The 116,281-nt window shown below is 40.0% G+C and overlaps 3 protein-coding genes across 5 annotated transcripts; 1 reads left to right on the top strand and 2 right to left on the bottom strand.

The window, feature by feature from the left end:
- The first annotated feature begins 6,309 nt into the window (after positions 1 to 6,309).
- Positions 6,310 to 64,000, top strand: LOC118279120 (nose resistant to fluoxetine protein 6-like). Of its 3 annotated transcripts, none has more exons than XM_050698311.1 (14): positions 6,310 to 6,496; positions 7,447 to 7,614; positions 52,113 to 52,324; positions 53,755 to 53,960; positions 55,869 to 55,960; positions 56,483 to 56,664; positions 57,320 to 57,462; positions 57,941 to 58,103; positions 58,679 to 58,872; positions 59,921 to 60,071; positions 62,134 to 62,317; positions 62,842 to 62,984; positions 63,180 to 63,289; positions 63,823 to 64,000. In XM_050698311.1, the coding sequence occupies exons 1-14, from the start codon at positions 6,454 to 6,456 to the stop codon at positions 63,905 to 63,907; spliced, it is 2,076 nt and encodes a 691-aa protein (XP_050554268.1). In that variant the 5' UTR covers positions 6,310 to 6,453; the 3' UTR covers positions 63,908 to 64,000. The 3 variants fall into 3 exon arrangements, with proteins under 3 accessions (XP_050554268.1, XP_050554270.1, XP_050554269.1); XM_050698313.1 differs by lacking the exons at positions 52,113 to 52,324; positions 53,755 to 53,960; positions 55,869 to 55,960; ... (7 more) ...; positions 63,180 to 63,289; positions 63,823 to 64,000 and adding exons at positions 8,296 to 8,507; positions 8,920 to 9,125; positions 9,564 to 9,655; ... (7 more) ...; positions 32,694 to 32,803; positions 33,248 to 34,133; XM_050698312.1 differs by lacking the exons at positions 6,310 to 6,496; positions 7,447 to 7,614 and adding exons at positions 48,837 to 48,923; positions 50,395 to 50,562.
- Positions 64,001 to 72,624: 8,624 nt separating this feature from the next.
- LOC118279327 (uncharacterized) lies at positions 72,625 to 93,758 on the bottom strand. Its single transcript, XM_035598991.2, has 6 exons — positions 92,669 to 93,758; positions 78,388 to 78,544; positions 76,705 to 76,814; positions 75,641 to 75,796; positions 73,891 to 74,002; positions 72,625 to 72,822 (listed from the first exon to the last, which is right to left on the bottom strand). Exons 1-6 carry the CDS (start codon positions 93,560 to 93,562, stop codon positions 72,626 to 72,628), a joined length of 1,626 nt encoding a protein of 541 aa, XP_035454884.2. The 5' UTR covers positions 93,563 to 93,758; the 3' UTR covers position 72,625.
- Positions 93,759 to 95,282: 1,524 nt separating this feature from the next.
- Positions 95,283 to 105,822, bottom strand: LOC118279282 (uncharacterized). Its single transcript, XM_035598927.2, has 3 exons — positions 105,686 to 105,822; positions 99,658 to 99,786; positions 95,283 to 96,314 (listed from the first exon to the last, which is right to left on the bottom strand). The coding sequence occupies exons 1-3, from the start codon at positions 105,704 to 105,706 to the stop codon at positions 95,829 to 95,831; spliced, it is 636 nt and encodes a 211-aa protein (XP_035454820.2). The 5' UTR covers positions 105,707 to 105,822; the 3' UTR covers positions 95,283 to 95,828.
- Between the last annotated feature and the right edge of the window lie 10,459 nt (positions 105,823 to 116,281).

Raw genomic sequence — 116,281 nt, 5'->3', positions numbered from 1 at the left:
GTACCCTTTAATAAAGGTAAAATTTATATAGTACCTAGTAGTTTAAAACAATAAATTACAAAATAAAGCTCTCTTTAACAAAATTTAGGAAAGACCCCAGACGGTCGGAATTCGGGGGTTGCCTAACCGAAACAATTAGTGGAATCAAACTGGTTCCCTAGTTTCGGTCTAGTGGCGCCCTCTACGGTCCATTGGTTGCTTAACGACCCGCTTAAATGTTCTGGCGACATCCACGGAAACTGTACGGTAACTTATAACTTATAATGTAAAGTAAAAATGTGTATTATGTATTAAAATGTATTTTATTTTGTATCAAAATAATACAAAAAAAAAAGGTTTGTTTGTTTAGATGTTTGTCTGTCAATCACGCTGAAACTATTGAACGGATTTTGATGCAATTTGGTAAGCTGAATAGAACGCGAGCGAAGCCGCTGACAGTGTGTGTTTGTTTATACCGATTAATCTCCGGAACTGCTAATCTAATTTCAGTAATTTTTTTAATGTTTTTACTAGCTGTTTTTCTCTTGAAACTTTTCCTGAATTTTCTTTGCTATAAACCTCACGAGCCCGAGACCTCCAACGAATGCAAAATCGTTTAAATCGGTTCCTGCATTCTGGAGTTATAGCGTCAGGAAGGAAAATCCGACATATTTTTGCATTATAGATTTATGATATTAGTATGATAAAATTTGCATTAGATTCGTTAGTAAAGTCTAATTACTTAATAATGGAATAATGGTGTCTGTTATTTAGTTAGGTATATGCAGCTCAGCTTACAGAGACCTAGTCTTAAATACCTAGATGCTTACTTACTTAGCGATTTCCAAGAAACGCTGCGCAGTAATTAGCCGACTGATGGATTCTGAATTTTTAAGCTTCGAGCTACTTACATTTTTTGATCTATTACGTCTCATAGAGATTTGGTTGCTATGCATAATTCCGGAGCTGCGGACAACGTCACAGGTTACCGGTTCCTGCTCGAAACAGGAGAAGGAATAAAGCGGTTTTCAATCAGTAAGAGTTCGACATTCTTCGATGATTTTCCCCTTAAAAAAATACATAATACATATATAAGGTGAATGGTAATTAATTAGTGAATGATATTTAAACACGTGATTGTAGGTACTCATGATTACAGATAACTTTCCCAAGGAAACTATTCATTGCCAAATTTTTACTTAGAAAGTTTATTTTTAAGCGCCTATTACAAAAAATGATGCAAGATGTGTACGTCGAGCACAATTGCTATTGTATTAATTGTAGGCGTTTGAATCTACATCAAAACTGAAGTCATTGTAATCAAGTGAGCAAGATGAAATTTGGAACAGGGATAGATGATGGTGTGGGGCTACACATAGGCTACTTTTTATCCTACTGGAACGCGGGCGAAGCCGCTGGCAGAAGCTAGTATTTTGAAACATAAGTAAACGTTTATACAATGTGATAGGCGTGGAACTTCTAACCCGTTAAGGCTGAGTACTACATCTAATTTTATCGACAAAAATAATAATATGGGGGGTTGAACCCCCAATTGAAAATATTGAAAAATTGTGATTTTTTCGGTAACAAGAATTCAGATTTTTTTTTCTCACAAAACATTATCAAACATATGAAAAAAGTAATGAATTAGTTAGCCAAGGTTATTAGCTACCGTTTGTCGTTTTTTTTTGTTTCTACGACGCATACAACCTTTGATATCAAAAAAAGTAAAAAAAATATTAAAATAGCCATAACTTTTAGGGGATTCGACCACTTCGACTCCCGACTTTTGTCGATAAAATTAGGTGTAGAACTCAGCCTTAACGGGTTAGAAGTCTCGCCCCTATCACATTGTATATTAGAAAAAAAAATGAATCAAATGAATTACAATATACCAATTGCTATGACACGTAATGCAGGCGCGCTCAGAAATGGCTTATTGCGCTTTCAGCTTCGGGGAAGGCGCTTCAAGTGCTAGAGTATAATATGCTGATATACTTTTTTTTTATTTTTACCTACTTACTATCAGACTACACTATTGGTGCGGTGGCTGGGTAACCGGCAGCTATGCAACGTGTCGCGGATTCGATTGCCGCACCGGACAATAAGTGATAATGGCATTTTTTGAGCAAAATTATCGTTTCCTGTTTCACTTTGCTCTTGTTTAAATCAATAAAAACCATTTATTGTTGAATCTGACTTTATTTGTATGTTACAAATATCATATAAAATTTAATCATTAAAAAAGAATAAATTAATCTCGAGAATAGCTGAACCAATTTCGATTTTTGTTTGGTTTTATTATTCTTAGAAGAAGGCTCTTACATAAGAAGCAAAGTTCGTGGAGTAATAATAGTTTATTATAATATTTTCTCATTTTGATCAAGATTGTATAATAAAACTGCACATACAATTATAAGTAATAGCTTATGGTCTTGCCCCTCCAATAAGGGACGTTAAAAGAGACGGGTCCCCCCTACTACTCTAGTGTTCTAATGTGCAATAGGAATGCTTTAAAACCGGGAAATGGACTCTTCGAGCTGAAGTATAGGAATGGCAAATAAAGGCAGTTTTTTAAATGTAGAAAGGGAATATACTGGATAGAACTTTAAAACTACTGACTGCCTCGTTGGTCGAGTGGTCGCAAGTACGACTGCTGAACAAGGGATGGATTCCCGGGTCGGGCAAAGTATTACTGGGGTATTTTCGGTTTTTCGAAAAATTTGTCAGTAATAAATAGCACGGAGTCTTGAATTGTGTCCAGTATATGGCAATAGGCTCACCCCCTATTACATGGGATTTATAACACAAATGGTGAAAAGTGGGTGTACATTGTATAGTGGCATTACGTGCCGAAATGAACACCTCTGCCTACCCCTTCGGGGATAAATGACGTTGCTTTTTAAACTTTAAAACTAGTAGTAATAGATGATAGCAATCCTACAGTTGGTATAATGTCGATCGATTAGGTTATACCAGGGATACCAGAGATGTGCTATGCTACGTTGTTGTACTACTACAATGTGCAATTGCAACTACTTGTACTAATCATATTCATTGGTACACTAGTGGTAATGGACTCAGCTAAGCTATGTTTTTTTATTTTAAATGATGCGTACTATGGATACGTGCTATGGATGGCTTTCTTACTATCAATACATGGCTTACTCGAGCTGCGCATCTATCTTTCTTGCACAGCTACATAGCTTAGTATCAGTGAAAACACATAGTGTCACAGCTTAAGCTACATAGTACATCTCAGTAAAAAAACACCCTAAGCCTCCATTTATTTGTAATGTGCACCTCTGCCTACCCCTTCGAGAATAAAAGACGTGACGTTACTTATACTTAAAACAAAACCATCTGCCACTACTGCTTAAAATCTAACATCTTTTATACAAAATCCCATCCCTATTCCTTACCGAACAACTCATGGTTTCTCCATAGCAAATCTAGGGGGGTGGGGTTTAGCATTTAGATTAAAAATAGCAAGCGATCCCCTCAAACGGTGACGGCATCCTAATATCTCCATCACTGGGTGAACGTGACTTAGATAGGGATGCATAATTATTTTTTAATAGTTTTTCGCTGTCCCTTACTTATTTCGTAGGTGTGAAAAGGATAGGGTGAGTATTTTGATACATGGGTGCTTTGGGTCTTGTAGGTAGGTAGAAACTGTGGAATATGTAATATCGAATGCATGGTTGGTGCGGTGGCTGGGCAACTGGTTACCGTGAATCGTGTTGTGGGTTCGATTCCGCACGGGCAAGTCTAATTTAGACTGCACGGTTGGCTCGGCGGCTGGGCAACTGCCTGCCGTGCAACGTGTAGCGGGTTCGATTCCCGCACGGGCAAGTCTAATTTAGACTGAATGGTTAGCGCAGTGACTGGGCAACTGGCTACCGTGCAATGTGTAACGGGTTCGATTCCCGCACGTAATCCTTCTTTGTGTGATCCACAAATTACTGTTTCTGGTCTGAATGTCATGTGCATATGTATGTTTATAAACGCACCCACAAAAATTTTGATAGATTTGATTGTCATTTGTCATGGATAAAAATTTAAATGTCACAAAAATTTAATATCACAGAGTATCAACTAAGTAACTGTTAAGGGCTTAGGTACAAGGGCAACTGCCGGACAAGGTTAGCAAGTTAAAGTAGACAAACGTGTGACTATCTTCCTACTTAAATTAAGAATGACACGTGTAAACTCAATTACACGTGTTTGTCATTAAATAATAATGTAATTAATTAATAAATAGGTAACTGTGGGAGAGCCATGCTTCGGCACGAATGGGCCGGCTCGACTGGAGTGATACTACGGAACCGCTGAAAACCGACGTGAAACAACGCTTGCGTTGTGTGTGTGAGGTTACCGGAGGCCTAATTACCTCCCTTCCCAATCTTCCCAATTCTTGATTCCCCAACAACCCTTAAATTCCTAACCCCCAAAAGGGTGTCCATGGGCGGCGGCGATTGCTTACCATCAGACGATCCGTCTGCTCGTTTAACGCCTTGTTCTTATTATAAAAAAAAACCGACTTCACTAAAAAAGTTAAAAATAACTTTAATTTCGGAAGTCGGTGTTTCTCGGTATTATTTGTTTGTTACACCGACTTCCGAAATTAAAGTTATTTTTAACTTTTTTAGTGAAGTCGGTTTATTTTTTGTAAAAAGTATTTTATTTCACACTTTTTAGTTGCGATACTCAGTATCGCAACTAAAAAAGTCGGTTAAAATTCTCTATCTCAATAACTACTTTATTTATTTGTATTGTCACAGTCACTTAATTAACTTTATTGTGATTTCTATGTGAGTATGAAGTTCCATTGGCCATTTCTGGTCTTCTTCATCAGTTCCACCTCTTCAAAGGTTACTTTTTGACTGTAAATGCTTCAATTCTAGATAAATATACCAAAATCACTATATAGTTCCCTATAATATTTGAGGAGTTCCCTCGATTTCTCTAAGATCCCATCATCAGATCCTAACTTGGTGACAATGGGACCACATCAGAACTATCTACTTTCGAACAAAAAAAGAATTTTGAAAATCCGTCGACAATTGACGGAGTATAACTTTATTGTGATTTCTTGTGAGTATGAAGTTCCATTGGCCATTTCTGGTCTTCTTCATCAGTTCCACCTCTTCAAAGGTTACTTTTTGACTGTAAATGCTTCAATTCTAGATAAATATACCAAAATCACTATATAGTTCCCTATAATATTTGAGGAGTTCCCTCGATTTCTCTAAGATCCCATCATCAGATCCTAACTTGGTGACAATGGGACCACATCAGAACTATCTACTTTCGAACAAAAAAAGAATTTTGAAAATCCGTCGACAATTGACGGAGTATAACTTTATTGTGATTTCTTGTGAGTATGACGTTCCATTGGCCATTTCTGGTCTTCTTCATCAGTTCCACCTCTTCAAAGGTTACTTTTTGACTGTAAATGCTTCAATTCTAGATGAATATACCAAAATCACTATATAGTTCCCTATAATATTTGAGGAGTTCCCTCGATTTCTCTAAGATCCCATCATCAGATCCTAACTTGGTGACAATGGGACCACCTCAGAACTATCTACTTTCGAACAAAAAAATAATTTTTAAAATCCGTCGACAATTGACGGAGTATTCGATGAACAAACATACAAAAAAAAAAAAAAAAAACATACAAACAGCCGAACATAGTACCTCCTCCTTTTTGTGAAGTCGGTAAAAATACAATAAAAACATAAATTTCATTTCAAAGCTTCTGGCTTCCAGCCCCTTTTGTATTGAAATAGTCGCACAACAGATTAAGTATATTTTATTACCGACGCGACGTCACAAAAAGGAAGAGGTACTATGTTCGGCTGTTTGGATGTTTTTTTTTTTGTATGTTTGTTCATCGAATACTCCGTCAATTGTCGACGGATTTTCAAAATTCTTTGTTATTTCAAAATTCGGATTTTCAAAGTTGCGATAGAGTATCGCAACTAAAAAGTTACACCACATTTCGATTTAGTTATTTTTCTATTATTATTTAATAATATAACGATAAAATTATCGTTATTAAAACGACTTGCAAGCGTTGTTTTACGTCGATTTTCTGTGAGGCCGTTGTTTCACGTCGGTTTTCTGCTCGGCCGTGGTATCACTCCGGTCGAAGCGACCCATTCGTGCCGAAGAATGGCTTACCCACACTTAAAATAAAATTAACAGTTCAGTTAAACTAGTTGTGTTATTATAGTTTGTTTATATTCAAATGTAAACCAGTTTCATTTTGATATGTACTTAAATAATTTGTGCCCTTTAAGATGAAAATGAGGGCCAAGCAATGCAGATGTTAGACCGCTGTAACATAACACACACGTTTTTTATTTATTTATTTATTTCGTAACGGAACGTCACGCAACACAGTTCTTCGTTCTAATTGTCACGGAATAGAAAAAACTCTGTATTCTGCAGTAATTGTTATCAAAAATGTTATTCCTTGTATCAATTATAGTTTTCATTTTATTTCCTGGTAAGTTTATTTTGTTTCTTTTTTATGGTATAAGCCGGTAAACGAGCAGACGGATCACTTGATGGTAAGCAATCGCCGCCGCCTATGGACACTTGAAACACCAGAGGCGTTATAAATGCGTTGCCGGCCTTTTTGGGTTAGGAATTTAAGGGTTGTTGGGGAATCGGGGATTGGGAAATTGGGAAGGGGGGAATTGGGCCTCCGGTAACCTCACTCACACAACGAAACACGACGCAAGCGTTGTTTCAAGTCGGTTGTTTCACCTGCATAGTAAATAACTGTGCTTACTAAAAATAAACAATAATTAGATTTAAGTTTTCAAACTAACATGGTCACTAACACTATCATTAGAACTTGAGACGGGATATTTACCAAGTTGCAACGAATATAAGTGGCAGTGGTAGCGGTGTTGGCAAAAAACAAACTAGAAAGAGGGTAGACCGATTTGTCTGCTCATAAACATCTACCCGCATATACTCCAGTTCATCCGTGATCATGGCGCTTGCAACAGTGCCGAAATATCGGAAACTCATAGAAAAATAAACATGACTATGACTGCCTCATTGGTCCAGTGGTTGCAAGTGCGACTGCCGGACACTTGGTCTCGCGTTCGATTTCCGGGTCGGGCAAAAGTATTACTGAATTTTTTTCGAAAATTTCTCAGTAGTAACACGGATTTTAGAATTGTACCCGGTATATGACAATAGGCTCACCCCCTTTTACATGGGACTTATAACACAAATGGTGAAAAGTGGATGTACATTGTACAGTGGCGTTACGTGCCGTAATGTGCACCTCTGCCTACCCCTTTGAGGATAAAAGTCGTGACGTTGTTTTTTATAAATAAACATGGTAAATATCCCGTCTCAAGTTGTAAGAATAATTAGATTTTATAAAGTCGTCGCATGTTACAACTACTATTGTGTAACTTTTTAATTACTGTCTTACAGGACAAGTGCATCCACTAGGTATAAACAAGCCACAAGCAGACACATTCCTAGACTCGTTGGCACACAAACTGAAACTCGAGACGTGGGAGCGAGACGAGGTGCCGTGTTTGGAAAACATTTTAAATATTTTTGAAAATGTCAAGAATCATACTTTGTGGGCCACGTGGAGTAAGTTCAATTATAATTTTAATTATAGTTTTTAGCTTAAGACTTGTATTTGTCATAGGTTTCGCCCTTTTTTTTGAGCGGTTAAAACCATCCGATGACTTTACCCGTCTTGGGCGAGACGAGAGGAAGTGTCAGACTCTTACTGACTAAAAACCACCCCGTTCCTAGTCCTGCTTTTCGAGCCGGAGCCCCGGTAAACCCGTTAAATAGTCCGCAGCTCTGGATCATAGGATTTTGCCCTTGACTTGGTAACCAAAACCAAATTAACAAGCAAATGTTCAAACGTATAAAAAAATATCTTTAACTGCCGTACTCAGATTTATTTAATGGTTCCTAAACCCAGCCCTTAGCAATTGTTTTCGAAGCAAAATCGTTGCTAAGGAATAGTTTAAGTAACCATTTAATTTCATGTGAGTACGGCAGTTAGTCTCTGCATTTTCCTTGGGATTGATACATGTTTATAATTACCCGTGCGTACGGCGCATCGCGTTCCGCGTGCGCCTCCTGATCCGGAGCTGCGGACTACCTAGCGGGTTTACCGGGGCTCCGGTTCGAAAAGCAGAAGTAGGAACGAGGTGTTTTTTAGTCAGTAAAAGTCTCTTGCCCCGCTCAAGGCGGGAGAAGTGATTGGATGTTTCCCCCCTTAAAAAAACATGTTAATAATAATTATTCTTATTACAGTGTGGAACGCCAACGCACTACCTACGGGCAATTTGTACGGCTCGTTCAGACACTACGGGAGTTACGACCAGTGCCTGAACCCTCCATGGCTGCACACCCATCCACAATTGAAGACCAAGTACTGCTTCGCTGACTTCCAACTTTCCAAACACAGTGATGTCAAACAACATGTAGACTATGATCCTTTTGGATCAACTTTGAATTATGTTAATGTAAGTATAACACATGCTTATTAAGAAATGATACGTCACGCCTTTTATCCCCGAAGGGGTAGGCAGAGGTACACATTACGGTACGTAATGCCGCTATACAATGTACTTTTCACCATTTTTGTTAAGTCCCATGTAATCTTTTGTCATATACTGGGAACAATTCCAGACTGCGTGCTACCAATGAGATTTTTTTCGAAAATCCGAAGAAAACCCAGTGATTCTTTGCCTGACCTGGAAATCGAAGCCGAGGCCTTTTGCCCGGCAGTCAAAAAAGCCTTGTGATTCTTTGCCCGACCTGGGAATCGAACCCGAGGCCTTTTGCCCGGCAGTCGTAATTGCGACCACTCGACCAACGAGGCAGTCGAAAAAACGAAGTTTAAAAAAATACATTTCAATATTATTCTCGTTTCAGTCACAAACACCATCATCTTTGCCCTTGAACCAAATCATATGGGGTCTCTGTATCCCAGCGATCTGCTCACCTACAGCGGTCTCGAAACTGGCCAAGGTGTTATATGAGGCAGCTACATTCGGCAGCATAGCGTCTGACGTCACGGTGAAACACTGCCAGGAGGCTGGGGAGAGAACACCATACTCTACTGGGTTTTATATCTTCATGTAAGTTACTTCTTTTTAAGTCTTAGACTGTCAAACGAGCAGACGGATCACCTGATGGTAAGCAATCGCCACCACCCATGGACACTTGAAACACCAGAGACGTTACAAGTGCGTTGCCTGCCTTTTGGGGGTTAGGAATTAAGGGTTGTTGGGGAATCGGGGATTGGGAAGGGGGTAATTGGGCCTCCGGTAATGGCACATTGTGGCATAATGTGGACAATTGACAACGTGTTTATAGTATAAGAGTGCATGATGGAAAATAGAAAGGGGTGTGGTTTAAAAACCCACACTCGCCGTAAAATCTCACGCATTATGTTGAAGGGAAATCCAGTTATGACATCTCTTTGTATCTGCAAATATCATTGACATGAAGTCCATGATATTTTTTTAGGTGGTAAGTGCATGTAAATTGTGTTAGAATGTGTTATTTCTCTCCAGAGCTCTAATACTGTCGCTGATAACAACAGCCGTGGCGTCGACCTGCTATCGGACGTATGTATCATCTGGAGAGGAGTCGCCAAACAGTTTAAGTAAGAAATAACATAATAATGCTTTTTATTTACAATGCTTGGCTGCCTCGTTGGTCGAGTGATCGCAATTGCCACTGCAAGGCAAGGCGTCTCAGGTTCGATTCCAGACTCCGTGCTATTACTGAGTTTTCGAAAAACCAAATAAAGTCCAATAATTCTTTGCACGACCCTAGAACCGGAAACCTCATGTCCAGCAGTCGCCCTTTACCTCAGACTAATTTTAACTCCGTAATAAAAACATATTCATAACCACTTTTAAATGTATTCTAATTTAAAACCAATAGGTTGCAACCAATAGGCTAGCCAAAAATTTTAATCACATTTGTTTCTTCATTCGGAGCTGCACTACCTAGCGGGTTTACCGGGGCTCCGGCTCGAAAAGCAGGAGTAGGAACGGGGTGGTTTTTAGTCAGTAAGAGTCTGACACTCCCTCTCGCCTCGCCCAAGACGAGAAAAGTCATTGCTTAATTATCCCCCCTTAAAAAAAAATCTGTTTCTTCAAGCTTTCCATTCACTCATTATTTAACTCCGTAAACCTTATATTCCAGAAACGATAATAACAAAATCATTCTGTATCATCAAGAACCAAGAAGATTTAGTGAAGGTCAATAAGGGTGAGATTCGCTCGATGAACGGTATCAGATTCCTGACTGCAGCCCTTATCGTCATAGTGCATGTGGTTTTCTATATAATGTTATCTGGTATAAATAATTTTGCCGATTTTGAAAAGGTAGGTCCTTAAATTAAATTACATTTTTTTCCTTTGATAGATTTTTTGTTTAAGGTTTAAGTGACTAACTAACAATACTCCAAATTAAAATGACTTTTAGTAAGGTTGGTAGTAAGGTAAGCGTCCACATGCCTGCATCGTACGCATCGCACGCAACGGACTTTATTTTGTCTTGTATAGAACTCATACAACTGCGTCCACTGATCCGCATCGTACGGACCGCATCATCAGCAATATCTACATGCGATGCGTACTGGTGACGTGATACGAATGTGTGCGATGCGTACGATACGGGCCTGTGGATGCTTAGCTGTTGGCATTTTCTTTGGAAACACTAAAGAATTTCCTTGTATAAAGCTGAATAAGTATGAAATGAGGGAAATCCCTATCCTTAAAGGTAAGCGTCCACATGTCCGCATCATCCGCATCGTACGCATCAGCAATACCTACATGCGATACGTACTGATGACGTCATACGAAATGCGTGCGATGCGTACGATGCGGGCCAACCTAATTTAACAAAACTATGGAAAATTAAGAAGCTTATAATTTCCAGCAATTTGAAGGCATCGGTGTGTCATATCTTCATGTTGATATCATTGTGGACACGTTCTTTACTATGTCTGGTCTACTGCATATGAGAGGACTGATGGGAAGACAACAGAATTTGTTTGGCGTACTCTGGAAACGATACATAAGGTAAATGAAATAAATGATCCGGAGCTGCGGACTACCTAGCGGGTTTACCGGGGCTCCGGCTCGAAAAGCATGAGTAGAAACGGGGTGGTTTTTAGTAAGTAAGAATATGAGTCATTGAATGATTTTTCCCCCTTAAAAAAAAGGTTAACAAATATACTCTAAAGTACTTAACCCAAAAGAAAAACTAAACCAAGAAATACAACCTTAATTTAATAACCCCCAAAAGGCCGGCAACGCACTTGTAACGCCTCTGGTGTTTCAAGCATCCATGGGCGGCGGCTATTGTTTACCATCAGGTGAACCGTCTGCTCGTTTACCAGCTTATTACATAAAAATAACTTGATGTTTGAAAAATGAGGTATTTAACCTGAAAGATAATATATTTTTGTTTCAGGTTAATAGGTCCCTTCGCCGTTGTTGTGTTCTACTTAACATTTGTATCCAAACACTGGAACTCCGGGCCAGGCTGGTATAACTTAGAGGAGACAGAAGTTTGCGAGAAATACTGGCTGAGGAACTTGCTCATGGTGAATTTCGATATTAAACTCAGTGTAAGTACAGTTTTATTAAAGTGGATCAGTAATTAAAGTTCTCTAAGAAAAGGAGGATCCTCCGACCAGGGAACAGAGAGTAAAGTTCCCTAAGAAAAGGAGGATCATCCGACCAGGCGAGGTGATCATGCCTGACGGGCTTTCTGCCCAACTGTTGTTCGTTGCAATTTTCTATCCATGTTTATTCGCATGTAAACTCTGTGGCTCTAGTGAAAAGGGATGTAAGTCTAAAAATGCAACTTTACAGGAGACGCAAAAAACGCTCCGCGCGATGTTTCGGTATTTATAGCGGTCAAACTGCTGCCGAATTAAATACATGTGATGTGTTTTATAGGTAAACTTTTTATGCTCTTTGCTATTATGGAGTTATTTTTTATGTAAACTTAATAGTTTCCGAAATAGTGACTTATACCAACCACAAAATGAAAGCCTAAAGGGTATAAAATAAGTTATACCCCTTTACATTTAAATCAAAAGTTTATTTACACAAGTGAAAAAGGATACGCATTTGGAATATTTTTTATGATAACTAAGTAATTCAATGGAATAATAAGTGATTAACTATCAGAAACACGTGTATTTGTTATAAACTTACCATCAACATGATTAAAATTTAAAAAATATGAAAAATAGTTACTTATTCCCTTTTTCACATTGATTATAGACAAGTTAAGGGGGACATAAAGACTTATATGAATCATTTTGTGTAACTTATATCTAATTTTGAACACAAGTAAAACTAAAAAAATACTTTATAGTGTTTTTTTAACACAAGTAAAACTAATAAATTACTTTATAGCGACCAGCCATTCAAAAACGAAATATTATTTACTTTAAAAAAATACCCATATAAGATCGGAAAATTGGTCTACTTATACAACTAATACTGAGTCATTCCCGCTCGTCCACACCCTGTCACCACACGTCTAGTCTAAGAGTTAATAAAGAAAATATGAAAATTACTTTAAAAGTACATACTTACTAATTCTAAACTATTTTTTGCGTATTTTATACTAAATTTATAGCATAAAATGTTTCACATTTTAATTTTACACACTGAGTATTGTATCAATATGAATTTAAATACAATTAATATGTAAAAAGTTTTAAAAGATACAATCTCCTGGATATACTATTATTTATAATAAAAAATCTATATATTAATACGTGAAGCAAAAACTTTGTAACAGTTTTTACGAAAATTGCGCGGACGTTGGAGCATAAAATTTGGTACACTTATAGTTTATGTGTAGGAGAATTGCGGAACGTTAATATTTTTCAAAAATAATGCTTATAAAGTACATTAAATCAATAAATAAAACATTACACACACATGCATAGTATCTGATCGTATTTGACAAAACGTCAAAATCGATAGACATTGCGATGGTATTTTCTCACGTCTCATATGAAAAGAGGTTTCTAATTGAAGGAGGTTTGGTTATTCATGATGCGCCGGAATATATTAATTTGAATTTTACAAAACTAATAGCAATTCGTTAAATACAAATTATCCTTGAACGTATGTTAAGTGGTATTGTAAATTAAATCATATATGGTCGAATTTCGACCACTAGGCGACCGCTAGTGTTAAATTAAAATGTGACATATTTTTATGTTATACATTTAGTAGGTATAAAATACGTAAAAAAATCTTTAGATTTATTAGATGAATGTATATTTATACAAATTTTCATATTTTCTTGATTAACTCTTAGACTACACGTGAGATGATGGGGTGCGGACGACTAGGAACAATGCGTTCTATACGTCCACAGAGTAGATGAACAGGCAGCTTGTGTTGGGCAGTGGCGACCCCACGGACCTGACTCCCGGGAGAGGCCCTACTTTTCGACTCCGGTTAGTACCTGCGACTAACCGGAGAGGCCTCTCCTACCTCATTCTTGCCTTAACCGGCTGGTTTGAGTGGAAATTCGCAAGAGTGGAGTTGCCTTCAACTCCAACCCGGGGAAGGATGTATCCCAGTAAGATGCTGGTAGGGGTCTTGACCATACTTCCGGGATTGCTCTAATAGCCGTGGGATGCCTCTCCTTCCTCAAGCAGCTCAACGTATATTGCCCCCTTGTCGCTACATGCTAGCCGTTTTCGGGGGCCCAGTAATTGAGTTTGAGAGTCACCCCCTGCCTGTTTATCCGTATGTATCAATATTGGTCAGGGGCAGGGGCCATAGTACCCCATAGTTAACCGGTTAACTATTCCACAGCCACCCACACCCATATCCCTATCATTTCTTTTTACCATATCTCACAATAGTTCTGCATCAACCGGGGATTGTCCTTTGGTGTACTTCCATAGTGCATACAGGGATAATCGCCGGTTGATGTCCCGTTACATTTAGATTAAAAAATTTCAACGGGCCTCCGCGAGTTGGCTTCGGCTCCTCATATGCCTTCCAAAGGTCCGGGACCCTGTGGTCCCGAGATAGGAAAAGAACAAACATAAAATAGTAACAATTAATAAACGGAATAACAAAAAAAGCACCGAGTAATAAGTAAAATAACCTATGTCAACAAGTTACGACTCTTTACAGGAATAAACACTTATCATTCGTATTTAATTTTATTATTGTAGGAAATATTATTAGAACAGAGACTAGAAACTCAGTGTAAAAGGGTACATGTTGACTAAAATCCATACAATTTTATGATAACATTGAAATAATCGACTAAAATAAGTGGAAAAGGATACAACTCACTCGCGTAATTATCGATTTTCAAAAATAATAATCAATAAACGGAAAAACAATAACAGCTTTGGTTTAGCAAAAAAAGCATCGAGTAAATCGAGTTGCAGTGCGCTCCCCACCCACCCGCACTGTACCCCGAATCGTCCATTCGTAACTTTTTACACGTAAAATGAAACATACTCGTAGGATATAAATACAGTTAAATCGATTTAAATTGATTAATTTCAATAATAAAAACGTGAAAACTGATGTCAACAGACTTGTTTTTAATTTTTCTGTTTTATGTAGGTGAAAAGAGATTTATGTCTAGTAAAACCATTATTCACTAAACATTTTTTAAAGAACAAGTACACTTAAGCCGTTTTACGCCAAATAAAACGAAACGCTGGAAATCTATAATTAGTTAAATTCCTACTCACAAAGTAAAGATGTCATAGTTCTGTATAAAGAAATTTTAATATACTTATACCCGAACTTTCCATTTTTTTTTGTTTGAGTTAAACCCTTTTGCACACAGTAACTTCTTTATTTTTAGAGATAGGTTAGATCCGTTTTCACCAATCGATAGAGCATTTTTTTCTGAACACTTTGGTGTACTTAACTCATTTTCGGCAAAATCGGACTTATACCCCTTTTCACTAGGGCCACAGAACTGTGCATGTGCGATGCAGGGTATAACACACGTGTGTCGGAATTTTTTGCTCGTTCTTCTCCATAGGGAGAGCAACTAAAGGACTAACCGACAAACAGACGTTATTAATACACTCTCACTCTCACTCTCACTCTGACTCTGACTCTGACTCTGACTCTGACTCTCACTCTCACTCTCACTCTCACTCTCACTCTCACTCTCAATCTCACTCTCACTCTCACTCTCACTCTCACTCTCACTCTCACTCTCACTCTCTCTCTCACTCTCACTCTCACTCTCACTCTCACTCTCACTCTCACTCTCACTCTCACTCTCACTCTCACTCTCACTCTCACTCTCACTCTCACTCTCACTCTCACTCTCACTCTCACTCTCACTCTCACTCTCACTCTCACTCTCACTCTCACTCTCACTCTCACTCTCACTCTCACTCTCACTCTCACTCTCCCTCTCCCTCTCACTCTCAATCTCAATCTCAATCTCACGCTCACTCTAACTCTCACTCTCGCTCTCGCTCTCATTCTCACTCTCACTCTCATTCTCACTCTCACTCTCACTCTTACTTTTACTTTGATATGAGTTCCAGAAATTTTTAAAGTGTATGAGATTTTTATATTCATGTTCTTCAATAAAATACCCTATATTCTTTGCAGTGTCAAGCAATCACTTGGTACGTGCCCTGTGACTATCACCTCACAATCCTGGGCACTCTCATCTTCTACTTCTATCAGAAGAAGAGGAAGCTTGGCTATACAGTGTTTGTAGCTGTGCTACTCCTGTCCATGATCATTCCTGCAGTATTGACGTACTGGCTTAATTTCCAGGCTGTGATTTTATTGGATTTTGGGTAAGATATTATGTTTTTACTTTTTTCGTCTATATTTTATTTCAAGCCTGTATAAAATTATCCAACAGCCTGTAAGTGGCCACTGCTGACCAAAGGCCTCTTCTCACACGGAGAAGGTTTGAGCATTAATCACCACGTTTTCAAAATTATAATTACAAATTATAAGCCCCGCCCCCGAATAATTAAACTGCCTTGTTGGTCGAGGGGACACAGGTACAACTACCGTACAAGGGGTTTCGGGTTCGATTCCAGGGTTGATTAAAGTATTAATGGGCTTTTTTCGGTTTTTTGACAATATCTCAGTAGTAGCACGGAGTCTGGACATGTGCCTGGTGTATGGCAATAGGCTCACCCCTATTACATGGGACTTATAACATAAATTGTAAAAAGTAGTTGTACATTGTATAGCGGCATTACGTGCCGTAACGTGCACTTATGCCTATCTCTTCGGGGATAAAAGGCGTGACGCTGACGTTGTAATTTCTCTTTTAGCAAGCACATTATGAACTACCGTGACACTTGGCAGTTCAACTACATCTACACTCCGTTCTACAGCCGCGGCAGTCCGTACCTCGTGGGCATCGCCATGGGGTACCTCACAACCATCTACAAACCTGCTGACTACAGGAAATGTGTACCTAAAGTAAGTCTTCTTGAGGACTTTTCTATATGTGTAGTTAGTCAGAGTTGAGAAAAGCGTATGTCTTGAATTTATAGTATCAGGATGAACTTGGTTAAAAACGTCCAAGTATTTATAAACAACTATTTATAAACGACCCACCCCAGCTTCGCATGGGTGCAATGGTGATATCTTATGCATGTATTAAACATGAAAACCTTCCTCTTGAATCACTCTATCTATAAAAAAAACCGCATCATAATCCGTTGCGTGCGTTTTAAAGATTTAAGCGTACAAAGGGACATAGGGACAGAGAAAGCCACTTTGTTTTATACTATAGTGACATGATACATTACCAGTTACCTTCGTCAAAACCAGATTACCAATACCGTACCTCCGTGCAAAACCAGTTTACCTTTACCATACCTCAGTGAAGAACCAAACAATTACCTTTGTTTTGACTTTCTATGTTAACGAGAAACAGTGAAGCAAATCGTCTTGAAAAAGACGTTTGGATATTGTGTTTTTGACTATCTCTGTTATCAAGAAACAGTGAAGCAAGTCGTCTTGAAAAAGACGTTTGGATATTGTTTTTGACTATCTCTGTTATCAAGAAACAGTGAAGCAAGTCGCCTTGAAAAAGACGTTTGGATTCGTTGCGTTTTTGACTTTCTCTGTTATCAAGAAACCAGGAAGCAAGTCGCCTTGAAAAAGACGTTTGTTTACGTTTTTGACTTCTGCACAGAAACACGTCTTGAGAAAGACGGTTGTTAACGTTTTTGACTTCCGCACAGAAACACGTCTTGAGAAAGACGGTTGTTCACGTTTTTGACTTCTGTACAGAAACACGTCTTGAGAAAGACGGTTGTTAACGTTTTTGACTTCCGCACAGAAACACGTCTTGAGAAAGACGGTTGTTAACGTTTTTGACTTCTCGGTTGTTTACGTTTTTGACTTCTGTACAGAAACGCGTCTTGAAAAAGACGTTTGTATAAGTTTCTATTGACGGCTGTTGGAACCAAGACATGCAGAAGCACGGCATGGCACAAGCAACACACAACACACGCAGCAAGCAAGCAGAAGCTGAGCACGAAGAAAACGGAGTCACGAAGACACGGCGATCAGCGAGATAGCACGAGCGGAGAGACGTCTGCACACGTCGACGGCACCGGAGCGAAAGGGACGCGGCGCGGGGAGCGCGCCTTTTTAAAGCGGCGGCGCGGCCACGCGACCGCGAGCGAGCGACGGCGCCCTCTCGCGGCCGCGATGTCAAACACGCGCGATCGGCCCTGCGCTGCTATTGGTCGGTTTCGAAAATCATTACTTAGTGTGTAAGTGAGATAGGGTAGCTGTATATATTGGTAGGGATATTTGACGAATAAATCATTGGATTCGCCAGCAGCCGTCGAGTGAAGACCTACCTGCCTACACTCACCGCTCGGACCGCAATAAAACTCAAGAAAACTCGTTGCTCGGTCGCGGTCGGCTTGACCACCCAGCGCGCCCAGCCGTTGGCCCGATCACGCGAGGCCCTCCGTCGTGTCCGGTGCCCGGTCTGCCACCAGCGGCAAGCCCCGGGTACCGGTTCGGCGGGTCCCCCGCGCGGGTCAGCGACTGACGTGTCGCCACCAGCCGCCCGGAGCACAATTTCTGCTTCTACCCGACGAAGTTAATTTTTTTATTTTATTCATCTACCCGCGGCAAGAAGATGCCGCACGGAGGCCGCGAGCAGTCGCCGCGCTCCTCCAAGCTCGGCCCGGCGGGGCGGGGGAGGGTTTTTAAGAACTCTCGCCTGCGCCCCACCGAAACCAGGACGCTGCACGTGGCGATTCAAGGGTTCGTCGCCAGTGCCACGCCGACCCCATCAGCCACCGGAGGTGCGGGGGAGGAATTCTTCCCCCCGCCCCCCTCCATCCCCGACACCCCGGCGTCGCCCTCGCCTCCGCTGCGCACGGCCCCGCCTGCGTGGCCGACCGCGACGCCAGAACCGATGGACGTGGTGCCGACCACCGCCACTCCGGACGCGGGTACCTTATACCCGGGCAACGCCGAACGTGACGCCGGTCCGACACACCCGCCGTCTGCAATTCCGCGGCCGACCCCGCGGCCGCAACCTGAACCTGCGCAACCTGTCGCCACCGCAGCCGCCGCTCCACGCGCCCCCGCTCCTCGCGCCCCCGCTCCTCGCGCCCCCGCTCCTCGCGCCCCCGCCCCCGTACCAGCTGCGGGACAAAAGCCGAGGAAGCCGCAGCCCGCCGCGGCCCCGCCGCGCCCCCAACGGCCTCTCAAGAAGCCGACTGCGGTGGCGCCGGCTGCGCCCATGCGCACAGCGCCCCCTAGCGCCGCGCCCCCACGCGCCACGCCTGCATACCGCGCGCCCCCGGACAATATAGCGCCGGGGCGCTTCCCCTCACCGCCACAGATGCCGGCGGACAAGCGAAAGGCGGTTTTCACCACACCGCCCTTCCGCCCACCGCCCATCCTGCCGCCGTTCATTCTGCCGCTGCACGGCGCTGCGCCCGCAGCCACGTACGCAGCCGCCGCCGCCGCTACCACCACCGGAACGCCCGCCCCAGCCGCGCCCCCGTCGCCGAAGCCGCGCTCACCCACGACACCGTGCGCCCCCCCGCCCAAGAAGACGCGTTACCCGCCGCTCATAGTGGAGAAGCTCCCCAACTGGGTCGAGCACTTCACGGCCCTGAAGCGGCGGCTCGGACACGCGCCCAACGCGCGCCCCTTCGGGAAGGGGGTGCGCTTCACGCCCCGCTCCGACGAGGAGTACCGGGCAATCCAGGCATACCTGGCGGACTTGGAGAAGAGCCAGGGAGTTGCCTGGTTCTCCTACTCCCTCCCCGCGGAGCGGAGTGTCAAGGTGGCCATCAGAGGGCTACCGGTGGACACCCCGACTGAGGACATCATGGAGGCGCTACGAGACGCCGGCTACGGCGCGGAATACGTCCGCCCCATCCGCGCGCGCCAGGGACGACCTGGGTGTTTATATTACGCCCAGGTAGCGCGCGCGGACAACACCATCCCGGGCATATACGGGGTAACAGAGCTACTCTGTATGCCCGGGATCAAGATTGAAGCATGGCGCGGGAAAAAGGGCCCCGCGCAGTGCCACCGCTGCCAACAATTTAGGCACTCGTCGCACAATTGCCACCGGCCAATGGCCTGTGTGCGGTGCGGCGAGGACCACCCGGCCCGCGAGTGCCCCCGCCCCAAGGAGGAGCCGCCCACCTGCGCGAATTGCGGCGGCGCACACACGGCGAACAACACGTCGTGTCCTGTGTTCCGCCGCGAGACGCGCAACCCGAGGGCAGGCACTGTGGCGCGCACAGCCGCCGCCCCCACCGCCAAACCAGCAGCCGCACAGCCAAGGGGCGAAAACAACGCCCCTGGCTCACTAATGGCCGCGGCAAACGAGCCGGGCGGCGAGCGACGCAAAAGGCGCAGGCGCAAGAAAGCGCCCCCGCCAACCGCCGCCGCCCCCAAGCCCGCTGCTGCCCCCGCCGGCGCCCCCCGCGCCCCCGCTGCCGCCCTCGCTACTGCTCCCACCGGCGCCCCCCGCGCCCCCGCTGCCACCACCACCATTGCCACCTCCGCTGCCACCGCTGCGCGCCCGGCGAGGCGCACGGCTGCGCCACGGCCGGCAACACAGCCGACCCCCGCGCAGCCCGCCCGCACACTCACAGTAAACGACGTCGTCCGGATCCTGCAAGAGATCGTGACGGCGCTCGTCACACAGCGGAGCGATCCAGTGCCGCTGCTCCTAGACGCAATCAAGTCCCTGGTTTGCGATGGACCAGCGGCACCTTAGACTCGTGTTCTGGAACGCCAACGGGATGTCCCCCGAGAAGACCAGGCTATTGAAGCTGCTGCTAGACCAGCGGCAAGCTGACATAGCCCTGATCAACGAGACGCACCTCAGACCGGTGGACAAGCTGAAACTCAGCGGCTACCACGTCTACCGGGAGGACCACGTCTCGCCATCAGGGATTGCCTACAGGGGATTGGCAATCCTGGTCAGGAGAAGAATCGTCCACCAGCTGTTGCCGGTGCCCACACTGTCTGCTGCCTACGCGCTGGGCGTGGAGATCTGCATCAACCACCAGCCGACCCGAGTGTTCGCGTTCTACAGGCCACCACAACTTCGCCTCGCAGTGGCTGACGTCCGCGTCCTCCTGGACTCGCCGCTGCCTACAGTGGTGGCCGGCGACTTCAACTTGAAGCACACCGCGTGGAACGCGAACACCAACACCAGTGAGGGAACTCGTCTCCTCGATGATGCAGAGCTCCACGGCTACGTGGTACTGGGCCCAGAGGCCCCCACCCACTACCCAGGCAACCGGCTGCAGCTACCTGACGTCATAGACCTGGCCGTCATGCGCGGCATCACCGCGACGGTCAACTGTGACGTCCTGGACGACCATCTCCTGTCAGACCACCAACCGGTGTGTCTGACTCTCGAGGACATCCCGCAGCACCTGCGACCTCTTCCTCCTCGCCCACGGCGGGACTGGCGCTCATTCGCCGCGCACATGGCGCGGAACTCGCCGTCCTACCGCGTCGACACGCCCGCGGACGTGGACCGCCTCGCCGACGACTTCGCCGCGGCCACACAGGCCGCACTCGACGAGGCCCAGACGGCGAGCACCGCGACGCCTAGGAGGCCGACACCACTCCCGGCCTCCATACTCGCCATGATCGAGAGGAAGAGGAGACTTCGCAGGTCGTGGCAAAGGACCCGCTGCCCGACCATGAAGAGTTCGCTCAACGCTCTGGCTGCGAAGATCTCGTCCGCTGTGGCAAACCACGCGGGCGAGTCGTGGCAACGCGCCATCGAGCGAGCGACAGACGATTGGTCGGGCATTCACCGATTGTGCCGCAGCCTCGCAGGGAAGCCGGCTCCGATTAGGCCCCTACTGGCCGGCGACGGAACCCCCCGTTACCGTGCCGAGGACCGCGCGGAGCTCTTCGCCGACTCCCTGGAGGCTACATTCCAGCCCAACCCAGCCCGCAACGTGCAACACACAGCAGCTATCGAGGAACAGGTCGAACGGTACCTGGAGCAGCCGATCCCCCCCGAGGAAGACCCCATCGTGTTCTCCCCTGGCCTGGTGCGGCGTATGGCTCTCCGAGCCCCACTACGCAAGGCACCCGGTCCGGACGGCATCCCCAATGAGGCCCTTCGCCGCCTGCCGCCGCGAGGAATCGCGACGCTGACCCGACTGTTCAACGGGATCCTCCGCACCGGACACTTCCCGGCTAGGTGGAAGCTCGGCAGAGTAATTATGCTGCCCAAACAGGGGAAGAACACGCTGCTGCCGGGGAGCTATCGCCCCATCACGCTCCTCGATACCGTCTCGAAGCTCTTCGAGAAGCTGCTGCTGTTGCACCTGCGCCCACACCTCCAGCCACGCGGCGAACAGTTCGGCTTTAGGGCCGAACACTCCACGACCCAGCAAGTCGCGAGGGTACTGCACGACCTGGCCGCCGCGCGTAACAAGCGCGAGCGGGCCGCTGCAGTATTCCTCGACATGGAGAAGGCGTTCGACCGCGTCTGGCACGCCGGCCTGCTCAGCAAGCTGGCCACATCTACTACTCCTCGTCGACTAGTTAAGATCGTGGCCACCTTCCTGCACGGCAGAACCTTCCAAGTGGCAGTGGAAGGCTCTCTGTCGACTGAGCGCGGCATCCAAGCCGGCGTGCCCCAGGGAAGCTGCATCTCACCCGTGTGCTACTGCGTGTACACGGACGACATCCCCGTCGTGGACGGCGCCAAGCTCGCCCTCTACGCGGACGACGCGGCGCTCTACACGACGTCGCTGAACGCCCGGCACGCAGTAGTAAAACTACAGCGCGCCCTAGATGCACTCCCTGATTGGCTGGAGAAGTGGAGGTTGGCCGTCAACGTGGCCAAGACCCAAGCACTCGCCGTGGGGATCATGAAGCCGGAACCTATGACTCTGATGGGTGAGCCAATACGGTGGGCGCCGAGAGTTAAATACCTCGGCGTGACCATCGACCGCTCCCTGTCCATGACGCCCCACGTGCAGCAGGCTGTTGCTCAGGCGCGCGCCGCCCGTCACCTCCTGCGCCCGGTCCTCGACTCGTCGCTGCCGCTCCGTGCGAAGCTCGGCATCTACAAGGCCTACATTCGGACACGGCTTACCTACGCCGCCCCGGCCTGGTACGCGCTCGTGTCCGAATCTAACAAGAAACGCCTCCGTGCGCAGCAATCACTAACGCTGCGCACTATAGTCAAGGCCCCGCGCTTCGTACGGAACGCGACCATAACGAGAGACCTCGGCGTAGAGAGCGTCGACGACTTCGTGCAGCGCCTGAGCACAAATATGTTTGAGCGCGCCAGCAAGTCGCGGCACGACCACCTTCGGGCGCTGGCGCCATACCATCGGCGCCCCCCCGACGGATACGGTCTGCCACGAGACCTGGTCGCCCCGACCGACCCACCTGACGCAGCCACATGAGCCTCCCGCCCGCCCTAGCTAGGGCGGGGCGGTAGAGGCTCCCCCACCGGACTTGACCACGCGCCGCTACCCGCCTGCTGCTCGCCGGGCCAGCCCGGCTTGAGCGCGGCCGCTAGCGGCGCGACTACACGGACTGACATCGCATCGGGCCCCGCGAGGGGCCCGACTACTCCAACCCCTCGCCCGCAGTCGCGGGCAGCGATAAGAAACCGCCGAAACAGGCCTCGGCCTGGATCGCGCGTCCTCACGCCCCCAGTCGGGGACGTAGAGACGGCCCCGTCGTCGAATAAATCATTCCGAAAAACGACTTCAAGAGTTTTATTTCAAGAAGAAGAAACCTGCTCTCTCCCTCAAAACTGGTGACCCTCCTGAGAAGAAAGAACACAGGAAAAGGAAAATATTAATATCAAGACGTCGAATCCCTGCCAGTCTGAAGAAAGAAAATTATGGCTACCAGCGAAGAATTCTGCGACGCCCACGGCGTGACCACAGTGAAGAGCGACGTGGCGACGATATCCCTGCCCGCAAGATTGCCACAATTTTGGCGGCAAAATCCCCGCCTCTGGTTTGCGCAATTCGAGGCAGCCGTCGCCGCCAGCAAGATAGGAGAAGAGCAGAAATTCAACCTCGTCGTACCACTGCTCGGCAACAGCGACCTAGAACAGATCGCCGACATCATCTTGAACCCCCCAGCTACCGGCAAATACAGCAGTCTGAAAGAACGGCTAATCTCCACGTATCAAGAATCCGACCATCGCCAGCTACAGAAGCTACTCAGTGGCCTCGAGCTCGGCGACCAGAAGCCCAGTCAACTACTCCGCAAGATGCGCGACCTCAGCGGCAAACTCCTGTCCGACGAAGCTCTCAAAGTAATGTGGTTGAATCAACTCCCTACACAAGTACGCGCCGTAATCTCCGTAAACACCGAGTCGTCACTGGAAATGCTAGCCGCCATGGCTGACAAAATGATGGAGCACTTCGAGCCTACTTCCATCAACGCAGTCTCAACAACCACAACAGCGTGTCAAGAAAACTTACAATTCGCCTTACTATCGAAACAAATAGAGAAACTTTCCCTGGAAATCGCCGAACTCCGTACGAATCAGCAAAGCGCGGGAAACTACCGCCGCTACTCGCGCTTCCCACATCGCAATCGCTCACGCTCGCAATCACGATCCAGACAGCGTGGGCAGAGTAACATCAAGCCTGGCGACCCGAATTGGTTGTGTCGCTACCACTACCGATTCGGCGACGAAGCACGTAAATGCGAACCACCGTGTGCAAAGAAGCGGGAAAACTAAAAAGTACATGTAGATGTACTTTTTAGTTTACAACTTAATGCATTTTACATACATTTTAATCAGAGATCAGAACTGGTGTCACATGGGTAGTAAATCGATGCAGTTGTTAGCGCGCGTATCAAAATGCGTGCTTAACCCTTCCCACGTGACGACAGGCTTATATTTTGCATAGCTTTTGCCCGCGACTTCGTTCGCGTGGAATAGTGACTTCCGGCAAATTTTTGGTTTTAACCACACAGTTCCCGATCTCGCGGGATCTCTTCAAAAATGAGATGTGGAAGATATTCCAGGGAACTCTTCAAAAATCAACATAATGAGCTCTGCGTTTGAATTTAATAGATGTATATTCACTTAGGGCCAACGTAGGTTGGCGGGCGTCGATGTAAACCAAACAAGCCGCCGACTCTGTATTATCGACACTAACTTACGAGAGAAGTTTCTTATCGACACGGGAGCCGACATATCTGTCCTATCAGCAAGAAATAAGAAACATTTGAAGCCGGCGAAGACAGTATACAAACTATTTGCAGCCAACGGCACCGAAATTCGCACCTACGGAGAGCGCACACTCGAGCTCAACCTAGGTTTGCGAAGACGATTTAGGTGGACTTTCGTCGTAGCCGACGTCAACACATCAATACTGGGCGCAGACTTCCTAGTACATCACCAACTACTAGTCGACTTGCATCGAAGAAAACTCATTGATCGCGTCACCGAACTCAGTGTAAACACAATCAAGATCAACAGCTCCGATCAAGAAACAGTCTACACAGTCAACCGTGATCACTCCTATCACGACCTACTGAAGAAGTATCCAGACGTTCTGCGACCTATGTCTTTGAAAACTCCAGTGAAACATAACGTCACGCACCACATCGAGACAACCGGACCACCTATATACTCACGTGCGCGACCTCTACCGCCCGACAGATACAAAGCAGCGAAACTCGAGTTCGAACACATGATGGAGATGGGTATTTGCAAGCCTTCAAACAGTCCTTGGGCGAGTCCACTGCACGTCGTCAAGAAGAAAGACGGTTCACTTCGAGTCTGCGGCGACTACAGAAGACTAAACGCCGTCACAGTACCCGATAGATACCCTATACCACGTATCCAAGATTTTACCTACCAACTCCACGGCAAGAAGATATTTTCAAAACTCGATCTCAAGATGGCATACTTCTGGATACCAATAGCTAAAGAAGACGCACAGAAAACTGCAATAATCACTCCATTTGGTCTCTTCGAGTTTAACTGCATGACATTCGGCCTAAGAAACTCCGGACAGACTTTTCAACGATTCATGCACGAAGTGTTACGAGGACTCGACGACATCGTGTTTTGTTACATCGACGATCTACTTGTGCATTCGAAGAATCAAGACGAACATCGACGTCACATCGAAATAGTACTCGAACGCCTAAATACCTACGGCGTCAGTCTAAACATCGATAAGTGCGAGTTCGATAAACAAAACGTCGAGTTTCTCGGGTACGAAGTGTCACCGGAAGGAATCAAACCTACTCAAGAACGAATTCAAGCCATAGTTAACTACCCAAAACCACAAACAGTTCAAGACCTAAGAAGATTTCTCGGTATGATTAACTTTTACCGCAGCTGCTTACCCCATCAAGCCGAATATCAACATGAACTTAACAAATATTTACATAATACTAAGAAGAAAGATAAGACTCCGATACCGTGGACCACAGAAGCAGAACAAGCCTTCGAGAAATGCCGACAAAGCATTCTCGACGCTACGACGCTCACGCACCCGATACATAACGCGCCGCTACGCTTATATACCGACGCATCGAACTCAAGCATCGGCGCCGTACTTCAACAACAAGTGGACAACGTGTGGAAACCTCTAGCATTTTTCTCGAAGACAATGAGTGAAACACAGCGACGTTACAGTGTATACGATCGCGAATTATTAGCAATGTACACTGCCGTCAAACATCTCCGTCGACTAATAGAGGGCAACGACCTAACAATATTCACAGACCACAAACCTCTTACTTATGCACTAACAAGATCACCTAGTACCAGCGACACATCACGAAGAGAACGCCAACTTCACTTCATCAGCCAGTTTTGTTCGAACATAAAGTACGTGCACGGTGATAACAACGAAGCGGCCGACGCCTTATCACGCATTGAAGAGATCAACCTGACAGAAACTTCAATCGATTACAATCAACTCGCAATAGACCAAGAAAACGACTCAGAGCTACAATTGTGTATGTCAAGACCTAACCTACAGTTCACAAGTATTTCACTACCCGGAGGTCAACGACCGATTATCTGCGAAACATCAACAGGCAACATACGTCCGTATTTACCCGCGAAATATCGTTTTGCTGCATTCAAAGCGCAACACGATCTTAGTCACCCAGGCGTACGTACTACGAGGAAGATAATGTCAACGAAGTTCTTCTGGTCGAACATGAACAAAGAAGTCGGAACATGGGCAAGAACATGCATCGGTTGTCAGCGTGGAAAAGTACAGCGGCACACTATCAGTCCTCTCGGCGAGTTCGAAAAATCACAACGTTTCGAGCACATACACGTTGACATCGTGGGACCGCTGCCGCCTTCGAATGACTACCGGTACCTAGTGACGATGATCGACCGCTGCACTAAATGGCCTGAGGCGATACCAGTCCGAGACATCACCGCGGACACGATCGCCAAAGCCATCTTCGACGGGTGGATATCAAGATTTGGTTGCCCACTTCGCATCACGACCGACCAAGGCAGACAGTTCGAATCGTCACTGTTCAATTCGTTAATGAAGAAATGCGGCATAAAAAGAATACGTACGTTGGCTTGCGGGTGGAAGGCAGTAGCCTTCCACCCTCAAGCCAACGGACAAGTCGAGCGCTGGCACCGCACTTTGAAGTCGGCACTCATGGCGAGATGCGCGCGCACAAACTGGAGCGACGAGTTATCAACGGTGTTACTAGGATTACGTACAGCACTTCGACAAGACAAGGAAGTCAGCGCCGCACTAATGATCTACGGCTCAACGCTACGTGTACCATCGGATTTATTCGTGCCTACTCAGCAGAACATTGACGATGCCGAATTCGTCCGTCAGCTGACCAAAACAATGTCAACATTAGCCACGAACAGCAAACCACATTCAAACACCGTACGCACATTCGTACACAAGGACCTAACCACGTGTACACACGTCTTTGTGCGCAATGACACCGTGCGCAGCCCGCTTGTACCTCCCTACGATGGCCCCTACAAGGTGATTCAACGCGACGGGAAGAATTTTACCCTACAGATGCCTAATCGAACTACAGTCGTCTCAATAGACAGAATAAAACCGGCATACTTACTCAACGAAGATAAACTGGCATACTTACACAACGAAGAAGAACACAAAACCTCAACTTCATCAAATACGTCGAGCGCTACAAGTACTTCAACTACACACACAAGCAACGACGCGCGGACGCCGCTACCCGCCCCCGCCCCACCGCGCGAAGCCTACGTCACCCGCACCGGCCGGACAGTGAAACCAAATGTACGCTTCGCTTAGGGGGGAGTGATATAGTGACATGATACATTACCAGTTACCTTCGTCAAAACCAGATTACCAATACCGTACCTCCGTGCAAAACCAGTTTACCTTTACCATACCTCAGTGAAGAACCAAACAATTACCTTTGTTTTGACTTTCTATGTTAACGAGAAACAGTGAAGCAAATCGTCTTGAAAAAGACGTTTGGATATTGTGTTTTTGACTATCTCTGTTATCAAGAAACAGTGAAGCAAGTCGTCTTGAAAAAGACGTTTGGATATTGTTTTTGACTATCTCTGTTATCAAGAAACAGTGAAGCAAGTCGCCTTGAAAAAGACGTTTGGATTCGTTGCGTTTTTGACTTTCTCTGTTATCAAGAAACCAGGAAGCAAGTCGCCTTGAAAAAGACGGTTGTTAACGTTTTTGACTTCCGCACAGAAACACGTCTTGAAAAAGACGGTTGTTAACGTTTTTGACTTCTGCACAGAAACACGTCTTGAGAAAGACGGTTGTTAACGTTTTTGACTTCCGCACAGAAACACGTCTTGAGAAAGACGGTTGTTCACGTTTTTGACCACTGCACAGAAACACGTCTTGAGAAAGACGGTTGTTTACGTTTTTGACTTCTGTACAGAAACGCGTCTTGAAAAAGACGTTTGTATAAGTTTCTAATGACGGCTGTTGGAACCAAGACATGCAGAAGCACGGCATGGCACAAGCAACACACAACACACGCAGCAAGCAAGCAGAAGCTGAGCACGAAGAAAACGGAGTCACGAAGACACGGCGATCAGCGAGATAGCACGAGCGGAGAGACGTCTGCACACGTCGACGGCACCGGAGCGAAAGGGACGCGGCGCGGGGAGCGCGCCTTTTTAAAGCGGCGGCGCGGCCACGCGACCGCGAGTGAGCGACGGCGCCCTCTCGCGGCCGCGATGTCAAACACGCGCGATCGGTCCTGCGCTGCTATTGGTCGGTTGCAAAAAGCATTGCGGTGTGTACTTAGTGTGTAAGTGAGATAGGGTAACTGTATATATTGGTAGGGATCTTTGACGAATAAATCATTCCGAAAAACGACTTCAAGAGTTTTATTTCAACAAGAAGAAACCTGCTCTCTCCCTCAAAAATACTATGTAGTGATAAATGTATAGATTTTTTTTTCTTATAACTTTCGTGAAACATACTACTAAATTAATTATTATGCTATCGGATTACTCACGTAACCGTTTGACGAGGAACTCGACTAGTTTCAAGCCATGCTAGAGGCTCATATTCATGAGCAGCATTCCGCGACACACGACGCGGCGATTGTGGCGCTGCTACTGAGCAATGAAAAGTTGATTATGATATAAATTTTGATAATGCACAAAGAAAAGGGACCGTAGTAAATTTAATTAATGATAATAATATCTTACTTCCAGACTTGGTCCATCATTGCTACGGCTGTGGGTGTGTTTGCCATGATGTTCACCATGTCCATAGCTTATATAATCGTTTGCCGAGGGTATGATCCTCTGGAAGCAGCTATCTTCGTAGGCACGAAGAGGATCCTTTGGTCTGCTGCCATCTGCTGCATTATAGGGATGTGTGAATATGGAACTGTTCGTAAGTGTCATTTGTATATTTATTTAGTTAACTACATCTCTTTCTTTACTTATTAAAAAAATATTTAAAAATATAAAAAGCAGTAGCCAAGCAGTAACGGGAGAAATCCAAGCTAATGGCGGTCAGGGCTCAAGAGAAATAATACATTGTGTCCATTCTTTTTGTATCAGGCCCTTGACCCAACCATCTGACACTAGCTTACTCAGGTGTTGGTCGAGGCTTTTGGCTGTGAGGCCATTGGCAGATAACACTATCGGCACAATGGTTGCTGAATCTACATCCCACATGTCGACAACCTCATGAGCTAAATCAAGATATTTACTGGCTTTATCTTTTTCAGCTTTCACAAGATTTTCGTCATGCGGGATTTTTATATCAATTATCATTGTGCGACGGCTTGGTCGATCTATCAGCACAATGTCAGGTTTCTTAGCAACAATTGTCCTGTCTGTGATGATAGTTCGATCCCAATACAGTGTAACTATGTATAAGTATTATTCGTTTTTGAGTTTTTGATCTAATTATATTTTGATATATTCTATGTCTGTTTTCTAGCTATAGTCTCCAATATGTTGAGTTGGTCTGCGTTCACACCTCTAAGTCGGCTGTCCTACGGCATTTACATGATCCATCCGCTGGTGATTCAAAAGTTCCAACTTTCGCAACGATCGACTCACTTTTTCGATTTCTATTGTATTGTGAGTATCAGTTCTAATTTTTTTAATGCCCGCCTGATGGTAGATGAAAGTTCGGAATTAGGAAATGATTGAAATTGATAATACAGCATGTTTTTGACAGCTCTCCTTAAACTCATAAGGTGGCTTCAGTACATCATGTTAAAAAAACCGGTACATGACATTCTTTCAGGAACATTATGGGAAGTTGAGCGCACATAGCGGACAGCAACCCAGGGAGCGTCGTTTATTTAGCGTATTTCAACATTCATTACCGTTTTTTTAATTCAGCTATTTTATTTACACAAATCGGGCTTTCTTTGCATACAGATGGTGCCAATGTTCGACAGTGGAGTTGCAACATGATTACATGAGCAATCCGCCCATCACATACTCTGGGAGTGTGGTCTCTGGCAATCTGAGCGTGACACTATGTTGGATAATTTAATTGTTTCATCAGGTGTAGTTTATTACACGGACCTTGTGGAGTCTCGAGCAAATTTCCGTGCGTTTAGGCGTTTTTGCCATACCTATTATTGGAAGCAAGTATAACAGCTCACGCATAGGACCCATTTAGTATTAGCATTTAATATTTTAGTTTTAAGTAAAATTTCCGTGGTGCTTGGCGACTGGGCTTCTCCCAGTTGTGCAGTCTCTTTTGTGCCTTAAGGCTTAAGTCATCCTGTCTCCTGCATTAAATTTACCGAGGGAAGTGGAAACTATCGTTTTCTTTTCTTCTCCTCTAATAACATCTTCTGATTTGTTTCGTTGCGGGATCCAAGACAGTCATTCATTTCCCTGGGACGCGCCGGACTTCAGTGTTCCGGTGTTTTCATGTTTGTATCTACTGTAGATCCTGGCTTACAGGAGTTGCAGCGGTATGGGAGGTTGTGGCGGGCTTGTCCCAATAAAAAAAAAAAAAAATACAGATGATGTAATTTTACATTGAAATAAAGGAATTTCAGCAAACAAAAACATATTTTCTGAGAAAATTACTGGTAGGATATGATTCAGAATCAGGAGCTGAATTGACCCTGTTTTTTTGTGGAGAGCTGTCAAATACACGCTGTATTAACTAAACTAACTCAAGAATCAGTTCCGAACCCTCATTTTTAACCGACTTCAAAAAAAGGAGGAGGTTCTCAATTCGACCGTATTTTTTTTTTTTTTTTTATGTATGTTAATCGATATCTCCGGCAGTTATAGACCGATTTGAGAAATTCTTTTTGTGTTTGAAAGAGTACGATGTCAGGGTGGTCCCATATAATTTTTTTTAAAGTCTGACCATAAATGTGGAAGATAATCCAGGGAACTCCTCAAAAATGAACAGAATGTGCTCTGCGTTTGAGTTTAAGTGATGTATATTAGCTTATCTTTCTGAGTAACCATACAATTCAGGACAGATAGTAGCATATCTGGTATAGAATGATGGGTAGCTTGATGTGCTGTCTGATTTACATGTGTATGTTGGTACCTATGTAATCTGTTTGTGTTTGACAAATGCATATCTCTGGCAGTTATAGTCCGATTTCAGAAATTCTTTTTGTATTTGAAAGAATACGATGTCAGTGTGGTCCCATATAATTTTTTTTAAAGTCTGACCACCATAAATGTGGTAGATAATCCAGGGAACTCCTCAAAAATGAACAGAATGAAATATTCATCTTATCTTTCTCAGTAGCCATAAAATTGAGGACAGATAGTAGCATATTTGGTATAGAATGATGGGTAGCTTGATGTGCTGTCTGAGTTACATGACTGTATACCTATGTGGGTATCTAATCTGTTTGTGTCTTTGACAACTGACTATGTATGTAGCTTATGAACAGGTTACTGTCAGCTGTCGGCTCAGCAGATCATAAGTAAGGGTATCAGGTTAATATACATTTGAAAATAATGTAATTATGCGTCAATATGAATAGATATTAATATTATTCATTTAAACGGCGCTGTCTCATATGAGCAGCGCGTTTAATTGGTCGACCCATACTCAAATAAGTTATTCACTAAAAATCAAGAAATAATAAACAATTTTAACAAAAAAAAAACCGACTTCAAAAAACAAATATTCCAAAACAAATTAATATGCACTAAAAAGTAAAAGAAATAATTGCGTATTTTTCAACAACTTAATAGATCAACTAACTTTACTAACTCATCACACACATTATAATGTAAGTAGGTACAATTATTGTTATTTTTGGAGTCGGTGTCAGCCTAGGAGACGCCAACAACTAGCACGGCACGGGCACGGCACGGGCGGAGTGGTGGTTGAGTACCTACTTACAACTGGTGTAAAACTGTAATGTTTTGTTGTGATAATAGGTAAATAACAAACCTATCTTAGTTGGCTGACACCGACTCCAGAAATAACAATAATTGTACCTACTTACATTATAATGTGTGTGATGAGTTAGTAAAGTTAGTTGATCTATTAAGTTGTTGAAAAATACGCAATTATTTCTTTTACTTTTTAGTGCATATTAATTTGTTTTGGAATATTTGTTTTTTGAAGTCGGTTTTTTTTTGTTAAAATTGTTTTTTATTGGCTAACAATTTCTCGATCAATGGTATAGTCCTGTAGTTTTGTATCAACATTGTAAGACCTTGCAATCTTCTTTCAGCTTTTCAGCGCAGTAGGGGCAACGGTGATATCAATAGGACTCAGTTACGCGATGTGGCTGTTTGTGGAGGCGCCGCTGATCAACATCACCAACCAACTCTTCTTCAATAGGTACGATAACTCTTTTTTGTAGTACTTTATTTAACTATTTATTTAAATGTCCGTCTTGTAGATTATTTTAAAATATTAGACACGTATTTTTTATTTTCTTACGGAAACAAATACTTTCGAAGATATATCGATTTGAAATATCGCGTGACGTCACTTCTAGGTACATTTTATACGTAGAAATGACGTATTTGCTCCCACTCCTAAACTTTGATTCGTTTTATCTTAGTATTGTTATCTTATATAACAAAATAGAATTTCGTGTCTAATATTGTTCATTATCTAACTGACAGACTAATTATGTACATTTTAATTTTCATATCCCCATCATCATTCTTATGAGGCCTATTGGTATTGGCCTAATAAGAATGATTTTAAATGTAAACAGCAAATGAAGTGTGTACCTATTACTGAATCAAATTGTGATATATTTTTTTTATTTAACAGGGTAAATGGACCAGTGAAAGCTGTTGGTACGAATGGAATCCAACATAGGAATGGCATTACTAAGACCAAGTCTTCGTAAGTTAAAAAGTGTTAGAGTTTGAAAAAGATAGTCTAATGTATAAATACCATAAAGGCAGATCATTTAAATTCAATATAATTATTGTGATTTATTATATACTAGCAAACCTTTTCTGAAATTTTCCTGAATTTTTAACCGACTTCAAAAAAAAGGAGGAGGTTCTCAATTCGACCGTATATATGCTTTTTTTTATGTTTGTTCGCGGATAACTTTGTCGTTTATGAACCGATTTTGATGATTCTTTTTGTATTTGGTAGGTCTTATACCAGAGGTGGTCCCATTAAAATTTTATCAAAATTGGTTTAGCACTTTTTGAGATAATTAACAAAAACAAATATCAATACAAACATTTACTATTTCTGTTCGCGAATAACTGTGTCGTTTATGAACTGATTTGGATGATAATTGTTGTATTTCGTAGGTCTTACATCAGACGTTGTTCCATTAAAATTTTATCGAAATTGGTTCAGCACTTTTTGAGATAATTAACAAAAACTTTTTTTTTTATGTATGTTAATCGATATCTCCGGCAGTTATAGACCGATTTGAGAAATTCTTTTTGTGTTTGAAAGAGTACGATGTCAGTGTGGTCCCATATATTTTTTTTAAAGTCTGACCATAAATGTAGAAGATAATCCAGGGAACTCCTCAAAAATGAACAGAATGTGCTCTGCGTTTGAGTTTAAGTGATGTATATTAGCTTATCTTTATGAGTAACCATACAATTCAGGACGGATAGTAGCATATCTGGTATAGAATGATGAGTAGCTTGATGTGCTGTCTGAGTTACATGACTGTATACCTATGTGGGTATCTAATCTGTTTGTGTGTTTGACAACTGACTATGTATGTAGCTTATGAACAGGTTACTGTCAGCTGTCGGCTCAGCAGATCATAAGTAAGGGTATCAGGTTAATATACATTTGAAAATAATGTAATTATGCGTCAATATGGATAGATATTAATATTATTCATTTAAACGGCGCTGTCTCATATGAGCAGCGCGTTTAATAGGTCGACCCATACTCAAATAAGTTATTCACTAAAAATCAAGAAATAAAAAACATTTTTAACAAAAAAAAAACCGACTTCAAAAAATAAATATTCCAAAATAAATTAATATGCACTAAAAAGTAAAAGAAATAATTGCGTATTTTTCAACAACTTAATAAATCAACTAACTTTACTAACTCATCACACACATTATAATGTAAGTAGGTACAATTATTGTTATTTTTGGAGTCGGTGTCAGCCTAGGAAACGCCAACAACTAGCACGGTACGGGCGGAGTGGTGGTTAAGTACCTACTTACAACTGGTGTAAAACTGTAATGTTTTGTTGTGATAATAGGTAAATAACAAACCTATCTTAGTTGGCTGACACCGACTCCAAAAATAACAATAATTGTACCTACTTACATTATAATGTGTGTGATGAGTTAGTAAAGTTAGTTGATTTATTAAGTTGTTGAAAAATACGCAATTATTTCTTTTACTTTTTAGTGCATATTAATTTATTTTGGAATAGTTATTTTTTGAAGTCGGTTTTTTTTTGTTAAAAATGTTTTTTATCTTTGCTATAAACCTCACGGAGCCCAAGACCTTTCCAACAAATGCAAAATGTGGAAATCGGTTCGTGCGTTCTGGAGTTAGCGTCAGGAAGGAAAACCCAACTTATTTTCATATTATAGATTATACATACTGATTTAATAACAAATAAATGAGATATTATGAACACTGATTTATTAACATATCACACATATTTAAATTACATTACTTGTTTAATGACTGATTTAGTGCTTTAATTGTTATTATTTGAAAATGTTTCTACAGTTTTGTGTTTGTATTGTTATCAGATAATATCTACTAACATTCGTTTTTAAGTTCAATGTTATGGGCATGTCTGAAATAAATTATTGTTGTTATCATTTATTTGTCTTTTATTTTTTCTTTTGGGCTGGATTTGAGAGTCAGTATGGGCCAAAGCCAAGTACTGCACTAATACGCACATACAGATTTATAACATCAGTAAAGAAAAATAAATTGAGTAGGTAATCCAAGAAAACGCTCCTAAAACCTTCCTACAATTGACTTCAACCCCAATTACAAGTACACGTCTTGTTATGTTAAATTAGGGAACACGACTGTTCCTCAATTTGTACTGCGCTTAGCATTTTGTCTCAAACGACTTGAAACGCAAACGTCATTAAGAGAATGCATGCGAAATGGTACACTCAGTACATTGAGTAAGGCTTAAATGCATTTGATTGATTTTCAACTCTAACCTGTTGTAATTTGGTCGAAAATTTAAGAGAGTAAGACTTGCCTTAGTTGTTGTAAGCACGACTACTGAAAAGTCATTTTTGGTTGTATCCCAAGTCGGTGTAAGAATCGTAGCAATTAGCGTTCCATTGTCTCTGCCTACCCCTGTGGGAGACAGGCGTGATGTTATGTATGTTCCAAGTCGAGTAAAGTATCGTTGAACAGTTTCGAGTTTCTTGAGAATCCCTTTCCTTTTATTTATTTTCTATCAATAATAAAATTTAAAAAAAGGATAAAGTTCACAAAATATATTGTGAATCTATTTTTTTTAAAGTCGAGTAACCTAAAACCTTCTCCTAAGTCTGGAAAATACTAGGTATGCTGAATAACGCATCAAAATCAAATCAAACTAAGAACGTCCTGTTTTTTGAAGTCAGTTATAAACTAGAATACAATACCTATATATCTAGATAGAATCTATCTAGCCCATAACAAGAAAACTAATATGACGATAATGAAAATGGATGGAGGCTAAGAAAAACATAGGTCCCTACTACTCAAGTACTAAGTTCCAGTTGCTAGGAAGTTTTAATTGGTTCAAGTAGTGCAACTGTTCTTGAAGTAAACAGACGTAAGTACCTTCTTAAGAGATGTCTTGTTTGGATAAGAAAGAGAGTTTAGTATAAAATAAAGATTAGATAAATCTTTTTTATTGATCGATAGTGGTTATGAAAGATTTCGGTTTTGTCGCTCAGGGCTTAGTCTGGTAGATTTTTTTATTAGAAATATCCTTACCACCAAGGATTTTACCCTATACGGTATAGGCTATTTCACACTAGGATTTTCTCCTGTGTCGTGGGTGCGTTTACAAACATACAATTTCACATGCACATGACACCCAGAACCAAAACAAACGATTTGTGAATCACACAAAGAGTTGCTCCGTGCGGGAATCGAACCCAATCACACATGATTGATATTTTGTAACACCTTTTATATAACTGTGTACATTAGCAAATAAATATTTTATGACTTTAACTTTGTATCGGGCAATTGGTTGCATTTGAAACGTGTTGCACTGCAGCCCAACTACCACGCCAACCGTGCAGTCAATTACATAAAATACAACAAATGATTTTGTCCTTAGACTCCAAAAATACCAAAATTGAATAGTCATTACAAGTAAACCTCATCTGAACTTCACGAGAAATAATAGCTACATACATACACACATACATAAGACCCCTTTCAATATAATCCAATCAAAATTTGTCAATAACATTGATTGTTTCGTCATAATCGTAATTAGACCCCGGTTCGAGCCATCAGCGGTCGTACGCAACGCTATTTGGGGTCACTCCTAACCCCTATTGAGGGGCCAAACCTTTTAGTTGGAATGTTATAAACGGTTTTAGGTCATTATAGTGTGGGGTTATAGAATTCTGAGTTGTATGGGCTACTAGCTTCTGCTGGCTGCTTCGCTCGTGTCCCGTTCCCTACTAACGGTACTAATGCCTATCTTATACATCACACTAATATTACAAATAATATAAAAACACAAAAATAATTATTCAAATCGGACTAGTAATTCCGAAGATTACTGGGTTTTGTTTTTATGGAACACGCCGGTAATCGATCTGACATATTACCTGATGGTAAGCAATCCGCCGCCAATGGACACTTGAAACACCAGAGGCGTTACAAGTGCGTTGCCGGCTTTTTGGGGGTTAGGAATTTAAGGGTTGTTGGGGAATCGGGGATTGGAAGATTGGGGATGGGGGTAATTGGGCGTCCGATAACCTCACTCACACAACGAAACACAACGCAAGCGTTGTTTCACGTTGGTTTTCTGTGAGGCCGTGGTATCACTCCGGTCGAGCCGGCCCATTCGTGCCGAAGCATGGCTCTCCCTCACTTGAATATGGGGTATAAACAAACACACTATGCCAGCGGCTTTGCCTGCGCTCCCGTGGAATAAAAAGTATCCTATCACCCAAGTCAGCTTATACCCTGTTTATATACCTATTTCGTCAAAATCCATTCAGCAGTTTCAGCGTGATTGACGCAGAAACATCCAAACAAACCAACTCGCACTTTCATAGCATTTGTGTGATTGATTCTAAATATTCAGAAACACTTTAAAATACTTTTTTCTGATATAAGCTGGTGAACGAGCAGACGGATCACCTGATGGTAAGCGATCGACGCCGCCCGAAACACCAGAGGCGTTACAAGTGAGTTGCCAGCCTTTTGGGGGTTAGGAATTTAAGAGTTGTTGGGGAATCGGGTTTGGGAAGATTGGGAAGGGGTTTAATTGGGCCTCCGGTAACCTCACTCACACAACGAAACACAACCAAAGCGTTGTTTCATGTTGGTCTCTGTGAGACCGTGGTATCACTCCGGCCCATTCGTACTGAAGCATGGCTGTTACTTTTGTCAATATTTTTTTACTTTTAACAACAGAACAAAAAATCCAATAAAACATAGCAAAAGAAATAAATCAAAAATAAAAACTAGGTACCTACATAACATCACCAGCAAAGACATTCAGCATTATTAGGGTTCGAGCAGAAAGCAATCAAATCCACAGCGACCCATTTTATGTACAGAACCCAGACGCTAGTCGTATAGGAATTTAATATACCCCTGTCTTACGCATAGCAAAAGGAATTTCACAATTGTACGTAAGAACAGACATACGAATGAATTTTCTTAGTAGTAATATCTGGAGACGTTCTGCAAATATCTTCGGTGTTTTTCTATATATTTGTGTTTGAATAAAAAACGTATTTATACTCTAGTCTTTTGTTTTTTTTTTATAGCTGACAAGAATCTAGAGTATCTAGTAAATAAAATTAGAGTGTCTGTTTGTAATATTGAAATAACCGCTTTTTATTACATGCATATGAATATATACAGGGTGACCCAGATGATCGACAAGGTTCCAACTGTTATTAGAAAAATATAAAAAAAAATCTAGGTCCTACATTTTTTAAATTACAGTGACAATGTTAGGCACAAAAAAGTATACCGGTGCCAGTCTTTTGAGTCTTTTTGTTACAAATCTTTATTTTATCATTTGTAGTCTTCCTTACATTATCCTGAATAGTGCTTCAGTAATATGGAATCATAAATTCTTAGCCAACTGCTTTAGATTGGAAAACGGTGTCAGTTTTAGACGGAACAAATACTCCCGCAAAGGCAGACTTATCAAAGCAAAAAAAAAATAACTCCACATTATCATTGGAAAAATCTACCGAAATCAGGACTCTAAACTCGATAGCAACAACAAGAAATCAATTCTCTACATCCAATCTTAAGCTAAATACCATCTTCCTTTATATAATTGCCTGCTTCACGTTTCCGTGTCGATTTCCTTAAGGGATGCCGTTGTGGCGGTTCCCCTTACGAGTGCGGATATGTAACGCAGTGACGTAGGTGTCATGGCGTCCTCCGATCCAATACATTTTCCATTAATTTAGAATATGTTCTATTTATATAGGTAGTTATGTTTTTTTTTTCAATTTCCTATGTGTATAAGGGTGATTTTCTACCAAAGATGTGCTATGTAGCTATGCTACGAAGATGTAATAGCTAAGCTGTGACTGTTTTCACTGATACTAAGCTATGCATGTAGGTGTACGAGTAAGATGTGCTATGAAGGTGAAAGTAGCAGTGCGACGAAGATACGCAGCTCGAGTATGGGATGTATCGATAGTAGGGAAGCCATCTATTGTACACATCCATAGCAGCATAGAACCTGTTTCTTGTTCAATTGAACCTTTGTCCACCAGTGCTAATCTATGTACCAATGAATATGATTGGTGGAAGCCAAACGTATCCAAAGCATAGCATAGTACATCTCTGGTGGAAAAGCAGTCTTACCCGCGGCTGTGTTCTATCTCACACACTTCTGCAATGCACCTAGCTTTACTGATGGACAGACTGACAGATCTTTGCATATTTCTTTCTTTGTTGACGTTTCAAAAGTACCTTAGCTTACTTTATATGGTTTAATTAGAATAAATGATTTGACTTTAACTTTGAATGATGATATTAAATAGTAAGGATGTCCACTACCATGAAACATTGTACAAGGTTTAAAAAATCAGTGTGAAAATATGTACAGCACTAAAATCCGAAACTATGCATCTGATTAAAACCAGTGCTGTGTACAAATAAGCGTAGTAGTATTAATATAAATTAGTTGAACAAAGCGAGGACCAATCGGCGGCCGTAATTATGGGGTTCAAATAAATACCGTGTCAGTGGCGTACTGAAATTAATTACACTATGAATATTAATAGCTGTGGGTTGTGGGGTAAGTTGTGAACTTAAAGCGGATTTTTGTGAGTGCCACGTTGCCGTTCAGCGAAGCGAATGAAGGATATCTTTTATAGGTATACAGAACAATAATACAACTAAATAAATTCTTTAATATGATGATTTTCAAACAAAATAAATTATTAAATTAATCAATTAGTTTCAAATTCTGTGGGATCAGCTTCATGTTTTTTGACCACAGAAGAGCTGTAATGTTGTAGGTTGTCTAGGAATGTTACGGACACGCGGCGCGGCTGTTATAATGCCGTATTTGTAAAAAGTGTTCAAATTAGCTCAAAGAGAATAATGCACTTTTTGGTTTAACTACTGGGCCTATTTTGCTTATTTTTCGTATATTGTCAGCCAACATAATAACAAATATGTGGGTTAAATTAAGTCATAAGAGATTTCCCAATACGGTATATTAAAAAAAATATAATAACTGACATCAAAAACAAAATAGTTCAACTACCCAATTAATAAAAATATCTTAATTATTGAATTAAATAAAATCGCTACAGCTTATAACATAAATCGCTACCGAAGTCGGAATATCGATGTAACAGCGTTGAGAGTGAGCGGTTGTCGCGTCAAAACGCGTGTTTCGTGGCCCAACGTGGTGCGAGCAGCTTAATGACGGTTATAAAGGGTGTTTGTTAAACTGACTGATGAATTACTCTCTTTTACTTCACGTAGTTTTAAAGCTGTAATTTTTTTACAACGGCGAGACGCGGTGGCGTCTTGTTTAGCGGAAAATCACAGTTTACTCGCGTAAATTAATAGAGAACAGCTCTAATAGTTTCGAGTCACAGGGGACTCTTCACTAGTAGGCTGCGCGATGTCGCTTCGTCTGCACCCGCTGCTCTACCCTTACCGATGAGCATGAAACCGAAATAAGTATGTAAGATTCATAGCAATTGGCGTTCCAATGTCTCTCCTACCCCCACGTTTTATCCATGGTACTCAAAACTCTTTTAAAAAAAGTCTATAATAAGACCTATATATAAACAAGGAAATCATTTGGATTATAGCAACTACAGGCCGGTGGCAATATTAACAGTAATAAATAAAATAGTAGAAAAAGTAATAGTTAATCAGGTTAGTAGCTATTTAGAAAAATATAATATAATATCAGAGTCACAGCACGGGTTCAGACGCGGGCGCAGCACTGCTACCGCGCTTGCCGAGTTCACCGACTACGTAAACAACAATCTGAACCAGGGTAAGTTTGTCACAGTATTGTTACCCGACTGCGCCAGAAGGAGGGTTATGTTTTTCGAGAGTATGTATGTATGTAAGTATAATTATTTGGCACGCTCTGTAGCCTGAACGGCTCGATGGATTTCAGCTTGATAGGGGTCGTTTGATTCATATTTACTGTGAGAGTGACACTAGATAAATCAAAATATAAAAATAATAAAACTAAAAGAAAATAAAATAAAAAAGGTAATTTAATAAAAAACTATAAAACCCGACTGCGTTTCTTTTTAATATGAAAATGAAAAAATCCCAAAACAAGAAAGTCATCGTAAAATTGAAGCAGTCAGGACCCATTCTAGAAAGCCAGCCATATGTGCCCTGACTACATATTTAGTAAACGCAGTCGGGTTTTTTAGTTTTTAAATTACCTTTTTTATTTATAGACTATAAAAAAGCATTTGATACTTTAGAGCATGGCGTGCTACTATGGATGAATGTGGTGTAAGAGGACCCATCAACCGCTGGTTTAAAAGTTACCTGGAGAACAGAACTCTTCGCACGTACATAGACGGCACCGTTGGGGACGAGGTAAACGTGAACCTGGGTGTACCGACCGGCTCGGTCTTCGGCCCGGTAGGGTACATCATGCACGTGAACAGTGTGATCAACGTGATAAAACACTGCACCACGTATATGTACGCAGACGACATGTGCCTGTTATACTCATCCACTAGCGCGGCGGATGCGCAACACCACATGCAGGCAGATTTTGAAAATATAATAAGGTGGGCTCATGATAACGGAATAATACTAAATTTTGCTAAAACTAAGTTGATGTTAATATATTCCCCCTATAGTGGCTATAAGAACCAAATACAGATACACTTAACAGGTCATACATACGAATGCTTGCACAATAAAAAAAATAGATGCCAATGTACTAATATAGACAAAGTAGATAAATATAAATATTTAGGTTTAAAGGTGGATTGTAATTTAAATTGGAAGCTGCAAGTCAATGATGTGTGTTCCAAACTACAGTCGATCCTGGGTAAATTCTTTCACCTCAGTAAGTTTGTAAGTAAAAAAGTACTGTATGTATTGTATTTCGCACTTGCCGACTCACTAATTAGTTATGGCTTAAGTAGTTATGGGCTTACATTTAAAACACAATTAGATTTAATTAAACAACTACAGATTAGATTGTGTAAGCATCTTGTTAGCAAAAAGGTTAAATTAAAATATAAACAGAATTACGACAAATTACTAAAGTTCCGAAAGATAATACCAGTGCATGAAAAAGTAGAATATTTAATAGCTGTAGAACAATACAATACATATAGATAAATACAAAGAAGCTGTAAATCATAAATATAAAACTAGGAATGCTACTCAACGAAAACTTGTAATACCGCATGTAAAAAAGAACCAGGCAATATTTAACACCAACAATATTTAATAAGATAGATATTTTAAGAGACTCGAACAAAATTAGTAATATGTGTAGTTTGAAAAAAAGACTGAAGAAATACTACTTAAAGGATATAAAAAACCGGCCAAGTGCAAGTCGGACTCGCCCATGAAGGGTTCCGTAACAGCAAGTAGATGACATAATATAAAAGTTGTAAAATAACTTGGTTTTACATAGTGTTTGTATGAACGACAAAGTTATATTTGCGGTTTTTGAAAATGTTTTATTTCTCAAAAACTAATAATGATATCTCGTTCAAACCAATTTTCGTTGTTAGTTTCCATTAAAATCTACAGCATATATTTTTTTCAGTTTTCTCACTCTCTTATTTTAAAAGTTAGAGGGGGGGGACACTCGTTTTTCCACTTTGGAAGCGTCTAACTTTCAAACGATTGATTTTGACGAAAAGTGGTTTTAGGAACCTTAATGTCTTTTTTAAAGACCTATCCATAGACACCAATCACGGATATGTTAGCTGAAAAAAATTTTTTTTTGAACCAGTTCCATGTATGGAGTGCCCCCCTTTAATTTTTAAATTTATTAATTTTTATTCAAAATTCGAATAGCGGTTATCGAAATACATCATCCTACAAAGTTTCAACTATGTAGGCCCAATAGTTTCGGAAATAAATGGCTGTGACATACGGACGGACGGACGGACGGACGGACGGACAGACGGACAGACATGACGAATCTATAAGGGTTCCGTTTTTTGCCATTTGGCTACGGAACCCTAAAAATGTAATGTACCTAAGAATAAATAGATATGGAGATATATATATAAGATAAATATGATTAATAATAATATGTATGTGATAAGTTTTTGTTTTATATAAAAAAAGTATTAAAGTAGATAAGTACATAATAATATAAGAATAAGAATTGTAAATTAAAGAGCGCCATTATCGCCAACAAACTGACTCACAGTTTGGCGATTTTTGTATGTATTTTTATATGTATGTATTATGTGAATAAACGATTTAAAAAAAAAAAAAATATTATTTACTGGTAAAATCCGTAATTGTATCGAGTGTCAGACCCTTACTGACTAAAAACCACCCCGTTCCTACTCCTGCTTGTCGAGCCGGAGCCCCGGTAAACCCGCTAGGTAGTCCGCAGCTTTGGATTAGCATCAGCCCTGCTGGGCCCCATCTGTGGTGGTCTGATGGCTCTATGTGGTGTACGTACGCAAGTTCCGGTTCTGGTCCAACGGCGAGCTACCCTTGCTCGCCGTCCGCAAACCCAATGTGTGTATGCAAAACGATGTACAATAATACAAGTGGTTAATTTCAAATGTAAACCTTCTGCCCAATAAAATTTCTATTACCTTTTAGCACTGCAACTGAAACACATTTACACATTGTATCCCAATAATCCAGAACGGAACAAATATAACCATAAACCAGAAAACTTAATTGCAAACAAACAAACTATTATGACGTCATTATACCGACATATCGTGACGTCATTTGTGCACAATTACAACAACATTCTCGTAAACTGCCTTGTTGGTCGAGTGGTCGCAAGTGTGACTGCCGGACAAGGGGTCTTGGGTTCGATTCCCGGGTCGGGCAAAGTATTACTGGGATTTTTGAAAATTTCTCAATAGCAGCAGTGAGTCTGGAATTGTACCCAGTATAAGGCAATAGATTTGCACCCCCTATTACATGGGACTTACAACACAAACTGTGAAAAGTGGGTGTACATTATACATTGTCATTACATGCCATAATGTGCATCTCTGCCTACACCTTCGAGGTAAAAGGCGTGACGTTGTGTTGTGGAACAAATATAACCATAAACCAGAAAACTTAATTGCAAACAAACAACCTATTATGACGTCATTTTCCCGACATATAGTGACGTCATTTGTGCAATTACAACAACATTGAGTCTCGATGCTGTTGACAATGAGAATGGTATAGGACCACAAAGCAGGTCGTTTAATTTTGAACCTTAATTCAGTGGACGAGCGGTTAACAGCTTCGTTTAATTTTTGAATCAAATGTAATTTCATGGTGCATGCCTCTGACTGAAAATGTAGTGGGAAAAGATACTGTAGTACTGTGATCTGTTTTGTTTTAAATTGAGTTAAAGTTTTAAAAAGTGGTGGCTTGTTTGTTAAATAATTTAAAGTGTTACTAGGTAAGAGGTCTTCAGTTTGATTTCCAGGTCGTTAGAATTTGTGCGGCGGGATGGCGAGCAAGGGTAGCTCGCCGCCCGTCCAGAACCAGACCGGTGCGTACGGCGCGTCGAGTTCTGCGTGCGATCCAAGTTTTCAGACTATGTCCACTGTATCGGCATAGTTCGGATAGCCGATGCCACTTTCACTCGGATTTTTGGCATCGGCATTCCGTATGACGTCATTGGTACGCATCGCATGTAGGCATTGCTGATGATGCGGTCCGTACGATGCGACGTTCTATACAAGGTACACTAAAATCCGTTGCGTGCGATGCGTACGATGCGGGCCTGTGGACGCGTACCTTTAACCGATAGAAAACAAGATAGAATCGAGATAGTCTATCTCGATTCACCACACAATTTTGACAAAACTCCTTCAAAAACCTATTTTCAATATTACCATTCAATCAACCATTCAATTTTAAGTTTGGGAGAGCCATGCTTCGTCACGAATGGGCTGGCTCGACCGGAGTGACACCACGGCCTCACAGAAAACCGACGTGAAACAACGCTTGCGTTGTGTTTCGTTGTGTATGTGAGGTTACCGGAGGCCCAATTCCCCCCTTCCCAATCTTCCTAATCCCCGATTCCCGAACAACAACCCTTAAATTCCTAACCCCTAAAAAGCCGGCAACGCACTTGTAACGCCTTTGATGTTTCAAGTGTCCATGGGCGGCGGCGATTGCTTACCATCAGGTGATAGGACGGCTCGTTCACCGGCGCGTATTTCATAAAAAAAAAACTCTCCGCATGACGTCACGTGTGTTCGTAAAAAAAATGGAGACAAGAGAACAAAGAGTTGATTACATGCTTCACTCGTTTCTCAATTAATTGGATATCGCAGTAACAGGCTATAGCCTGAGGCTTTTGTCCAATTATAACCATTTTTACACTCGCGAATTGCAAATGTTATGTATTTTTCTCGTGAAATCTTTTGGGCGGTTGTGTTGGGTATTTTATATACTTTAACAACGTTGCCACACACTAGGATTTTCTCCTGTATCTTGGGTGCGTTTACAAACATACCATTTCACTTACGCATGACACCCGAAACAACAGTTTATAGATCATACAAAGAGTTGCTCCGTGAAGGAATCGGACCCGCTACACGTTACACGGCAGCCAGTTGCCCAGCCACCGCGCTAACCGTGCAGTTAGTCTTATCTTGTGTGTGCATTATTGATCTTAAAGTGAAGTCGTGTGATGAGCATACATCATACATCAAGAGCCTATAAGTGGCCACTGCTGACCAAAGGCCTCTTCTCGCACGGAGAAGGTTTGAGCATTGAACACCACGCTTACTCAATGCGGATTGGCGATTGACTCTGTGATGACCGCACTTGTAATACTCGTAAGTGTCAACTAGTTAAACAACTAAATCTCAGTCTTTGTTTATGGGATAAGCCAGTAAACGAGCGGACGGATCACCTGATGGTAATCAATCACCGCCGCACATGGACACCCGAAACACCAGAGGTGTTACAAGTGCGTTGCCGGCCTTTTGGTGGTTAGGAATTCAAGGGTAGTTGGGGAATCAGTGATTGGAAAAATTGGGAAGGGGGGTAATTGGGCCTCTGGTAACCTCACTCACACAGCGAAAAACATCGCAAGTGTTGTTTCACGTCGGTTTTTTGGAAGGCCGGTGGTATCACTCCGGTCGAGCCGGCCCATTCGAGCTGAAGCATATCTTAAAACGAGTGATCCGTGGATATCGCAATAATCGATCTCCGGGGACTCGGCGAAACCTCCTTGCCGGATATACCGCCGTGTATTCATAATAAAAAAACAACCAGGAGGCGAAATGCTATAATAAAATCTTAGTCTGCTGCGCCGACACGCGTTATTGTTATGGGGCGAAACTTTTTTTTTGCTGCCGTTTGTCGTTTGTCAGTTTAGTGCGTGGCGGGACGAATCTCCGGCGCGATTGGATGCTCATATATTGCGGTTGGCAGCAACGAAATAAAAAAGTCGCAACCGAAGGCTGAACTCTATGCTGTCATTGCAATCTCCGCAACTATTTGACGGTAAAATTTGTCCCCTCTTTTAGAGGAGTGGCTAGATAGGCGCCATCGTCCTCACCTACCGCCTGACGGTTCAGGTGCTTACGGACATGTAAGTTTCGGTAGGTTCCTGTTTTTGATTGGGCGGGATAGATAACGCCCGGGTGTCATCACTGCGAAGTTTTACCATCCGGAGGACACGGTATGAAAAAACAATATAATGCGGTCTGCCCTGCGTGGTATAAGCACCGCCAAGTGCCCTCAGATGGAAGTGATCGAAATAGACGGCGACCTCTCGCATCTGGCTTTGGTTCAGACCATGGTGCGGAGCGAAGGAAAAAGGATGGGATGCCGTCTCCTCCTTCTGTTTCGAATTCAGGTTTCGTGCTATTTGTCTAATAAGAGGAGGCGGGGTTAAACGCGTGAGTTTGATACGAACTAGTCCTCACGCCCTTAGCCGAATAAAAGACACTCCGGGCGTCGGGGATCGCGATGACGATCTCCGGCCTTTTACCGTAAGTGCTTGGTCTGCGGACGGCATAGAGGAAGGTTGTAGCTCGCCGCCCGACCAGAACCAGACCCGTAAGTGCGGCGCGTTAAATTCCGCGCGCGCTCTTATGTTGATTTTTGAGAGCCATCAGACCACCACATCTCATTTTTGAAGAGCCCAGTAGGGCTATGTGGTTAATCCGGAGCTGCGGACTACCTAGCGGGTTTACCGGGGCTCCGGCTCGATAAAATATATTTATAATACATATAAATTATATTTTTCTTCAAGTGCAAAAACACATTCAATTCTGATATTCCTTCTACTCTTATTTTGTTACTGTCTTATTAGTGTTTCTTTTTTAGGTTAACTTGGACATTAACCGCCGTACTCAAAGTAATTTAATGCTTACTTAACCCAGTACTTAGCAATTGTTTTCGGAACAAAATCGTCGGGGTCTAACTAATAGTTTAAGTAATCATTAAATGTCCCTTAGTGCAGCAGTAACACATCATAAATGTGTTTAAATCTTTTCTATGCTTCTTAGTTACGTAACTTAGACTATTTTTATGTTAGAAAATTAGAATAAAAATAAGCTAAAATTATTAATTTTACGCTTGAATCTTGGGCAAAAATAAGCTAAAATTATTAATTTTACGCTGGTGAAGATAGGAACGCGTAAGAGTCTGACACTCTCTCTCGCTTTGCCAAGGCGGAAGAAGTTACTGGATGATTTTGCCCCCTCAAAAAAAAAAATCCACGCGAGTGAAACCGGCGCATCAACTTGTACAAATTAAATCCATATTCTTTATCGTGGACTGCCTCGTTGGTCTAGTGGTCGCATGTGCACTGCCGGACAAGGGGTCTTGGGGTCGATTCCCGGGTCGGGCTAAGTATTACTGAGCTTTTTTCGGATTTTCGAAAAATTTCGCAGTAGTAGCACGGAGTCTGAAATTGTGTCCAGTATATGGCAAGAGGCTCACCCCCTATTACATGGGAGTTATAATACAAATGGTGAAGAGTGGGTGTACAGCACCAAGCACAATGGAATTTTGACTTAAAACTAAGCGGATGATTGGTATAAGCTTATATTTACAGCTCACGCATAGGACCCATTTAGTATTTTAGTTTTAAGTAAAATTTCCGTGGTGCTTGGCGACTGGGCGTCTCCCAGTTGTGTAGTCTCTATTGTGCCTTAAGGCTTAAGTCATTCTGTCTCCTGCATTAAATTCACCGAGGGAAGTGGAAACTATCGTTTTCTTTTTCTTCTCCTCTAATAACATCTTCTGATTTGTTTCGTTGCGGGATCCAAGACAGTCATTCATTTCCCTGGGACGCGCCGGACTTCAGTGTTCCGGTGTTTTCATGTTTGTATCTACTGTAGATCCTGGCTTACAGGAGTTGCAGCGGTATGGGAGGTTGCGGCGGGCTTGTCCCAAAAAAAATGCTTATATTTAATAATCACTTCTTGCCTTATTTCACTCGCCAGTGTAAACACGTCCTTACTCTATTTAAAGACTGCACCTAGGTTCAGAAGTAAGTATATTAAATTAGTCCTGATGCACTCAATCTTTATTCTATACTCGAACGCCATGCGACACAGTTCTTAGTTGTTTATTATAAAAAAAAAAATGTGTCTCCCATTTTTATTAGTTTTCATTTTATTCTCCGGTAAGTCCAGTTCTATATTTTAAACCGACTTCAAATACAGTGATATTTTTTAAGTTTCATTTCACTTTTGCGCGAGATTCTGAATATTATAGTTTTCATTTTTTTTCCAGTTCTATACCGACTTCTAATAAAAGGAAATTCTGATAGTGATATTTTTATACATATATACAATATACAACGTGTAACAAAAAGGGGTATACATATCAAGTGCACAGTTTCTAGATAACATAGCAACAAACGATACGGGCTATCCAACACAAAAAGAGGGTTTTTAGCGCGTTCAAATCAAACAAACAAACTCATGTTTTCATGGTACCATGGTACCAAGTTATGAATTTTTGCAATCGCGCCGCCGCGCGAATCAAAATTAGGTAGACAGGTACTAGGCGATCAGATTGACAGAAGAAATGTTTCGTAATATTAGCGAGTGATCCCTGTAGTGTTGTGACACGTTTGTATGATTTGAAATCAAGAACCATGCGATACCAAGTATTTGGTACTAATTTTTTTTAACGTATTTTAAACTGAAACTTCGTGTAGAGATTCTATTCAACCTGTATTCTTCAGTGCTTCTTGATGTATATGGGTATTTTGTTACACGCTGTATATAGCAATATTTTTTATTTTAAAGTTTCATTTCACTGTTGCACGCGTGCGTCACATAATATTATTTTTTTTTTGGTCTATAGACCATCTATTAAAGACAAAATAAGCCACCTACCTAATTCTAAAGATTAAAGTTTTTGACTGACTTCAAATAAATAATGGATTCCACATTTTATCGTACTTGTTTGAGCACCTATAAGTGTGGGAGAGCCATGCTTCGGCACGAATGGGCCGGCTCGACCGGAGTGATACCACGGCCTCACAGAAAACCGACGTGAAACAACGCTTGCGTTGTGTTTCGTTGTGTGAGTGAGGTTACCGGAGGCCCAATTACTCTAGTTCCCAATCTTCCCAATCCCTAATTCCCCAACAACCCTTGAATTCCTAACCCCAAAAGGCCGGCAACGCACTTGTAACGCCTCTGGTGTTTCGGGTGTCCATGGGCGACGGCGGTTGCTTACAATCAGGTGATCCGTCTGCTCGTTTGCCAGTTTATACAATAAAAAATACCTAATCATAATAAAAAGATTCGAACGAAGAACATAAGACTTTGATGTGCATTTTTCTGTACAACAAAATTGAATTATATTTATCTTCAAGTGCAAAAACACATACAATTCTGATATTTCTTCTACTTTTATTTTGTTATTGTCTTATTAGTGTTTCTTTTTTAGTTTACCTTGGACATTAACCGCCGTACTCAGAGTAATTTAATGGTTACTTAACCCAGTACTTAGCAATTGTTTTCGGAACAAAATCGTTACTAACTAATAGTTTAAGTAATCATTAAATGTCCCTTAGTGCGGCAGTAAAACATCAAAAATATGTTTTCCACTTCAGAAGTTTTTTTTTTATTTTGTTACAGATCAAGTATATCCCCTAGCCCCCCACAAGCCACAAGCAGACACATTCCTAGACTCGTTGGCACACAAACTGAAACTCGAGACGTGGGAGCGAGACGAGGTGCCGTGTTTGGAAAACATTTTAAATATTTTTGAAAATGTCAAGAATCATACTTTGTGGGCAACGTGGAGTAAGTTGAATTATAATTTTAGTTATTAAAGCCTCAATTCAAAGATAATAATTATGCGCTTATTCTGTGCAAATCCTTAAGCTAATTAGGTAATTCGTATTGTTTATTTGTTTTAAAACAAAAACTTTGCTCGGCATGTGGAAAAGGTAAATATCAAAAATATAAAAATGAATATTTTTATAATAACTATAGTGAGACTTAAACTCACAGAGACAAAATGACAGACTATTGTTTATTTCTTTCTTTGTTGACGTTTCAAAAGTATATGGTTTAATTGGAATAAATGATTTGACTTTGACTTCTCTTTACTAGTCAAAGAATAGGCATGTTTCCTTTATAGTCAAATTCAATACTTTTTCGAAACGTCAAAAACGATATTTTCTATGAACTTTGTATGAAATACTCTATTATGACGTCATTAGATTTTGACATCAAACAGCAGACTTATATCTAGAAATTTAGCTAGAAAAAATCGAAAATTTAGTAGTTGATCAAAATTAATATTATTCAGCGTGTGATTATTTTTGAATATTTTATTGTATTGAAAAGTTGTAATAATTTATTTTTGACCCAGTCATCATCCCTAATTCCCTATTATGCATATCCAAACAGTTACATCAGATTTGTGTGCTTCATTAATTTTGTCCAACAGTCCGACTAACACACCAGTAGCTCACAGCATTCGCCTGCTCATGATAGCGTGTAATCGTTCCATTTCGCTTGGACAGATGTGTCTCTTGCATTACTAAGGAAATTGTGGATTGTGATACCACAGTCTCACAAAAAACCGACATGAAACAACGCTTTTTTTTTGAGGAGGGAAAATCATCCAATGACTTCTCCCGCCTTGGGTGAGGCGGGACGGAGTGTCAGACTCTTACTGACTAAAAACCACCCCGTTCCTTCTCCTGCTTTGAGCCGGAGCCCCGGTAACCTTTTACGTTGTCCGCAGCTCCGGAATGAAACAACGCTTGCGTTATGTTTCGTTGTAGTGTAAGTAAATAAGTAAGAGGGTGGGTTATCGGAAGCCTAATTACCCTTGACACTAATAGTCCCCGATTCCCCAACAACCCTTAAATTCCTAACCGCCAAAAGGCCGGCAACGCACTTGTAACGCCTCTAGTGTTTTGGGTGTTAGGGCGGCGGCGATTGCTTACCATCAGGTAATCCGCCTGCTCGTTTACCGACTTATACCATAAAAAAACGAAGTTAATAGTCCAGCAGTGGCCCCACTAGATATTATATTTATTTTATACTTTATTACCTATGCGTACCAACGGTGCGTCGCGTTCTGCACGCGCCTCAAAGAGCCATCAGACCACCACAGATGGGGCCCAGTAGGGCTGACGCCTAATCCGGAACTGCGGATTACCTAGCGGGTTTTCCAGGGCTCCGGCTCGAAAAGCAGAAATAGGAACGGTGTGCTTTTAGTCAGTAAGAGTAACACTCCTTCTCGCCTCGCCCACGGCGGGAGAATCCATGGGATGATTTCCCCCTTTAAAAAAAAGACATAAAACATATTATATTACAGTAATGTTTGTTCTTTTTAGTTTTGAACGCCAACGCGCTCCCCACTGGTAACCTATACGGTTCCTATGTACACTATGCGAGCTACGACCAATGCATGAAGCCTCCGTGGCTGCACACCCATCCAGAACTTAACACCAAGTACTGCATGACCGAAGTACAGCTCTCTGACATCAGTAATATGAAGAAGACGCCAGATTATGATCCCTTTGGGTCTATTATGGAATTCATTGATGTAAGTTTTTTTTTGTACTTATGTATAGCCTTTTATCCCCGAAGGGGTAGGCAGAAGTGTACATTACAGGTAGTAGTGCCGCTATATAGGTATAATGTACACTTACTTTTCAATATTTGTGTTATAAGTCCCATGTAATAGGGGATGAAGCTATTGCCATGTACTAGACACAATTCCAGACTCCGTGCTACTGTTGAGAAAGTGTATAAAAACCGAAAAAAGGCCAGTAATGCTTTGCCCGACCCGGGAATCGAACCCGAAACCCCTTGTCCGGCAGTCGCACTTGCGGCCACTCGATCAACGAGGCAGTTTTTTTTCGTTAACATCCTGGCTACCGGGACTCCGAAAAGCAGAAGTAGGAACGGGGTGGTTTTTAGTCAATAAAAGTCTTACACTCCCTCTCGCCTTGCCCAAGGCGGGGGAAGTCACTGCGTCATTTTCCCCCCTCAAAAAAAGCATAGTGACATCAGTTTATTGCGAACAGGAAATTGAAGCTAAGCATTTATCTGCACAAACACGTAGTAACAGTAAAACTTCTTAATTAAACTGAACCATTGATCTTTGCTAGCATTTAACCCGTAATTGCATTGTTTACAGTGAAGTAATTACATCTTAACTTTAAAATGGTATAACTATAATTAGGTATAATTAAAACACATTCATGTTTTCTTTTCTTTTAACGTTTTGAAATAATAAAGTTAAAAAAGGCAACCGCCTTCAATTTGATTGATCGCCTCAATCTTTTTAAGCAAGGTAATATTCCTAAAAACTTCTCTTAAGTGTTAAAACTACTATGCTGAAAACCACATGAAAACCGGTTCAACCAAACGCGAGATAATTGTGCACGTAAACATAACTATAACTACAGGTCAAATTGAGAACCTCCTATTTTAAAATTCGGTTAAAATTTTACAATAAAAGGGCAGCACTTTTACACCTCAATGTTTTAAAACTTAATTTGCTCAACATTTGTAAACTGTACAATTTTACATACATAGTAATATGTTAGACAAAGGAACGGAGCAGAAGTATAGGATAGGTTTTATTTAGTAAGAATTTGAGCACTCCTGAACACACAGAGCTTGAAGAGTAGTTTAGCAACTTTCTACTGTTACAAAAAAGACAGTTTAAACTGTTGGTTTTCTTCCCTCTTCTCTTATCTTATACCGATATATATACCGATAAGAGAAGACTAGCAAACCCGGCGAACTTCATTTCGCTGCCACCCTGTTTTGTTTTTTCTTTTATATTCTTTGCTATAAACCGCACGGAGCCCGAGACCTTTCCAAAAAATGCAAAACCATGGAAATCGGTTCGTGCGTTCTGGAGTTATAGCGTCAGGAAGGAAAACCCGACTTATTTTTATACATATAATAGATTGCCAAAGATGTACACAAACTAAAACCTAACATATTTCGCTCACATTCCAGTCGCCAACTGCATCAGGAATGCCAGTAAACTACTTCATGTGGGGTGTCTGTATACCAGCAGTCTGCTCATCTCCAGCAGTGTCCAAGCTGAGCAGGGTGGTGTACGAGGCAGCCACCTTCAGCAGCATAGCGTCTGACGTCACGGTGAAACACTGCCAGGAGGCTGGGGAGAGCCCGCCCTACTCCACTGGGTTTTATATCTTCATGTAAGTCTGATACAAACAGGAGATTTTTTTTTAGCTTAAAAGCAAAAAATGTTAAATATACATTTTTCTAGCACAGTGTACTTCTCCCGCCTTGGGTGAGGCGAGAGAAAGTGTCAGACTCTTACTGACTAAAAACCACCCTGTTCCTACTTCTGCTTTTCTACCCAGAGCCCCACTTAACCCGCTAGGTAGTCTTAAATTCTGCGACTGGCATTGCGATTTCAGCAGTATTAATGCAGTCGAACAAACAATACCTATGGCACAGACGGATAAAATAAAAAAGACACACGGACTTTCTTTTAATCTTTATTTTTTTAAAGGAGTTTTTTAATGAAGAAAGTAACACCTTCCTTGACTACTACTAGATTAATACTAGATCTACAAAACACCCCCTTGATTGACAACAAACATTAAAAAAAATTAACAAAAATCTACCCTACCTCAACCTCAAGCTTAACACAATAATTTGAACTACCATCCTAACCTCATCTGACTGGACGAGACAGGACACTATCACAAAGGCCAACGTCTGTAATATTACCCCCAAAGGTAGTCCGTCTTTGTGGCCACGTCTGAAGACACTCATATCAAATGTGACAAGCGTCTTTTACAACACCACACATGTTACAGTTTGGCGAATTTACTTCACCATATGAACATTGCTCTTGGACTCCTGACACCTCGTGTTTTTGAGAAAAAACTATCATTAAATATACAGTATGGAGATCACTTATATAGTTTAAATGAAACTTCAAATAGTACTCGCCCACATAAGCAATACATCTATATAATTATTTCAACGAAAACCGAAAATTTAAAAAAAAAATTTTCATACAAAATAAATAATATTCTGTTCAGATTGATTCTGTTCAGATCAGCTTCATGTTCCTTGGCCACAGAAGAGCTGTAATGTTGTAGGTTGTCTACGAATGTTACGGACATGCGGCGCGGCTATTATAATGCCGTATTTGTAAAGAGTGTTCAAATTAGCTCAAAGAGAATTATGTACTTTTTGGCTTAACTACTGGGCCTATTTCGCTCATTTTTCGTATATTGTCAGCCAAGATGATAACAAATATGTGGTTGAAATTAAATTATAAGAGGTTTCCCCATACGGTATAAACTATAATATAATAACAATGATAATAGCTCAGCTAATCTGAGACTGATTACTGTCAAGTTCATGATCTGAGATCAACAATGACCTGTAGACCTCACCACATAAACGTGTCGCTCATTATAATGCAAACAGCAATTACTATATTGACTTCTAACCAGTAAAACCTAAGGCCAAGGATACACTAGGGACAAATGTACTGGCCACTGTAAGTGCGGGTCTGCGGACGGCGAGCAAGGGTAGCTCGCCGCCCGACCAGAACCAAACCTGTGCATACATCGCATTCCGCGTGTGCCTTAAGGAGCCACAGATGGGGCCAATTAGGGCTGGTGCCCGATCCGGAGCTGTGGATAACGTAATGGGTTACCGGGTCACCGGCTCAAAGCAGAAGAAGGAACGGGGTGGTTTTTAGTCAGTAAGAGTCTGACACTTCCTTTCACCTCGCCCAAGGCGGGAGAAGTTATCGGATGATTTTTCCACCTCAAAAAAATTAAATTAAAAATTTAAAAAGCCCCCGTCATAACAAGTTAAAAAATAATAGAAGAAACTCAATGTTAAAGTAGTACCTAAGAATCTACTAAAAAATCTAAAAAAATACGTCGCGTTGTGGAGACCGCTAATTCACTGAAGAATTCTTGAAAGAAACCACAACCAAAGGATTTCAAAATGTATTCTCTTTATTTGGTTTTTAACCCCGACGCAAAAAGAGGGGTGTTATAAGTTTGACGAGTCTGTCTGTCTGTCTGTGACATCATAGCTCATTGTCTAAAAGTGCCTTAATTTTATTTCAGAGCAATGACTTTCACATTGGCGGCAATAGCTGTGGCTTCTACTTACTATCAGATGCATGTATTATCTGAAGATCAGTCATCGAACAGTTTAGGTAAGATATTTTATATTATATTCCTATTTCTATCATATTTTTAATTTGTTCCTACTCGGGCAAATTTCCTTAAATAAACCGCTACTTATGGTATTTTTGTACGGAAGCCTCTTTTAGTACAGAGAAAAAAGTTTATTCAATTTGTTGTAGGCGTTCTGTAGGCTTCCTTAATACTTACATATAATTTTTAACCGACTCCAAAGAAAAGGAGATTCTTAGTTTGACTTTAAACTGAGAACAGTAACTGAGAGTATAACTGAATGTATGTATGTTTGTGCACGATTATCTCGCATTTGGTTAAACCGATTTTGATGTAGTTTTCAGCACGGTATTATTCATATTTAGGAGATTTTAGGGATATTAACTTAAAAAAAGAGGTGGTAAAGATAATTGAATGCGGTTCTATTTTTTCCAAAAAAGTTAATTTTTCATTATTGTAAACGCACATTTAATTAGGTATACAGTCACATAACAGCTAGAGTGTTTTGGTGTTTTCAATCTAAAATAAACCTTATATTCCAGTGACAATTATAACAAAATCGTTCTGCATGGTGAAGAATCGAGAAGACTTACTAAAAGACAATAAGGACGAGATTCGCGTGATGAATGGCATCAAGTTCCTGACTGCAGTCACTGTCATATCGGTCCATGTGCTCTTCTATATGGCACTGTCTGGTATAAGTAACGCACAAGATTATGATAAGGTAAGTGAAAATTTACTTTATTTCCTTGGTATAAAGTCCTTTTTACAAAACTTAACTTGGAGACTCCTGGTTTTTGGGAAGTAGGTTAAAATTTAGCCTAAGTTACTGCTTAGTACATTGGCTACCTGTTAGTAAAAGGCAGGTCAGAATCAGTTCAGTCATTTCAGAGATTAGCCAGAACAAACAGACAGACAGATAGACAAACATTGTAAAAATAATAGTTTAGGTGTATGTAATGTATGTATGCCCTTATTATGCATGTAGAAAAAGCATTTCCCGGAGCTGCAAACTGCCTAGCAGCTTACCGGGGCTCCGGCTCGAAAAGCAGGAGTATGAACGAGGTGGTTTTTAGTCAGTAAGAGTCTGACACTCCCTCTCGCCTCGCCCAATGCGAGAAAAGTCATAGGATAAATTTTTCCTCTCAAAAAATGGTTATTTCAATGTTGCAAACTGACATTAAACGTTTAGATTGGAGCCACTTTTGCATTAATATATCTTTTTATATAACTTGCTGCTAAATCTAGAAATCGTGCTTCAAAATCAACTACGTTGCTTCTAAATAATGGTAAAATCAGATTTAAAAAATCTGATGTGGCTCCTCAATCCTTACGGACGTTCCAATTTTATTATGTTCTAAATACCTGGTTGTTTTCAGGCCATCGAAGGTAAAGGCGGTTTGTTCCTTCACATCGATATCATTGTGGATACTTTCTTCGCTATATCTGGTCTACTCCATATCAAAGGTCTGCTGGGAAGACGACAGAATCTGTTGAGTGTACTCTTGAAACGATACATAAGGTAAACAAATTATATATTTATAAAGTACTAGCAAATCCGGCGAAATCATTGATGGCGATATATTATATTAAACTAGCAAACCCGGCGAAATCAATGGTGACTAGTTTCCATCAGTCTTTAACACTCCATTTCTGATCTATGAGCCTATTCTACATAACTAGAGTGTGGGAGAGCCATGCCTCGGCACTGCTGGGCCGGCTTGACCAGAGTGATACCACGGCCTCATAGAAAACCATCGTGAAGCAACGCTTGCGTTGTATTTCATTATGTGAGTGAGGTTATGGAAGCCGAATTATCCCCACTTCCCCCTTCCCAAAGCCCGATTCCTTAACATCACTTACATTTCTAACCCTCAAAAGGCCGGCAACGCACTTGTAACGCCTCTGGTGTTGACGCCATGGGCGGCGACGATTGCTTACCATCAGGTGATCCGTCAGCTCGATTACCGGCTTATATTAAAGAAAAGTATTTGTTACAGGTTAATAGGACCCTTCGCAGTGCTCATATTCTACTTAATATCCGTGTCTAAGCACACTGGTAGTGGCCCTGGTTGGTACCTCGGCATCCAGGAGGAGACAAATGTCTGCGAACAAACCTGGCTCAGGAGCTTACTCATGATTAATACGGATATCAAAGATATTGTAAGTTCAACTTTATATTGCAGTCCAATTAGGAGAAGCAGTGCATTTCATTTCAATCCATGCCATTCCATTGTATTTTATTTTATTCCATTACATTTCATCTCTTTCCAATACTTTGCCCGATTCGGAAATGGAAACCGAGAGCCCTTGTTTCTTTTTTAAAAGAAATTAATTTATTGCTCCTTTATTTATACAATCATTACCTTCAGGCAGACAAGAATCGTCAGAGCCTTGTATCATGGGCCTCCTGGCCCTCCTCACCTGAAGGGGCTTAGGCAGAGGTGCTATTTACTAACGGTTGGCGCGATGGCTAGGCAACCAGCTGCCCCGCAACATGTGGTGGGTTCTTGCACAAAGCAACTGTTTGTGTGATCCACAAATTGTTGTTTCGAGTCTGGGTATCATGTGCATGTGAACTTGTATGTTTGTAAACACGCCCACGATACACGATATCGTCTAACCAGTTCTTTAGAATGTGCATGTTTAGGCGTTCAAGTGAGTGTTTTTGTGCATGAGTGTGCATGAGTGTGGACATCAACCTTCGGAGAGTATAAGGTATCATTTCTTCGTTCCAGTGTCATGCAGTGACGTGGTATGTCCCCTGCGACTATCAGTTTGCAATCCTGGGTACTCTACTGTTTTACTTCCATCAAAAGAACAAGAGACTTGGCTATACAGCCTATGCAGCTGCTGTAGTCTTCTCCATGATCATTCCTGGAGTATTGACGTACTGGTTCCGATTGCCTGTTGTTCACTTCATGGATATTGGGTATGGTATTTAATCTTTTGCTTTCAACAGATCTTAGACGTAGGAAGAATTTTCAGAGTAACCATTGTATTACGTTATCCGATATCGATATCAGAAGGAAAGCTAAAACTGTAGTCAGTGTATGTGAATAAGCATTTTTGAGGGGGAGAAATCATCCAAAGACTTCTTCTCCCGCCTAGGGTGAGGCGAGAGGCAGTGTCAGACTCTTACTAACTAAAATCCACCCCGTTCCTACTCCTGCTCTTTGAGCCGGAGCCCCGGTAGTCCGCAGCTCCGGGACGGGCATCAGCCCTACTGAGCCTTATCTGTGTTGATCTTTGAGGTGTGCGCGGATCCCGATGGACCATATGCAAGGATCCGGTTCTGATCGGACGGCCAGCTACCCGTGATGAAAATAGGCTAAGAGCTAATAACATAATTGACCAAAAGCAGGTGTTACTTGTTCTACGTGGAGGACCAAGGGGAGTGGACGTCTCTCGGCTGATGATGATGATGATGAGGTGTTACTTTAAAGAGCAACGAATGTAGGTGAAATCAAAGAAAATTGATTATTCCAAAAATGTTAATCAGCTTTAGTATCATCATCAACTACAATAGCCCAAGACAAACCACTGCAGACCTATAGGCCTTCTCTATAATGTATATTTACATTCTTCTTCGTCCTCGGGGTTATTTTCTTTTTCTATCTCTTTGACTGAATATTAGTTTTACATTGTTCTCACATAGTTGAAGCAATCGAAACAATGTAACCAAGAATTGTATTGTGAATCTGATTGAAAAAGAGTAACCTATGGAGTTTCTTGCTCATTCTTCTCCATAGGAATCTACACTTTGGAACGAGGAAATAGCTTCACTGGAGGACTGACCGACAGACAGACGTTATTAATATTATTATATTTGCTTTGACGTTCAAAAGTGCCTTCCTGGGGCCTTAGTCTGCTATTACAATTGTGTCAGAATGGTCGATCACTGAGCAGTGCAATAGCAGACAAGGCCCCTGGTCTAATTGAAATAAATAATTTTGACTTTGACTTATCTTTCTTTCCAGTAAGATGATCCGTGAAATCCGCGATACTTGGGAGGTCACATATACATACACGAGTCCCTTCAGCCGCGCTAGTGCGTACCTCGTGGGCGTTGCCATGGGATACCTCATGTCCATCTATAAGCCTGCTGATTATAGGAAGTCTGTTTCTATGGTAAGAGTTCTTGATTTGCTTGTTTCTAAATTGCATGGAAATTTTGAGTTTGACTGGCGTTTTAGAAGTCTTTATCGCTTTGAAATCTTCAAGCTCTAAGTATATTTTCATTTTTAACCCCCGACGCAAAAAGAGGCCCTGTTATAAGTTTGACGTGTCTGTCTGTCTGTCTGTCTGTGGCATCATAACTCCCGAACGGATGCAGTGATTTCAATTTAGTTTTTTTCGTATGAAAGGGGACTTATCTGCGAGTGTTCTTAGACATGTTTGATGAAAATCGGTTGAGCCGTTTTAAAGTTATGGGCGGTGAAAGTGGGGAGATTAGCCGAAGGTCTGCAAATATACTGGAATGGGGTCTCAAATTAAACCGCACTGAAAGAAGATATTGAAAGATATTATTTTTTCGTATTAACAAAAATAAAAAATTAAATAAAAAAATAATAATTAAAAATTTAATAACAAAAATATAAAATTTTTAATATTAAATATAAACAAAAAATCTTGCACCAATGTAATCTTTAGCCTACTTATACAGAAACAAAAACTAGTAATTAATAAGTCAAAAAAAATAAAATAAAAGCGAACGAGATTGACCTCGAATGTAATCTTTACTTTAACAAGAATCGAAATTATAGTAAGTATATGTAATATACTAAGCCTAACTTAACCTAACCTACCTATAAAAAGTATAAAATAAAAAATTAAATTAAAAATTTTAAAAACCCCCGACATAAAAACTTAATTTCCCTTTAAAAAGTAAAAAATAATAAAAGAAACTTAATCTTAAAGTACCTAAGAATGTACTAATAATTCTAAAAAAATAAAATACGTCTCGTTGGGGGACCGCATTCATACGGACTGTACACCGCCGCCCCCGCGCCGCTATATTTCTAATTTCTGCCTTATAGTTAAGTACTTAAACATCAATTTACTTTAATGTTAACACCAAGCATGTGATACTTATGAACAAATTGTAGATAAGTAAGAAATAATTAGGAGCGGTCCCCCAACGCGACGTATTTTTTTTATGAATTATTAGAACATTCTTAGGTACTTTAAGATTAAGTTTCTTTTTTATTTTTTACTGAGATATTTCAAGGGAAATTAAGTTTTTATGTCGGGGGCCGCACTTTTTCAGTTCTTACGTTACGCCTTTATCCCCGTAAGGGTATGCAGAGGTGCACATTACGGCATGTATTGTCGTTATACGATGTACACCCACATTTAACTACTAGTGTTATAAGTCCCGTGTAATAGGGGTAAGCCTATTGCCATATACTGGGCATAACCCTAGCCTCAGTGCTACATGCCCAGCGTGAAAAAATGCCAGTAATACTTTGCCAGACAAGGGAATCGAACCTGAGACCTCTTGCCTGGCAGTCGCACTTGCGACCACTCGACCAACGAGGCTTGGCTCTTATCGTAATTGGATTAGATAATTTAATAAAATGGGGACTATATTTGGGTACAAATCGTCATCATCGCCAATCAATGGACATAAGATTAAGCAAGCGATAGATAAAGGATATCTGAGGTGCTCATACTTATGATGGTAAGCGCTTTTTTGGCCATGACCAGTGATAATGAGTGGTGAAAATATGCATTTAGTTCTAAAGAGCGAATATAATTTTTTTTTTAAGCCGGTAAACGAGCAGACCTATCGCCTAATGGTAAGCTATCACCGCTGCCCATGGATACTTGAATCACCAGAGGCGTTACACGTGCGTTACCGCGGCTTTAAATTTAACCACTTTAACTGTCTTCCTGCCTCGTTGGTTCAGTGGTCGCAAGTGCGACTGCCGGGCAAGGGTCTCGAATTCCCGGGTCGGGTGAAGTATTACTGGGCTTTTTTCGGTTTTTTGAAAATTTCTCAGTGGTAGCACGGAGTCTGGAAATGTGCCCGGTATATGGCAATAGGCTCACCACCATTACATGGGACTTACAACATAAATTGTGAAATGTGGGTGTACATTGGCATTACGTGCCATAATGTGCACCTCTGCCTACCCCTTCGGGGATTAAAGGCGTGACGTTATGTATGTATGTACTATCTTCCTTCCAGACCTGGTCAATACTTGGTACAGCGATAAGTCTGGGCGCAATGCTAGCCACGTTGTCTATCGGGTATATCACTAAATTCAGAGAGTATTACCCACTGGAAGCTGCCTTCCTCGCAGGCACCAACAGGATCGTGTGGGCTGCTGCCATCTGCTGCATTATTGGGATGTGTGAATATGGAACTGTTCGTAAGTATTTCAGGAACATTTAAACTGCAAGTAAATAGAAAAGTAAATGTATTAATTTCACATGATCTTGTTGAATGTTACAGTCAAGCCCTTGCACTGAATTATATTTAACTAAACCGACACTTATGCCATTTAGCTCATAGCAGTTATTAAAATGCAAGTGTGCAAAAAGATTCTGTACGAATGGGCCCGGCTCGACCGGTGTGATTTTGTGATGTGATCGGCCTCACAGAAAACTAACGTGAAACAACGCTAGCGTTGTATTTCGTTGTGTGAGTGAGGTACCGGAGGCCCAATTACCCCCTTTCCAATCCCCGATTCCCCAACAATCCTTAAATATCTAACCCCCAAAAGGCCGGCAATGCACTTGTAACGCCTCTGGTGTTTCGGGTGTCCATAGGTGGCGGCAATTACTTACCATCAAGTGATCCGTCTGCTCGTTTATCGGCTTATATCAAAATACAAAATGGGCTGCTAAATGGCATATTTAATTATTACCTTTAACTTTTTTGTTTGTTTCGCAGCTATAATTTCCAGCATCCTGGGCTGGTCGGTGTTCACGCCTCTCAGTCGACTTTCCTACGGCATTTACATGATACATCCCATCATCGTACAGAGGCACAAGTTTGCACAGCGAGCGCCACACAAATTTGACCCTTATGGCGTGGTAAGTATCAAGATCTATTCTTAGAGTAACCCTCTGATTTATAAGGTCGAAAATGGAATACGTCTCTGGATTTGCACCAAACTTCTGGTCTGCTACTATTTCTCTAGTCTCTGTACAATAATAGAATCCTTCACTCTTTACGAATTAGTACTTTGTATCTTATGTTGTTAGCAGTAAAGTCCATTTTCCTTCCAGGTTTTAGATACTACTTCTACATTGGTGGTATCAATAGGGCTTAGTTACGCGATGTGGCTGTTTGTGGAGGCGCCGCTGATCAACATCACCAACCAGCTCTTCTTCAATAGGTACGTTACCCCTATTAAATCCTTACCTTTTTGTACACTTTTTTTATGGAACACACCACGTTGGTGGTTTTTATAAGTGTGGGAGAGTCATGCTTCGACACGAATGAGTCAACTCAACCGGAGTGATACCACGGCCTCACAGAAAACCAATGTGAAACAACGCTTGCGGTTTGTTTCTTTGTGTGAGTGAGGTTATCGGAGGCCTAACTATCCCCCTTCCAAATCTTTCTAATCCTCGATTCCCCAACTACCGCCCTTCCCAATCCCCGATTCCCCAACTAACCTTAAATTCCTAACTACCAAAAGGCCGGCAACGCAATTACAACACCTTTGGTGTTTCAAGTAGTCATGGGCGGCAGCGATTGCTTACCATCAGGTGATCCGTGTGCTAGTTTACCGGCTTATACCATAAAAAAATCTTTAAAATTTTATAAGAATATTTGTATGCAAACACTGTTTCACGTCGGTTTTCACAAGCCGGCCCATACGTACCATGGCTGTCCCACATTTAGTCTTCTTATTTTTTTTTACAGGTCAAAAGAACCTCAGCCAAGTAAAAGTCGTGGTGAGAAAGGAGTCCAACATCAGAATGGAGTTGCTAAGACCAAAGTTTCTTAACGTTTAGTTCTATGTAGAGTTGTAATTAAAACAAATTGTATGTAGAAATAAATAGTGTTCATAAATAAATACCATTTTATGTAACTGCAAAAATGTATTATTTTTCACACATTTATTTTAATACCTGAAAAAATGAAGCAGACTAATCTGCTTAATTGTTACTACTGCTAAGGTATTTCACAAGGACACCTCGTTGACTACCTCGTTGGCCGTGTGGTTGCATTCGATTCCCGGGTCGGGTGAAGAATTGCTGAGCTTTTTTCGGTTTTTCAGTAGTAGCACGGAGCCTGGAAATGTGCCCGGTATATGGCAATAGCCTCCCCACCTATTACATGGGACTTACAATATAAATTATGAAATGTGGGTGTACATTGCCATTATATGCCATAATGTGCACCTCTGCCTACCCCTTCGGGGATTAAAGGGCGTGACGTTATTCACAAGGACACCATGGCCGCGCAACCAGTCGCCGCTACCAACAAAATGAATATTGCGCTATAGAGATTTGCTCACCTGGTGTCCGCCACCACTAATTACAATAGAGCAGTATGGTGTCTCACTCACTCAGCGCCAGCCAGGCCATAGTCGCAGTGTGGTGTGGCAACTTCGGTGTCTAGATTATTGTTTCGGGCCTGGGTGTCATATGTATGTCAATTTGTATATTTGTAAACGCAACCACGACACAGGAGAAAATCTTTGTACGGAAAAAAAGAGAATACTTTGTTTGTTTGACCCAGGAATTGAAACCAAATCCCTTTACAGTCATGAGAAAAAACACGAAATAAAACAGAGAGGTCACAGCCTCTTTTAAACTTTAGACTCCCTAAACGTAGCTCGTTACGTCTGCAAACGTTTAGTATTGAACGGAATGAGATTAACTATTTCAATACAAACCGTTTCTCTTATTTCACAAATTCGTTTTAACTTTATCGAGTTACGAGTATCGTCGGGCGCTTTACTTACCAAATTTTCTTGCTTGCTTACTTCTCTTGGATTTCGTAACGAATTTTCTTTTTCGATAGTCTATGTAGAGTTTGTGATTAAACTTTTTTTATTTATTTTTCGTGAATGTTATATTTGTCACATACTACGACTGCCTCATTAGGGTGGTTTTAGACCAGAGATGTGCTATGTAGCTATGCTACGAAGATGTAATAGCTAAGCTGTGAAACAATTGAATGCTGTGTGAGGAAGATGCGCAGCTCTATTTTTTCGAAGCTAAGCCCCGGTAAACCCGCTAGGTAGTCCGCAGCTCCGGATTGCAACTCGAGTATACGATGTTTCGATAGTAGGGAAGCCGTCCATAGCACATTTCCACAGCATGTATCTTTCCATAAAAAACCCATAGCTTAGCTGAGTCCATTTCCACCAGTGCTAAGCTATGTGTACCAATAAATATGATTGGTGGAAGCCAAACGCATCCACAGCAACATAGTATAGCACGTCTCTGGAGGAAAAGCACCCTTAGCCTCGTCTACAAAAGAGGGATTTACCTCAGTCTCCAAGCTTAGCAAAGAATTTAAAGGTCGTTGTATACTTCTTACTGAGATTTCAACATAAAAAGCCCTCATAATACTTCCCTCAATCTGGGAATCTATCATTGATCCTTGCGATCACTCTCTCACTCTACAAGGCAGTCATTCAGTAATTTTGAAGTCTAAAATATTATTCATTGTCATCATCATCATCAGCCATAAGACCTCCACTGCTGAACATAGGCCTCCCCCAATGTCTTCCAGATAGGTATCAACCTATGGAAACGACCTACATCCAAAAATATTTCTCGAAACTTTCTGCCTTACACAGCAAAACTGTGGAATGAGCTGTCGTCATCGGTATTTCCGAACCGATACGACCTTCAAAGAGCATATTTCTCTTTAAAAGCCGGCAACGCACTTGCGACTCCTCTGGTGTTGCGGGTGTCCATGGGCGGCAATGATCGCTTACCATCAGGAGACCATCATTTGCCCCTATTACATAAAAAAATATTGATCAAAAACCTTTAATTTAAATCTTCAACACTCAGACATCACTTGATTGAGATTACATCCCTTACTCCTCCCTTAGACCCCATACTCCTCCCTCTCACCCCCTGATCCACCCCTGAAGGGGGTGTACCCCCATGTACTTAACTAACAATTTGTTACCAATTACACGGATGCAAGATTTCACAATCTCAGCGTTGTGTATCACTTGTATTGTAATGGATTTTTAATAGAAATCTTTTGTTTTATAATTTATTATGTTGAAGTAGATATTATTCACTAGTAAAAAAATAATAGGAAATTCAAGAATCCTGTCCTATTCCTTATATATCTTTTCTATCCCACAAACGTATACAGTGCTTAATGTATTAATTTGTGCAGCAGTGTGTAATTATCATAACTAATATAATTTATGTAACTTTAATATTGTATAGTTCTGTTGGCATGTTTTTGTATTTTCTACTGCTATTCGTGAAAACCTATAATTGGCTTTTTGTCACATTATACCACATTATTTAATCAAATTGTACAGCTGTTGGTTTTCTATGTGTTTAAAAAAACTGATATTTAATAATTATCATAAAAACTATTGAGAATTAAACACACACAATAAAAAAATATAATTTTATTATTACGTTTTCAAATAATAAATAATTATTTTGTATGTCTAATTAATAATAAATAACCTATATTTATCATACAATACTGGAAAATATCACTTTACAAAATCATATAAATTATTATGAGAGCATTGTACCAACTCTTCAGTCGTATCGTACCTTATAACAAAATATTAAAACATAAAACTATATATTTTATGTTAAACAAGTTTAGTGGGCTTATATTGTATAGTCATCAAGATTAAGAGTGTGTACCAAGTATCAGATCGATCGGACGTCAGGAAGGTGGTTAAATGCCAATTACTAAATTTGACACAAACAAAGAAATTGAAATACATATATTTGGGTCAATCTTCAAAACGGACGTACTCGCGTGATCACTCTGGTGCTTTTCAGATATAGATATTTAATGGTAATTATGGAAAATAACAAGAATATACTATCTGAATAACATTATTAGGCCGAGCTGCGGACTACCTAGCGGGTTTACCGGAGCTCCGACTCGAAAAGCAGGAGTAGAAATGGGATGGTTTTTAGTCAGTCAGAGTCTGTCACTCCCTCCCGCCTCGCCCAAGGCGGAAAAAGTCTTTGGATAACTTTCCCTCCTCAACAAAAAAGGGCAAAAAGCCAGCAACGTACTTGTAACGCCTCTGGTGTTTCGTGTGTCCATAGGCGGCAGCGATTGCTTACCATCAAGTGATCCGAATCTACCGGCCTATACCATAAAATCAAATCAGAAAAAAACCCATTAATTATTAACACAAAGCCAGATCTCACAACAAACACGTATCACAAACAGTAGCTCTTTGTAAAACAACAAGTTTATCATTTACTAGATACCATTCTATTGTCTTATAATTATGTAGTGTAGCCACTATTATTATAGATGCTTCATTGTTATTATCCTTAGTGTTAGTTTGACCTTTATCTGTAATCACTTTTTTAATTACATTGACTATCAGAACATCACTTGTAAAATATATTTTATTTACATCAACCCTTTGACTTATAACAAATAATAATCTTATAAGTATTTTCTATGACTAATCTTCGGTGAGAATTTAGGGAACAGAGAGTAAAATTCCCTAAGAAAAGGAGGATCCTCCGAACAGTCGAGGTGATCGTGTGTAACGGGCTTTCTGCCCAACCGTTGTTTATTAGGATTTTCTATCCATGTTTATTCGCATGTACACTTCGTATGTACGTTTTATGACGTCATCCGTCGATTTGTTCATCGATCGTCTATGTGCCACAAGAATAACATTCATGATTTTAAAATCATCTCTAAATTCATTCACATATACTACATTAACTTCATCTTGTTCAAATCACCAGGACAAAATAATGTCACTATTTTAATCAACAAAGTCTTCACGTCACAACACATTCTAACCTTCACCAGTAGTTCTATTCACTATAGTCTCATTATCCTTATCACCAACAGTATCAAAATCACCATCACCATTCAGATCAATATCCCCAACCTCAGTAGCGTTCACTTCTCTCACTTCTACGTAATCACCATCACTAAATATCCCATCACTGACCAGTCTTTCTCTAAGAAAATTATCATTTAAATTGGCGAATATCGTCTGATCATTTTCGATGTCGTCGGTACAGCATCTTCGGAAGAATATGTTGATCACCGGTCTTCCATAAATGGTGCTTAGTACTGCAATAAGGACTAGTGACACTAGAACACAGAAAGTAAGGAATCTTAGCCACATGGTACTGGTTAGTGTCAAAGGTTTGCGCGCACTGAGTATTGCGTTCATTTAAAATCGTAATCGTCTGATTGTCCCCTTATTGAGTATTGGTTGTACAGACGTGCGACTTTTGTTTGGTTGGTTGCGACTTTTTTGCTGTATTTTTTGTCGTAATAAAATGAAAATTAGCTTATGATTTGTGATGACTTTCGAATTGTGAGTTTCGTCACATCGTTTGCGTATCAATATTGAAAAAATAATCAAAGAAAAATGACTAGAAATTTGTTATTGTATTTATCGGCTTACTCACGTTACTGTTTGACAAGGAACTCAACTACTTTCAAGCCATGCGAGCGTCTCATTTATGAGCAGTATTGCGCGACACACGTTGCGGCAACTGTCGTACGACTACCATATCATCATACAAATAAACACTTTACTATTAGAATACAGTACGATTGTCCCGGTTTCGATTCCCGCACGGAGCAATCTTTGTATGATCCACAAATTGTTGTTTCGGGTCTGGGTGTCATGTGTATGTGAACTTGTATGTGTTTGTGCACCCATGACATAGAAGAAAATCCAACGTTAAAAAAATTCACTAGTAATTAGCAGATAATTCTACTAAATTGAAACTACCATTAACTTCAAATTTATCTACACAGTTATTAATACTTATAATACCTTTTACTATAAATAAATAATCACACGACACTAAATAAATCATATAGTCGTTAAACCTAGTAAATCCTCCCACTAATCCGATTCGAGGAAAACCCAATACAATACACATTAATAAGAAAATCTCGTGGTAAGATATAATTGAAAGATTTACCGACTCTCCTCGCGAAGTAAGCCCTCTGCCCGGTATTAGGAACGAGTTAATCTTGATTATTTATACGCTACAATATTTGTAATACTCGTACTATGGTGTATTCTTAATTAAATTAGCCACTAATTTTAAGAAACAGTGACAGTGATCCTACAATGCCTAAGGGGAGAGATTTTTATTATTTTAGTTTTTCTTCTTCTTCTTTTTTCATGGAATACGCCGGTAACGTTCAGACGTATCACCTGATGGTAAGCAATCGCCGCCCCCATGAACACATGAAACACCAGAGACGTAACAAATGCATTGCCGGCATTTTGGGGGTTAAAAGGGTTGTTGAGGAATCGGGGATTGGGAAGATTGGGAAGGGGGGAATTGGGTCTCTGGTAACCTCACTCACACAACGCAAGCGTTGTTTCACGTCGGTTTTCTGTGTGGCCGTGGTATCACTCCGGTCGAGCCGGCCCATTCGTGCAGAAGCACGTGTGTTTAGTTATAGTAAACTGTACATATTGTATACTATTATGTAGTGTAAATATTTTAATTGTTTATGTAATTCAAATAGATAATCTCTTTGCATTGTACTCCATTTTGAGGAGAAGAGTTTGTAATTTGTTTGGTTTTCAATATAAGCAATATTATTGAAAGTAGATTAAAGAATTGTACATTCAATTGTAAATAATTTAGAAGTTAAATAAACAAGGGCGCAGGTGTGCTTACAGGCTTAATTATTCCATTCTGTATACCTAGGGCGAGAAAAACACAATACCTTTTAATATCTTTTAGGTTTTCTCTTTTTTATTATATCAATACCACGGTGTTTGAAATTACGCCTGATATAGAATATTATGACAATATCATTAGAACCTGAAACGGGATATTTAAGTACCATGTTTATTTATATCTATGAGTTGCTGATATTTCGGCACTGTTGCAAGCGCCATGATCACGGATGAACTAAGGAGTAATTAATGATAGTGTTAGTGACCAGTTTAAAAACTTATATTATGACAATATTTAATGGGACTCATAACGTGTGAGTGAGGTTAACCTCCCTTTCCCAATCTATCCAATTCTCGAATCCCCAACAATTCTCAAATTGCTAACTCCTAAAAGGCCGGCAACGCAGTTGTAACACTGGTGGTCGGGTGTCTAAAAGCGGCGGCTATTGCTTACCATCAGGTGATCCGTCTGATTGTTTACCGATCAAAAAAACGCAACTGGCAAAAATTGTGTGTAACATTTTCATATCACATCTTACTATTCTACGATTAGATTATGACTATGACTAGGTTATGTACAAAAAAAGTCGCACAAACAAATCGCCCGTCTACAAAAACCATTGACGTCTTCAATATTATCGGGTACTGAATAAATGAAGCATGGTTACACCATCTGTATTCACTATGCATCCGTCGGCCATATTTCAAACATGTCTGCTTACACCCTATGCATATTAATGGCTTGTTGATAAAAGTCTGAGCTCTTGTTTATGCGGAACTGGGAAAGGGTATCAGGAAGATCGTTTTGTTCGTTCGAGTTGAGGAGTTCCGCGTCATATAGTCGTCGTGTGGTCGGCGCCATCTTGGAAATTTCGATTTGACGTTTAAAAATTGTGATGTTTTTAGTGGTGATTTTAATGATTGTTTTTTTTTCTTTTTCTTCTGTGTTGAGTGTACATTTACTAACATGTCATCTTGTAATAATTTTATGGATCATACAAAGAATTATTTCATGTGGGAATTGAACCCATCACTCTCACCGTGTCTGATTTAAGACGCCCGCTTCTCATGCAAGAGGTTGCGGGTTCAAATCCTACCAACTGCAAAGTACCAATGCGACTTTTTCCGTGTTATATCTTATTATTCTTTGTAAGATTATTTAGACACCACTGACCAACTGTGAAGGAAAACATCGTGAGGACACCAGGGCTTACAATTTCTGTATAAGTGTGAAATCGCCCGCATTGAGGAAGCGTGGTGATTAACGCTCAAACCTTCTCCGTGCCTTTGGTCAGCAGTAACCACTTATATAATATAAGTATAGGCTGTTAATGTATGTATTTATGTAAAATTCCTGCGCCTGATTTCAATGTTGTTATAATTCATGATCAATCATCATCATTGTCATCATCGTGACCAATTACTTCCCTACAGAGGTACCCATCACAATGTCATGTTAATTTTATTAAAGGAAAACCCAGCGTCCATTACCGTCGTATAACAAAACCATTACGATAAAGAAACAATCGAGTCACTCGCATTAACATAGTAATCGATTCTCTGTACGTTGAGTACTAATCGATTTATTTATATAAATCATCGATAAACTTATAATTCATTTTAAATAAATGTTAAGAGTTTTATGTTCAGTGTTGTGAATGACTGCCTCGTTGGTTGAGTGGTCACAAGTGCGACTGCCGGACAAGAGGTTTCGGGTTCGATTCCCGGGTCGTGCAAAGTATTACTGGGCTTTTTACTACTGGTGGAAACGGACTCAGCTAAACTACGTTTTTTATATGAAAAGATGTGTGCTATAGACGGCTATCGATATATATATACTATCGATTGTATACTTGAGCTGCGCATTTTCTTCGTGCGGGAATCGAACCCGCTAACCTGCACGGCAGCCGATTGTCCAGCCACCGCATCAACCGATACTGATAGACTGCTGTATCAGTATCAGTTTCACAGCTTAGAGCTATTACAACTCCGTAGCATAGTTACATAGTCATCTCTGGTCGAAAAACACTCTTACCCTCGAATACTGAAACGCTACTTAATTTTAAGTTGTATATAAATGTGTTTTCTCTGTCATTTTATAAAGCGTTTATAGTGACAGAACTAGTTTTGAGAGCGACTTAAAATTGAGTGGCGTTTGAATATTGAACATTATTTTTTTCTGGGAATAAAAATAAATAAAACACAAAATCTACAGATAAGTTTTTTATCATCCCAATAGTGTCGTCGATCCACTTGAGGTGGTTGTACAATGAGGTGTAGAACACGTTCTTGTTGAAACAAATGCCCCTCTCTGCCGGGTCCCCGTAGTGTATGCCGGTCAGACACCAGCGCTCAGTCTGCTGCGATACAAACACGCCGCCAAAACTTGGACAGAGGGCTACGTCTGTAAAGGTACTGGTACAAACGAACTCAGCTAAGTTATGTTTTTATATAGAAAGATCCGTGCTATGGATGGCTTCCCTACTATTCATACATCGCAAACTCGAGTTAAGCATCTTCCTCGAACAGCTACCTACATAGCTTAGTATCAGTGGAAACGGTCACATAGTTTCACAGCTTAGCTAAATGGAGTTTCTTGCTCGTACTTCTCCATTATGAGCTACACTTTGGAACAAGCGGACAACGGACAGACTGACCGACTATTGTTTATTTCTTTCTTTGTTAAAGTATCAAGTATATGGTTTAATTGGAATAAATGATTTGACTTCGACTTTGCTATTACATCTTCGTAGCATAGTTACATAGCATATCTCTGTTGATAAAGCTATATAACGTAGAAAACAACTCTTAGTATCATATTTGTTTCTGGAAATAAAAGAAAATAAAACACAAAATCTACAGATAAGTTTTTTTTATCATCCCAATAGTGTCGTCGATCCACTTGAGGTGGTTGTACAATGAGGTGTAGAACACGTTCTTGTTGAAACAAATGCCCCTCTCTGCCGGGTCCCCGTAGTGTATGCCGGTGAGACACCAGCGCTCAGTCTGCTGCGATACGAACACGCCGCCAAAACTTGGACATAGGGCTACGTCTGGAAAAATACAGTTATAGTTAAATGATAAATGATATTTATTTTGCAAATAGGTTATAAAATAACACTTTTACACGTCGATCTCTTAAATAACTAGATGAGGCCGGCATTTCCTATCCGACTACTCTGAGAAGAAATGCCGAAACAAACTCAGAGGTCATAGTCTCTTTTAAAGTCCAGACAAAATCAATTACTGCCACACTCAGAGTCATTTAATAGTCAATAGTTATTTAACCCAGTCCTTAGCAATTGTTTTCGATACAAAATCGTTTCTAAGGAATAGTTTAAGTAATTATTAAATGTCTCTGAGTGTGGCAGTTAAACATGTTGTTAAGTTAAGTTAAAAAAACACTATCACACTAATAAGTTTGGGAAGTATTTATTAGAATTAGAGTGTGGGAGAGCCATGCGGCACGAATGGGCCGGCTCAACCGGAGTGATACCACGGTCGAGCAGAAAACCGATGTGTTACACCGCTTGCGTTGTGTGAGTGAGGTTATCGGAGGCCCAATTACCGTCTTCCCAATCTTCCCGATCCCCGATTCATTTTAAACCCCAAAAAACCAGCAACGCTCTTGTAATGCCTCTGGTGTTTCAACTGTCCATGGACGGCGGTGATTGCTTACCATGCTTACCAGGTGATCCATCTGCTAGTTTATCGGCTTATAACATAAAAATATTTTGGTGTATTTATCGTATGTATATTCATATGCATGTTGTAAAAATTGGTAATTTCAATATCACAAACAGATAACTACACTAATTTTACTTATTACTCTAAACCAGCTTAGAGGACTAGCTAACGGGTTACCGGGGCTCCGGCTCGACAAGCAGGAGTAGGAACGGGTTGGTTTTTAGTCAGTAAGAGTCTGACACTCCCTCTCGCCTCGCCCAGGGCGGGAGAGGTCATTGGATGATTTTCCCCCTCAAAACAAAAACAGACTAAAATAGATTAGTCTAGAAGACTAGATAAAGTTTAACAGGGTCATTGAACAATTTTCCCACCTCAAAAAAAAACTAGCAGGCTAAACTAGATTAGTCTAGAAGTTTAGATGAAGTGTAACATACCATTTCCATATGTAACACAGAATACATTTTCGTCCATATCGTAGCAGTGGTCTCCTCGTTGGTTGTTGAAGAAGATTGGCATCAGCAGACCATTCGCTCCCCACGCTGTGGCCTGCAAGCATAAGGAATTATTATAATGCTGTTTATGATGGGCTACATGGATGTCAGAAAAGTTGATATACGTGTCACGACTTTAATAGGGATGATGACGGGGTATGAAAATTCAAAATCTATTTAGTCCGTCTGTTAGGTAATGAAAAAATATTAGACACGTATGTTAACAATACGGTACTGAAGTAAAAGGAATCAAAGTTTAGGAGCGAGAGAAAATACGCAGAAATGACTTCTGCGTATAAAACGTAACTAGAAGTGACGTCACGCGATATCTCAAATTGATATATAAGTACTATGAATAAATTTTGTTTCTATGGATCTTTGTCCATCAATCACACTGAAACTACAGAACGGATTTTGATGAAATTTGGTATACAGACAGGGTATGACCTGGCTTGAGTAATGGGATACTTTTTATCCCATAGAAACGCGGGTGAAGCCATTGGCAGAAGCTAGATGAAGATATAATTATAACAAAGCCAGTAGCCATTTTGATATCCAAATTGAATTGTATGATCGGTGACTGTGGCCCTGTGACTCGGTGACTCATTAGATATTCTTGCGGCGTACGATAAAATTAATTATTTGACCGCCTCCCAGTTTAGGGCCTATGCACACCACGTTTTACAAACGCGCCGTCGACGCGGTTTTGCGTCTGTTTCGCAAACGCGCGTGCCGACGGCGCGTTTTTCTCCTGCAGAGCAGTTTGTTGTCGTTTGTATCGATACAAACGCGCGGCACCGGCGCGTCTGTATCGCTACACACGCGCGTCTGTATCGCTACACACGCGCTTGTGCATCGCGTCTGTATCGCTACAAACGCGCGTCGACGATGCGTTTTTATCCTGCAAAGCAGTTTGTTGACGTTTGTATCGATTCAAACGCGCGTCTGTATCGCTACACACGCGCGTTTGCATCGAGTCTGCATCGATACAAACGCGCGTCGACGGCGCGTTTTTCTCCTGCAAAGCAGTTTGTTGTCGTTTATACAAACGCGCGTCTGTTTCGCTACACACGTGCGTTTGCATCGCATCTGCATCGCTACAAACGCGCGTCTGTTTCGCTACAAACGCGCGTCGACGGCGCGTTTAAAAAACGTGGTGTGCATAAGCCCTTAAATGTAACCCATGGTTTAAATGTAACCACGGAGGTATAATAAAGTAGTTTTATCTTGGTTTATTCGCCTGATTGTAACTCTGATGGGAATTTCGTTTTGTGAATTGTTTTAATTAATCTAGAGAATTAGGTGCTTTAAGTAGGTCGTCTAGGATAGTCTCTTTTATATAGTCACGCCTTTTATTAAGGGGTAGGCAGAGGTGCACCTACATATGCACGTAATTCCACTGCACAATGTACACCTACTTTTCATTTTCATTATAATCTTAATTTTTATGGTATAAGCCGGTAAACGAGCAGACCAATCACCAGCAATCGCCGCCGCCCATAGACACTCGAAACACCAGAGGCGTTACAAGTGCGTTGCCAGCATTTTGGGGTTTAAGAATTCAAGGGTTGTTTGGGAATCTGGAATTGGGAAGATTGAAAAGGGGGGTAATTGGGCCTGGGGGTACTTAATACAAGCTGACTCCCTTCAAAAGATTTTCAACTTTATCCCCAAACAATAGAGTAGAACTCACGGCAGCATGCTGGAGGCTGTTCTCCTGGTGAATGCAAGCGGACTGTATGTTGTCCTTGAACTCGACGGGCACCTCCAACACCAGCAGCGCTATGTCGTTCATCACCCTCCCACTCACTCCAGTCGTGAAGTTCGGGTGCAGGATTATAGATTTTACCTGGAACATTTATTTGTGTGATTGAGTTATGGATAGAATTTGGACTTGGAATTAATAACTATCGTTAGACACACTAACGGCCAATTCCAATAACCTATATGTCGGTAAATTTGCTTACTAGAGATAGTATTTTGACATAAGCTCCATACAAAATTCTACCTCTGGTAAGCAAATCTACCGATAGATAGGTTATTGGAATGCGCCGTAAATTAACTAAAAATCCCGGTTTATTCCCGTTGTAGGCGGCGCGTCTGCGTACACTGCTCATGATAAAGCCTCTGTGACTCGAAACTAGTAGAGCTTTTCTCCATTAATTTACGTGATTACACTAGAATTGTCTTCTGTTTTGGGTGCGTTTACAAACAAACAATCACATACACATGACCCAGACTCGAAACAACACTTTGTGGTTCACACAAAGAGGTTGTTCCGTACAGGAATCAATTCTACCACACGTTGCCCGGCAGCCAGTTGCCCAGCCATCGCACTTAAACCCTTTAAATAAACTGGTGCTCCTTTAAAGTACATCGGTGACTGTTTTTACTATAACGCAGTCAAAGATCAACCGAAAATCAGACAAGTAACGAACTGACAAAAAACAATGTAGGTAACCAATAATTGTATTGTGAATCTGATTGAAAAAGAGTAACCAATGGAGTTTCTTGCTCGTTCTTCTCCATAGGAATCTACTCTTTGGAACGAGCAAATAGCTTCACTAGTAGAAAACTGACCAACAGACTGACGTTGTTTATATTATTATATTTGCTTTAACGTTCAAAAGTGCCTTCCTGGTCTATTTGAAATAAATAATTTTAACTTTGACTTTGAATGTATATGGGACAAATAACTTTCCTGATAAAACAAGAGCCTTTATTGATCTGAATTATTATCTTCCATCTCCTTCCTACCTTGTGTACTTTCTCTTTGCCTCCGAAAGCCTGCAGGTTGACCTTCCCGAGGAACACCAGCACGTTCTCAGCTTCCCACGCGCTGTCGTTGGCATACATACATCTAGCACCTGGAACAAAAGACGATTACAATACTTAGCAGTCAATTTGGTCTTTACTTGTTTGAACGCGCTAATCTCAGGAACTACTGGTCCGATTTGAATAATTCTTTTTGTGTTGGATAGCGCATTTATCGAGGAAGGTTATAGGTTATAAAACATCACGCTACGATCAATAGGAACCGAGCAGAGCGGGTAAAACCGCGCAGAAGTAGCTAGTTATGAATATCCGTAAACAGGTCAAATTGGATAAAGTGGTAAGGTTCCGTTTTTACCAAATAGGTGTCATTCTAGAAAACCAGTCACATGATGGTAAGCAATCAACTTCGTCCATGGACACCCAAGCAACACCAGAGAAGTCACAGGTGCGTTGCCGGCCTTTGGGGGCCTTTTTATTTTTTCCACCAGAGATGTTTTATGTAGCTATGCTACGAAGACGTGAAACAATGTGACCGTTTCTATTGCTACTAAGCCATGTAGCTGTGCGAGAAAGATGTGCTATGAAGATGCGCCTACGCAAAGTAGCTGAGCGAGGAAAAAGCTCAGCTCAAGTATGCAATGTATTGATAATAATAGGGAAGTCATCCATAGCACATATCCAAAGCACACATCTTTCCATGTAAAAACATAGCTAAGCTGATTGATGAACTCTAGTATTTTTTATAAAATTATGTAAATCAAGAGTTTCGTATTGCTAAAGAATGGTTTTGTAACTATGTAGACCTGGAAATGGAGCTCTTTTGCTACATTAACACTCTAGTGCAAGTTGAGACTGGGCTGAGATATATTTTCGTGATTCTAAAAGAGCTGTTGAGCTGTTGATTTGAGCTGAGTCCTTCACGTATTATAAGACCGCAATGTACCTCAAACTCGTGTCAGCTCGCGCCAAAATGTAGCATCAGGCTTAATGGCCTCTTTATACAATTTTGGCTTCTATACTCATAAAAATACAATTCAAAATTGCAATCCACTAACATTACATGAGGACGGATCAAAACGAACTTCTTTTTATAAAAAGTTTTATTAAAAACGACTCGAAATTAAAATCCCGCTCTTTCTACCTCGCGCCATTTTGTATTTTTCTCATTGCCTCGCCTCCGACAAGGCGAGGCGAGGCGAGGTACTAATTTGATTACACCACCTTCCGCTTAGCAGGCTTTGGCTCTTAATGACATTTCCAAGTTCTTCGTCATTAAAGGTCCTTGTGGATAGTGCTTGAATACTAGGAACTGACTCTTTAGTTCAATAGTTCACAAATTGAAACTCCTGTTCTATGAATAGGTTCATTTCATGGATCAGCGTCGCCTATAGACCATCAAATGTTCATTGCAACAGCAGTTTTTTTAAGCTGGAAAATCTTTTTTCATCCAATGAATTCTCCCGCTTTGGGCGAGGCAAAAGGGAGTATCAGACTCTTACTGACTAAAAACCACCCCGTTCCTACTCCTGATTAGTAATCCGCAACTCCGGATCAAGCAGGTGCCTGATGCCTAATGCCACCGAGGGCTGATGCCCTACTGAGCAGCATCTGTGGAGCTCTGATGGCTCTTTGACTTTTAATATAGTGTTACTGAATAATACATACCAGTGACAATAACCTTCTCAGTAAGCAGCGCGCCATCACAGTAGTAGCTGAACTGACTGTCAGCGCTCTCGTTGGTGATGAAGATGGACACCACCCACGGGTACACCGTCCTGGTGAACTCCTTGCACGACCAGTCGCCGTGGCAGATGGGGTCCGGCTGTGGAAGATGAAGGGGTAAGATGAGATGATGAGTGGTCATACATTAGACACTTTATTTAAGGGGGCAAAATCATCCAATGACATCTCCCGTTTTGGGCGAAGCGAGACGGGAGTGTCAGACTCTTACTGACTAATTAATTCCATAATTACTGAATTTCCATTTTTTGCTCAACAATATGACTTACTAATACTCGTCGGGCAAGAAGTCTCGAGTTAGACTCCCGAGTCGGGCAAAATATTGCTAGGCATTTTTCGGTTTTCGATTTCTCAATAGTAGCACGAAGTCTGGAAGTGTGCCCGGTAAATGGTAATAGGCTCACCCCTAATTACATGGGACTTATAACACAAACGCTGAAAAATAGATGTACTTTGTACAGTGGCATAACGTGCTGTAATGCACCTCTGCTTACCCTTTAACCTTAACTTTGTAACTCTATACACATATTCTTCCATAGAAAAACCGATTAGCCAAAATATAATAATAAAAATAAGTCCCTTTATTTCCCAACAAAAAAAAAACACATAAAATTAAAAAAAAAGAGATGTCTGCGAGCATTTTTCGCGAAGCCCCCATAATAATTCATTGCGCGGTGGGATCTCAAATTAAAAATTAAAAATTCAAATTTCCTCGTTGAGTGGTGTGTTGTTTATGGCATTAAATAATTTATAATGGTTGATTATGGACGTCTAACGACCTATAAAAAGCAGACGGATTAATGACTCTATGAAGATATTTTTTATTTGTTTTTTTTTTTAGTTTGGGTAGACAAGCTAAGTTAGCCTAAGCAAGCTAAGCTAGAAGTGATGGCCTAGTGGTTTACGCTCACTTCTCATGCATGAGGGTTCGAAACCTACCAACGGCAAGTACCAATGTGACTTTTTCCGAGTTATATGTACTTTCTAAGATTTTTTTGGCAGTGGTTGGACACCACTGCCAAACGGTGAAGGAAAACATCGTGAAGACATTTCTTAACATAAGTTTGAAACAAGGGTGGTTATTATAGCTCAAACCTTCTCCGTGTGAGAAGCAATGGTTAGGAATGGCCACTTATAAGCTGATGATGATTATGTGATGTGAGATAAGCTAATGTCGAGCCGGTCTTCGGTTCAATGGAATAAAATTTTCAGTTTTTGACATTTTTATGTCATAAATTATTTAAAGTCTTACTCCCATTAGCTATTTGAGGGAAGCTCTACTAATTTCAAATCATACCGGGACTCATATTCATGATTTATCGCTCACCGTATTTTAAATTTATTTAAATATCCCATGGTATCAAAGTGTAGTAAATAGAATAAACACGTAATAATTCTTTACCCAACTGACCTCGAGATTTACAATCACAAGCCCACCAACAAAAGATAAAATAAATAAATAAAAAAACATTAATGAATAATTAAGTCTTCCTTAATTAATTTAATGTTGCATCTTTGTTGAAAACTCACGAATTGCTGTCAAGCTTTTTATGAGAACTCTGTTACAAGACGACATAATACATGGCTTTGCACTTTAGAACTTTGCAGAGCCTACTACTAACGTGTCAAAGGATTATCATCTCTATTAGATTGAAAGACAAGGTTGAAAATTCCATGAAGATGTTTGTCAGATTCTTTGCCCGGCCTATTCTAATCTGTCAATGGATTTTCGATTCTATTGCAATAGTATAAGGTTAGAAATCTAAAGGTAAATGTGTTTGTTTAGTATAGGTTGATCTACTACCATGTAACAATTGACTCTCTTTCATACTTTCGGAATTTGAATAAAAATAGGTTAATAATTATATAAATAATTATATTTATTAGGTTCTTAATTACTACCTCTTTGGTCAAATGCTTTGAAGCATGACAGTTGATTTTTTTTATTGTGTAAGTCGGTAAACGAGCAGACGGATCACCTGATGGTAAGCAAACACCCGAAACACCAGAGGCGTTACAAGTGTGTTGCCTTTTGGGGGTTAGGAATTTAAGGTTTGTTGGGGATTTGAGGATTGGGAATGATGGTAAATGGGTCTCCTTACTCACACGACGAAATACAGCAAGTGTTGTTTCACGTCAGTTTTCTGTGAGGCCGTGGTATCGCTGACTTTGACTTATTAATGGGACTAATACCCGTTTTTACCAACCTCTCCTTAATTTTAAGCAACCCATAAGCATTTTTTGTTTTCTCAACTTATAAATGACACCTAACAGTACAATTAAGAGGTTAGTTCAGGTGCTAAGTCACGCTAAGTAACTCTTTGCTAAGAGATGGTTAAATGGTGGTAGGTGAACACGGAACACACTATAAGTAACTTAACTCAAACTTAAACTTAGCAATTGGCGATCCATAGTCTCTGACTACGCCTCACGAAAAACAAGCCGGAGAATACCTATGTATGTAGGTTCATAATATACTCAAAAGCCAAGAAAAACAAACATAATAAACAAAAACAAACAAAACAAAAACCCTCATAATTTAAATAAAACAATCTACAATCTGCGAGAAAAGACTCATCTCATCTCGTCTCGAGTCGAGTCGAGTCGACTCGAGTCTCCCTTAACAAATGATATCGATTTAAACTTCTTAAATCAGTGCGTAAAATTAATGGGTTCACATTTACACCGGCATATACAGAGATAAAGATATATATCTGTACATACCCTTAAGGTACGAATCCACAGGCCCGCATCGTACGCATCGCACGCAACGGATTTTAGTTTGTCTTGTATAGAAACTCATACAACTGCGTCCACTGATCCGCGTCGTACGGACCGCATCATCGGCAATACCTACATGCGATGCGAACTGATGACGTCATACGGAATGCGTGCGATGCGTACGATGTGGGCCTGTGGATGTTAACCTTTAGTACGAATTTGCTTTACGAAAACGAAACGTGACCGCGTTCGGCGCTTTGACTGGTTGGTTTATTGGAGCCAACCAATCAGTGCGCCGAACGCAATCTCGTTTCGATTACTTTAAACGTAAAGCAAACTCATACTAAGGGTACTGTGGGTATATACATACGTATAAAGGAAACCGCCTTCATTCAAATTGATATAAACTTCGCTATTTTCATACAAAACTTTTAGATCCAAAAATATTTGAAATTAAAAAAGTTTTTAACTTTAAAACTGAGGAAGTTTGTGAGGTAAGGTTATGTTTCGCTTGGTTTAGGTGGAGAATAGAATATGTATGTGTGTGTGTGTGTTCTAGTTATGGTATTTGAACAACATACATCTTACATATATGTACTTTTATTTCTTTTTTATAACGTCACGCCTTTAATCCCCGAAGGGGTAGGCAGATTTTATGATGTAAGTCCCATGTAATAGGGGTTCGAGTCTATTGCCATATACCGGGCACATGTCCAAACTCCGTGCTACCACTGAGAAAATTTTTAAAAACCGTAAAAGCCCAGTAATACTTCGCCCGACCCGGTAATCGAACCCGAGACCCCTTGCCCGGCAGTCGCACTTGCAACCACTCGGCTAACGAGGCAGTCATATCAATATAATATGTGACTGCCTTATACAGGTATAAACGAAACGCTCTCGGAAAACACGAAAAAAACTTATCTTTTTATAACTTTAATCGTTTTCGTGTTATTCATGCAACATCAGCCTTAAGCAGTTGATTACAACTTATTGTTAATTACGTTGGTTACATTAAAAAAAACATGAATTCCTTAATTTTTTTAAACTAAAAGTCACGCCTGTCTCCCTTGGGGGTAGGCAGAGACAATGGAACGCCAATTGCAACAAATCTTACATACCTCTTTCGCTTCATCAACAGTCATCAGTCTTTTCTTGCGTGCTTGTCGGTAAAGGGTACTTTTAATTTTGCCGTTCTTTAATATATCGCCAATCTGGTCGATATGTGTCCAAAGTGACATGAAAAGCGAAAATTAAAACCACCATTATTTTCTCAATAAACAATTTTGCATTTAATCTATACTAATATTATAAAGCTGAAGAGTTTGTTTGTTTGAACGCGCTAATCTCTGGAACTACTGGTCCGAATTGAATAATTCTCTTTGTGTTGGATAGTGAATTTATCGAGGAAGGCTATAAGCTATAAAACATCACGCTATGACCAATAGGAGCCGAGCAGAGCGGGTGAAACTGCGCGGAAGTAGCTAGTTTTATTATAACTTTTGTGAGTCATACTAAATTAGTTATTATGTTATCGGCTTACTCACGTGACTGTTTGACGAGGAACTCGACTTCTTTCAAGCCATGCTAGAGGCTCGTATTCATGCCGCGTGCGCTACTGACAATCGCCGCGTCGTGTGTCGCGGAATGCTGCTCATGAATATGAGCCTCTAGCATAACTTGAACTGATCCGGAGCTGCGGACTACCTAGCGGGTTTACCGGGGCTCCAGCTCGAAAAGCAGGAGTAGGAACGGGGTGGTTTTTAGTTAGTAAAAGTCTGACACTCCCTCTCGCCACGCCCAAGGCGGGAGAAGTCATTAGATGATTTTCCCCACTCAAAAAAAAAACATAACTTGAAACTAGTCGAGTTCCTCGTCAAACAGTTACGTGAGTAAGCCGATAACATAATAATTAATTTTGTATGAAACGTCCCTTAGTCCCTTAATACAATTGCTTCTAATTTCTTAATACATACGGAGTGACAGAGACAGCTATACATTTTATTTAATGATGCTGACTGCGCTGCTGATTTTGAAGAGGAAATGTTATCTACATATCAACGGTACAATTGAAATACTTTATGTTAGTTATTTTATATAGGGTGTCTGGTAATTAGTGAACGATATTTAAACACGTGATTGTACTCATGATTACTAACAACTTTTCTAAAGGAACTTTTTTTGTATACTCATTAGTTTTAGTTTTATCACAAGAACAGAAATTTCATTAAAATTCTGTAATCCACGCAAGCAAAGCCGCGGGCATTAACTAGTAAACTATATAACAAAACCAACAAAAACAGAACTATTCCTCAATCAATCGGAAAATAATAATAATACAAAAACAAACGCCAATCGTTCATCGGAAACATTAAATAAACACGTCTTATTATAACTAAAGGAAAGGAAATAAACCATTATACCATCACAATTTCCTTTCCTTTCCTTTCCTTTCCTTTCCTTAAGAACTTTCCGAAAACTTGTGCTAACGAACAAGGAAATGCGTGGAGCCGCCTCACACATAATCTTGTTCTAAATGCTGTAGAGCGGCGATGGAGGAAAAAACTCGGTATTTTTTCAACATAATTACAACCTTGGACGTATGAAGGAAGTCCGATGCGGTATTTTAAGTAGCTACGAGTAAATAAATTGTGTTTAATTTAATATTTTGCTTTAGTTTTTGCGGTTATTAATTTTTAAGTAAGTAAGTAGTGTTATGTTTGTTTTTGTTATTAGTTTAAGTGAAGATGTCTAGTTTTGGATTATATTGTGTTCATCTTAAGAGTTCATAATAATTTCTGCTAGACTATGAGCCTCCTCTACATAGTGTTTGCCATAAATGAGTATGTGCTTCGCAGTCAGATGATAAATCGTCATTTAAAAAGTTCAGATTTATTTCGACGTCCTTCATGAGAGATCTAGAAGCGAATGCAAAGCGGTGTGGCGCGAAAACAATGAACTGTCCAAAACTATAGAAGTGGCCTGCGTGGCCGAACGCACGTGTGTTGCGGTGCGAAGTGATCAATTGGCTTGATATTTTCACACGAACTAGATGCGGTACAACACGTTTTGTTTGGTTACAATGTCGGAAACAGAAACAAAACGAAACGATTCGCATGCACTTAGGACATAACCGCCGCGTCGCATTGCATTGAATTCACTTGTCACCGCTTCATAATGAACGTTATCGTCATCGTGTCAGACTGACATTTTTAATATTTTGTTTAACGTTTAAAAGTGCCTTTCTGGTCTAATTGAAATTGAAATAAATGATTTTAACTTTGACATAGAAATATCTGACACATTTATCTAATAGAAACTTAATTATAATACAGGCCCTATATTATACCGTATCCACATTTTCCATCCTCATTGTGCAAGAAGAACGCGAGTACTCCCTTTGTGCGAGTGATTGATGAGTCCACATCGCGTGATACCAGCTATCAGACGAACTATGCAGCAAGGATTATTGTACACTCCTCAATAGTTCGGAGATAAGGGCGCTGTGTAGGGTGTACGTACATTTTTCTTATATTTTAGCTGTGTAAGTGTGTAGTTGTAGATAGGTTGATCAACATGACATAATGTCTCTCTCTAAACTAAGATAGCTAAAGGTTTCTTAAGTCTTTGACTGCCAATAGAAAACTGTTGAAGGCAAATCCTCCGCTAACGTCGGTCACCGGTGACCACCGAGGCGTTTAAAGTGTTAAAATTAGGTAGGTATTATATTGCACATATACAATGTAACACCCAGTATTCACCAGATAAGCTCTGAGTTTTTTTAGGTATTTATAAGTCGATTGTTTACTGATGGTAAACAATCGCCGCCGTGTATGGACATCGGAAACACCGGAGGTGTTACAAGTGCGTTGCCGGCCTTTTGAAGGTTAGGGATTTAAGGGTTGTTGGGGAATCAGGGATTGGAAAGAAGTGAAGGGTGGTAATTGTCTCACTCACACAACGATACACAACACATTCTGTGGGGCCGTGGTATCACTCCGGTCGAGCCGGCCTATGCGTGCCGAAGCATGGCTCTCCCACACTTAAAGTACTGTTTAATGTTTAATAAGGGGTCACACAGTGCATTATATAGAATTGGCATATAATATAGACAGCATAATTGTAATCGAAAAAGGCCACATGTAAACACCAATTGCAAGTATAAAAAAATGCGTTTTCGAACCAGCCTTTGCAAGGACAGTCATTCTGATCGATCCCCAAACGGGACAAAATACAAAATTGGTAGCCATGGTATTGGTATTGGTGGGCCAACACATAAATCCCACACGTACATGTCCCACACAGACTATCAATCCTCCTCAAATCGCGTCACCACAAAGAGACAAAACCATAGAAAAGTGGACGAATAAAAAAACCCCTCGACTCTTCTCTAAAGGCCAATGGAAAATTGTTTTTTCGCGCGAATCGAAAAAAATGCGCCATTTTTTTTCGTTTTTTCTTTTTTTTTTTTTTGCTCGCCACCGCGTATTTTTGCTACAGAATGATTGATTCGAGCCGTTGTTGGACTGAGCGATTGATACATACTGACTTTAAGAACTACCAGCATTAGGGTGCTTTTAGACCAGAGATGTTCTATGTAGTTATGCTACGAAGATGTAATAGCTAAGTTGTGAAACTATGTGTGGCCGTTTCTACTGATACTAAGCTATGTAGCTGTGCGACGAATGCGATGTACTCGAAGTAGGGAAACCATCCATATGTCACATCCATAGCACGCCTCTTTCCATATAAAAAACATAGCTTAGCTGAGTCCGTTACCACCAGTGCTATGCTATGTGTACTAATGAATATGATTGGTGGAAGCCAAACGCATCCACAGCAACATAGCATAGCACATCTTTCATGGCAAAGTACACTAAATCTGATTCTTTCTTTCTTTCTGATTACAAATATGTTCCAGAACGTTGCACCACATTAGGATTTTCTCCTGTATCGTGGGTGCGTTTACAAACATACAAGTTCACATACACATGACACCCAGACACGAAACAACAATTTGTGGAACATACAAAGAGTTGCTGCGTGCGGGAATCGAACCCGCTACCCGTTGCGCAGCAGCCAGTTGCCCAGCCACCGCACCAACCGTGCTACTCAACCTTCTCCAACAAGTCAGCCAAAATATCGGCGTGTAAGTCACACTCCCGAAGCCATTGTTAGCTATTCTCATAAAACATTACTCGTTGCATTCATAGCTGGGGGTGGGGGGAACTGCTTTTTAATAAATATAGATGGTTCTGGTTTAATATCGTCTACTCCTTCGTCGCTGTATGCAAAAGCAGGTAAGCAGAGATGCTTGGATAGTGAGAATAACAACGATTGTTTTGAGATTACCAGTCTCCAGAGAACTAGTATGTGTAATGACCAAAATAATGTACTAATATCTTAATGCTAGCTTCCCTGACAGACAGACTGACAGACAATTAGATTTTGACGTTCGAAAAGTACCTAAATAAATATTAATTGAAAGCTATGCTTTGACTTTTAAATTTTGGATAGAAATTCTATAAAAGTAATGTCAAAAATCGGTCTTATACTTACAATGTACACACACTTTTCACCATTCGTGTTATAAGTCCCATGTAATAGGGGGTTTATATCCCGTGCTACTACTACTCAGAAGTTTTCAAAAAAAGCCCAGTATTACTTTGCCCCACCGGGTAATCGAGAACCCCAACCGACCAACGAGGAATCGAATTACCTGGCCTACCTATTAAGGAATAAAAAGAAACAAGACAAAAGTGTCAAAAATTTAATTATAGGTGTTCGTGTATTTTTTTCATTATAGGACCCAGAAGTCGAACCCAGAATCCCTCGCTCAACTGTCACTCATGCAACCACTCGACAAACAACATAGTGTAGTGTAATTATTTCGCCAAAACACAGCACGATGCTGCGGGCTAAAACCAGTTATTTTAATTAACGACCGGCTGTACGCGTTGTAATTACTAGTTACAGTTTTAGAATAACATAATAAAACACGTTTTATTCTGCTAAAGGGGTGAGCAGAGGTGCACGTAATGCCACTGTACAAGGTACACCCACTTTTCACCATTTGTAGTGTAAGTCCCATGTAATAGGGGTGAGCCTATTGCCTTTTAAGTACCGGGCACAATTTCACACTCCGTGCTACTACTGAGAAATTTTCGAAAAATCATAAAAAAGCCCAGTAATACTTTGCCCGACCCGGGAATCGAACCCGAGACCCCTTGTCCAGTAGTCGCACTTGCAACCACTCGACCAACGACGACGCTGGCAAAAGAGTTGTATAAATATTTTTATTATGAAACTTACGTATAGTATTTTTATATCGAAACTATGATTCGTTGAAACGCGATGCATAGTGTACTAATATTATACATTGATTGAATAACAATAACAAAAACAAACATCATCATCAACAACCTATAAGTGGCCACTGCTGACCAAAGGCCTCTTCTCACACGGAGAAGATTTCAGCATTAATCACCACGCTTGCTCAATGCAGGTTACCGATTTCAAACTTATAATTAGAAATTATAAGCCCAGGTTTCCTCACGGTGTTTTACTTCACCATTTGTCAGTGGTGTCTAAATAATCTTAGAAAATACATATAACTCTGAAAAAGTCACATTGGTACTTGCCGTTGGTAGGTTTTGAACACGCATCCTCAAGTATAAGATGCGGGCGTCTTAAGCCTCCGGACCACCACGACATTTTAAACAAACATACGAACGTGATTTCTATAATAAACGACTCATTAAAATATTGACCAGTTTACTGTCTCTGATAATGTGATATTACGAGTTTTTTATTCTGTTTTAAATTTTTAACTGTCGCTTCCATACGAAAACTGACGTGAAAAAAACGGTTGTGTTTCCTCGTATGAGTTAGGTTACCGGAAACTCAATTACCCCTCCCTCCAATCTCCCCAATCCCCAAATCACCAACAATTCTCAAATTCTTAACCTCCCAAAAGGCCGGCAACGCACTTGTAACGCCTCTGGTGTTTCAGGTGTCTATAGGCGGCGGCGAATGCTTACCATCAGGTGATCCGTCTGCTCGTTTACCAGTTTATCTCATAAAAAGTCTAGCAATAAGTATAAAATAAATTCTAAAACTCACATCAACTGTAGGCTTGACAGTCGTCATAGCATCCTTTCCGTCAAAACCAGTAAACATATCGGGCACCTCCGTAGGTATATACGTGTTCTCTTCATTCGTAGTGTCCTTATACATTTCTATATAATCCAAAATAGGATAATCGGTAGAATTGTCCTCATCAACATCATAATACGAAGGATCCCATTCGTCTAGTTTAAATATTTCATTTTGTTTATCTGTTTCAAATCTATCCATTATCCTACTAATTTTTATAGCTTTCGTCGTTTTTGGCACATCCATAGGAACAGTAGCTTGGTAAACTCTCTCTGTAGTTGTGGTTACTTCTGGTTTCTTCTTAAACATAGTCTCTGATTGTCTGTCTTCTGATTCTTCTGTCAAATCTACGTCGATGTTAGCGTTGCCTTTTTCAAAATCAACTTTGAAATCGAAGCTTTTGACGTAGATTTTCGTCTTGTTGCTTTTGTGTTTGAAAACGAAACTAGTCTCGTTGAGTTTCGTTTCGAACCATTTTGTAAGGTGGGACAGGATTTGATTCAAATCGTTTATCGCTACATGTTTGATCTGATCAAATTTTGGCACTTCGAACCTTATATCAACGTTTTCTATGATTGAAGTTTCTTTGAGTATATCATCGACTACTTTCACTGCACATTTCGATTTATCTTCGCACTCACTCTGAACAGTCTCCAGCACCACTGCACATAGTACTATTGCTATTATTTCTTTCATATTTACTAAATATACGTGAACACACTACATGAGATGTGATACAAATGCATACTATGAATTGTTTTACTATACATAACAATATTGTTTACACGTTCTTTATCAACTTTGTGCTGTTTAACATAAGGTTTATTTTACTTTGTTTTGGAAGTGTGTAATCACCTTGAAGTTTCGTGGCTTCGTTGACTTTGATGGACGATCACGATAATTAGTAGGATTTGCTTGAACCTTAGTGATAGGAGGAGCGGAGAGCGGATCTTAGTACTCAGACGAATGACAATTAATTCTGTCTGGCTTCATTTCTATTATAATTATGATTTTAGGATTCTGCTACACTGTCTTATGTAACATTTTGAAGTTAATATCAAATCCATATTACACTTTCGTTTGTCTTGTTATTTGGTATTCAGAAAACTATAAGATTTCTTGTAGTAGGTACTTTAAAAACTGATGACAATATTATATCTCTTACAAAAAGTCCACGACACACCTTTTCTGGCCCAGGAATGAAAGTGTTTGCGTTTCACTGCTCTACTCACCTCGAAGTCAGTCGTATGAGTGTTTATTATTGTTTATATATTTTTAATTCATAATATTTGTTATTATTATGTAGTAAGATGTTGCATACAATTTCTTAAACAGGTGGTAGTCACAGCTGTTTGTCATGATATCGTAAATTGTTCTTCAAATTGATATACCTAATAGACTTGACTTTGACTGTAAAAACTTAAGAGTATTTCATGGCCTTTTAAATTTTGCTTGTTAGAATTAAATTGTATTTTTCCTTATTATTTTTGAACTGTGGATTCTCATACATGTGAGTGCGATTTCGAAACCTACCAACGGGAAGTACCAATGTGACTTTTTCCGAGTTATATGTACTTTCTAAGATTATTTAGACACCACTGACAAACGGTGAAAGAAAACATCGTGAGAAAACCTGAGCTTATAATTTCTAATTATAAGTTTGAAATCAGCAAGCGTAGCGATTAATGCTCAAACCTTCTCCGTGTGAGAAGAATCCTTTGGTCAGCAGTGTGCAGAATATTTTAATCATTAAAATCGCAACCCGCTAATCATAACATTAACACCTCATATTAGGTATACTTAACACGAACTCCAAACAAAAAACATATTACTATAAACATTATGTATGTATATGATATAATATACAAAATAAACAATAAAATATTTGACCACAATCGAAGGTTTTTCTACTAAAAACAAGGTCTTATAAATAAAAGCTTTGGTACACCGTAGTCGTGAACTGAGAGATTTTAATTGTGCTAGTCAATTACTTGGCTATTGTGATCCGTAGGTATTGTACATCAAGTTATAGGTAATTTGTGATTATTATTGTATTGTAAAAAATATTTTGTTGGGCTGTGTTGTGGTTATTTTATGTAAGTGTGGTATTTGAGTTTGGTGTCTATCTGATGTCTGTGAAATCTATCAATTTTAAAAGCTGAAATTATCTCCATTATCTTGTCATAAATGTTATAAGACATTTTACCTGAAGACTTATTTTAGATATTTTTTAAAACAAAAGTATGAAAGTTAAAAGATATATTGAGCTTAAAGTGACCTCTACATAAAGCCCAAAATCGCTCTCTACTAAAGCAAAAATACTGAATATGTTTTTCGGCTTACTCACGACACTATTTGACCAGGAACTCGACTAGTTTCACGCTGACCTAGGGACTCATATTCATAAGCAGTCAATACGTGACACACAAAGCGGCAAATGTCGCGCAAGTATATAATGATCTATTTAGTATGTCTCAAGAAAGTTATTATACAAATACATGTACCAAAAATGTTTTCTTTCTATTTTAGCAAACACGTGTCTAAGACTTCTTGTAAATAAATAAACAATACCTCTATAAACTAATACACTACCAAACTTCAAAGATGACTGCTGTGGTTTTCCTTATTGTGTCTGGACCAAATATTTATTATTTTCCCGAAATATTTCTTCCACGTGCAACAAAACTTATTTCATACAAAATCTAAAAACAAAACAAAAGACAAAAGCTAAATATAACTATTATTACTACTGGTAGGTTAGAAGTCAGTGCCTCCTCCTTTTTGGAAGTCGGTTAAATGTATGCAATATCACCAATTACGGCACGTAATGCCACTGTATAATGTACAACCACTTTTCAAGATTTGTGTTATAAGTCTCATCTAATGGGGACCGTCACATAGTTTCATGGTTTAGCTTTACATCTTCCTAGCATAGCTAGGTAGCACGGTTGAAAAGCACTCTAAGAGTCTGAAGTCATTTGATAATCTTCCCCCCTTACAAAAGAGCCAAGAATAAAGAATCACAACTCAATACTATCCTTCGTAGTTCACAAGTATGTTATAATGCTATCTGATAGCATACTGCGATGTGTTGCAGCCGTCATCATCATTATATTACTTATTATTCTCCGCGCAATCTGTTCCAGTACAATCTCATGTGTCATTTCTATAATTGTACTGATTTCTTATTTACATATTAATCTGTTTTATCTTGCGTTGTTAGTAGGAGAATTGTACATACTACAACTACTATTAAATTCACCGAGGGAAGTGGAAACTATCGTTTTCTTTCTGATTTATTTCGTTGCGGGGACAGTCATTCATTTCCCTGGGACGCGCCGGACTTCAGTGTTACGGTATTTACATGTTTGTATCTACTGTAGATCCTGGCTTACAGGAGTTGCAGCGGTATGGGAGGTTGTGGCGGGCTTGTCCCAAAAAAAAATCTACAACTTGTTTTTTTACACCACGACAGTAGCAAGAAAGCACACTGTTAAACCGATTGGTTACATAGTCTAAAAGATCAGCTTCCACGAACCAAACTCTACTACACTCTTATCTTAATCTCTTAATAACTTTCGAACCATGAGCCTCGTCCGTGTGAGGAAATTCCTCTTAAACCGACTGGTTACAAAATCTAAAGGATCAGCTTCCACAAACCAAACTCTACCAGACTCTTATTAATCTCTTAATAACCTTCTGAACCATGAGCTTTCTCTACAGTGAGAGAAGTAGTTCTACCATTACTTCTACGCCTGACAGGGTTTGAGATAGCAGTTTAGTTAAAAGATAATAAATAAATAATAATAATAATAGAGAGAGAGAGAGACATCATCAACGACTAAAATGCGTACATATACAAAAAAAAAAAAAATAGTTAGGGATCCGTAACGAGTTGATTAGACAAAGAACTAAAGTCACTGACGTAGCTCGAAGGACTAGCTAGCTGCAGTTGCAGTGGGCCAATCACATTTGTCGAAGAACCGATGACCGTTGGGGTAAACGTGTTCTAGAGTGGAGACCGCGTCTAGGCAAGCGTAGTGTAGAGCGCCCTCCAGCTAGGTGGAGTGACGATATCCACAAAGTGGCTGGTAGTGAAGAAGAGAATTGAGAACAGGCTGATGATGTTGATGATGAGTCAACATAAGAGATTGCTACTGTCCTCTAAGCTGATCACAATTTTAGGACATATCCGAGTAAAACTCACATTCTACTATCTACATAATACATATATTATACATACATATACATATTTTCAATAAATATATACTATAAATATAATATTAAAACAAACTACTTACAATACTACGAAATACATAAAAATCCAACTCACCAGCATTTGCATCTTCCAAGGTTTCCGTGTAACCATTTCAACATCATCTGGACTCCTCGTACTAAGGTTGCTGACGTCCACCGAATCTTTCATAAGTCCCGTATCATCTTCATCATCAAACAATTCGTTTTCGTTCGCTTTCGTAGTTATAACTATTGGTACTTCTGTTTCTCTTTCAATCTCCTCTTCATCTCCCACTAAATATCCTTCTATTGTGGTAGTATGTTCTACTTCTTGCTTAGAGAGTTCTGTGGTGTATACTTCTTCATTAATTGATCGTCTTGAGGCTTTGGCTTTTGTTGGCTGTACTGTGTAGTACTTCTTTGTAACTGCTGGATCTTCACTGACTGTAGTTTTTGGTAGATCATCTTCTATAACCAGACCTGTTACTGATGTTTTCATTATGTCTTTGTCCATTTCTTCTGGTATGTCATTATCATGATTGTCTCCTGATTTCTTTGGATCTGTTTCTTGTTTCATCGGTTCTTCGATGAATACGTAATCGACGAAAATAGGTCGTGGAGGTAATTCGATGTAATCTTTTAGTTGTTCAACTTCAATATGTCGTTTCACTTTTTTAGTAAAATCGATTTCGTCTTTCATAAACTCGTCGATGTCTAGGTCGTCTACAGTTGATACTTCAATGTAATCCCCATCAGTTGATGTGTAGGGTTGTTCTGTAGTATAATCAACTACTTCAATGACAGTTAATTCCAATTCTGATATCGTAGGGATCCTTTTAATCGTTATATTAGCGTTTATGTAATTGTAAACATCGGGCCAATATTTGGCGCTATACAGAAACGTTGATATCATAAACATTGTAACGAACAACATCATTAATATAAGTATTTTTATTATCATTTTTAACATCGGCTGTGATAACTTCATCATTGACGACCAGAGTCTTACTTTCAATTCACAGATCACTTAAATCACTTCTCACTATATTACTATTACTCACAGAAACTCCACTTAACTTATATGTAGGTAACTTTAAAACCACATTGGTCTTCGTACCTAAGGACCAAGTCGTAAGGACCACACGAGTGATTAAGAAGCAAGCCTCGGATGTACTAGAATTAATGAAACAATGTATTATATAAAGAGTCTGGGATTTGTATAGGATCATTATGTAGGCTATATACGGTGTGTGATGCGCAGAATAAAACAATAGATAATATAGTTTGCCTTCTAAGTCTGGTAAACGCTGATGATGTTATTGAATGCTTTGAGATCGTCATCGTCATTGGGTGAGTCAAGGGAAGTCAGCTGGTATGGAATTTGCAATCTGTAGTAATGTTGTGATATCTACTGCCTGTTGAATATCTGTGGAGATGTGGTATTATTATTATATTGTTGGTATGTTTTTTGTTTAAAAGATCGGAGACTTAAATCCTGGGTCATCGGATTAAATAATAATAATATTGGTGAATGCACACAGAATTCGCAATTATGCCTATTAGTAGTTTAAGGGTGGTTTTTAGATGAGTCTAGTAAAAAAAATATTGAGTGTGTCCATGAAGAAAATTAAGTATGTGGTTAATAAGATGATTTGTAAAATAAAATATAATTATATTTTATTCGTAAACTTAAGTAAAGATCTTTAGTTTAAAGTAACTGTGATGAGGATAATTATTTACTTATTATTTCTGACAAGCGCCTGCGAAAATTATAATAACAAAACACAGAACTACAACTTACTGCAACGAATTGTTTAGAAGTATTGCTTCTCCACATAATGATATGCCTTATTAGCCTCCAAAGGGGTTTTCAGAGGCATACATATACAAGGTGACTTTGAATTCGACATATTCTCTGTAGAAAATTAGTTGTATTATCACCTCCCGAGAGGAATACGTCGAATTCAAAATCACTCTGTATAATGTGAGCTTATCCCTGAGATATTTCCAAAAAACCTTTACTACCCCGCCCTCCCTCTGATGTACAGTCAATGCTCTTTTAAATAGATTTTCCAATTTTAAACACTTTAATATAATTCAGTCTCTATTCTCATAGTGGTTAAGAAAAATCCAGGCTTTTCTGCTCTGCAATAAAAATTCTCCTTTGAATATTTGTCACAATGCGTAAAATAGCTATATACCTTAGTGTAAAATAAAACTGTTGTCTTCAAGTAGAGGTAGTTTACTGATATGGAATAATACCTATTCACATTCTTCACAAGTTCTATAGTGGTTAATGGACCGTAATGTTGGTCCTTTGAGTGTGGAATAATATATGAAAATGTCGTTTATCTTGTTTAGATTACTTCACGTTGGAATTTGTACCTAACTATTTATAATAACTTTACTATCTCGTTGGTCGAGTGATTGAAAGTACGATTGCTGGACAAGGGGTCTCGGGTTCGATTCCCGGGTCGGGCAAAGAACTACTAGGATTTTTTTCGGATTTTCGAGTTTCTCAGTAGTAGCACGGAGTCTAGAATTGTGCCCAGTATAAGGCAAGTAGGCCCCTATAATATGGTACTTATAACACGAATGGTGAAAAGTGGGTATACATTGTATAGCGGCATTACGTGCCGTAATGAGCACCTCTGCCTACCCCTTTGCGGATAAAAGACGTTGCGTATAATAAATAATTAAAACAACAAAAATAAAAATCATTATCAAATTCTTTATTACACCTTAGAACTAAATAACAACGTAATATTTACAACACATGCACACAGTCACCCATACAACAACATACAACAACAGTACAACAACAATACAACAACATAACAAGGCGGCAGGTTGAAATATAAAACTTCAATATTTTAACAACAAACGTACAAATTCATATTTGTTTTCCATTAGATCACGGAAAACTCTGGCCTTTATGTAAACAACAATAGAGTTGCTTTTCCTTCGAAACTTTTGTAAAAGAATAGGATATTTCATAGAAAAGCTAAAAAGTATGATATGCCCAAATGTTCTAAAGAATTAAACTGGACAGTTATCGGAAAATTTTGACAGTCTCTCTTATTCCTTGGAGACAAAGGACCAATTTTGCAATTGCGGACAGAAGGACCAATGAGATATTACGTCACATTGGTTGGAAACTAGAAATATGAGGCGAAATTTTCTGTAGCAAATATTCTTTTAGAAGACTTTTAGTGGTCCTTTGCACATCCGAAGGCGTGTTTCTCTTCAATCTTCATTTAAATCTTGTGCTGTCCCTTCTTAGTATGGATGATAGTTTCATAAACGGGCACCTTGAAAGGCACCGGCTTTTCAACTGGAACCAAGATATGTTTCACCACTTCAAAAGGCACTTCTTTAACTTTTGGTACATGAACAACCTTCTCCACTGGGTAAGGCACGGACTTCTCGACGGGGATAGAGACTTCTTTGATGATGGGGATCACTACGGCCTTCGGTACGGGAACCTGGATCGGGATTGGGTGCGGCACAGGGATGATCACTGGCTGATTGATTTTGAACTCTACGTTCTTAGGCAGAGGGACTACAACTTCTTTGTAGTGCTTGATGGGTTCAGGGTTCTCTTCTTCCACGTGTTGGTGTACTGGGTAGACGTGGGACTTGAGGTCGTGTCCGCCGAAGTCGTGGCCGCCAAAGTCTCCGCCATCATGGCCTCCACTGCTGCCTCCGAAGTCATACCCGCCGGAATAGTCACTGGCTTGGAACTGCAAATAAAGAAAAAGTGAATTTAGTTTTTTTGTCAGCAAATAGTTCAACCGCCGTACTTAGAGTTATTTAATGGTCAGTTAACTCAGTCAATTGTTTATACTAATACTTAAGTAATCATTAAATGTATCTGAGTGCGGTTGTAAGTGTGACACGATACACTTATGTGTTTAAACAGTTCTAAGAAACAAAATCTTTTTTCCAACTTTCCAATTATATCTCTCAGTTTGCTTTCATTGATTGAAATGGAATTAAGTACGTGCCTGCCTACTGGTTAGTTCAAACATTTTTTTTCTAATACTCATTTAATCGTATAATAGAATAAAACTAGACTAGGTACCAGAAAATCTAGAAGGGCAAATAGACCCGTGAAAGATTAGAAATTGGTTTTGTATTATGAATACCAAAACTTAAGTCTAGTGTTCGATTGCTATTAGATTCTGAAAAGGGGTATAAAATCATTAAAATGTATTTGATTTATCTAATCTGCAGCACATATTCCTTTCCTTTCTCTTTTTAAAACCCGTACCCAATAGTCATATATTTCATTTCTATTTAACTTCCGCATGCAAAGCTTTACATTGTATAGCGGCATTACCTGCCGTAATGGGCACCTTTGCCTACCCCTTCGGGGATAAAAGGCGTGACGATGCTGTTTAACTTCAATATGTAAACAGAACAAGAGATTGAACCGTTCACTTTTAACGGCAAAATTCTCCACAGAATCGGTTTCTCGACAATTTAATAACAGCGTCAGACTAAAAAAAAAGCAAACGTTTCCCGCGCAACGACATGCCCGCTATTTAGTCTGTGGTCTTTTTTTTCTTTTAGCGCAGTCTGTGGCCTGTTTTACTTTTTGCGTTGACGTTTTTATTTTCGTTCGGTAAGTTGATGTAACGGTTAGCCAATCAGTTGGTTACGTTCGGAAATCTAGTTACTAGAGCATAACTTGTGATATATAATACTTTATGTAATGTCTGTAATAGTTTTTTGTTTATTTTTGACAATGTTTGGGTGATTGGAATGAGGAAAAGGTGTTGTGGTCTCATTTTTATGCAATTTCATTCAGTAATTGGCTAAGATCATGCGCTTCCTATTATATTATGTTTGTTATACAAAATCTCAATATTACGTCCATATTCACCAATCAAATATGAACTGAGAATTACATTCCAGTTTGCCTCGTTGATCGACTGCCGACAAGAGGTCTCGGGTTCGATTCCCGGGTCGGCCAAAGTATTACTGGGCATTTTTCAGCATTTCGAATATTTCTCACCCCCTATTACCTGGGACTGTTGTGTCACAAATGGTGAAAAAGTGTGTGTACATTGTATAGCGGCATTACAAGCCGTAATGTGCACCTCTGCCTACCCCTTCGGGGATAAAAGGCCTGACGTTGCGCGAGAATTACAATTCGTCCTTCCGACCACAAAGACCAACATTGTACCTTACATTTAACTACTACAAAACAGTCCCGTCTTTAATATTTCAAACAGCCTTTTCGCTACTAATAGAGGTATTTACCTCTGTAGGAGCCCATAAAATAACGAGTTCCACCTCACTTAATGAACAAAACATAAAAAAACCGTTACTACTGCGTTTCCAATAAAAATCCATGAAAACAGTGAACAATGCGTACGACGGCGTCTTGAAAACATAATAAAAAAAGATATAAGGAAAGAGAAAACATATAATATGCTTTTATGACGTTTTATATATTTCTGTTAAAGAAAATATAACGTTACACTTTTAGTATTTGGGGGTCCGTGGACTGGTTCTATTAGAAATACTTTCTTAGGGACAATATTACCTATCTAACTTAGTATTGGTATATAAGGTGTATGTATGTAAATAATCGATATTCCCCACCTATAAAGTAACTACAGTAAGTATATAAAATATTCTGCGGACTACTTAGCGGGTTAACGGGGCTCCGGCTCGAAAAGCATGAGTAGGAACGGGGTGGTTTCTAGTAACCAAGTATTGTGAACCTGATTGAAAAAGAGTAACCTATGGAGTTTCTTACTTGTCCTTCCCCATAGGAATATACAATTTATAACAAGTAAATAGCTTCACTAGAGGACAAACTGACAGACAGACATTTTGCTTTCTTTATATTGTAATATTTGCTTTGACGTTCAAAAGTGCCTTCCCGGTCTATTTGAAATAAATAATTTTGATTTTGACTTTGACTATAATAGTACGGCAGTCATTCAATGTAAAACTTTGTCGGGACGGAACCACAGACGCTATAACCACTCTAATACCAAAGTTGCTAGGAAATAAATAGCTCACCCCAAATGTATTACCGTTGAATTTTTTAATATAAGTTCGGTATACAAAGAGCCTGTTTTTTATGTGGCAACATCAAACGTCTGAAGTACAGGATTAATAATATCGTCCTCATTTTCGAGGGAATGATAAAACTGTGGTTGTTCTGTATTACGGTATAATATTGTGTTATTTAAGTCTCTATTTACGAGACGAGAACAATCTAGGTGTAATTTTTATTGTGAATGTTAACACGTTTTTGAATGAAGTGGGTGTTGCGGATGTTGTTTAAAATCTGTTTTTTATTGTGCTTGTAAAGGTGCTGAATAAATATCCACAGCGGTAACACCATATTAATGTCGGATTTTTTGTATGGAATATAGGTGGCAAACGAGCAAACGAGTCACCTGATGGGTGCTAAGCAATCAGCGCCGCCCATGGACACACCAGAAGAGTCACAGGTGCACTTTGTCTAGCTTTGATTTTTTGAGAAATAAGAGGAAGCGAGCAGACAGATCGCTCATTAACAGTGGTCATCCGCAACACTAGAAAAGTTATAAGTGCGTTTAAGATCATTAATTCATTGTCATTGATGATTGAGGGTTGGGCCACTGGTAATCTCATTCACTAGACAAAACACAACATAAGCGGTATTTCACAGCTATTCCCTGTGTGGCTGTGTTATAATATTAGTCTGGTCAAGCCCGCTCATTCGTGCAGAAACATGGCTCTCTTATGTGAAAAATGCTTTATTGCTCTTCTTTTTCCATCCCATCATCCTATTTTTATGATAATTTATATTTTATAAAGCAACGTCACGCCTTTTATCCCCGAAGGGGTACTTTTCACCATTTGTGTTATAAGTCCCATGTAATAGGGGGTGAGCCTATTGCCATATACTGGACACAATTCCAGACTCCGTGCTACCACTGAGAAATTTTCGAAAATCCGAAAAAGCCCAGTAGTACTTTGCCCGACCCGGGAATCGAACCTGAGACCCTTTGTCCGGCAGTCGCACTTGCGACCACTCGACCAACGAGGCAGTTTTTTATAATCTTTTTATGAACATACCTGTTGATCATTTTGAGGAGCTGCCTCCTGGAATGATGAGGATGCCTGTTGGTACTGCTGCAGCAGGCTGTTGTATGGGGTCCACTGCATCTCCGCTGCGAAGCTGGTGGCCAGCAACGCGCTCATACACTGCAATGAAAGGTAGACTTTAAGTTAAAGGTGTAAGGACTGTTTTACGATATTTTTTTATGCTATGATATATTGCAGAGAAGCGAAAAGCGAAGGTGGCTTTAAAAAAAGGTATAATGTGCTGTCATTTGTATATTTTTTCCATACATATGCAATCTAGACTTTAAGTTAAAGATTTATGGTTGATTTTACTATCATTTCCTTAGGTAAACATAGTTGTATAAAAAGGCATAATCTCCACCCATAGCAAATGAATTCGAGAATAGAAGGTTCAGGTTTATAAAGTGTGCTGCTCCTCAGCCTCTATCAAATATCGCCTAATATTACATAGTCCCCTAGTATATTGCTACTCAGCCTCAAGAAAAATGGATACAATATATTCTACTAGCTCCTACGAGCGGCTTCACTTGCATTCCCGTTTAATAAAAAGTATAGCCTATGTGTTATTCCAGACCATAATCTATTCCTGTTCCAAACTTCATCTCGATCCCTTCAGCCGTTTTGACGTGAAGGACTGACAAATAAACAAACAAACATTTACTTTCGCATTTATTATATAAGTAGGACTCTACCGTCACCACGCGTCTCATGTCTTCAGTACTCTCGCTAATTACTCGCCATACAATGTCTAACAATTATAATGTACAAGTAAACGCATTGTACACGACACGTGCAACAATGCAGATGTCGCATGATTAATGTCTTTCACCTGCACTCGCGGCTTCCTTCACTAAACTGTTGAATTTCCTGGACTCTGGGAGATCTTAGTGTTTCTTGGTATAACAATAGGATGTTATATTATGTTTGGTTAAGAGAACAGAAGCGTGTCAGAACTTTGAGCAGTTTTGTTGCTGAGTCGCATCTTACAGGAGGCTCGACGTGCGTTATTTTCTTATTATGAGGACAATTTTATTATTATGAGAGTCGAAACCGCGACAGAAGGTCACTGTTGTCCAGTCAGTATGCAAATTATGAAGTCAAATTACATTAACATGAACCTTTTTTCCTACTAATATTATAAATGCTAAAGTTAGTATGCTTATTTGTTACAAATTCACGTTAAAAATGTTAAAGGGATTGAAATGAAATTTGGAACAGGGATAGATTATCGCCTGGAATAACATATTTTGTTCCACAGGAACGCGGACAAAGCTGCTGGCAGAACTAAGCTAGTTTTAAATATATTTTCTTGTATTTTCTCAGTATTAAGTTACATAGTCGTTTAAACTAATCTACTTGGTTAGAAACACTCTCACGCGATTCAATATAGATATATAGATACGTGAAGATAGAACTAATGAACATGAACTTCAACCCATAACCCCTTACATAATCACGCAAACATAACTTCTTTGTTCAGTACCAAGAAGTCGTGAGACTGTGAAATGAAGACAACCGATCAAGTTCTAAACTTCTGACTTCAGGCTAGATGTGACGAAGGTAACTCCCACGTAAAAACCCGTCAATTAAGGTATCAAATAACTGTCTATATTGGTGGGTTAGTACGTCAATCAGTTACTAAAGGAAAATGTATTGTTAGGTTACATGATATTCCTACGTAGTTTCATTTTGGTCCTTCGGTACTCGAAAAGGACCAGGTTTCAAGTGAGTCTATTAATAGATGGTTTTGTATGTAGGTGTGGATTATTTTTAGCTTTGGTTCTGTTTCCTAGTAATTATATAACTTGCGAGTTAAGAAAAAAATTTCTTCTCCTAGTTGAACTAAAAATGCTTCTATTCTAACGAGGTTTTGTGTTAGTCGAAGAGACCATTTATCTGTGAAATAACGTCTATATTTGAATACTTCCTTTAATTGAAGCCTAATCAAATGTATCTTGTCTTCTATAAACAATTGTTATATTCTTTTAAACAGACTATAAAGTGGTTGATTTTTTACTCCAGCGCCAAAGCCTAGGTTACATTTTACTAGCAATTGACACGCGTCACACGTGAAATGAAAAAATAGTCGCGCATTTTTACGATACAAAAAAGCCATGTAAAGTTGAACTATCATACGGTGTTTGACTCGCAGTGAATAATATTTATACGTTGTCTTTTTAGTTGTTTTTATTGCACTTTTTTTTAATTTTGCCTACTATTTGCAAACAGCTATGTATAGCTGTTATTGCAGAAATGTTTTAGTTTTTGCCGAAAACAATGTCTATGCTGAATTTGATCTGTTATGGCAATAAAAGTAAATACAAAGCATTTTATTGTTTTTGTGAAATAAAATGTGGATTTGTGCCAAAAGACTAACTTCTATTCAGTTTTTTCAGTTTTTGGATAGTAGAAATAGTTCTGTGTCTCGTATTGCACCCGATATGATCACATCATCATATGATACCATCACATGAGACTTGATGAGACTTATAACATAACTGGTGAAACTGAGAACCGAACTACTTTGCCCGACCCGGGAATCGAACCCAAGACTCCTTACCTGGCATCCACTCGATGCAACGAGGCAGTAAAAAAGCTTATGTTATTCTTCAGTCTATCCACATTAAGTAGTCTCACATTTCATATATAAAAGAGTTACACGAAAAAGAACGATGAGAAAAATCGAAATCTACCCGAGCAGTACAAATCGATACATAGATCATTCTAGTTTACAATTTAGAGCTTTAGAAAACTAGCCATGTAGCTGAATAGTAGCGCTGAGAAAATAAACTACGTATGAGGACGTTAAGTGCCAATAAATAATGAAATGTGTGGCGTTGAGAGGAAGGTATCAAATCGTATATCTTTATGCTACACTTAGTTTTGTTACTGGACAAAGAATAGATTGTCGTTTAAATGGGGGACGACAAATTGGGATAGGACATTATAGAATATGGTTTATTGGGAACCATTATTCTGTAAATATAGAGAAGAAAGTTAAAGATAAGAAGGTTACAGTGCCGACGTTAGGGGGGGGGTTTGTGATGGGTCGATGGCCCAGGGCGACAAATTCTGGGGGGCGCCAAGGTCTGAAGTTGGAGTCTCTTGCCTCTCCTGGTGCAAACCCTCAGAACTGTGCTCTACGCTCTGTGCATATGCATATTTTTTCAGCAAAAAACTAACACTTGATATTGCTTCCCTCAAGTGGGCGCCACAATATTTTCGCCCAGGGTATCAGTGGCCCTTACGCCGGCACTGGAAGGTCACAAAGTCTTAGTACTAATGCGAAGATTTTAGATTAGTGTACAAAACCGCAAAACGTCTTTATATCAGCAATAAAATAAAATCAGCTGATGACAAAATAAAGACTACTTGGAAAATAATACAAAATAAGACTGGTAGGAAAAAATTACATAATTCGGAAACTAACTTAAGGTCTGAAAAAAAAATCCTCAAAATGTGACGTAGCTCAGGAGTTTGAATTTTTTTTTAACGAACATTTCTTCGATTTTTTTTATGGAATAGGAGGCAAACGAGCAAACGAGTCACCTGATGGTAAGCGATCAGCGCCGCCCATGGACAGTTGGACACCCGCTACACCAGAGGACTGACTTTGACTTTGACTTTGTTATACTTATAAAGTAGGTACCTATATTGTAGTCTGTGTGTGAGAAGCAATGAACAGTGTGGCGATAGATCAGGTGTATCTAGCGCTGTTCGGAGCTTGCCGCTGATATACTGAGTCTGGGAGATACACGGGATATGGTCCTTTGAGACGCGCGCGGTGGAGACATTTTTGGTTAGGGAATTATATGTTTTTCTTATTAATCGCTGTGTAATACACTAAACCGTAACTTTACTATGAAAATGTTTATTAGAAGATAGGTATATTTTTAAGACAAAACTCAGAAATAACAAAACGGAAAATTAAGCAACGTCCTTTGTGCGGATTTTGGGTCTTTTTAAAAGCCATGTGAATTAATCTAGAAAGAGAAATAAAGGTGTATGACCATTTTTTTAACATTATCAATGACACATTGGTATTAAATAGAATTTCAAGTCCAGCAATATTATTTGCGACAATTAAACAAAACCGTCTTAGAAAGGCATTTAAACCATCTTAATCCTATCAATAGGCGTTGCATCAAAACAACCCTCTTCAACAGTATCAAACTGGCGGCACAGCACACACTACCGCCCCCTATATTTCAATCCTGAGAAACCAGTATAAAATGCGTGAAATGGCGTGCGATGATACATGGAGCGAGCAACAAGCCCCCGCCAGTTATTTATGGCAGATAAAAACAGTTTTTAGTCTTTAATCTTATGATATGAGCAAATATAAAAAGGTCTTTGTTGCTGAAGCGGAAAAGAGAAATAAAATGGCTGTGTATAGGTAGATAAGCTGTATTAAGGGAGAGGCCTATGTTCAGTAGTGGATGTGGTTACAGCAGTGTAGTATAGGTACAGCCACTGGACAAAGATAGAGTTAGAGAAAACCCAAAGTCCAAAAGTGGACAAACTTGTGTATTTTGTAGCTATCAATTATGATATTGTTTGTTTCTGTAACTACCTCGTTGACTGAATGGTTGCAAGTGTAACTACCGGGCAAGCGGTCTCAGGTTCGATTCCCGAGTCGGGCGAAGTTTTGCTGGGCTTTTTTCGTTTCTCGAAAATTTCTTAGTAGTAGCACGGAGCCAGACAATGTGCCCAGTATATGGCAATAGGCTTCACGACAGGACTTACAACATGGAACTTACAACAGTTGGTGTAATTGTATAATGTGCACAACTGCCTATCCCTTCGGGGAGAAAAGGCGTGACGATATTAAATAAACAAGTTTTTTGTTTATTTTATAGCCTTGTTTGTAAAGATACTTTTTAGCTAGAATCTAATTAATTATTTTTGGTCCTTCTCCTTTGTTTTAAAGTAAGAGTTAATTTTAAGAATGTTTATAATTTATTTACTTTGTATTCGATATTCTGAGAAAACGGTTTACTAATGGTTTTTTAGAAAAGTACAATTTTAAAATGTTTGCGCGTATACTTCATTTACATTTACTTCGTCTTGGTCCTTCGGTACAAAATATGGATAGCCAACTGTTATTTTGGTATAGATTTTCTTAAAAGTTAGTTTAAAAACACCTTCCAACTAAATTTGTTTACCCAAAACATGTCTAATCCGTTCAAAAAACAACCAAAACTAATTCAATTTAAAAAATCCGCCGCCATTTTTAAAACCGCGTAAAATTTTCCCTTCAAAAATTGCATTTATTAAGTCGTTGTCGTTCCTTTTTTGAAAACTGTGGCGGGCACAGCTGCGAACATGAGATACATCGTACACTACTGACAATTATAACTTGACCGGTCTGAACATCGTGCAAGTGTTTCTGTCTCTTTCACTCTTATTGGTCGTAGCTATTGCCATCTTGCTCATGCGCCTAAAGGACCAACTTCAAAGAGGTCAAGATTGTTTGTATGTTGTGCATCAAGTTTGTATTATTTAACAGTTTTTCTAACTGAAATATTCACTTTGAACTGAAGCTTGATTTTAATTAAAGAATATTTTAAATGTCATAGTGAAGTGGTCGCAAATTGAACAGTAAAACAGAAAACATTAGGCTTCGAAATTAATTCACGGACGCGTATTTTACTTTTTAGTTCTTTTCTTAAAAAAAAATTACACTTAAAGCACTTTAATTTGATAGAAGTGACGCGATGTTTTCTTATTTAAACTATGTACTTATTTTTTATATTAACCTTCGGGCTATAACTGAGAAAAAACGAAAAACTAATAATACACCAATGTCCAACCCAGGAATTGAACTCGAGACCCCTTATTCGGCCATTGCACTTAGGACCACTCAACCGACGAGGCAGTCACATAACAAAAATATTACAATATATCCCTACATCCTAATTTCCTCACGAAAACCAAAGAACCATCACCATTACAAAAATGAACACAAAAAAGCCACTTAAAGTAACGTATGAACAAAAAAATTGTCACAAAAACTCACATATAAAATTACTGAGCACATTTTGATGTATCGCGGAGCGTTTCACAAGTGTCTGTGATGACACAATAGAGTGCGCTGCTGTTTTATACTCTGGTGACTGGTGAGTATTCGGTCTGCGAAGCTCTCAACTGTTTTAGGGGCCCGTAGGAAAGTTAAGAGTCTCACGTCCAAAGCGTCTTGAAGTTGAAATTGTAAGTAAGGTAGGTAAGCAAGTGTGTTGCCGACCTTTAGGGTGATTAGGGAATCGAGTATTGGGAAGATTGGAAAAGAGGGTAATTGGGCTTTCGGTAATCCCACTCATATTAAGGAAACACAACGTAAGCGTTATTTCATGTCGGTTTTCTGTGAGGCCGTGGTATCACTCCGGTCGAGCAGGCCCATTCGTGCCGAAGCATGGCTCTACCGCACTTAATTTCACTAGAAATAAAAAAAACTTACGTAGTTTAAAATTAGTCATCTTCAAATCTTCAAGAAAAGAGCGTACTCCTTTTAAAAGGCTGGCAACGCACCTGTGACTCCTCTAGTGTTGCGGGTGTCCATGGACGGCGCTGATCGCTTACCATCAGGTGACCCGTCTGCTCGTTTACCACCTATTTCATAAAAAATATCTTACAATTAAGATGATAACAACAGCATTTCTAAACAAGAAAAAAAGAACTTTCCTCAAAACATTTACCAAAACAACAGTCGCGAGTATCTCGAGGAAAAGACTACAAATAAATCCTTAGCCAACAAAAAAATCCTTTTTAAAACCGAACCAGACAGATATCTAGGTAGGAACCTGAATAAAATAAAATAACACGAAAAACTCTCATTAAATACACAGACGTCATTAAAACATTTTTTGTACAGAACCAGACGTACTAATGACGGGTCTATGTGGAGCAAAAATCTTTTATTTTGTTCTATATAGCAAACCAAATTCACTTGACACTCTGTACAAAACAACTTTCTAACACTCAGAGGTCAATGTAAATTGGACGGTTATATCATCGAATCCGTGCTTAGTATGAAAAGAAAAAAGTCGCGTTTAGTTTTGTTGTTTCATTTACATTGCGCGTTTGATTAGAAAGTTTGATATGTAGCTCAGTGTTAAACGAGCAATGGGTTGAAAACAAAGTGTGACACTCGTTATTTTGATCCAGTTCCGTTAGTTATTTTTTGGTCTGTTTTCAGATCGATTCGGTATAGTAATTGAATGAGAGTATTTCGAGAGCGTAACTATTGTACATAACTAAATTGGTTAAAGTACTTTCCATAGGTACCTTATGTAGGGACTTAAGTCAACATGAAAGGTACATAATGTTTACTTACGGGCCAATGATTGACTTACATTACTTATGAAACTGGGTCAGACATATAACTTGACATAATTCAAGTTGTTACGTTATTTAAGTACTGAATCTAATGCATAATAGGGTAGATGACTAGTTTTTATTTTAATGTCCGTCTTGTAGATTATTTTAAAACATTAGATGCGTATTTTAAACGAGCAGAGGAATCATCTGATGGTAAGCAATCGCCGCCGCCTATGGACACCCAAAATACCAGAGGCGTTACAAGTACGTTGCCGACCTTTTGGGGGTTAGGAATTTAAGGGTTGTTGGGGAATCGGGGATTGGGAAGATTGGGATTCCATTTTGCGGTGGCGCATCTTCATAGCACATCTTACTCGCACCGCTACATAACTTAGTATCAGTGGAAACGGTCACATAGTTTCACAGCTTAGCTATTATATCCTCGCAGCATAGCTACATAGCACATCTCTAGTGGAAGCATCCTTATGGTACATTCTTAAGTAGTAAGTAATAATAATTGCACTATATCTTGATTTAGCTCATGAGGTTGTCGACATGTGGGATGTAGATTCAGCAATCATGGTGCCGATAGATAGTCGTATCTGCCAACGGCCTCATAGCCAAAAGCCTCGACCAACACCTGAGTAGGCTACCGTTACACGGTTGGATCAAGGTTGATGCAGAAGGCAGTACTTCTGGACACGGCGCGTATTGTCCGGAAATACCTCTCTCTTGAACCCTGACCGTCGGTAGCTTGGATTTATCCCGTTACTCGGGCTGGGCTATTGCTTTTTATATTTTTAAATGTTTTTTTTTCTAATTAAATATTTAAAAATGTACTAAACAAGTAAAATAAATTAATAAATTTCCCCATTAATAATGACCTACATCTCTACTTCCCCCCTTCAAGGAACAAAATGGATCACGTTACGATAAACACAACACAATCTTCTATCCTTTTTATTCTTATTGCAATTATGCAAAGATGGAAGTGCAGCGAGGATTATGTAAGCAAACGTACCGACATACATACATAACATACAATCTTAAAGTGAGAATTGAAATGAATAAGGAAGAGATGCTATCGCGACTATCATTGCGCTTCTGTTTCAAAAGCTTGCAACGATGTGATGTCATTTAGGAAGAGGAAATGTTAAAAAATCCTCATCATCTAGTCTAGTCTAGTCATCAGACTACCACAGATCAGGGTCCTATGAGCTGATGCTTAATGCAGAGCCGCGAAAGACGTAATGGGTTACTGGGACTCCGACTCGAAGAGCAAGAGTAGGAATGGGGTGGTTTTCAAGTAATAAGAGACTGACACTCCCTCGCGGAAGGCTTAACGGGTTACTGGGACTCCGGCTCAAAGAGCAGGAATAAGAATGGAGTGATTTTTAGTCAATGAAGAGTCTGACACTCCCTCGCGGAAGACTTAACAGGTTGCCGGGGCCCCTCATTCCTATTACTGTCGGAAATCGAAGAATAGGAACGGGGTGGTTTTTAGTCAGTAAGAGTCTCACACTCCCTTTCGCTTCACCCAGGGTGGGAGAAGTCACTGGATGATTTTCCCCACTTAAAAATCCCGGGGCCAATCCATCATTATCATTCAATTTCTAGACCAATTAAATATCTTATAATCTTGATGACTAGACACGACATTAAACTGTGTATCTTAAAAATAAATTATGAATTAGTTGTTTTAAGTAAGTCATGCCTGGATCCATGCCCTGAACAACAATTGGTAGACCACTTAAGGATTTTTTCAGTGCGGAAACATTGTACAGTAAAAGTCAAGAAGTCAACCACTTTTTTCCAATTAAACCATAATTACTTTTGATAAGCTGTCTGTTACATGTCTGTCAGTCCGTCCGTCAGTGAAGCTAGGTGCTCGTTCCAAAGTGTAGCTTCGAATGGAGAAGAACGAGCAAGAAACTCCATTTGTTACTCTTTTAAAAAAAACTGCGCTTAACCACTACACCCATCATGCAGTCTAATTTTATTAATGAGGGGCACATTTTAATTTAATAGTAAACAACTTTGTCAATACAACTTTCGATATATTTTGGTCGTGTAGTAAGTACATACATACATATCTTCACGTCTTTAATCCCCAAAGGGGTAGGCAGAGGTGCACATTATGGCATGTAATGCCACTACAACATACACCCACTTTTCACAATTTATGTTATAAGCCCCATATAATAGAGGTGGAACCTATTGCCATATACCGGACACAATTCCATACTCTGTGTGAGAACTGAGAAATTTTCGAAAATCCGAAATACACCCAGTAATACTTTACCCAACCCGGGAATCGAACCCGAGACCCCTTGCCCGGCAGTCACACTTGCAACCACTCGGCCAACAAGGCAGTCTAATTAATGAGGGGCATATACAAATTTAATAGTAAACAACTTTGTCAATACAACTTTCAATATATGTTGGTCGCGTAGTAAGTATACTATGTTACTTTTCTATATCGTAACTAGCTTTCACTGTATGTCGATTTTTATTTTGCTTTGCGATTCGGTCTGTAGATAATAGGAAATGATTCTATCGAGATATTTATCTAAAGATTTTAATGTAGATGTTAGTTCTTACTCCTTTTTTGTTATTACCATTTAAAAAGTAAAGTTTTTTCTTTTATTGCAACGCGTTTATAGTGAATGGATTGAGTTTTTTTTTTTGTAGTAATTCTATTGTGTTTCGTTTTTGGTGTTTTTTCTAAGTTTTTTTGGTTCTTGTGTGTATTTAAGTTTCTCTAGCTAAACTTAATGAGTCTTTAACCAGGTTTCAGTTTACTTTTGACTACATGACTTGCGCCAGTAGCTTAGCGATTAGCTTTGGTACAATGGGTCGCGAGTTTGACTTTCGCACGAAACAAAAAGTGTGAAGCTAATTATGTATGGAACGGAAGCCTCGCTACATAGCGGTAAACTGAACTTAGGACATCGATGATATCATAAATAAAGGTAGGGAATCGCTGAACATATCTCCTTCTAGGCCTTCCGCAACGTTTTATGACGTCGAGTCTTACATTTTTTATGGTACACGCCGGTAATTGTGCAGACGTATCACCTGATGGTAAGCAATCGCCGCCGCCCATGGACACTTGAAACACCAGAGGCGTTACAGGTGCGTTGCCGGCCTTTTGGGGGTTAGGAATTTAAGAGTTGTTGGAGAATCGGGGATTGAGAAGATTGGAAAGGAGGGAATCGGGCCTCCGGTAACCTCACTCACACAATGAAACACAACGCAAGCGTCGTTTCACGTCGGTTTTCGGTGAGGCCGTGGTATCACTCCGGTCGAGCCGGCCTACTCGTGCCGAAGCATGGCTCTCCCACATTTAAATTAAGTAGGTACGTAGTTAAATAAATCTAGTTGTGGATGCTGAGCTTGTGAACAAGTTCAATAGTAGTAAGTCCTTTTGCTAGCTGAAGTATTCTAAACCGCAGCTCAGTTTGTCTAGCGAATCAAGGAACTCTGTAGGGCGTCCGGCCGACCGTGTTGAGCAAATGGAAGTGTTTCAGTAAAGCCGATTACTTACCACGCTGCCCAGACTACCTACATACGTGCCTAGATCTAGGTACACAGGTTTATACACAAATACTGATTGGAGAAGTGATGTCGATTGAAATAGTTGAGGAAAGAACTAGGTAGGTAGGTATGTTTTTTAAAGGTTTATTTTTTTTGAAATTCGTAAGTATCTAGCACATGGTATGGAATTGTTAAGCCCCTTACCTGTTAAAAAGTGGGTGTGATACATTTACATTATTGTGTGCATCTGTACCCTTTCGAAGATTAAAAGGTTGTTACGTTATGTGTGTATGATAAGCAGATTAATTAACTCGCCCCCTGCTGTTAGATGAGATTTATATAAATTTCACTTCATTTAGCCTACCTCTCCGGTAGCCTACCGGCTAAATGAAGTGACTAAGTTGTGAGTGATAACTTATCATCATCATATCAGCCACAAGACATCCATATTGGTGAACATAGACCTCCCCGAATAACTTCTAGGTAGGCCAGTTGGAAGTGACCCTCATCCAGCAGCGGCTTGCGACTTTAATCAGTTGTCAATCAATCAATCATTTATTTATTTGTCCTACTTATTTACTACCTCTTTACCTATCCCTTAAAGAAATAATGTTCGTAAACGCACCCACAACACAAGAAAGTCTCAAGTATTACGAAGCAACAAGCACCATTTTTTCTCAAGAAAAAACAAAACAAAAGCAAAATACTATCTCAGTAATTTAGATGACCTAGCTTTGTAGAGCGAGATCCCAGAGCTGTCAGACATATGTTATTTTTACAAGCATTTAACCTTCGGCTTACAGTAGTCTTGTATGTACTTTTTAATGTCTGAATGTTTGTAAAGCTGGCCGAGTGACACCAGCGCAGGTACCAGGTGAGAAAGGTGACTAAAAATTAGACTAACTTAACTTATTTTTTTATGTCTGATTTTTATATATGTTTTGTAGAATATTAATCTGAAATCATATTAAAAAAATCAGACACTTTCCATGGACCAAAACTTTTGTCAGACGCTTTAAAGCTGTAAGAAAAATAAATGAACTTAATTTATTTTTTAATGTCTGATTTTTTTATATGCTATTAAGATAACTATTACAATGTCATATTTAATTAGTCAGACAAATTGCATGGACCAAACTTCCCCTAAATACCAAAATTACTCAACCATGTGTATGAACGCGAGAGCACTATGCACATGCGCTTCAGACCGAGTGAGACATCCATTGTAACTCGGTTCCCGTTCTTAAACTCACAATCTATTACTGTAGGTACTACTGCACATGTATGTGTATATACTATGTGCACACTTTTTAGGGTTCCGTAGCCAAATGGCGAAAAACAGAACCACAATTAAGGTACTGTAGTCTATCTTCCAATCGTTTGGCAGATAGACACTTCCAAAGTGGAAAAATGAGTGCCTCCCTCTAACTTTATTAATAAGAGAGTTAGAAATCTAAAAAAAACATATGCTGTAGATTTCAATGGAAATTTTACACGAAAATTGGTTTTAACGAGATATCATTATTAGTTTTTAAGAAATATGCACCTCTGCCTACCCCTTCGTGGATTAAGGGCGTGACGATATGTATGTATGGATGGACGTTGGAAGATGGCCAATATCTTTTTTATTGGTTTGATGGTGACCAATTACCAGAATTCGTCAGTGATTCACTTCAAGAACTAGGTACCGTAATTTGCTTTCTGGTTTGCAATTTATTATATTGATTGTTCAATTTGTTTAATGTTTATCTTTTTGTTTTTACAGAACATGCTGCTAGCAACAATAACACATCAGATGGTGATGAGGATGATGACTTGGATGAACGCGATATACTAAATGATGAAAATTATAATTCTAATTACTTTGATGATGATGAAGATGATTAAAATCAACTAAATGATTTATATTTAAAACAATTTTAAGTAACTCTGACAATGACATCTTATAAATATCTATTGGATCCAAATACGGCGAGGCCTATAATAATTTTCGGATTTACGAAAAATTTCTCGGTAGTAGCACAGAGTCTGGAATTGTGTCCAGTATATGGCAATAGGCTCACCCCCTATTACATGGGACTTATAACACAAATGGTGAAAAGTGGGTGTACATTGTACAGCGACATTACGTGCCGTAATGTCACCTCTGCCTACCCCTTCGGGGATAAAAGGCGTGACGTTCTGTGTGTGTGTATATAAACTACTCAAAACAAAATAGGGCCCACTTCGAATTAGTCACAATTTCGGTTAAAATATAATTATTTAAGTAGTTGTTGACAAAGTTATGCATTTAACCGTCAAGCTGACATGTTTAGGAGTGCATATCAATGTTTATATCGATAGCATTCATGTTGTTTTCAAGAGGGTGGCTAAAAAACTGAAGTACTCGAAAAAAACATCGATTGCACAAATTCTCAGTCACTTATGTTTTCAGTCTACACTAAACGCTGTTGTGGAACACTCACGTTTTTAACGATTTTGATTGATTCCTGTATTCATTGTGAACACTATGCCTGGTTTTCGCCGACATATGGACATGGAAACCGCTGCAAGAGCGGTATCTTTGCTTCAGGAGGGACAGTCTCAGAGGTCTGTGGCTATGCAGCTCGGTGTATCACGACGAGCTATCCGAAACGTTTGGGAACGGTATCAGGAGACGGGAAGTGTAGCCAGGAGACCTGGATCAGGAAGAGTTCGGGCTACAACTGCCCAGGAAGATCGATACCTAAGATTGACTGCGCGCCGGGAGCGTACTGTAACCGCTCGTACCTTACAAATTCGACTACGGCAATCTACAGGAACGAGGGTCAGCGACCAAACCATTCGGAATCGACTTCATGAAGATGGACAACGCTCCAGAGTACGAGCTATTCGACTGAAACTGACGAGGGCTCATCGTGCGGCACGTTTAAGGTACGCTCGCGACCATTTGGAATGGACCATGGACAACTGGAAGAATGTGCTCTTTACCGACGAGTGTAAAGTGAAGTTTTTCAGTGTCGACAGAGGGGTACGCGTGTGGAGAAGAGAAGGGGAACGTTTTTCTGAATCGTGCATTCATGAAACAGATCGTTTTGGGGGTCCTAGTGTTATGATATGGGGTGGAATTAGCTTATATGGCAAAACAGAGCTTGTGATTCTAAATGAAGGTACCGTAACCGCCTCCAGTTACATCGAGCAAGTAATCCGGCCTCATGTCATCCCATTTTCACAAAGAGTGGGCAATAACTTTGTCTTTATGCATGACAATGCTCGCGCACACACAGCTCGTCTTACACAAAGAGCACTCTCTGAAGCCAATATCACCATCTTACCATGGCCGGCGATGAGTCCCGACCTCAACCCCATTGAACATGTGTGGGATCAGCTCAAAAGACGCCTGAAAGAAAACTACAGTGATGTGAACAGCCAGCAGGAACTCATAAACGCCCTGAAACTCTGTTGGGAACAAATACCGGAAGAAACCGTGAGGCACTTGATTGAAAGTGTCCCAGATAGGCTCAGAGAGTGCATACGGAGCAGAGGAGGGCCCACTCGTTATTAACAATTAACAAATTCCATTCTTTTCCCCAGAATAGTCGTGCTTTACAAGATTATGTTCTTCCCTTATTTTTTGTAAATTTGCCTTAAAAGTGTATTTTTTTGTTTAAATAAACAGAATTAACCAAAGTTTCAATTGTTTCTGTTTACAGTATTCCTGAAAGCCCACTTGAAACTTGTACATTCATAAAAACTGAATATTTTTGTTCAATATTAACTTAGAGTAAAAAAACATGGTGGGCCCTATTTAGTTTTGAGTAGTTTATAAAATAAATGTTATTTTCTTTAAAAGACAGCTGCTCAGAAATAGTTTGTTTTTGCCTGTTTATGCAATTTTTTTTGCTGCTGTTGACATTTTCCTGCACTGTAGAAGGCAACAGTTTTATTATTAGTAATAGATAAAATAAATGTTATTTTCTTTAAAAGACAGCTGCTCAAAAATAGTTTGTTTTTGCCTGTTTATGCAATTTTTTTGCTGATGTTGACATTTTCCTGCACTGTAGAAGGCTACAGTTTTATTATTAGTAATAGATAAAATAAATGTTATTTTCTTTAAAAGACAGCTGCTCAGAAATGATTTGTTTTTGCCTGTTTATGCATTTTTTTTTTAATAAATAATTGTTTTTTAAATTATATTTTTTTCTTTATCTATAAATATTCATATTAAACGTAGTAAGTTTTTTTTAAATATTAAGATATTTTAGTCTGAAGCGCATGTGCATAGTGCTCTCGCGTTCATACACATGGTTGAGTAATTTTGGTATTTAGGGGAAGTTTGGTCCATGCAATTTGTCTGACTAATTAAATATGACATTGTAATAGTTATCTTAATAGCATATAAAAAAATCAGACATTAAAAAATAAATTAAGTTCATTTATTTTTCTTACAGCTTTAAAGCGTCTGACAAAAGTTTTGGTCCATGGAAAGTGTCTGATTTTTTTAATATGATTTCAGATTAATATTCTACAAAACATATATCAAAATCAGACATAAAAAAATAAGTTAAGTTAGTCTAATTTTTAGTCACCTTTCTCACCTGGTACCTGCGCTGGTGTCACTCGGCCAGCTTTACAAACATTCAGACATTAAAAAGTATATACAAGACTACTGTAAGCCGAAGGTTAAATGCTTGTAAAAATAACATATGTCTGACAGCTCTGGGATCTCGGACCATTGTGATTGCAGTGCCTAAGTCAGTAGAGTGTGAAAGTGTGGGTAATAAGATGCCAGTTATGTGTTGAAGACATGCCAACTTATCTGTATATAGTATCATGTTTAGTTAGGTATCTTCACGGGTAGGTGACTAGGTGGGCGATCGAATCTCTGTCTAGCTTTCTCGGGTGACTCTATAATTTGTTCTTATTTTCATTAGTTGCTAGTAAATTAAGATAATGAATGAATACTTAATTAGTTTCGATTCATTTATCTGCTTTTTTATGGTATAAGCCGGTTAACGAGCAGACGGATCACTTGTTGGTAAACAATCGCCGCATCTGGACATCCGAAATCAGAGGCGTTATAAGTGCGTTGCCGGGCTTTGGGTTTTAGAAATTTAAGGGTTGTTTGGGAATCGGGGGTATGGAAGATTGGGAAGGGGGATTTAAGGGTTGTTAGGGAATTGGGAAGATTGGGAAGGGGGGTAATTGGGCCTCCGGTTATCTAGGTTTTCTGTAAGGCCGTGGTATCACTCCGGTCGAACCGGCCCAATCGTAGTCCATCAGGTAATCCGTATGCTCGTTTATCGGCTTATACCATAAATAGATTGACGTTATCTAATTACTAGTTATGTTTATTAATAGATACCTACTTAAACGTGTTATAGAATGTTGCGACATAGATATTATTAAGATTAAAAAATAAACAAAACCTGCAGAATGCAAGTTAGGTAACAGCGTACGCGCCTTTTACCTACCGGATACTTTTAAAAGTACAGTCAGCTGTAATAATAGGTAAACATGTAGATAGTTGCATTAATAGTAGATTTATAAGGAAATGTGTCTTACGTGATATCATTTTCTATACGAATGTTATAGAAGGGGATAATAATTGCTTGTGGTATAGGAATAAAATCTAATTAGGCATCTAAGATGGAGTGAAAGGGTTTATTACTATTTAGTTATTTACATAACATTTACCATGACTGACGTGAAACAACGCTTGCGTTGTTTCGTTGTGAGTGAGGTAACCAGAGGCCCAATTACCCCGCTATTAATCTTCCCA

Source organism: Spodoptera frugiperda, chromosome 14 (genome assembly GCF_023101765.2).
Source record: "Spodoptera frugiperda isolate SF20-4 chromosome 14, AGI-APGP_CSIRO_Sfru_2.0, whole genome shotgun sequence".
In the NCBI taxonomy this organism is placed as follows: domain Eukaryota; kingdom Metazoa; phylum Arthropoda; class Insecta; order Lepidoptera; family Noctuidae; genus Spodoptera; species Spodoptera frugiperda.
This window is presented reverse-complemented; position numbering and strand designations above follow the sequence as displayed.

Excerpts from the sequence above, each read along its gene's own strand:
- LOC118279327 (XM_035598991.2), bottom strand. The coding sequence starts at position 93,562 with ATGATGAAGTTATCACAGCCGATGTTAAAAATGATAATAAAAATACTT. Across the intron at positions 75,797-76,704 it reads GCAAAGAGAAAGTACACAAG|GTAAAATCTATAATCCTGCA; the intron begins GTAGGAAGGAGA and ends TAAATGTTCCAG. Across the intron at positions 74,003-75,640 it reads ACAGCCTCCAGCATGCTGCC|GCCACAGCGTGGGGAGCGAA; the intron begins GTGAGTTCTACT and ends TTATGCTTGCAG.
- LOC118279282 (XM_035598927.2), bottom strand. The coding sequence starts at position 105,706 with ATGTGCTCAGTAATTTTATAT. Across the intron at positions 99,787-105,685 it reads TGTGCTCAGTAATTTTATAT|TGTATGAGCGCGTTGCTGGC; the intron begins GTGAGTTTTTGT and ends CTTTCATTGCAG. Across the intron at positions 96,315-99,657 it reads CTCCTCAAAATGATCAACAG|TTCCAAGCCAGTGACTATTC; the intron begins GTATGTTCATAA and ends CTTTATTTGCAG.
- LOC118279120 (XM_050698311.1), top strand. The coding sequence starts at position 6,454 with ATGTTATTCCTTGTATCAATTATAGTTTTCATTTTATTTCCTG. Across the intron at positions 7,615-52,112 it reads TACTTTGTGGGCCACGTGGA|TTTTGAACGCCAACGCGCTC; the intron begins GTAAGTTCAATT and ends TGTTCTTTTTAG. Across the intron at positions 52,325-53,754 it reads CTATTATGGAATTCATTGAT|TCGCCAACTGCATCAGGAAT; the intron begins GTAAGTTTTTTT and ends CTCACATTCCAG.